General features: G+C 44.5%; 8 protein-coding genes, 3 long non-coding RNA genes and 2 pseudogenes across 34 annotated transcripts; 6 read left to right on the top strand and 7 right to left on the bottom strand.

Annotated features, from left to right (window-relative positions):
• The first annotated feature begins 9767 nt into the window (after positions 1 to 9767).
• On the top strand, positions 9768 to 10532 carry LOC120662306 (annotated as a pseudogene).
• Positions 10533 to 54427: 43895 nt separating this feature from the next.
• LOC120659502 lies at positions 54428 to 59135 on the top strand. 6 transcript variants are annotated; one of them, XR_005669045.1, is made up of 6 exons: positions 54429 to 54596; positions 54739 to 54845; positions 56422 to 56768; positions 57401 to 58339; positions 58515 to 58552; positions 58740 to 59135. XR_005669045.1 is itself a non-coding variant. In XM_039937673.1 (5 exons), the coding sequence occupies exons 4-5, from the start codon at positions 56442 to 56444 to the stop codon at positions 58160 to 58162; spliced, it is 1089 nt and encodes a 362-aa protein (XP_039793607.1). In that variant the 5' UTR covers positions 54428 to 54596; positions 54739 to 54845; positions 55373 to 55540; positions 56422 to 56441; the 3' UTR covers positions 58163 to 59073. The 6 variants fall into 6 exon arrangements, 3 of the variants coding, with proteins under 3 accessions (XP_039793607.1, XP_039793609.1, XP_039793608.1); XM_039937673.1 differs by adding an exon at positions 55373 to 55540 and having other exon boundaries at positions 54428 to 54596; positions 57401 to 59073; XR_005669044.1 differs by lacking the exon at positions 58515 to 58552.
• Positions 59136 to 59756: 621 nt separating this feature from the next.
• Positions 59757 to 62022, top strand: LOC120659503 (phosphopantetheine adenylyltransferase 1-like). Its single transcript, XM_039937676.1, has 6 exons — positions 59757 to 59961; positions 60071 to 60142; positions 60241 to 60300; positions 60982 to 61076; positions 61339 to 61408; positions 61508 to 62022. Exons 1-6 carry the CDS (start codon positions 59839 to 59841, stop codon positions 61634 to 61636), a joined length of 549 nt encoding a protein of 182 aa, XP_039793610.1. The 5' UTR covers positions 59757 to 59838; the 3' UTR covers positions 61637 to 62022.
• A 1432-nt stretch (positions 62023 to 63454) lies between these two features.
• On the bottom strand, positions 63455 to 66858 carry LOC120659500 (protein FAR1-RELATED SEQUENCE 5-like). Of its 3 annotated transcripts, XM_039937668.1 has the most exons (7): positions 66668 to 66858; positions 66153 to 66417; positions 65509 to 66046; positions 65338 to 65439; positions 64782 to 65239; positions 64408 to 64695; positions 63455 to 64286 (listed from the first exon to the last, which is right to left on the bottom strand). In XM_039937668.1, exons 1-7 carry the CDS (start codon positions 66841 to 66843, stop codon positions 63864 to 63866), a joined length of 2250 nt encoding a protein of 749 aa, XP_039793602.1. In that variant the 5' UTR covers positions 66844 to 66858; the 3' UTR covers positions 63455 to 63863. The 3 variants fall into 3 exon arrangements, with proteins under 3 accessions (XP_039793602.1, XP_039793601.1, XP_039793603.1); XM_039937667.1 differs by having other exon boundaries at positions 65338 to 66046; XM_039937669.1 differs by having other exon boundaries at positions 64149 to 64286; positions 64369 to 64695; positions 65338 to 66046.
• Positions 66859 to 68015: 1157 nt separating this feature from the next.
• Positions 68016 to 76976, bottom strand: LOC120659504 (annotated as a pseudogene).
• A 538-nt stretch (positions 76977 to 77514) lies between these two features.
• On the bottom strand, positions 77515 to 80959 carry LOC120659498 (protein FAR1-RELATED SEQUENCE 9-like). Its single transcript, XM_039937666.1, has 6 exons — positions 80714 to 80959; positions 80157 to 80421; positions 79374 to 80064; positions 78793 to 79253; positions 78426 to 78713; positions 77515 to 78317 (listed from the first exon to the last, which is right to left on the bottom strand). The coding sequence occupies exons 1-6, from the start codon at positions 80911 to 80913 to the stop codon at positions 77832 to 77834; spliced, it is 2391 nt and encodes a 796-aa protein (XP_039793600.1). The 5' UTR covers positions 80914 to 80959; the 3' UTR covers positions 77515 to 77831.
• Positions 80960 to 81518: 559 nt separating this feature from the next.
• On the bottom strand, positions 81519 to 87187 carry LOC120659501 (peptidyl-prolyl cis-trans isomerase CYP63-like). 2 transcript variants are annotated; one of them, XM_039937671.1, is made up of 14 exons: positions 87010 to 87187; positions 86491 to 86593; positions 86322 to 86376; positions 85868 to 85956; positions 85631 to 85655; positions 85504 to 85542; positions 85270 to 85387; positions 84792 to 84952; positions 84380 to 84710; positions 84185 to 84288; positions 83423 to 83597; positions 82925 to 83269; positions 82770 to 82850; positions 81519 to 82078 (listed from the first exon to the last, which is right to left on the bottom strand). In XM_039937671.1, the coding sequence occupies exons 2-14, from the start codon at positions 86566 to 86568 to the stop codon at positions 81718 to 81720; spliced, it is 1962 nt and encodes a 653-aa protein (XP_039793605.1). In that variant the 5' UTR covers positions 86569 to 86593; positions 87010 to 87187; the 3' UTR covers positions 81519 to 81717. The 2 variants fall into 2 exon arrangements, with proteins under 2 accessions (XP_039793605.1, XP_039793606.1); XM_039937672.1 differs by having other exon boundaries at positions 83423 to 83594.
• A 166-nt stretch (positions 87188 to 87353) lies between these two features.
• LOC120659506 lies at positions 87354 to 90489 on the top strand. Of its 2 annotated transcripts, none has more exons than XR_005669047.1 (4): positions 87354 to 88701; positions 88798 to 89440; positions 89894 to 90132; positions 90237 to 90489. It is a non-coding gene; the product is annotated as an uncharacterized LOC120659506 (long non-coding RNA). The 2 variants fall into 2 exon arrangements; XR_005669046.1 differs by having other exon boundaries at positions 87356 to 88701; positions 89928 to 90132.
• An 8005-nt stretch (positions 90490 to 98494) lies between these two features.
• LOC120659497 lies at positions 98495 to 108491 on the top strand. 7 transcript variants are annotated; one of them, XR_005669040.1, is made up of 5 exons: positions 98495 to 102286; positions 102388 to 102536; positions 102639 to 103051; positions 103256 to 103402; positions 107390 to 108491. It is a non-coding gene; the product is annotated as an uncharacterized LOC120659497 (long non-coding RNA). The 7 variants fall into 7 exon arrangements; XR_005669039.1 differs by having other exon boundaries at positions 102388 to 102554; XR_005669042.1 differs by having other exon boundaries at positions 102388 to 102743; positions 102869 to 103051.
• On the top strand, positions 103584 to 106512 carry LOC120659496. 5 transcript variants are annotated; one of them, XR_005669035.1, is made up of 5 exons: positions 103584 to 103743; positions 103820 to 103898; positions 103976 to 104178; positions 104429 to 105051; positions 106253 to 106512. It is a non-coding gene; the product is annotated as an uncharacterized LOC120659496 (long non-coding RNA). The 5 variants fall into 5 exon arrangements; XR_005669034.1 differs by lacking the exon at positions 106253 to 106512 and adding an exon at positions 105765 to 106150 and having other exon boundaries at positions 104435 to 105051; XR_005669033.1 differs by lacking the exon at positions 106253 to 106512 and adding an exon at positions 105765 to 106150.
• A 3231-nt stretch (positions 108492 to 111722) lies between the features above and the next one.
• LOC120662305 (ankyrin repeat, PH and SEC7 domain containing protein secG-like) lies at positions 111723 to 115422 on the bottom strand. The gene is made up of 10 exons (XM_039941483.1): positions 115284 to 115422; positions 115077 to 115214; positions 114850 to 114989; positions 114567 to 114653; positions 114301 to 114429; positions 113553 to 113705; positions 113317 to 113418; positions 112326 to 112517; positions 112175 to 112254; positions 111723 to 112074 (listed from the first exon to the last, which is right to left on the bottom strand). The coding sequence occupies exons 1-10, from the start codon at positions 115420 to 115422 to the stop codon at positions 112056 to 112058; spliced, it is 1179 nt and encodes a 392-aa protein (XP_039797417.1). The 3' UTR covers positions 111723 to 112055.
• A 5469-nt stretch (positions 115423 to 120891) lies between these two features.
• On the bottom strand, positions 120892 to 127077 carry LOC120659495 (pentatricopeptide repeat-containing protein At4g20740-like). Of its 5 annotated transcripts, XM_039937662.1 has the most exons (6): positions 124822 to 127077; positions 123244 to 123403; positions 121851 to 121976; positions 121624 to 121747; positions 121261 to 121351; positions 120910 to 121136 (listed from the first exon to the last, which is right to left on the bottom strand). In XM_039937662.1, the coding sequence occupies exon 1, from the start codon at positions 127020 to 127022 to the stop codon at positions 124845 to 124847; it is 2178 nt and encodes a 725-aa protein (XP_039793596.1). In that variant the 5' UTR covers positions 127023 to 127077; the 3' UTR covers positions 120910 to 121136; positions 121261 to 121351; positions 121624 to 121747; positions 121851 to 121976; positions 123244 to 123403; positions 124822 to 124844. The 5 variants fall into 5 exon arrangements, with proteins under 5 accessions (XP_039793595.1, XP_039793594.1, XP_039793598.1 ...); XM_039937661.1 differs by having other exon boundaries at positions 120892 to 121351; positions 121604 to 121747; XM_039937660.1 differs by having other exon boundaries at positions 120892 to 121351.
• Positions 127078 to 137707: 10630 nt separating this feature from the next.
• Positions 137708 to 138670, bottom strand: LOC120662303 (two-component response regulator ORR32-like). Its single transcript, XM_039941481.1, has 3 exons — positions 138556 to 138670; positions 138132 to 138290; positions 137708 to 138030 (listed from the first exon to the last, which is right to left on the bottom strand). Exons 1-3 carry the CDS (start codon positions 138668 to 138670, stop codon positions 137708 to 137710), a joined length of 597 nt encoding a protein of 198 aa, XP_039797415.1.
• Between the last annotated feature and the right edge of the window lie 2703 nt (positions 138671 to 141373).

Here is a 141373-nt window from a genome sequence, read left to right as displayed (position 1 = left end):
CTTGACCATCGGTTCAACCGGTGCTTTACTTGATGTCTGCCTTCATCCAGAGAAGATAGACCGACAGGGCATCGGTCCTTCCGCCATGCATCGGATGCTCCGATGCTAGTGCACCGGTTCAACCGGTGCTACTGATTTTCTTTGTTTTCAGCTGTTTTGACTTGGATTCGAATGTGACTTTGATTTTTTCTTCTTCCAAGAGTTGTGTTGACTTTTGTTGACCATCTTTTGCTGTTTTTGAGTGAGTGTGTAATATTTCTAGGGCCAACTCAAGATTGATCAAGCTACTAACTCATGAACCCCTCTTAATAGTGCGATCACTACAAAACTATAAAACCTATACTAACCTAAGTGTCCTTCTCAACCTTGTGACACTTAGGACTAGAAAGATCCTTAGCCTTGACAAATATAAGTTAAAAGCCGAGATCGCCTTTTTGAATGATCGAAATTTGAGGGGCCTCTTTTGACATATGACCAAATGAGCGATAATGATCTATTAAGCTGCACAAACTCATTAGTCACAATAATGGTTGTCATTAATCACCGAAACATACCTTGAGGGCCTAGATGCTTACAGCTGGCCGTAAAGCTCGAGAGGATCCCGGTAGCGCCACATGCGGCTGAGGTGACCTAGAGTGTGTTGACAGCCAAAATTGGCACCAACCGGTCTGACCGAGCGGTCTGACCGGTCGAAGCACTGTGGCCTATCCGGCAGAGACCGACCGGTCTGACCGGTCCTGGTAGAGTCCGAGTACAACTAGGGTTTTTCATAGATTTAGATCTATAAACAGGATTTCTTGCGGGATAAGTCCACCCCACCCTATAAATATAAAGGGTCACGGCCGATTAGGGAATCCAATCGAACAAAATCAATACAAACTCTACTTTTTATCATCTTCTCCAAACCCTAGCTTTTCCAACCCCATCTGCTGTTCTTCCTTCATCTCCGCGACGTTTGAAGGCGTTCTAGGTGGCCTGCCGATCCTAGAACAACCCTATGTGCACCTACCCTGACGGGGTCCCTCCCGGGTTCGCGTTAGTCGGCCGTCGCCGATTCTCACCGGTGACCGGTCTGACCGGTCCCTTAGACCGGTCTGACCGCTCCACGCAGGGAGAGCTGCATCGAGCTCTTTCTCGTGCCTCACGATCTAGTGCGTTTGTGTGTTGACCAAGATTTGCATTAACATACTTTTTGGCGACTCCGCTGGGGAAGAAAGATCTTGGTTAATAAAACCGATCTAATCTACTCCAAAGAAGATGGGCTCCAACACAGAAATCGACAAGGAGAACATCATCCCTTTGACATATGAGCATCTTCCGGAGGACGTTCGTCTGCTGCTGGAGGAGCGCAAGAAGAAGCGTGATGAAGAAGATCTACAAGCGGTGCTTGCGAGCATCAAGGTCGATCGACGCGGCAATGTCACCAAGATCAAGGAGATCGACTTCGCTTCTACCTCTTCGGATGCATCTACTGAGGTAATACCTGCTACAACTGCTCCACCTTCTGGTGTTACTATGGAACAAATTCAGAAATTGCTAGCTGAGCGTGATGTTTATTGGGTTAATTGGCTTAGCTCTAAGGAAAGGGAATCGGCTGGTAAAAAAGCAGAATCAGTCGATGAACCTCCATCTGTTTCTACTTCTGAATTTTATGTTCCTCAACCATCGGCAGCATCTCCTACGAGTCAACCTCAATATGGGATGCCGATGAATTATTTCAATGGTCAAACTGTTACACCCATGTACACTGATCCTATTATGAGTATTCCTGGTTCAGCCAACATTAGCCGAACAAACGAGATTGTTCAATACACACCACCAGAAATCTTCAGGAATTCAGTGCCACACACTGGTCCTATCTCCGACGAGATGTTCGACCGATATGTGCAGCATTGGCAAAACCGGCAGAGACCGGTTCCCCCAACCGGTCCGACCGGTCCATCCGGTCAGTTTGTTCCAAACCAGTGTGAGGTATCTACATCTACACAGCCAAATTCTTCGAGTAATTTCGATAAAATTCTTACTGATTATAAGAATGATTTGGCTAATTTGCTTAGAGAAAGTTTTGGAGTGGATGTTAGAAGTAAAACCCGCACATACCAAAAGCCGTATCCTACTTCGTTTGATTCGGTTGCATACCCTGCTGGTTTTAGGTTGCCTGAGTTTGTTAAATTCAGTGGGGAAAATATTAGGAGTACTTTTGAGCATATTATTCAGTATCTTGCCCAATTAGGAGAAGCTGGTTCAATAAACGAGTTAAAAAATGCGTTTATTTTCTTTATCTCTAACTGGAACCGCTTTCTCATGGTTTTCATCTTTGGCACCTAATTCTATTGGCTCACGGGAACAATTAGAGCAGAAGTTCCATGAGCACTTTTTCTGTGGGCATGATGAGCTTAAATTGTCTCACTTGACATCGGTTAGACAATCGCGTGATGAATCTGTCAATGATTATATAAGACGATTCCGCAACATTCGGCAAACAACAATGCAAGAACAAACAATTAAGAACCTGTGTAAAAAGAAAAGGGAAAATTTGATTCATGCCACCACAACTCCGTGAAATTGGGTGTCATGTTGAAAATCATGCCACCCAAAAGAGAATGGTAAGCCTTGCTCTACGAGCACAGCGGTTAGCTAAAACATATGCTCGCAACAGGGAGAAAACAATGACATTGTTCGGCTGGACTACATGCTGCTGCTTGATGGCTGGTTTTGGCTGCTGTGGGCTAGCTGGAGCTGCTGCTGCCAAGAATCCGTTGCAGCTGTCCTGTCCAGCAGTCGGGTCCAACCGAACGGAGTGAATAAATTTTTACTAACGCTTTCTTTTTTTTGGCGCTAAAATTACACATGTTCGAACAATGAAAATTAGTATATTTCTTAGGTACTATTAGTCAATTTGTGATCTTCAACTTCAAGACCTTATTCATGTCATAATAGACTTATTACTAGGCAGGTTGGCGCGCTTTGCGCGCCTGTATCAAAATGTTTGATCTAAAATAATAATAGAAATATATTATCATGTGCTACAGTTAAAGCAATATCATATTGATGTATTTTAACAACGTGTTGATGTATCGTGTGCTACAGTTAAAGTAATATCGTGTTGATATATTTTAACAATGTGTTGATGTATTGGATGAAGTCTGAAAGTTACAGGATATAGGTATAGTAGTTTAAAGTCCGAGAGCACGCTAAATGTATGGATATATATATTTTTAATAATTTTGTTTTATGTTAGTAGGTACGGTTGGTGGAGTGATTTACATTTATTATTGATTTTGGTAGGGTTAAAGATAAGTTTAGTAATTTTATTTGATAGAAAAAATGATAAGATTAGAAATGAATGGATGACTCAATTATATTTTGCGAGTTCACGAAGTGAAAACAAAATCCAATAAATAATAGAGGATAAATATAGTATATAAATTTTTTTATTATTTTTGTGTATAAAAAATAACTAAACATTTAAACATGTGGGTCCCACATGGTTTAGTTTTATATTATAAATTATTTTTAATTATTTTTTAATTATGAACAGTACCTGGGCCCACATAAACAGTAGCTTTTATTATTTTCTATTATGAACAGTATCCCGGGACCACATGAACAGTGCTCCCAGGCCCGCATGAACAGTACCTCCGGCCCCACGTGGGGCCACGGCTCACGAGAGCGCGCCGAATCCTGGCGCTTTAGTATAGGTTATTGATTATATTTTTTTCTCGGAGAAAATAGCACATAGGCAAAAGAAGCCTAGCTCGTCGGCGCATATTTGCAATGTGGCCTTCATTGCATAAACTCAAAATGTTGGATCCACGATCCAGCAGGATCTAAGTTGAACACGTGATTCAAGGATCGAAGTTGAGACACAAGAAGCCATTGCTCTGAACGCCTGATGATCAATTCATCCAGGGATCTAAGTTGAGCACGTGATGGGGCCGGTAGTGCAGCTCCAGATGCAAACAGTTCAAGCAAGCCAACTTGAACTACCTTGAGTGCAAGGACCCGCGAACCGCCTAGGGCCTTGAGTAGCATCAATTAGTGTCATCGCTCTCATAGGCCATTAAGAACAACTGATTTCCAAAGTCGTTCACGTTAGCGATCGTTTGGATCCATGGGAGATGCTCCTGTTGCCTTCCAAGCCTAAACCAACCAGCATGATCTCTCAAGAACAATGCCTTGATGAGGGACATAACAACTGAACGAGCTCTTTGGTCTGTTTCTTTTATATACTCATCGCATTCCAAGGCATCTATATATGCTACCCTCTACCCTTGAGAAGAGTAATAGCCAAAAAAGTGAATTTATAACTGATACAGAAGAGTAGGTGAAGTGAGACTTATTAGGAACTCCACTTGATGGTAGACGAGCAAAAGGGATACCGATGGGGAATGAGTGGGCTGTGCGTGTGGTATGGGCTGGCTCATGCGGGTTGCCCCTAACAATATTTGTTTCTTCTCTGTTTGAACGTGTGTGCACGTTGAGCTTCAAGTTCCAAATTTGCAAAAAAAACTGAACTTATTTGACATGATAAATTTTGACCTTAAAACTATTAGGAACAGTCTGGACCAATTTAAATGGTTGGGGAACAAATCGAGGTGTGTTGTTCAGGAGGCTAATAAGCAGTAAACTGGATTGTTTGACATAGCAAAATGGACTTCATTTTCCCCAAAATGGTGGGGCCGCCTAATTTCATAGGGAGTACTAGAATGCGCGGGGCCGGCAGCACCAACCAATACTATGATCATGGATGTGAGGTGCCCACCAAAACGAGGGACAAGTTTGATGAGGGTTTCGCGCAGCGGCTGCATTCATGACCGCGCTCTCAAGAGGTCGAGAGCAACTGACGGAGCCACATGCCGGACTTCACCATCTATTGGATCCGTGTCATCTGCTCCTGCTGCCTTCCAAGCCTAGCTAGACTTCAAACATAAAGCATTGTCATTTCTAGTAGTAATAAACACAAGGATGACACATTTTCTTCTGGAACCCAAACGTAGAATGATCTTTGGAAAGACAATGCCCTGAGATGCAAGAACCAACAACAGGCACACTATTGTGTGTTTTAGTTCCCTCTAGCTAGCTATATAGTGTTCTTCACATTCCAAAACATTTGCGTATGTATAACCTTTTTGAATGATAATAAGAACCATAATGAGTCAATAACAAACATATATAAGATCGACTTGGTAAAGTACTAAGGTATGTCTTATATATATTACCAACGGTTTATGGGAGTAGTTGGACAATATGAGAGCAGGAAGGATGGCAAAGAATAGAATGCTCTGCGCCAGACCTCGAGGCCCAATAATTAAATTTACATGACGGACAAAATGTAATTGGTCAAGTTTGTAAATATAAATCTTCAGTGGAAGGAAGAAAATGCTACAGTACTGTTTTGGTATTTCACTTTCTAGGAGTGTTGTTTTGTTTTCGAGGGCAACCAGCTTGGTCATGTCATCAGAGTTGGTGCCTGGCTAAATTGCTAGCACCTTGATTACTTGCAAACAACTATGCACCCACAAGATCAATCTGTTCAACCGAGTACGAAATGCTTAGCGATGACCGCGGACTTTTAGTGTAGTGGCTGACGACATGGCGCATTGAAGAAGAAGGATGGCCAGCCAGTCCAGTTGTAGCGGGAGCTAGCACCGCTCACTGTTGCCACTTGCTCATGAAACAGAGCAACTGATACTCTGATAGTGTCCAAAACGATCTAGGATACCTTCTTCCTTCCGTTTCCTGTCAATGCTCTTGCCACACTCGTTGACTGTCAAAGCATTGAGGAAGTATGTTGTGGATTAAACGGATTCAGAAATCATTATCAATCGATGTCAACAACTCGTTTTTCCTACGTCCAGTAGTTCGGCTCGATCAATCGCCACTGTTTTATCAATTCAAGTGGGCACGAGGCATCGAGAGCAATTAAGGCACCCAGCTGAAGCACAGCCCCGTGATCTTGAAGCTGGAAAATTCAAAAGGCATCGATATCTAGCTAACCCAGTTCCCATTTCTATAACCAGTTTCATACTTGCATCTGCTCACATTTTCACATGAGTTTTTTTTTCTTGATGGGTGCTGGACTGCTGGTTGCATTAGCTAACATATTTTTAGATTAAGGGAAAAACCCGGTCTTGAACATTCACAGTTGAATGCCTACGACCATTAGAAAAAACATCTAGCCACAAAGTTAGAAGCTTACAGGAGTACTTAGGCTCCAAATCTCTAACTGAGGAATACAAAACACAAGAAAAGGAAGAAATAAGAAAGAAAGTGTAAAAGACTAAGCTTCGAACTTCTTCTATACGTTCTTCCTTGTCTTTTGCCTAATAACAAGGCTTATTTGCTATTGCAGAGTGGTTGTTTTCTCCAAAAAACGTCAACACATCTAGCCAGTAGTTCAGTTGAATTATTGTGCATGTCTAATCTGCTCAGTGGACAGTGAAGAGATGAATTTAGTAGTGTCAACCGTCCTTAGCGTAGGATGACTCTTCGGGGTCGCACTCTTTGGACATTCAGAGCAACTGTCCTTTGCAGTGGCGAACCTTTGGGATCGCTTTGATCCATGTGATTTCCTCCTGTTGCCTTCCAAGCCTAAACCATCATACATGTAAGTCGAGGCCAACGAATCAAGGATGCACTTTTCTTTCAAAGTTCAGACACAGCAGCATGTTCTCTCAAAAGCAATGCCTTGCGGTACAGAGAACAACTGGAGGAACTATTTTCTTAGTTTCTTATATCTTCTTGGACTTCCAACTGGACATTTATATACACCACCCTTGAGAAGAATAAGACCCCCAAAAAAAAGTTAATGGTATAGTTGGTGTTGGGTAATATGAAGCAGTAAAGAAACCAATAAAACTATGGGTCCGGGTCATGATTTGGTTGTGTCATAGCCCATTAGGAGACACAACGAGCCCAATAAATTTTCTGAAGCAAGAAAATGTAAATAGAGAATGAAAGAGAAGCAAGAAAGTTGGTGAAGGATGTTTCCATTGTGTCACCTAATTACTTGTGTTAATAACGCAAAGGCAGACATCTCCATCAAATGTTGGCGTCTAGTTTAGTTGATGGTATTTATTTAGGTTAGAAATTCTTGTAGCTCTTGATCTATAGATGCATGAACAGGTTAAGGCTAATTTTATTGAATAATTTTATTCTTAGTTTGGAAAAAAACTAAAATTTAAACTAGGGATAAGTCTATTTTACAACCTCGAACTAGTCAAGAAGTCCGTTTTTCAACCTCCAACTACGAAACCGGGTAACCTAGGCCCTCGAACTGTTAAAACCGTCGGAATCACCCCTCGAGCACTGTAGCAAGTTGTTTTGAGGGCGGTTTTGCTACAGTAGCATTTTCGAATTTCTGGAATTTCACACCTCTCTCAATTAAATAAGAAAGAAAGCATAGTTAATATTGTCTAAAAATCATGATATTTTTTTGGGAGGTAGATAAAAAGACAAGGAATTTATTTTGGCTAGATGTGATACATTAAACATAATGAAATTTGAATTATAAAATTTTAAAAATGGGTAGAATTCAAAATTTCTTGAAGTTTTGGGTTAGCTAAACCTTTGATAAAAATGAAATAAAAATATGATAATTCATAATTTTTTATTTAGTTTAATAAGGTATTTTTTATTGGCCCAAGTTTTTATGAAAGTTTTTGAATTACTTCGCAATGCTCAAATTTGAATCAAATTTGATTCCTCAAATTTTAATTTATGAATTTTCTATAGAACTTGGGCCAATAAAAAGTACCTAACTAAACTAAATAAAAAATTATGAATTATCATATTTTTAATGCATTTTTATCATAGGTTTAGCTGACCTAAAAATTCAAGGAATTTTGAATTCTACCTATTTTTAAAATTTTATAATTCAAATTCCTTTATGTCTATTGTAGCACATCTAGCCAAAATAGATTCCTTGTCTTTTGATCTACCTCCCAAAAAAATATCATGATTTTTAGACAATATTAATTATGTTTTCTTTATTATTTAATTGAGAGAGGTGTGAAATTCCAGAAATTCGGAAATTTTACTGTAGCAAAACCGCCTTTGGCTGAGCCAGGGTTGTTTTTCAAACGGTTTCGTTAGTTGGAGGTGTAGGATGTCCGGTTTCGTAGTTTAAGGTCCAAAATCGGACTAGCGTGATAGTTCAGGGTTGAAAAACAGACTTTTCCCTTTAAACTACTTTCATTTACCATACCTGCACTAGTCCAAAATATCCTACTCAGATCTCAGAGTTGTAGCTCTGCCAAACAACCCCTTAATATGGTCACGAGTCATGGAGTCAGAAGGCACCACATATCAATAAAAATCGGAACGAGTCCGCCACTTTGAACAAGTCTTGCTCTGAACTCGGTCCAAAAAGACGAAGAAACTCTGCTGACCTGAACTATCAATCCCCCTTTTCAAGTCCTGATGAACTCATCTGTTCGCAGTCAAAGTGCCAGCTTTCGAGTTTCGACATCTCGCCGTGGCCATCTGCGCCAGGTGATCGAGAGGCGCGATGTGCTTGATTGAGTGCCCAGCCGATCCGAGGGAAACAAGGGGGACGTTCCATCACCTATTCTGAGCAGGAGAGACACTTCGACCACAGCAACCGCTGCTACCTTCACCCTTCTCCATTGCTGGGCCACTTCACCCGGTTTGAGCTCATGTTTTTACCGAGGAACCGGTGGCATGTACATGAGAGGCTCAACTAAGCCCTGAAGTTGAAGAAAAACGATGGATCCTAACGGGAGCAGCCACTGCTGCCACTTGCTGACGAGACCAAGAGCAACAGAGTGTTAAGAAGTCTGGACTTTGAACAAGGTAGTATCCACGTTGCCTTCTTCCGTTGCCTCCCAAGCCTAAAGCTATCTTCTAACACAGTCATCACTACACAAAACCACACATCAGGATGCTGTGTGCTACAACATGATCTTTCAAAAGTAAATGCATTGCGTTGGGGGACACTAACACTCGGAACTCGTTTGTTCTTTTTCATGCACATTTTCTTCACTTTCCAAGACAATTTATATACTACCAGCATGTGGATCGGAGGATTCGAACCAAAATGAGTCAATAACTCAAATATGTACAAGAGTAGGTTCAACGACGTGAGGCGGACCCTGCCATCCAAAATAATATTGTGTGGTATTTCCTCCATTTTTAAATGTATTAATATGTTTTTAACTCTTTAGCTTATCATAAAAATATCATAAAGCACATAATGTAGCTTTTCCAAAAAAAAAAGCCTAGCAATATAATGTTTATCACCCAGAAAATTTGAATTTTTTGACATGGAAAATTTGAAATTAAAACCCAAATTGCACGTAGAGAAAAAGTATTATAAATCTGACTAGGAGTAGGTTATTACAAATCAAAATGGTTTAGGGAGTTATTATAAGTAACACCCAAGTGTGACTTGTATTAACAGCCCCACAGGATGTCGACCAGGCTGATTTAGAGTTATGAGAAATTTTACAATGCTTGGGGAGGTGTCGGGAGACGTTTAATGTGTCTATGATTTGTGGGTCCAATATGAGGGAAAGTGTTGAGAGGCGTCTATGAAGAGGCATCGGGAGGCATTAGATGTGTCTATAGTCGGTGGGCCCATATGTGCCGTAACGACTTCCAACGCCTCTCAATGCCTCCAAAGTTAAGATGATTAGAAATACATGGAAATTTATTTTTTGTAGTTATTTTTTTAATCAAGGGTATCATAGTAAATTCACAATTATAAAAATAGTGTTTTGAATAATATAGTTGGGTATCATAGTATGATTCAAGTACAAAACGGCTGTTCCAGAAGCTGCGGCACGCGATCCCCGTCCTGCACTGACGCTGCGGTGCGGGCGGCCGAGCCAGCGCCGCCGCTGCGTCCTTGTCGTCGGCGGCCTCGGCCTGTCCTCCGCCAACAGCGGCGCGTGCTCCCACCTCGTGCCCAAGGGCGCGTCCTTCTCGCCTTCTTGGGCACCACGCGGCTGTGCTGGCGCCTCACGGGGACGACGCTCTACGATCACCACCGGGGCCGCTTCGTGCTGGCGCCGCAGGAGACGCCGTGCTGCCCGCCCAGCCTCGGCGTCGAGCTCGCGCTCTAGATGCACGCGCTGCTCCGTGAGCTCGGCAACCTGGCTGGCGCGCGCATCGTCCTGTATACGGAGCACCGGCCCGCGGCAGCCCTGGACGCCAAGGGCGGCTCGCGCCCGAAGCGGGGTGGGGGAGCCCGCGCGCCGTCGCTGCTGGACAAGTCGGGCTGGACCATGTTCTGCAACGGCAAAAAGACCGGGTACGCGGTGCGGCGCAAGGCCACAGACGACGACCTCACAGTGATGGAGACGCTACGGGCGGTGTCCATGGGCGTCGGCGTGCTACTCGTTTCCGGCCGACGCGGCAGCGGCGGACGACAAGGTGACGTACCTGCACGGCTGCTTCGACCACTTATGCACTTCATGGGGTCACGAGACTCAGGAGTCTCTCTACATGATTGCTCCCCATGGAGGCACCACGGGCCCGAGCTCGCCGTCTTCTTCGTCAGGCTCTGACCCCCGGTCCGCCATGGGTGTGCGTGCGTGCATTCGCATGGGCATGACCACACACATGCAAGACGATAGAAGGGCATCCATCCTTTTAGCGCCACGGAATTAGCGTGCAGCCTCATAACGAGATGGTCGGTGGCTCCGGCGAGATGCATGGCGCCGACGTTCCCCGCGGGCTGGCCGAAACCAAGGCAAACGGGCGTGATCATGGACATCCCTAGGATCTGACGAATCCATTTTTGTGCTTGATTGGCCAAAAAACTGACCGGAGGAGGGCGCTCACCTAGCAGCTCCGGCGGCGACCTGGAGTTCGGCAACGGCAATGGCGGCTACGGCCACTGTTGGAGAACGGCTTATTAGTGCCGGTCACAGGACGTATTAGTGCCGGTCCCTGTGGCCGGCACTAAATGGCCGGCACTAACGTGACAGACGTTAGTGCCGGCTACTCTGACCGGCACTAACGTGCGTATGTTAGTGCCGGTCCGTAATACTAGCCGGCACTAATGTGCCCGAACCCACCTGAGTCCTGACAGCAAGGTTAGTGCCGGCTGGTATAACTAGCCGGCACTAAATGTTTTTTCTTCTTTATGTTTCTTTTCTTTTCGTTTTTATACGTATGGCTATGCGTATTTCTACCGTATGTGACTACATAGTCGTACTATTTGCATTGCACAGTATTATTAGAACAACATATTACACTAATATTATATATATATATATTTGTCATGTATGGAACACTTAGGAGTTCAAAAGTACATGAGATATTACAAATTATTGCGCACATCAACTATAATAACGTATCAGCTTCCTCGTCGTCGGATCTTCTTGGCCGACGCTTAGACGGAGATCGCCATGAAATTCGCCCTTAGGATTTATGACTTCATCGAGTAGAAATCCGCATATAGCTTCTTGAATTGCCCTGATCCGAGCGATTTCAATGAGTTCTTCTTTCATCCGCCAACGCTGTCACATTTTTCGATAAAAACATGAGAATAAAAAATAATGAATTAAAATAATGAGCAGATGTGATTGTGCTCACGTACATTGAATGCCTCCACTGTCATTTGCCCTTTTTCACTTGCAAAAGAGTTGATCCACTCGCATACGTAGTATCCACATAAGTTGTTTCCTTGGCCCTGTCTCCAACACTATGGACAAATGTGAGTTACGATATAGAATTTCTCTGATGTTTATTGCGAATGACATTAGTAGCGAGAGTATATTCATACCGGAAAATCAGTCACCCAATGAAGAGGTTCGATTTCACCTATGGGCAAGCCTATGTGTTTGTGGAGGTAACGACTCCATGCAGTATTTACCACCTCGATGATATCTTGGTACTTTGATTTATCTTGCCTTAACGAGTCATACACCAAGACCTTGTGCTCCTCAATCCAAATACAAAGCAATATCCAATGAAAGCTGTGCATATACATACGCATAACCAATTAATGTTGATTATAATAGTTATTAAACAGTATTATTAATACGAAGGGATTGAAAAAAAAGGCTAACAAAGAACGACTCACTGATGGTTGTATGGCAAGAGAATGAAGGGACACATGCTATTCTTACGCAACCCCCTGTATATAATATTGACTATGTCTCCAGGATTTAGCGCTAGCGATTTCTCGTGTATAATATCGGGGTCGAAGAACCCGACGTTATGGAAGTTCTTCTTTCGGCAAATTTGAATTTTTGACCTACGGGACACAAGAAAAACGGGGATCAGTCAACACACAAGGCTAAAATAATGAAACGAGAGACAATACTTACATGCACCATACACTGACGAGGGACTTGTGAAGGGCATCTTGATGGTATAAATCGTAGAGTGATGCAAACTCGATATATACATCATCTGCCCCCCGCCAGAAATGCTCATCTTTAATCCGAGCCGGGAACATCTCTAATTTACTAGCTTTAGATTGCACGGCATACCATTTGTGTAACTCGGCCATTCTCGTTGGTAGGAATGGTAGCAACTCTGGCCATATCAAAGGTTCACCAAGTACAAACTTTTTCCTGCCGCGGGCATTCTGTAGGGCCTCCCCAAGCAATTGAGCCCTTGTTAGATCAGTTTGCAATATCATCCCAGCCATGGTCAACGGATCTCTTGATTCATCGGGACAGTCTTCATGTGGCACTATCAACGGAGGGATCGATTGTTTGGACTGCTCTCCGAGCTGGGGAACGGTCTTTGCATTAATCAGCCGATTCTTGGGGTTGCTGTAGCACTTTCTGATCTGCCGATCATAATCCGACTCTCTTTCTTTCTCCTTGGTGGGATCTTTAATGAAGTGTTTAACAAAGTGTGCCTTTGCAACCGGATCTATTTCTGGCTTCTTGTTCGCAGCCTCCCTCAGTAGCTTGCGCTTCAACAAGAAGGTTTGAAACGATTCTTCTGCCTCTTCCTCTTCTGGAGCCTTCTTTTTCTTCTTTCTTTGCTGCTTTTGAGATGGCTGGACCGAAGGTACCGTGTAAGCCTTCTGTCGCTGACTCTGATTCTGTTGTGCGGCTGGTGATGATGCCGGAATTGGCTCGCTTTGTGCGGCTGGTGATGGCGGATCCATGCTGGGGTCCCGTGCAGGCGGTGGAGAAGGTGGGCCAACACTAGGATTCCTGTCAGCTGGCGTTGGTGATCTTTGCCTTGAGCACCGAGCGGAATCTGTGTCTGCTTGCACCAATCTTATATCGCACTTTGGCCACGCGATCCATGTGTGTACGGCATGTTGTAGTTCTGTTTCTTCAGAACTTATAGGGATCGGGAGGTCCATGTCTTCCCAGCGTTCTTCAGTAATTCGGTCAACAAAGACTCTGGCGAATCCTTCAGGAATCGGCTGGCAATGTATTGTCCCGCCCTCTTCTTGGACTTCCGCATAACCCTCAGCACAAACTTTGAGCTTTTTCCCATAAAGAACCAGAAGCTCACATTGGGTCCTAACGGTGATGTTGTCAATGGGGTCCCTCGGCCTGTCGGCACCCAAATTAGGGTGCTCCGTGGAAGCAACACTGCTACGACGCTGAGAAGGGGGGCTGATCTCCACATTGGCAGCTGGTTGGTCCGAGCGTTGCCCAACTGCTGCCTCAAGTGACATTATCCGGTTTTCTAGGCTATGGATCTTCTCAGCCACTACTGCCTTGCTTCTGCATCGGCTTCGGTAGGTTTCGAGATCTCCGGAAAAGCCATATTTCCATGGAACTACGCCCACGCCTCGGGTCCGTCCAGTGTGTTCCGCATTCCCAAGAGCGTAAGTCAGCTCGTCATTCTCTCTGTTGGGCTGGAAGATTCCTTCTTCGGTACGCCTCATTGCGTCCTCGAGTCTTTGGGCAGCCTCTCTTAGTACGTCGCTAGTCACAAACATTCCAGTGTCGGGGTCTAGTGTGCCTCCATGAGCATAGAAGTAATACCTTGCTCGTTTGGGCCAACTCAAGGTTTGCGGTACGATTCCTTTTACAATTAAATCATTTTCCATTTTTTCCCATTTCGGAATGGCAACCTTATAACCTCCGGGCCCAAGTCTATGGAAGTTTTTCTTTTTGCTAGCATTCATTTTGCCTTGAATCGAGGCTGCCATGCTGTCAGCAATGTGCTTGTAATTCACGAATTCATTCCACCACTCTCGTTGCTTCTTCCAGACTTTATCAAAATCTGGTGTGAGGCCCTTGTTGACAAAGTTTGCCACCAATTTTTTCTTGAACGAGGCGAACTGAATTGCCATCTTCTTAAATGCCCATCCCTTTATTTTGTCAGCTTTGCCTGGGGGAAAGTTGAAGTGCAACGACACCTCTTTCCATAATAAATCTTTCTCTGAATCTGGCACGATATCTTCAGGTCGATCAGAGACTTTATTTCTCTTCCAAAGCTTATACTTTATGGGGACGGATTCCCTAACAAGATATCCCAATTGATTTACAAATGTCGTCTTAATTTGACCAGGGGCTAGTGGCTCGCCGGTTGCTTCGTTGATCTCCGTGATGGTCGTACATCCTACCATCTTCCTCTTGGAGCCACGTTTCCGTTTAGGCTTCGTCGATCCTGATGCCTGAAAGAATCGCAAATTTATCAAGCGGGTTGCTAGCAACTAGTGGACGTCGCGGCAGGTATGCGTAACCTTCATAACCCGCAAGCAAGGGTTCCAGATCGAAAATTATCATGATATTAGGTAACTTATTGACTGAAACATTCATAAGAATTTTTAGCTGGAGCACGACTCCTTACACAAGGACTGAAATCATCAACAAAGCTAGCAACATAACACAAATAGTTCGCAGCTGGGCCGCATGTGTCACAAATAATATCTTGCTCCTAACATATATATTGACAAAACATTTATCCTGATGCCTGAAAGAATCACTAAACTTTTATACCTCGGCTTCCTCGACATTTCCTTCTTCCTCCCCACTAATATCTTGCTCCTCGTCGCCATGATAATGCAAGTTTAAAAATTCCGGCAGCACCGAAACGAGGGACAAGTTTGATGAGGGTTTCGCGTGGCGACTTCATTCATGTCCGCGCTCTCAGAAGGTCGGGAGCAACTGATTACTGATGGTCCCACATGCCCGACTTCACCATCTATTGGATCCGTGTCATTTGCTCCTGCTGCCTTCCAAGCCTAGCTAGACTTCAAACATAAAGCATTGTCATTTCTAGTAGTAATAAACACAAGGATGATACATTTGCTTCTGGAACCCAAACGTAGCATGATCTTTGGAAAGACAATGCCCTGAGATGCAAGAACCAACAACGGGCACACTATTGTGCGTTTTAGTTCCCTCTAGCCAGCTATATAGTGTTCTTCACATTCCAAAACATTTGCGTATATATAACCTTTCTGAATGATATTAAGAACCATAATGCCAGTATCAAATATATAAGACTTGGTAAAGTACTAAGGTATGTCTTATATATTACCAACGATTTATGGGAGTAGTTGGACAATATGAGAGCAGGATGGATGGCAAAGAATAGAATGCTCCGCATTTGTTAGACCTCGAGGCCCAATAAGTAAATTTGCATGACAGAGAAAATGTAATTGGTCAAAAGAAGAAGTGAGAAAGTACAGCCATGGGAAATAGAGCCCCAGTTTGTGAATATAATGATATGAACGGGGGTGCCCGATATTCCGTCAGGTGAAGGATAACTCTCGTTTTGGTCGGAATGCGACACACCGATCCGGCTTCAAGTTAGCAACTCGAACCCCAATGAGGGCGGAGCCTACTGATATATAGGGGATAGGGGCGTGGCTCCCCCCTGGACGCGCCCATAATGGGCTCAACGAAGATACACGGCCCAAAGGCCAAATTACGATGTCGCAGCACCGGGACAGATTCTGGACGCCAACTTCCTCGGACAATTCCTGACGATTCAGAATGAGTTTGGGTCTGAAACCAACGCCAATAGAAGCTCCATTAAATTAGCTTTCCATCCATATGTGGATCGTCGAATTCGGACTTCGGATGTGGCCTGGGCGTCCAATTTACGTCAGGCTGCTCTTGGACTCCGAGGTGGACTCGAAGTTAAACTAGATTGGGCCTCCATGTGGCTTGGCGGCCCTTGCTGTTCCTCCACGCCTCCATGCTCCTCTCCATGTGTTCCCTGGCCCTCTCCTTGGTTCCTAATCACATTGTAAAAATTAGGTAGCAAACCATTCTCACAATTATTAATAGAAACACTTAGGAGCGAGCTCACCTCTAAATTTAATTGTCGCGCCCGAGCTCTTGTGATTGGACCTTGAATGGTTTGAATGTCCAGCGGAGGAACCTCTTGTATATCCATAGGAGTGATGTCCTCATCATCCTCCCCCTCCTGAATCGGAGTCGTCCTCGACTCAAGCACATCCTCTTCTCCCAAGTAAGGTTTCAAATCTGAAATGTTAAAGGTGGGACTAACCCCGAACTCGGGAGGCAACTCAAGTTTGTATGCATTATCATTAATTTTCTCAAGTATTTGGAATGGACCATCAGCTCTTGGCATTAACTTAGACTTCCTCAAATCTGGAAAACGTTCTTTTCTCAAGTGCAACCACACTAGATCACTCGGTTCAAGCTTTAATTCTTTCTTACCTTTGCTACCAGCAATTCTATATTTTTCATGCATCTTTTCAATATTTTGCTTAGTTGTTTCATGTATTTTCAATATAAACTCAGCACGTTCTTTAGCCTCACTATGAATTCGCTCACTAGTAGGCAAAGGTAAAATATCAATAGGAGCGCGGGGGTTAAAACCATACACTACCTGAAAAGGACTTACCTTGGTGGTAGAATGTGTTGCCCGATTGTATGCAAACTCCACACGAGGCAAACATTCTTCCCACATCTTCAAATTCTTCTTTAAAACAGCCCACAACATGGTCCCCAAGGTACGGTTCACCACCTCCGTTTGTCCATCAGTTTGCGGATGACAAGTGGTAGAAAATAACAATTTTGTACCCAACTTGTTCCACAAAGTACGCCAGAAGTGACTCAAAAACTTCGCATCACGATCTAAAACAATAGTAGAAGGCATACCATGCAAGCGTACAATCTTTTGGAAAAAGAGGTCAGCAATATGAACAGCATCATCACTTTTATGACATGGTATAAAATGTGCCATTTTAGAAAACCGATCCACCACAACAAAAATGCTATCTCGCCCCCTCTTAGTCCTAGGCAATCCTAACACAAAATCCATAGAAATATCCACCCAAGGAATAGAAGGAACATGAAGAGACATATACAAACCATGTGGATTCAAGTGTGACTTAGCCTTTTGACATGTAGTGCAGCGACTCACGAACCTCTGAACATCTCGCCTCATCTGTGGCCAAAAGAAATGGTTGGCCAACACATCCAACGTCTTTGTGGCCCCAAAGTGGCCCATCAAACCTCCACCATGTGCTTCCTGCAACAAGAGAAGACGAACGGATCCAACTGGAATGCATAGGCAGTTAGCTCTAAACAAATACCCATCATTCAGCATATATTTATTCCAAGCACGACCCTCTTTACAATTCAGGATCACATCTTTAAAAGCAGCATCAAGTTCATATTGTCCCTTAATCGACTCAAGTCCAAAAATGCGACAATCAAGTTGATACAACATGGTGTAACGACGAGACAAGGCATCAGCAATAACATTATCTTTCCCTTTCTTGTGTTTAATGATGTATGGAAAAGATTCAATAAATTCAACCCACTTGGCATGTCTACGATTTAGTTTATTTTGCATGCGAAGGTACTTAAGTGATTCATGATCAGAATGAATAATGAATTCCTTAGGCCATAAATAATGTTGCCACGTCTCTAGAGAACGAACAAGAGCATAAAATTCTTTATCATACGTGGAATAATTCAGAGTAGGCCCATTCAATTTCTCACTAAAATAAGCAACAGGTTTACCTCCTTGCATCAACAAGCCACCAATGCCAACGCCACTGGCATCACATTCAAGCTCAAAAGTCTTACCAAAGGCAGGAAGTTGCAGCAAAGGCGCCGAAGTAAGCCACGCTTTCAAAGTATCAAAAGCTTGATCTTGTGCTGGGCCCCAATGGAAAGAAACACCTTTCTTCGTCAACTCATGTAGTGGGGCGGCAATGGTGCTGAAATCTCTCACAAAACGCCGATAGAACCCTGCAAGACCAAGAAAACTTCGCACCTGTGTAATAGTCTGAGGGGTAGGCCAGCTCCTAATGGCATCAATCTTTGCACCATCCACTTCAATGCCCTGAGGAGTCACAACATAGCCAAGAAAAGCAACTCGATCGGTGCAAAAAATTCACTTCTCAAGGTTAGCATACAAGCTCGCCGCTCTCAAGGCGTCAAAAACAGCACGTAGATGATCCAAATGTTCCTCATGTGACTTGCTATATATCAAGATATCATCAAAATAAACCACCACAAATTTACCAATGAAAGCACGTAAAACCTCATTCATCAAATGCATGAAAGTGCTAGGTGCATTAGTTAAACCAAAAGGCATCACTAACCACTCATATAAACCAAATTTTGTCTTAAAAGCAGTTTTCCATTCATCACCCAACTTCATGCGAATCTGGTGGTATCCACTACGCAAATCAATCTTTGTAAAAATTATAGCGCCACTTAACTCATCAAGCATATCATCAAACCGAGGTATAGGATGACGGTATCAAATAGTTATGTTGTTAATGGCTCTACAATCTACACACATGTGCCATGTACCATCTTTCTTAGGAACCAAAAGCACAAGTACAGAACAAGGACTAAGGCTCTCACGCACATACCCGCGGTCCAAAAGCTCTTGGACTTGTCGCTGAATCTCTTTAGTCTCCTCGGGATTGGTCCTGTATGCTGCTCGGTTGGGCAAAGACGCTCCCGGAATCAAATCAATTTGGTGCTCAATACCTCTCAAAGGTGGCAACCCTGGTGGGAGCTCATTTGGAAACACATCCTCATACGCCTGCAAAATGTCAGCGACCGCAGGAGGCAAAGTGCTAGCTATATCATGAATAGGAAATAAAGCATCCTTACATATCAAAGCATAGCACACAGTAGAAAAATCCATATCATATAGATCAGATTTGGTTACAATCATATTATGATTTTTCAATTTAATAGCGGGCTGGGTTGCAACTGGGGCAGCAACATCAGGTGAAGCAAGTCGTTCTTTATCAGCTTGTACAATTTCAGCAGGGGTCATTGGGTGCAAAATGATTTTCTGGCCCTTATACATAAGTGTGTATGTGTTACTTCTACCATGGTGGACAGCATCATTATCAAATTCCCATGGACGACCCAACAAAAGCGAACATGCGTCCATGGGTACCACATCACAATCTGCATAATCAGAACATGGACCAAGAGAAAAATGCACCCGTGCAGTTTGATTTACCTTAACCTTACCCGAGTCGTTTAGCCATTGAACATGGTAAGTATGTTTATGAGGACGTGTGGCTAAACCCAACTTCTGGACCAAATCAGCACTAACCAAGTTGTTGCAGCTGCCTCCATCAATGATGACACGTGCACGCTGATCGTTGATCATAAATAAAATCTGGAACAAATTATGGCATTGCATCTTGTCTGCTTGTCCCAATTGTGTACTGAGGACACGGTGGACAATACAAATCCGCTGAGAGCCCGCATCACCCGCACTCAATTAAAGACCCTCATTAGAAGGTGGGTCATCCTCAGTGTCGTCCTCAGCATCCGAAGTACTGATGTAGCCACCATCATCAGTGGCAATGTATGTCCGCTTGCTTGGGCATTCTCGAATCACATGGCCAAAGCCCTGACAACGATGGCACTGAATGCCAGAGGAAGAGAGCGCTGCTGGTGAGGCACTCTTGGTCGGTTCCTGCACACGAGGCTTACCATCGGCGGGCGTGGTTGCTGGAGCTGATGACACCGCCGTGGAAGCACCTTTGGGAGTAAAAGACTTGGGCATGTAGGATCTGTTGGAGGTGCTCCTGCTCTGAGGTGGTTGCTGCTGTTGTTGTCGTCCCTGCAATTCTTTTTCTGCAAGCATAGCAAGCTGGAACAACTGGTTGGTGGTAGTAAAAGATTTATAGTCAACAATGTCCTGAATTTCACGTTTCAAACCACCATAAAAGCGACACACTTTATCCTCAGCATCCTCAACTACACCACATTGAACCATGCCCTTTTGAAGCTCTGCATAATACTCCTGAACAGACATATCACCCTGATCTAAACGTTGTAATTTCTTACGCATATCACGCTTATAAGATGCAGGAACAAAACGATCACGCATTGCTATCTTAAGCGCGTCCCATGAATCAGGTTGTATATTTAATTGAGCACATTCTTGCCACCAGATTATAGCAAAATTTTTAAATTCACTAGTGGCTTGTCTAACCCTATGTTGGTCAGGAACAAGATGGGAAGCAAATTTTTGTTCAACAGTCATCTCCCAATCTAAGTATTCCTCTGCATCATAACGACCATGGAAAGAAGGTATGGTAAATTTGACTTTGGCATAAGGATCATCATTACCTGTAGTGCACCGATGTTTGGTTCCTCCCATACCTGTTTTATTCTTGCGAAGACGTTGACGACGGACCTTCTCCGCACGAGTCTTAGCCTTATCAGGCTCGCCATCAGACCCAAAAATGATTTCATCATCGTCCTCTAGCCAGTCATCATCATCGTCTTTGTTCTTGGAAGGGTTGACTTCAAGACGTTGAACCCTGTCGGTCAGCGTAGAGAGGCGTTTGTTCACACCCTCAATCGTATGATTGGCCCCTTGGACGTCTTGCGCCACCTTGTTTATCTCCTTAGAGAAAAACTCCTTGAGTTCGTCCTTCATGGCCTGCAATTCACTAGACAAAACAGGCTTGTCGTCCGGCATGGTTAGTGAAACAAAAAGACCCTAGGAAATAGGTGGGTTTGTTGGTGGAATCACACCCTCACACGCGTCTTACCAAGTTCTTACCAACACAAGCAGTGGGATGGTACAACCGGTGGATGGTGAAAACATGTGAGAAGAGGGTACCAAGATTGCAAGGGTCCTTCGCTGCACTGAGATGAAGTGTATGTATGTGGAGCTGTAGGACAGGCACAATATGTATGTGTATGTGGAACAAAATCGAGTGCAGATGAGCAAAGTTCAATAACTATCCAAAGTACAAGTCACAAATGCTGGCTAAGACGTGTCCTAGGCGTAGCACAACAAGTTGGAACAAAGAACAATGGAAAAAAACTCACAGAACAATCAGAATGGCAGTACCGTAAATATTGTACTAGTAATGCCAAAAAGGCACTTGTGCAAAACCTAGTTGATTTCGATTTTCTTTTTTCAATGATTTTTTTGATATTTTTCTCAGCACAAGCAACACCAGAATAGGAACCACACCAAGTTTCACCTGAAACAGATAGCAGATGTGGTCTACAGAAAATCAAATAGGTATGCCGAAAAGCGTGCTGGACAGAAACTGAATTTTTTAATTATCTTCCTGTTTTTTTTTTGAATTTTTTGAGATCGGCCTGACCGGCAAGGCCGGTGAATCGTATGTGCAACTTTTCGTTGCCAAGCTCCTGTAAAAATTTCATTACAGAAGGAAAAAGAACTCTTGCTCTAGTAGTTAACCGGTTTGGGCTAGAGGGATTGGTATTTAAACTGTAACAAATGATGAATACATAATCTAGATGTGCCTCTCCATTTTTTTTTTGAAAGAAGCTTATCGGTACTTGTACAGTCAGAGTACAAGATGGTTCTAGGTAAGCAGATATATACGACACACTACCTGACACCCTGATTGTGTGCATCATGAAATGGATATAATCAGCAGAGAACAAATTCTATCAGCATACTGTTCCTTGATCTGGTTATTCTCAGACAGCCTTATTTGTGTAACACAAGGCATAACATCTTAGCATTTCAGTTATTTAACCTGAATAGAAAGATAATTAAACAATAGAACATTATTTAGAATCATGTCACCAAGAGTTGCATGTAGCAAGATGCGTTGGGCTTCTGCTGATCAATTGCCTATCAGAACTTGAAGTTCAGATGTATCAATTGATTTGAACCTCTATACGTACCATAAAGCAATTCACTTGAGATGTTGCAAGAGCTCCCAGAGCAGTTGCAGCCACATATGCTAATTAATACATGTGTTAGCTTTGGCTATATGCCATCAGATGATTGACATTCAGTGGTACACATGCAGGACATGGCTGCGAAGACGATGCTGAGCGTCTTCATATCGCACATGTCGATGACGGCCTGCTGTATGTTGCTAGCCACGTTCATCGCCGGAGCTTCTTGATCTTGCGTAATAACTGGACTCTGTGTCCTCACACAACTATACTGTTGTTTCCCACAGCGATGGACGACACCTCGAGGAGAGGGGGGGGGGGGGGGGGGAGGTGGGCGATCCGAGCATGGCTACACAGAGGGGAGGACGAGCCGGGTAGATGAATAGTCGTGTCGCTGGCCGCTATGCAAGAGGATGATGCTGCACGAAGGTTCAAGAAGATGGCTGAGGGCTGTGGCTGCGCTTAGATTCTGGCCGCTAGATGCAAGATCGATGGTAGGGGATTTGAGGCGACGTGGCCCAATAACCGCTCAATTTTCCATCCAGGTTTCGTCTTTTAGAGATACCCGCATCAGACCAAATATCCTACTCAGATCTCAGAGCTTTAGCTCTGCCAAACAACCCCTTAATATGGTCACGAGTCATGGAGTCAGAAGGCACACCACATATCAATAAAAACTGGAACGAGTCCGCCACTTTAAACAAGTCTTTCTCTGAACTTGGTCCAAAACGATGAAGAAACTCTGCTGACCTGAACTATCAATCCCCTTCTTCAAGTTCTAATGAACTCATCTGTTTGCAGTCAAAGTGCCAGCTTTCGAGTTTCGACATCTCGTCGTGGCCATCTGCGCCAGGTGATAGAGAGGCGTGATGTGCTTGATTGAGTGCCCAGCCGATCCGAGTGAAACAAGGGGGACGTTCCATCACCCATTCTGAGCAGGAGAGACACTTCGACCACAGCAACCGCTGCTCCCTTCACCCTTCTCCATTGCTGGGCTACTTCACCCCGTTTGGGCTCATGCTTTTACCGAGGAACCGGTGGCATGTACACGAGAGGCAAGAGGAAACCCTGAATTTGAAGAAAACAATGGATCCTAGCGGGAGCTGTCACTGCTGCCACTTGCTGACAAGACCAAGAGCAACGGAGTGTTAAGGAGTCTGGACTTTCAACAAGGTAGTATCCACATTGCCTTCTTCCGTTGCCTCCCAAGCCTAAAGCTATCTTCTAACACAGTCATCACTACAAAAAAGCACACAGCAGGATGTTGTGTGCTACAACATGATCTTTCAAAAGCAAATGCATTGCGTTGGGGGACACTAGCGCTTGGAACTCGTTTATTCTTTTTCATGCACATTTTCTTCACTTTCCAAGACAGTTTATATACTACCAGCATGTGGATCGGAGGATAGGAAACAAAATGAGTCAATAACTCATGTATGTACAAGAGTAGGTGAAGATAGCTCGAGTTATAATAGACTTATTATTATATACTTTTTCTCGGAGGAAATAGCACATAAGCACAAGAAGCCTAGCTCGTCGGTGCATATTTGCAATGTAACGTTCATTGCATAAACTCCGAATGTTGGATGAGCCAACAGGATTGTAAATTTTGCGATGCAAGAAGCTGTTGCTCTGAACGCCTAAGAATCACTTCATCCAGGGATCTAAGTTGAGCACGTGATGGGGCCGGTTGCGCAGCTCTAGATGCAAGCAGTTCAAGCAGGATGGCTTGAACTACCTTGAGTGCAAGGACCCGCAAACCTGCTAGGGCCTCGAGTAGCATCAATTAGTGTCATTGCTCTCACAGGCCATTCATTCAGAACAACTGATTTCCAAAGACGATCGCGTTAGCGATTGCTTGGATCCATGTGAGCTGCTCCAGTTGCCTTCCAAGGCTAAACCACCTACCATGATCTCTCAAGAACAATGCCTTGACGAGGGACACAACAACTGAACTAGCTCTTTGGTCTGTTTCTTTTATATACTCATCGCATTCCAAGGCATCTATATATGCTACCCTCTACCCTTGAGAAGAATAATAGCCAAAAAAGTGAATTTATAACTGATACAGAAGAGTAGGTGAAGTGAGACTTATTAGGAACTCCACTTGATGGTAGACGAGCAAAAGGGATACCGATGGGGAATGAGTGGGCTGTGCGTGTGGTATGGGCTGGCTTATGCGGGTTGCCCCTAACAATATTTGTTTCTTCTCTGTTTGAACGTGTGTGCACGTTGAGTTTCAAGTTCCAAATTTGCAAAAAAAACTGAACTTGTTTGACATGATAAATTTTGACCTTAAAACTATTAGGAACAGTCTAGACCAATTTAAATGTTTGGGGAACAAATCGAGCTGTGTTGTTCAGGAGGCTAATAAGAAATAAACTGGATTGTTTCACATAGCAAAATGGACTTCTTTTTCCCCAAAATGGTGGGGCTGCCTAATTTCACAGGGAGTACGAGAATGCGCGGGGCCGGCAGCACCAACCAATACTATGATCATGGATGTGAGGTGCCCACCAAAACGAGGGACAAGTTTGATGAGGGTTTCGTGCAGCGCTCTCATGAGGTCAAGAGCAACTGACGGAGCCACATGCCGGACTTCACCATCTATTGGATCCGTGTCATCTGCTCCTGCTGCCTTCCAAGCCTAGCTAGACTCCAAACATAAAGCATTGTCACTGCTAGTAGTAATAAACACAAGGATGACATTTTCTTCTGGAACCCAAACGTAGCATGATCTTTGGAAAGACAATGGCCTGAGAGGCAAGAACCAACAACGGGCACACTCTTGTGCGTTTTAGTTCCCCCCAGCTAGCTATATAGTGTTCTTCACATTCCAAAACATTTGCGTATATATAACCTTTCTGAATGATAATAAGAACCCTAATGAGTCAATAACAAACATATATAAGATCGACTTGGTAAAGTACTAAGGTATGTCTTATATATATTACCAACAATTTATGGGAGTAGTTGGACAATATGAGAGCAGGAAGGATGGCAAAGAATAGAATGCTCCGCATTTGTTAGACCTCGAGGCCCAATAAGTAAATTTGCATGACAGAGAAAATGTAATTGGTCAAAAGAAGAAGCGAGAAAGTACAGCCGAGGGAAATAGAGCCCCAGTTTGTGAATATAAATTTTTAGGAGAAGGAAGAAAATGCAACAGTACTCTGTATTTTAATTTCTAGGGAGTGTTGTTTTAATTTGTTTGCGAGGGCAACCAGCTTGCTCATCTCATCAGAGTTGGTGCTTGGTTAAATCGCTAGCACCTTGACTACTTGCAAACAACTATGCATCCATGAGATCAATCTGTTCAACCGAGTGCGAAATGCTTAGTGATGACTGCAGACTTTTAGTGCAGAGGCTCACACGACAACATGGTGCATTGAAGGAGAAGGATGGCCGATCCAGCTATAGCGGGATCGAGATAGCGCTGCTCACTGTTGCCACTTGCTCATGAAACAGAGCAACTGATAGTGTCCAAACACACGCTAGGTTACCTTCTTCAGTTGCTGGTCAATGCTCTTGCCACACTCGTTGCCTGCTGTCAAAGCATTGAGGAAGTATGTTGTGGATTAAACGGATTCAGAAATCGTTATCAATCGATGTCAACAACTCTTCTTTTCTACATCAATCGATGACTCCTCCAGGTCGCCCTCTTTGGGCATTCAGAGCAACTTTCCTTTACAATGGCTAACCTTTGGGATCGCTTTGATCCATGTGATTTCCTCCTGTTGCCTTCCAAGCCTAAACCACCATACATATAAGTCGAGGCCATCGAGTCAAGGATGCACTTTTCTTTCAAAGTTCAGTCACAGCAGCATGGCCTCTCAAAAGCAATGCCTTGCGGGACGGAGAACAACTGGAGGAACTCTTTTCTTTGTTTCTTATATCTTCTTGGCCTTCCAACTGGATATTTATATACACCACACCCTTGAGAAGAATAAGACCCAAAAAATAAGTTAATAATAATACAGAAGAGTAGGTAGAGTGTTACATAAGAGCTCTACTAGATGTTAGATGAGTTATGGTATAGTTGGTTGGGTAATACGAAGCAGTAAAGAAACCAATAAAACTATGGGTCCGGGTCATGATATGGTTCTGTCATAGCCCATTATATTAGGAGGCACAACGAACCGAATAAATTAATTTTCTGAAGGAAGAAAATGTAAATAGAGAATGAAAGAGAAGCAAGAAAGTTGGTAAGGATGTTTCCATTGTGTCATCTAATTACTTGTGTTAATAATGCAAAGCTGTCTCCATCAAATGTCGGCGTCTAGTTTAGTTGAGGGTATTTATTTAGGTTAGAAATTCTTGAAGCTCTAGATCTATAGATGCACGAACAGGTTAATGGTAATTTTGTTGAATAATTTTATTCTTATAGTTTGGAACAAAAACTAAAATTTAGACTATACTTTCATTTACCATACCTGCACCAGACCAAATATCCTATCCAGATCTCAGAGCTCTGCCAAACAACCCCTCAATATGGTCACGAGTCGTGGATTAGAAGGCACCACATAATACCCCCTTTAAGTTGCAAAATGTGCTTACATTGCTTTTATCTAAGAGTAAAATGCTTACATATAATTACATGTAAAAGGGGATGCAAAAACACCTACTTTTGACTATCGTTGTTAATATGTACTGACATTATATAGCTATAGCCTATTCCCGTTTTATTATCAAGCTCAATGCATCATCACATGTGTTAATTTTGCTTAGCTTGGGTGTATGATAAAAACTGGAACGAGTCCACTTTGTCCAGCTCTGCTCTGAATTAACTTGGTCCAAAGAAGCCAAGAAACTCTGGTAGGACCTGAACCTGAACCACCGTCGATCCTCCCTTGAAGTCATATGAACCCATCAGTTTCAAGTTTCGACATCTCGCCGTGACCATTTGCGCCAGGTGAGAGGTGCGATGTGCTTGATTGAATACCCAGCCGATCCGACCGAAACATGGGACCATCCATCGCCATACCTGTTCTGACCAAGAGCGACAGTTCGAGCATAGCAACCGCTCCTTCCTTCTCCTTTGCTAGGCCACCTCACCCCATTCGGGCTCATGTTTTTACCGAGGAACCGGTGGCATGTACAATGGATCCTAGCGGGAGCTATCACTGCTGCCACTTGCCGACGAGACCAAGAACAACGCAGTGTTAAGGATGTTGGACTTTGAACAACGGTAGTATCCACGTTGCCTTATTCCGTTGCCTCCCAAGCCTACTAAAGCTATCTTCTAACAGCCCTAAAAAAAAATCTTCTAACACAGTCATCACTACACAAAAGCACACAGCAGGATGCTGTGCCACAACATGATGTTTCAAAAGCAATAATGCATTGCGTTGGGGGACACTAGCACTCGGAACTCGTTTGTTCTTTTTCATGCACATTTTCTTCACTCCCCAAGATACTTTATATACTACCACCATGTGGATCGGAGGATTGGAACCAAAATGAGTCAATAACTCATATATGTACAACACAGTACGTGAAAAGTAACTCGAGTCAACAGCCACCTAGAAGATAGATGCATATTGTTCCTTACCAACCATGCTTTTTTTTCTTCCTGAAGCTCGCTTACCATGGTTTTCAGTGCCGGTAGCTTGCTTGTCCTCATTTCTACTACTCACTATGTTTTTGCATAAATTTGTTTTCTCCTTCCACACAGTCCATGATGACTCTATTTTTTCTTGGCAGGTAGTAGTTCCATTAGTTTCAGATCACATATTGTCTTGCGCCAAACAGGCATAATTATTTGCTACTACAATGTGGTTGTATCCAACGTAACATACGTTGACATCTACTTCAGTTGTATTGTACAGGTTTAATCTGTTCAGTGGAAACAAGACAAGCACAACCTTGAAGTATAGTACCCTCTTCAAATTGGAAAATCCACCTTACATCCAAAAGAAGACGCCAATTTCATAATCAGACCACAATTACTCTCTAAAAATAATCTTACATTAGTGCTGAGTCCCTTGATCAGATCATGACAATTTTTCCGGACACTATCTTTATACTTCCTGAGATATAAGAGGTACTGATAGGTACCTAGAAAAAGGTATCAAATCTGCGGTGTCGATACCGACATTAATTTATTTTATTTAATTCACATATCAGATCAGCGGTCAGCAATGATCAATATAAAATAGAACCTGATGGTACCCCTAGTACCTTCCAAGTTCCAACCACTGCAACAAGACCATTAATTTTTCCATTATTCCAATAGTCATAGTAAAATTCCTCTTATACATAATCACCTTGTGGAGGATAATAAGAATCACAGGTGAGGAGAGTCAATAACTCATTCAGAAGATGAGTAAGTCACAGGTCCGGGACTCTGTTCGGCTGGCTGTGGCTGGTGCTGATTTGTTATGAGAGAAAAATACCGCTGGCTATTTGGCTGGTGCTAATTTGGTGTGAGAGAAAAACACTGCTGGTTGGTTGGCTGACAAACCAGCCGAACAGAGCAAATAATGGCTCGAAAAGTTGTTGCACAATGTAAGGCAGTAGTAAAGAAATCGACAGAACTTTATCTTCTACGGTAAGTTATATGCACAATATAATGTAAGGCAACTGATGAGTTATATATACTAGCTAGTGCCATGTTCTTAAAAGCCTATAACTAGACCACCATTACAACAACAACAACAACATAGCCTTTTTTCACAAGCAAGTTGGGGTAGGCTAGAGATGAAACCCGAAAGAAATAAGTTCAAGGTTCAGGCACATTGATAGCTAGTCTCCAAGCGCTCCTATCCAAAGCTATCTCTTTAGAGATATTCCAATCCTTAAGGTCTCTCTTAACCGACTCATCCCACGTCAGTTTAGATCTACCTCTACCCCTCTTTACATTATCGACCCGCTCAAGAACCCCATTACGCACCGGCGCCTCAGGAGGCCTTCGTTGGACATGTCCAAACCATCTCAGCCGATGCTGGGTAAGTTTCTCCTCAATTGGTGCCACTCCGACCCTATCCCGAATAACTTCGTTCCGGACTCTATCCTTCCTTGTGTGCCCGCAAAACCACCGCAACATCCGCATCTCTGCTACACTCAGTTGCTGGACATGTCACCTTTTTGTAGGCCAACATTCAGCACCGTATAGCATCGCCGGACGAATTGCTGTCCTATAGAATTTGCCTTTTAGCTTTTGTGGCACCCTCTTGTCACAAAGGATGCCAGAAGCTTGCCGCCATTTCAACCAGCCAGCTGAAATTCTATGCCTAACATTTTCATCAATGTCGCCATCCTTTTGTAGCACCGATCCTAAATACCGAAAAGTATCCTTCTGAACCACCACTTGTCCATCTAGACTAACGTCTCCCCCCTCATGCCTAGTCGCGCTGAAATCGCACATCATGTACTCGGTCTTGGTCCTACTAAGTCTGAACCCTTTCGACTCTAACGTGCGTCTCCACAGCTCTAACTTCCTATTAACCCCTACCCTACTCTCGTCAACTAGCACCACATCATCAGCAAAGAGCATACACCAAGGGATCTCACCTTGTATATCCCTTGTGACCTCATCCATCACTAAAGCCAGCTGAAATTCTATGCCTAACATTTTCATCAATGTCGCCATCCTTTTGTAGCACCGATCCTAAATACCGAAAAGTATCCTTCTGAACCACCACTTGTCCATCTAGACTAACGTCTCCCCCCTCATGCCTAGTCGCGCTGAAATCGCACATCATGTACTCGGTCTTGGTCCTACTAAGTCTGAACCCTTTCGACTCTAACGTGCGTCTCCACAGCTCTAACTTCCTATTAACCCCTACCCTACTCTCGTCAACTAGCACCACATCATCAGCAAAGAGCATACACCAAGGGATCTCACCTTGTATATCCCTTGTGACCTCATCCATCACTAAAGCAAATAAATAAGGGCTCAATGCTGACCCCTGGTGTAGGCTTATGTTAATAGGAAAGTCAGTGGTGTTGCCATCACATGTCCGGACAAACGTCGTCGCATCCTTGTACATATCCTTAATGAGGGTAATGTACTTAGTTGGGACTTTGTGCTTCTCCAAGGCCCACCACATGACATTTCTCGGTACTTTGTCATATGCCTTCTCAAGGTCAATGAAGACCATGTGCAAGTCCTTCTTCTGTTCCCTATATCTCTCCATCAATTGTCGTATTAAGAAAATCACCTCCATGGTTGACCTTCCAGGCATGAACCCAAATTGGTTTTGGGTCACACTTGTCACTCTTCTTAGGCGATGCTCGATAACCCTCTCCCAAAGCTTCATCGTATGGCTCATCAGCTTAATCCCACGGTAGTTAGCACAACTTTGAACATCACCCTTGTTTTTGAAGATAGGTACTAATATACTTCTCCTCCATTCTTCCGGCATCTTGTTTGACCGAAAAATGAGATTAAAAAGCTTAGTTAACCATACTATTGCTCTATCTCCTAGGCATCTCCACACCTCAATGGAGATACCATCAGGGCCCATCGATTTACCTCCCTTCATCCTCTTCAAAGCCTCCCCGATCTCTACCTCCTGAATTCTCCTCACAAAACGTCTGTTGGTATCGTCGAAAGAGTCATCTAACTCAAGGGTAGGGCCCTCACTCTCCCCATTAAACAACTTGTCGAAGTACTCTCTCCATCTATCCATGATCTCCTCATCCTTCACTAGCAGTCGATCTGTCCCATCCTTAATGCATTTGATTTGGTTGATGTCCCTTGTCTTCCGCTCGCGGATCCTAGCCATCCTATAAATGTCCTTCTCCCCTTCTTTCGTGCCTAGCCGCTGATACAGGTCATCATACGCCTTACCCTTTGCTACATTCACAGCTCGCTTTGCAACCCTCTTTGCTAATTTATAGCCCTCGATGTTGGCTGCACTCTTGTCAAGGTGGAGGCGCTTGAAACACTCCTTCTTCTCCTTAATAGCCCTTTGCACCTCGTCATTCCACCACCAGGTGTCTTTCCCCTCCTGTTTGCCTCCCCTACTCACGCCAAACACCTCTGAGGCCACCTTCCGAACACATGTTGCCATCTTTAGCCACATGTCATCTGCGTCTTCTCCTTCTTCCCAAGGCCCCTCACCTAGCATCCTTTCCTTAAATGCTTGTGCCGCTTCCCCTCTAAGCTTCCACCACTTTGTTCTCGCAATCTTGGCACGTTTGTCCCGGTGGACACGTACCCAAAGACGAAAGTCCGCCACCACAAGCTTGTGTTGAGGGACAACACACTCCCCGGGTATCACCTTACAATCTAAGCAATCACGTCTATCCTCCCTCCTAGCAAGGATAAAGTCGATCTGACTCGAGTGTTGTCCACTACGAAACGTCACAAGATGGGATTCCCTCTTCTTAAACACGGTATTCGCTATCAACAAGTCGTAGGCTAACGCGAAGTTCAACACATCCTCCCTCTCTTGACTCCTGCTACCATACCCAAAACCCCCGTGCACTCGCTCGAACCCTACATTAGTCGCACCCACATGGCCGTTGAGATCTCCTCCTATGAAGAGTTTCTCGCTGGTAGGCACGGTACTAACCATGCTATCTAGATCTTCCAAGAACTGTATCTTGGTGCTCTCACTAAGGCCTACCTGAGGGGAATAGGCACTGATCACATTCAAAACCGAATCTCCAACTACCAACCGAATTAGCATAATCCGGTCGCCTTGCCTTCTAACATCTACGACTCCATCCTTAAGGCTCCTATCAATCAAGATGCCTACACCATTCCTACCCAGAGTTGCTCCCGTGTACCAAAGCTTGAAGCCAGTATCCTCAACCTCCTTCGCCTTCTGGCCCTTCCATTTAGTCTTCTGAATGCATAGAATATTTACACGCCTCCTAATTGCTACATCAACTAGCTCTCGCAACTTACCCGTTAGGGACCCTACGTTCCAGCTACCTATACGAATCCTAATTGGCTCGGCTAGCTTCCTTACCCTTCGCACCCGTCGAGGGAAGTGCGAAGACCCTTGCTCATTTTTCACTACACCCGGGCGTAGATGTAGCGCGCCATTCAGGTGACGACCCGACCCTTGCTCACTTATCATCGTACCCAGGTCATGATACGACACGCCCTTGGGGGATGGCGACCCGGCCCTTGCCCATTTATCACCACACCCGGGTTCCGATGTAGCGCGTCGCTAAGAGGGTTACGCCCCAACGAGTTTCTTGTGGGTTTCAAATCCATTAGAGTGGCTATTTTTATGCTGGTTTGCCAAAACCTAACGCAACCCTCCTCCTTTGTGAAAAACTCAGGGGCTAGGGTGTATAGGACGGCGGGTTAGATTTTAGAAGATTCCAGGGGTCAAAACATAAATAACAGGGCTATTTTGGAAATACTTTCCTACAGGCTTGGACCGCGGGTTGATTTATAGAAACTTGAGGGGCTCTTTTGCAAAAAGGCCATGGTTGACCGGTATCTGGAAGTTTGACTCGGGGCTGGATTATATCTGGGCGGTCAGATCTAGATCTGACGGCTGAGAAGGGTTGGGGCGGTGTGGGTGGCGGCACTAACTCCGCCGGCGGGTTTTGCGGCGGCAGGGCTCACCGGCATTGGCCAAATTGGCCATCCGGGCTTGGTTTGGCTCGGGTTTTGGGACGGGGAGAGAGAGCGCGAAGCGGCGAACGCGCTAGCGGGATCTGCGCGATGCGCAGAGGCGGCGGAAAGCAAACGCGGTGGCGAGGGGCGGTGAGCTAGCTTCGGCGAGCTAATGCACCGGCAAGAAGGCGAGATAGGAAAAGAGAGGGGGTCGGCGAGGTTCCTCTCACCACAGCGAAGCTCCGGAGCGGCTATGTCGTCGAGGAAACAGAGCGGAACGGCGGCGGCGGGCTCGAGCTCGAAAAGCAGCGGCGCGGGCTAGGGTTTGCGAAGGCGGCGGCTGCGGGTTTGTGGGTTTAGGGGGGGTGGTCTCGGGTTCCTTTTATAGGGGGGCAAGGGGTCTCGGCGTGCACGCCGAAAGGAAGGCCCCCGAGGATGGCGGGCGGCAGCCGGACTCGGACTCTGCTCCGAGTCCTGGTCGGGCGTGGGGAAGGGGACGCCCCCTGACGGGCGGGCCCCTGGCGACAATGAAAGAGAGAGAGATGACGGGCTGGGCCGAGAGAGGAAAAGAAACGGGCCGACTGGGCTAAAAAGAAGGAACGGAGAAGAAAAAGTTTTCCATTTTCTAAACTGATTGAAACACTTTCAAATTAAATTTGAATTCAAGAAATTCAAACTCAAGTTGAACAACAGACAATTAAAAGATGCAAAGCGGAATGAATGCTCACAACCTATTTTCCTTATATTTATTTTAAGGCTAAATAAATTATTTAGTTCCCGATAAATGCTCTAAAATGCAAGATAAAGCAAATAAAACCTTATCGTCCTATAACAAAACTAATTAACTTTATTTGGGTTCCTGATTTGAAATTTAGGGTGTTACAAACCTACCCCCTTAAAATGAATCTCGTCCTCGAGATTCGGCTGGGTTAGCAAAGAGCTGGGGAAATTCTGCCTGTAACTCATCCTCTCGTTCCCAAGTCGCCTCATCCTCTGCATGATGACTCCACTGAACCTTACACATCCTTATCCTTTTACTCCTGGTAATCCTTTCTAAGGTATCCAAAATTCTGACCGGATGTTTTGTATAAGTCAAATCATCCTGCACATTCAATTCCTCCAGTGGCAGCTCCTCCTCTGGCACCCTCAAACACTTTTTCAACTGGGATATGTGGAACACATTGTGCACATCTGACAACCGAGATGGTAACTCTAACTCATATGCCACTTCACCCTTCCGAGACAATATCTTAAATGGACCGATGTAGCGAGGTGACAGCTTCCCTTTGACCTTGAATCTGCGCAAACCTCTGATGGGTGACACTTTAAGGTACACAAATTCTCCTTCTTCGAATGACAACTCTCTATGTCGAATGTCTGCATAACTTTTCTGTCGAGACTGCGCCACCTTCAGATTCTCTCTGACAATCTGCACCTGTCGTTCGGCCTCTTTGATGATTTCTGGGCCGAACAACTGGCTTTCTCCTGTCTCACTCCAATATAATGGAGTCCTGCACTTCCTGCCATACAATGCTTCAAACGGTGCCATCTTCAAACTGGACTGATAACTGTTATTGTAGGAGAACTCTGCATACGGCAAACTCTTATCCCAACTGCCTCCATGCTTCAGTGCGCAAGCTCTAAGCATATCCTCTAACACCTGTTTGGTTCTTTCTGTCTGTCCATCCGTCTGTGGGTGATATGCTGAACTGAAATTCAACTTTGTATCCATAGACTCATGCAATTTCTGCCAAAACCGAGATGTGAACTGAGTACCTCTGTCTGACACAATCTTCTTGGGCACCCCATGCAGACATACAATCCTGGACATGTACAACTCTGCTAATCGTACTCCTGTGTAAGTAGTCTTCACTGGAATAAAGTGAGCTACCTTGGTCAATCGATCAACTATGACCCATATCGAATCATAACCATCCTTCGTTCGCGGCAATCCCACAATAAAATCCATACCAATTTCTTCCCATTTCCACTCTGGCACTTTCAAAGGCTGTAGCAATCCAGCTGGTCTCTGATGTTCTGCCTTGACCCTCTGACACACATCACATATAGCTACGTGAGCTGCAACATCACGTTTCATACCATACCACCAATATATCTGCTTCAGATCCTGATACATCTTGGTACTTCCAGGATGGATCGAGTAAGCTGAATCGTGCGCTTCTTTCAGAATCATCTCACGAAGATGCTCTACCTCTGGCACACATATCCTCTTTCTGAACCATATTGTTCCATGTTCATCCTCCGTGAACTCAGGTGCCTTTCCTATTTCCATCAACTCATTTATCTCCTTGATTCTGGCATCCTCAAGCTGACCTTTTCGTATCTCCTGCTCAAGTGTTGGTTCCATTTCTATGGTAATCCCTTCTGTGTGAGCAACGAACCCAAGATTGAGCTTCTCAAACTCCCAACACAACTCTTGAGGCATCTGGCTAGCTCTCATTGCATTTACATGGCTCTTGCGACTCAAGGCATCTACAACCACATTAGCTTTCCCTGGATGATAGCGTATCTCCAGGTCGTAATCCTTTCTGAGCTCTAACCACCTTCTCTGTCTCAGGTTGAGATCATTCTGGGTGAAGATATACTTCAAACTCTTGTGATCCATGTAGATCTGACACCTGTGTCCCAACAAATAGTGTCTCCATATCTTCAAGGCATGCACCATGGCTGCTAGTTCCAAATCATGAGTGTGGTAGTTCTGCTCATGCTTCCTTAACTGACGAGACGCATAAGCAATCACATGTCCCTTTTGCATCAGCACACAACCAAGTCCCTGATGAGATGCATCACAGTATATATCAAAACTCTTGTGAATGTCCGGCATAGCTAACACTGGAGCTGTAGTCAACCGCTTCTTTAATTCTTCAAAACTGGCTTGGCACTCTTCTGACCACACAAATACTTTACCTTTCTCTAGTAGTGAAGTAAGGGGTTTCACTATCTTAGAGAAGCCTTCAATGAACCTCCTGTAGTATCCGGCGAGTCCTAAGAAACTCCGAATTTCTGACACTGTCTGAGGTGGTTCCCACTTCAACACATCTTTGACCTTGCTGGGATCAACTGCAATTCCTCCATCTGTGATGACGTGACCATGAAACGAAACCTCATTCAACTAGAATTCACACTTGCTAAACTTGGCATACAACTGATTCTCCCTGAGCTTTTGCAAAACAAGTCTCAAGTGTTCCTCATGTTCCTCCTCATTCTTGGAGTACACCAAAATATCATCGATGAACACCACTACGAACTTGTCAAGATACTCCATAAATACCTTATTCATCAAGTACATAAAGTAAGCTGGTGCATTGGTCAACCCGAATGACATAACAGTATATTCATACAACCCATATCTGGTAGTGAAAGCAGTCTTGGGAATATCCGACGGTCGTATCCTCAACTGGTGATATCCTGACCTCAGATCGATCTTGGAGAATACCTTGGCTCCTCTCAGCTGATCAAACAAATCTTCTATACGAGGTAACGGATACTTATTCTTGATAGTGACCTCATTTAATGACCAATAGTCCACACACATTCTCTGTGTGCCATCCTTCTTGTCAACAAAGATCACTGGTGCTCCCCATGGTGACGAACTAGCACGAATAAATTTCTTATCTAACAATTCTTTTAATTGTTTCTTAAGTTCTTCTAGTTCACCAGCGGACATCCTATATGGCCTCTTAGCAATAGGTGCAGTACCAGGTAAAAGATCTATGATGAACTCAATGTCACGTTCAGGTGGCATACCTGGCAAGTCATCGGGGAACACATCTGAGTACTCGCTTGCTATCCTGATGTCCTCTATCAGAGCAGCCTTCATCTGATTCACCGTACAATCTGTTGATGTTGGAGGGGTTGCAACAAACTCAAACCTCTCACCTGCTGGGCTGGTAAGGAGCACTGATCTCTTGGCACATTGGATGATAGCATCGTGCTTGGTTAACCAGTCCATCCCAAGGATAACATCAATTCCATCTGAATCCAGAACTATAGGTCTTGCATCAAACTCCCTACCCATAATCTGAATTTTAATTCCATGGCACTGGTACACAACTCTCATGTTTCCCCCCGGTGAGTTTACTAGCATAGCGCTAGGCATGGTGCAAAGCGGTATGGAGTACTTGCTATGTACTGAGTGGATATAAAAGTATGCGATGCTCCAGAATCGAATAAAAATGATGCAGGGGCTGAGTTGACTAAGAACATACCGAACACAGCGTCCTGAGCCTCCTGAGCGGTGTCTGCAGCCACGTGGTTGACCCTGCCGCGGACGTAGTTCTGTTGTCCTCTGTTGCTCTGCGGGGTCTGGTTATTGTTCCTTGGCTGCTGCGGATTCTGCCTCTGCCCACTGTTGTTCTGCTATCCTGAGGTATTCTGGACAGTCCTCTTAGGGTAGAGCATCTATCGCCCGTAGTAGGGGCGGAGTTGGTGTTCCTCACAGGCGTACCAGCGGGAGTGTTCTGACGGTTCTGAGGGAAGTTGGGCGTGGCGCCTGCTGTCCGGTGCGTGGAGTCTGCGGAGTCTGCTGATTCTGGCGCTGATACTGATTTTGCCAGTAGTTGACATTCTGGCCCCCAGAACGGAAAGGTGTTCCTTGTGGCGATGCAAAGCGAGGGCGGCTGTTGCTTGACTGTCCCTGTGATTCCATCCCTAACACCGCTGGCCGGTGCAAAGCCTCTAGGCTCCAATCCTCCAACCATTAATGCATTGAAGGAAGAGACAGGAGTAGTTAAATGCCTCGGTACCTTGAACTCTATGGAATTCAATGATACACGCCTCTAATTTGCTCTGTCTCTGCTGACCAACTCATGGATGCGTGAGATATTTTCCAAATCCCTTCCAATCCTACATATTATTCCACTACAACACAACACTAGCACAAGAAACAATTGTCTTCCTGAAAGCATAAAAGTCCGGGAATGAAAAGGAGCATGAGGAAATCGGCTTGATCGGAACACCATCATGCCTAGCCCCTCTTAATAATGTATACCTTTGAATTCGAAGGAATTCAACCTACGTGACTACCAATGATAATACACACCTTCACTTCGCTTTGGTTCTGCAATCCAACTCTGCAATGGTGCAAGATATTTTCCTAATTCCTTCCAATCCTACATATTACTACAGCACAACACATGAAACAGATGTCTTCCTAAAAGCATGAAAATTGTAAGAAAAAAAAGCATATGGAAATCGGCTTGATCGGAATGCCATTATTCCAAGCCCCATCGAGAATACATGAGGGACCGAAAAGGCGACCAGAGAGGGTGAATGGGAGCCGATAAAAAATTATCGCAATCGGAAGCTCGGCTTATGATCCCCAAATACACACCCAACCCTAACATCCTAGGTGAAGTGCGTTGTAGCTATGGAAAAGCTACACCAACACAAAACAACCTTAGGAATAAGCGAGACAAATCGCGGAAGCAAATACGCAGAAGTAGCGTTAGAGAATGCACGGTATAACTCACCGGTTGATCTGACGTGTATAAGATTGAACACGTCGGCTGAACCGGTGAGAAAGAGCCGGCAGCACAGGAAAAGACAACACTGGTTAATCTGATGAGTTCAACAAGAAACACCGATGCAGTTGTCCAGAGAGGCTCCAAAACGGACCAACTGAACACCGGTTAAACCGACGAAATCAGATTCAAAACACTGGTGCTGTTGTCCAGAGAGATCCCAAAACAAACTACTCGTTACACCGGTTGATCCGACGTAGATGAACTTCTATACGCCGGTGCAACGAGCTAAACAGCACACAGGCACAGCTGGTGAAGCTTCACCGGTTGAACCGATGCATGTGGAACTAATGCACCGTTGCAACCAAGCAGAAAGGCCAAAAACCCTAACACGCGAAAAACCAACTCACCGGTTGATCCGACGCAACATATCACAAGCGTCGGTTTAACCGGTGACAGGAAAAACTCTGCCCGTGACCAGAAATGATTTTTCAGCCCGCGTTCTTTGAAAAACTTGATGATTGGAGGATCAAATCAAGTCAAAAGAAGCTCAAAATTTGTAGACACGATCACAAAGACCTTGTGAACATATCTACGGAAGGAATCGATGAGTCACTCCATGATTTGAGAGGAATCGAGGATTTCCCGAGCAAGAACGGGGTTTTCTCAAGAACGCAAAAACTTCGTTTCGAAAGAGCTCGTGAATCCTGGGCGTTTTGAACTAAGTAGAGAGCGATGGATTCACTACAAAGAGCTCAGAGAAGAACTACGATCTCGTGCTTCATGATCACACAAAAGAAAACCAAAATTCGTCATAGACAAAGCACAAGACGTACAAAATTGAGATGAAGTCAAAACCCCGGAGGAGACAAGGAGGGAAGGGCCTCCTTTCCCATTCAATCTCAGTACAAAGTCTCAAAAATCCATGGTTCAAATCCTACCCTAGAGAAGAGAGGGAGGAAGAACAGGAAGGGAGAGAGAAAGAGACGCACGGGAGGAAAGGGGGCAGCGCCTGGACTAAGAGAGGGAGAGAGGAGAGAGTGGGTGGGAGATATTTAAACCAACTAGCTCTAGTACTAAAAGACTAAACTACCCCTAGACTTAACTAGATACTAGAAAGCCCGTAGGGGCAAAACCGGAAAGAGATACAAGGACTCATCCGACGGCCAAGGTTCTTTCTTCGAGTCGAAGTCTTCTCTGCAATGCCGTCGTGGGGATGAGGATCCGGTCTGCGGTTTTTGGAGGGTCCGCGAAACCCAGGTAGGTGTCCGGTTTTGAGAAAACCGCCAAAACTCCATGCGCGGGAAGATTCCCGCCTCCACGCCGTGGCCCTGGACGCCGTTCCCGCCTCGGCCTTCTGACGGCCCTAGACACCGCCCGACGCCCGTCACCTCCTCGCCCGCAGCGAGGCCCTAGATGTCGTCGACGCCCGTTCCTCCGCCAGACCCGAGACCGATGCCCGTGCCTCCACGACTTGGCGTCTTCAACTGCCGTCCGCCAACTTGGTTTTGTGACGCAAACCAAGAAACCTGCCATCCACCGGTGCTTGCCCCCTCGATCTAGGAGCGGACGCCATAGCTGCCGCCCGGCCCGAGCTCCGGTCCCGGCTGCCCTTCACCGCCGTCCACTGCACGGTCCATCGGCCACAACACCTCCACGGCAGCTCTCCGTCGACACTCGACGCCCATGTACCTGCAACCAAAGACCAAGCACACGATCACACCGCATGGTTGACAATTCACTCATCACAGCTAGGAGAAGGTACTCAACATTCCTCAATCTCCCCCTTGATGAGTGCATTGTCAACACACCACAAACGAAACAAAAACGAACTAAGAGAGAAGCAAAAACCGAGAAAGACAAGGAAGAAGGAGAACTCGAACAAGTGACAAAAGCTCGAAAGAAACAAGAACAGGTCACTTGACCAAGCAAAGATCGATTTGCTAAGATAAGGGCAACGGCTCGACACAATCAATCAAACACAAGCATGACTCCTCAAGGACAGAGGCAGTGCTCGACACAGTCATGCCAGAAGCGGAGGGAAAACCAGGAAAACTAGGACAGAGGCAGTGCTCGACACAATCAATCAAACACAAGCATGACTCCTCAAGGACAGAGGCAGTGCTCGACACAGTCATGCTCGATCACTAAACTTCTCCCCCTTGCTGGCACATGCACACATCAAGGCTCAACAGACCTAAAGCTCCCCCTGAAACTGAGACTCTCCCTGAAAATATGCTATGCAATGAATGCAATGCAGGAGGTGTAAGTGATAGCATTCAGGGATACAAGGATATGAGCAACATCTAGTCACAAACATGTGTGCATCCATAAACAAGACCTGCATTTAGCTCAGCAGGGTATATCAAATCAGTCTAGAGCTAAGCAAGTTCAGTTTAGCAGAAATAAAAGCATCACCCATGATATAGCACTAACAAGTAGGGAATGGAAACCAGTGCTAATCAAACTCATACAGGTGAGCCAAAAACAGCCAAGGCATGTTGCAAACATCCATTATGCAATCAAATTATATCAAGCAAATGTTAATGCCAGGGGTTGAAAGCTTGTCATGCTTTACTTAGCAACGAGGCCAAGCCTATGCCAAAGACAATCGGAAGCTTAAGACACTCGTTTCAATCATGCACAGCCTTGCCCGGGTTCTCACAAGTGCAATCTTACTGTTGCAATTAGTGCTCAATCTGGAATAAATTTCGGTCTTTTATTGTATCTATCATGAATCTCTTACTGTACCTATCATATTCCTAATTCCTGGCCTGGAATAAATCCTACGTAACCGAATAAAGCCTGCTGGTTGAACCTTAGTTCTCGTGTTCAATTCCAACAGAACTGGATCGTCAAGATTCGAACCGCTGCTGAGTATCATGCCAACTGAATGCATGCTTCTCTAGTCTCTACACCTACTTTGCAACCGACACAAGTATCGTGTAGGAACTCGATCTTTTCATGTTCATTGTCGGGGCCATGCACTATGGTTAGCCACCAAGATGAGTTACGATGCATTATCTCATGCACATGGTTGCACAAGTCATTGCTGACTGGAATGTATGTCAACTAAAGAGTATAGTACATCGCTAATCGCTTGAGCATGTCGGCTCCATTCCTGTCGATGCAGTCGCGGCTGCCGCCGGTGTCCCGGACGGGAATAAAGTTCTGAAATGGCTCGTGCTTGGACACTGCCTGTAGTGACCTCTCAAAGGCGGCCGGCCAGCGTGGAATGCGTTTGCGTCCAGCGCCCATGGGTCCATCATGATTCACCTCTGCCGCATGAGAATATTTAGTGGTGTATGTTGGACTCGCCGGGACACAACTTTAGTGCCTGCCAACGGTAATAGACACCTGCAATCCAGAATGGCTCTACAGCCAGACTCCCTGCTGGTGATGAGAGATGTTCTCCTAATTCCACCCAATCCTACATATTACTACACAACAACAAATGAAACAAATATTTTCTCCTCGATATAGCATATAAAGTGTAAGAAAGAAAAGAAGCATAATAAGGAAATCGGCTTGACCACCATTATATTATGCCTAGCCCCTCAAAATAATTGATTGTGTCACAAACTTTCTAGTTTTATATAGCCTTCGCTCCGAGCCGCTTATATACTCAAGGCGTCATGCAGCGGATGAAGGAGAAAATAAATGTGTATAGTCACTCATGAAGGAAAGTAGGTTTAGTGTTGTGTAGTTTTTAGTGTGAACCTCTACTAGTAATGAAGAAGATGTACTTGAATTTATTGTAGCTCCTTCGAGGTTATTATTAATAATTAAAATGCAGAGGTATTTAATTAGTGAATAAGGACATTCATGCATTATTAACCTGAGATTGAAATGGAAAGAAAAGGTTTCTTTCTATTGGTAGACATTCAAAGATGTAAATGAAATCTTCTTGCCTAGTCCAGATTACAATCACTATTACAGTTAAAATACATCATTAAAGGCCTAGTAGGGCCTAAAATCTTTCCTTCTATTGTAGATTACAAGTCCTCAAGCAATTGATGAGGAGTAAATCTGCACAGTCACTACTAGAAAAACAGCCGTAGGCACCGGTTGAAAGGAGGCATAGGTACCGGTTTTTGAACCGGTACCCCAAAACCGCGACCAATGGCCTCCCTCTTCATCACCGGGTAAATCAACCGGTGCCTAAAGTATTCTTTGGCACCGGTTGAAAATAACAACCGGTACCAAAGACGGTCACCCCGTTCCATCGCATCCTCTCCCGTTCCCTCGTATCCTCTTCCGTTCTCTTCCCACCTTCCACCAATCATTCAAGAATCAACCACAAAATATTGGATCGACATATACAAAATCCATATATAGATTTATCATTCAAAGAATCGATCACAGGATATATACAATCAACACCCATCTCTATTTCAGAAAAAAAAGAAAAAAAAAGAAAAAAAATCACCAACGGCTGGGTCCAGCTGCTCGCCGCCGCGGAGACCCTCGCCAGCCGGGAGTTGCTCGCCTGCAAATTTCCGGTGCGGATGCCGCTGCGCAGATGGAGGAGGCCGGCAAGGGAGGGAGCAGGGGAAGGGGCGGCGCGGCCGCCGGGATCCGACCCGCCGGCGGCCCCTGCTCACCTCGCCGCCCAATGTCGCCGTGCCGAGGGAGCTGAAGGCCGCCGCCGGGCAGGACCACCGTCGAGCAGGGCCACCGCCGAGCTTGAGGTCTGCCATGGAGGAGGAGGGCGAGCACCCGGCCGGAGGGAGGAGGGAGGGAGGAGGGAGGGGCTGCCACCGTGGAGGGAGGAGGGATCGACCGTCGCCGCCATGCACAGATCCGGCGGCCGCCATTGTGGCCCCACGCGGAGGAGGCCGGCTGGAGATCCGCCGCCGTGGCGGAGCTCGAGCCGGGCCGCCGCACCCCGCGAGGGAGAAGCCGGGCCGCCCGTCGCTCGAGCAGGGGAGGACCTCGGGCCGAAGAGCCAAGGTGGCGGCGCGGCGCACGGGGAGAGCCGAGGCGGCGGCGCGGCGCACGTGCGGCGCTCGCCCGGGGTGAGGGAGAGACGGAGGGAGGGAGGGAGGAGGAGGGAGGAGGAGGAAGAAGGAGGTGCGGCCGTGAGTTAGAAGAGGGCGGAGAGAGAAAGAGGAGGGGGCGGAGGAGCCGAGGCGGGCGCGGATCTCCGGCCGGTCGCTGCGTCGGAGGAGGGCGAGGAGGAGCGGCACGCAGGAGCCGAGGCGGCCGGCGAGAGAGAGGGGTAGAGTAGATGAGAGCTAGAGAAATGAGAGTGTGGTAGAGAGACGAGAGAGAGGACGCGGCCAGCACTTACAAATATCCAGACGCGAGAGGCATTGGTACCGGGTGGTTTCTTCCACCGGTGCTAATGTCTGCTCCATAGGCACCGGGTCGTGCCATCACCCGGTGCCATTGATGTATGGCCAATTTGGTACCGGCTGATGGATTTAACTGGTGCCTTTGTCTGTGCATTGGCACCGGTTTGTGCCGTGGTGCGCCTTGCCAGCGCTCGGCGCAGGCCAAGAGTACCGGTTATTGATGCAGCCGGTGCTGATGTCTCACATTAGTACCGATTCAAATAACAAGTGGTTTCTTTGGTTTGGATCTTTAGCCTGTTTTCTAGTAGTGAGTATTAAAGTTCCTTGAGCTCAAGGTTACCATCCAGGAAACGTACTGACGGCCGCAGCAAGCGCATCATCCTCTTGACCCAACGATGCTGCAGTCGTGGATGCAGCTCCTGAATCGCCCCGGGGTGTGACACTATCAGCGGCGACCATTAGGTGTTTGGGATGTGTTTGAATCCTGTGCTCGGCTGTCCATCATGATCGACCACTTGAGCGAGAGAGAACTTTCGGCACCTTTGAACTCGACAGAACAGAAGAACATAAAGTTGTGCCTACTAACGATAGTAGACAACAGCGGTTCACACCATCTCTACGTCAAGTCTGTATCCGGCTGCAAGATATTTTCCTAATCCCTCTCAATCCCTACATGCATGCTACTACTACAGCAGCACAACACGTAGGTGAAACAATTTTTGTCTCCCCGGAAGCATGAAATGTGTAAGGGAGAAAGCATAGGAAAATCAGCTTGAAAACCACTATGCCTAGCCCCTCTAGTCTATACATATTTATACTTCCGAGAGAGTTGCCATAGTGAGTGTCGTGTACTTTTTTTTTGTATAAACCTTTACCCATAATGAAAAAGAAGTACTCGAATTTACTTTAGTTAATTAAAGGCTTTTATTAATAACTCAGAATGCAGAGGATATGCTATGCGCTAGAAACTATATATATGGGGGATGTAAGAAAATATATCCTTTTCTATTTGCACTCATACAAAGATGTAAACAAAATAGTTAAATTATCATTAATCTTCTTGCCTATTCTAGATTACAATCGCTGATGCAATCAAATTAATCAAGGCCTTGAAAGGGCCCAAAATCTTCACTACTGCAAAAACAGTCTTTAGGGGCGGGGAAAAAACTGTTTCTAAGAACGGGTACCGCACCCGTTGCTGCTTTGTGCAGCTGGAAATAGCTGTTTGCTGGGGCGGATGTTATACCCGCCCCTAGAAATCGATTTCTAGGGGCGGGTCACCTCATCACCCGCACCTACTAATCGATTAAAAAAATAAAAAAAAAGTCAAGCCCCATACCAGGCGAGCACGCCGCCCGCATCCGTCGCCCGCGTCCGCGGCCGCACACCTCCTCCCGCGCGCGCGACCGCGACCGCGTCCGCCGCCGCTCCAAGAGGCCCTGCATGCCGCCGCGTCCGCCGCCCGCCGCATGCGCCGCCGCCGCGCACGCCGCCGCTCCAGGCCGCCGCGCTGAGGCCCCACGGCGGCGCTCCTGCCGGCCGCCGCGTCGCCACCGACTTCAGGAGGCCCCGCATGCCGCCGCGTCCGCCGCCATGTCCCGCTCCAGGCCGTCGCCGCGTGCCGCTCTAGGCCGCCGCGCCGGGGATCCACGCCGGGGCTCCACTCGCGGCACCCCCTGGGTCCTGCTGAGCTGGCGCTCCTGAAGGGAGGGATGAGGGAGAGGAGAGAGAGCTGAGGGGAGAGGAGAGAGTTCGAGAGAGAGAGCGCGCTCAGAGGATAAGATAAGGCCTGCCGCCCACCGCTCCTCTTTAATGCCTGTGCACCACCGCTAGCGCCCGCTCACCCAATTCAATTTTTTTAACACTACAAACTTTGTAGCAGCGGGCGATAGAACAGCCCGCCCCTAGAAATGATATTTTTAAGGGCGGGTCATTCCACCACCCGCCCCTAAAATGGTCTCATTTTTAGGGGCGGGTGCATCTTCAGGGGCGGGTCGTCTGCTACAGTAACTTCGCGCCATTTGTAGCAATGGATCAAATTTTGAACCGCCCCTAAAAAAAATTTGAGGCGTTCCTATAAATCATTTTTGTAGTAGTGCTTCTTGCTTATTCTAGATAAATATTACTGAAACAACTAAACTGTTAAAAGTACACGACTAGCCTTTTTAGGCAACTTTGTGATCCCTTAAGGCTTTCTCTATTGAAAGGAACACTCAAGTAAAGCCCAAAAATGTGTGTTACTATAAGTTATGAACAAATAGTGAACTATAAGTTGCCTAATTAACTTGTGTTACTTTTTACCAAAGATGAGGTTATGTTGTCTTTAGTTGGCTATGTAGGTTATGGTCAAAGGAAGGAAGAACAAGAAACGTAGTGGAAAAACAAATTCAGTAGAACTAACTTTTAGAAGACAATAGCCCTGAGTACCAAATGTAGGCATGCTATTATTGTTCCATTTGAGTTGACGATCCATCGAGGATCAATTAATAATGCTAACAATATAGTTGCACAGCCAGGCAGCCACACACGAGATTGCACCAAAAAGGCCACCATATATTTTGTTAGACGGATTTGATTTTATTAGTATTTTGATCCTCACTTTTTCTCGGAGAGCCGTGTACTCCCTGGATCATGGCTTAACCAGACAGGAAGGGTTGACCGATTGAGGAACTGTGTCAGCAAATAGTCTATCCATAGTTTCATACCCATGTTTACCCTGGATCATGCCATTATGCCACAAGGAACTGAAATTGAAAAGGTGCATCCGCCCAGGCAATGTGTTTGATTGTAAAACGAACATAAATGTACAAGCTCAAACACATGGCATCTAGTTGGGTTCATGAGCTTTTTTCAAGTTACTTAACAAGGTCCAATAATATGGAGCTAATAAGCAAACTTGGAGTACGCATGCCGCTCCAATCCTCCAAACAGGACGAAGGAACGGAGAAATTACATCTCGAGACAGAGACACTGGGATTTCAGATCGATACCTTTGAACTCAGTAGAACACAACATTAGTGCCATTAATGCCTGCTAATGACATAGATCGACACCGTCACACCGGCCTGGGGTTGGAAAAATTAAACGTTTGATCTGCTCAAATCAGTTGTGATGAATCGATTACAATAATATGGAGCTTCATTCAATCATTCTCTCTGCAGGCTTTCCTCTTAATAAATTATGTGCCCAAACATGATCTTAAAAAAAGAAACCTCTTCCTGCAGGCAGTCCTTGTCCTTGGGGGCAGTCATACCTAAGGCCACCTCTAAAGGGTATCGAGAGAAATAAGCGCTAGTCTTGAATGCTTTCCAACGCAGCTCCCTCTCTGTGCACACTTTCCAAAGTACCTGTCTGCTGCTTCTCTATCTAGCGTCTCTCGCATATCCACGTCCTCCGTGGCATCGCAGAGGTGGCTGGTCGGTAGGCCTGGATTGCATTTGCATCTGGTGGCTATCTGTCTGTCATGATGGACCTATTCCGAGAGACAACATTTGGTGCCTTTGAGCTCGGTGGAACACAACGTTAGTGCCACCAAATTATAATTGACACCTCTGGCTCATACCGGCTCTGCTAAATTGCTCATTATTCCTGCCACATGCTTTCCTAAATCCTCCCAAACCTATATATATTAGTATATTACTATACAACACAACACAAAATATTTTTTATCGCTCCCTGATGAAAGCATATAAGTTGTAGGAAAGAAAAGATGCACACCATTAGTTCTAGCTCCTCGAGATATATAATTGACTATGTCCACCCAAATTTTTTATTTTATGTTTTATCCATCACCCTATAGCTATATTTATATACTCACACTGTCATACGGCGGATGTAGCAGACATAAATGTGGCCAAAGCATTCATGAAGAAAGTTGGTACTGTACTACTGTGTTGGATATTATTTTTGTATGGATCTTTACAAAGAGGTACTTGAATAAATAGTAGTTGCTTGGAGGCTATAATTAATAATTTAAAGTGCATGCACATATAATGTGCCTCCAACCTATATACATCAATATAAAATCACTGTTTCTTTTTGGAGACAACTTTTGTTGCGATGATCACATGGTCGTTCATTTTTCACATGACAATGAAGATTGCAACTGAGCCTAGGTGACTCCACAGATCCACAACTAGTTCGCATGGTTATCCAGTTTGACACTAATTAATTAAGATAAATCCTTTGGAATATATCACTACGCCACAAAAGGATTTCTAGGCCTGGAGAAAATAGAGATTTGTAGGGCCGGTTTTTTGTCATATAGGTCCTATGTAAATGCTTGTGAAAATAAGCCATTTACAGGACTTGTAATGCTTCAATAAAATACCATCACAAGTTCACAAGATGATTGGCCACCAAGAAATATCTAGAAAATGCATGCAAATTTTTAAAAATGACACCCGGCCAGCCCCCCGTACCACACAGCTTTGCCTGCATGGCCACCGTACCAACACCAGAGCTTTGTTTTCTCTTATTTACTCTATTTGATGTCTCCATAGCCATGCTGCTATGGTGACGACTTAGATGGTTAGCTTGCTCCATTTCTCATTCAAAGCGACATGCATGGGTTCTAACTCAGAATGAGAGAATAAACATGGAAAAGGGCTTTCACATTGTTATATAAATAATATCTGGTTCCAGCTGAGAGGATATAACTATAGTGTCTTTTGTTTCTGTGAACTACTCAACTTGACAGATGCAAGCAAAAGAACTTGCGATGATATTTTGCTGAAGATGATCTGATCAACCATTTCAGCTCCAGAAAAGGTTATTCAGATTTGTCCCCCAAGTCCAGGAAATGGTATGACTCTGCTGCAAATAAGGATGGAAACGGATCGGATTCGCATGGAATCGGATTCGGATAGCACTTTTTACTATATTTTAAATCAAATACGGATACAAATTCGGATATTCTCGGATACGAATACAAAACGGATGCCTCGGATTCGGATTCGGATATTGACTTGATATATGAGCTAATGTTCAGTTATTTTCTTTATTAGTAGTTTTAGATTATAAAATCATTATACATTTACAAACTAAAGTATAATAATATAATAAAGACATCTAGTTAAAATAATTTATTTATCATTAATAAATAAATACATAAAATAAAATTAGAACTAAAAATATTTTGCAATAAACATATACATAATTTTATTATATATAAATAAAAATATAGAAGTAATATTGAGATAAAATAAGAATATTTAAAAGTAAATTTAATCTTTTATATTACATCTTTATTATAAAAATTAATAATATAGGTGGTAAGAAATAAATATAATTTCTTAAATAGTTTTTGAATGAAAACGGATACAGATAATGTCGGATATTGTCGAATATGAATCTGGAATCGGATAGAGAAAATCAATGAAAATCGGATTCGGATGTATCCACTTTACTACCACATTAAATTCGAATACGAATACGGATATTCATATTGATGTTTAAACGGATACGGATATCGGATATCTGCTATCCGTTTCCCATCCTTAGCTGCAACATGCGTTCCTGGACCTTCAATCCAAGACTCAGTATGTCACCTTGCCCTGTTCCTTCAGCTGCAAAATGATATGGTAGCTAGAGTAGTGGGTTGAGCTGCTCAACCTTCTCCTGATACCTCCCAAATTTAAAAATACGTATATATAGATGGTACATAGAAACAAAGAACATACTATTTTTCTCAAACATAATATTGGTGTGCTGGAAACTAAATAAAAAAGAGCCGCACTCACTTGGATACTTAGAGGGATCCTCTCACTTTGTTCATCTACAATCCTCTTCTCCTTCTATATATCTATATCTATCTATCTATCTATATATATATATATATATATATATATATATATATATATATATATATATATATATATATATATATATATAGAGAGAGAGAGAGAGACTACCCTTGTCCTTGTGGATAGAAAGAACCAAACTGTTTTTTCCCTCACCCTAGTAGTGTCGCTTGCGCTGGCGGCGACTCAGGCGGCTTCACCGCCCGCTGACCCCAACCCCCACCGGCCTCGCTCCCTGCCTTTGCCGCCGCCGGAGTTTCTCACCAGAAGCTTGGCATGCAGCGAGGAGGGTGCTGGTGAGGCCATCCCACCCTTCTCTCTCGAGCTCTTCCTTCCTCCTCGAGCATGGCCGGCGTGGTGGTGCTTCAGCGAGTTAAGCATGGTCGGTGGCTGGATCAGCGTAGGAGATGGCCGGATCCAAGCATGGGAAGGGGGGGTCTGCGGTTCCGCCCCGTCAAGGTGGATTTGGCGACTCCATCCCCGTCCTTTGCCACAGTGGCGATCGACGACGCGGAGTAAAGCCGGGCACAAATGAGGAGGCGGCGCATGGGTCTGGCGAGCTCGTTTAGGAGGTGGGCAAGCACCGACGCAAAAGCCATGTCGGATCTGCCAGCAAGACGAAGGCGACGCCCGCATTGTTTACCTTCTTGGAGGCATTGTCATGATGCCATCCCACTCTAGCCAGCTGCAGGGGGATCATGAGTCATGGAACTAACTCCCTAGACTACTAACTTTTTCCTTTGAGCTATTTTGGTTTGCCAAGACTTTTTAGGTGATTTGATTCCAAAGGTGGAGAAGTTTGGATCAAAGCAAGGTGCAAATGAATATCTTCTCAAGGGGGAGCAACTTTGATTCAAAAGAGGAGGAAAAGAAGAAAAAATTGGGAGAAACAAAGGGGGATAATGGATTTAGGGGGAGACCAAGTCATCATTGGATGATGGTAAGCATCCAAACAAGTGTAAGTGGTTTCGATTAGATTTCAATTGGTATCAATTTGTTAATTTTTTGCAAATTTATGCTTGCTTTGATTGTGTTGTTATCAATCACCAAAAAGGAGGAGATTATAAGGAAAATGGCCTCATTAAACCATTGTTTTGTGATTTTGGTGATTGAGTAACAACGCAATCAATTGGACTAATGCGTTTGTCAAGAAAACATTAATAGATCCTAGGGATGAAGCAAAAAGGCCAAGCAAAGCAAAACACGAAGAAGGGACTCAAAAAAATGATGAATTGGACGAGTTCCACAGAAAATAGCAGCACCGGATGAACCGGTGACCGAGCACAGGTCTATCCGGTAGGGCTCGGATGCACCAGTCCACCACCACCGGTGCATTTGGTCTGCGCAGAAGTCAGCCAAGTGCAGAAGTCCATGTTGCACCGGATACACCGGTGATGCCAAGTTGAGGCTTCGGTGCAAGCACCATGTCATGCATCGGAGAGCATGTCAAGTGGTCAAGACGAAGATCTTCAGCACCGGTTGAACCGGTGGTGCATCGGAGGAAGCACCAGTGCAAAGCCGTGACAGTTGCAAAGGAGAATAGCTGTACCGGATGCACCGGTGACTAGGCACCAGTCTAATCGGTGACACCACGTCAGCTGTCAGAGACCCAACGGCTACCCCATAGCGCAGAGTGACCGGATGCACCAGTGCTATACCTTCAGATATACCGGTGCGTGCGCAGAAAGTTGGGTAATGGCTCTAAACGGCTATTTCGAATTGGAGGCCTATATATATGCCATCCCCCGGCCATTTGAAGATTGCTGGAGTTCAAAGAAGTCACAAACACACCCAAGAACATCTCCAAGCCATTTAAGAGCTTAGCACTCATATCCTTAGCCCTTAGCACACTTTGAGAGTGTTGTGTAGAGGATTAACTCTTAGTGAGTGAGATTGCAAGGCCAAGTGCCTTTGTGCTGAGGTTCTTTAGTGAACCAAAAAAGAATTCGGTGCGCCGGCACCTTGGAGCTTTGAAGGCTCGCCGGCACATCATCGACCCTCCGACTTGGTGTGGAGTGGCGACGACAACTTTGTGCGGGGGACGTGGAGACCCCCATCCTTTGTGGAGAAGCTCCTTAGTGGAACCCGGGGCCAAGGTGACCGTGATTGTGTTCACGGAAGAGACTTGGTGGCCGAGTAGCAATACTCTTAGTGAGTGCTACAACAACATGGATGTAGGTGTGCCTTTGTGGCTAACCGAACCACGGAATAAACACCCGCGGCAAGAGTTTGCTTTCTCCTATTCTTCTCTTTAAGCTTCCGCATTTTATACTAGCAATTTGTGTGCCTTTATTTTCATAGAGTAGTTTGTTGATAAGAAAGACTATAGGTTGCTAAATTTTTTTGGGATAGGGGTTTCACACTAAAACAACCATAGTTGCACATCTAGATAACATGCTTAGTTTAATTTTATGCAAATAGTTGGAGCCATAGGTCTAAGATTTTAGTTTGCCTAATTCACCCCTCCCTCTTAGGTTAGAGCGCGCTACCGGTCCTTTCACTCCCGCTGGAGCAGTGTATCTCCTTGACACCTTGCTTTTATTGTGTCAACTAATTAACCCAGGAAAGTTATAACCAAGATAAATTTGTGGAGGCTAATGATGAGCAAGTGAAAATAATAAGTGCTTGGTTTCAATGTCGATGATGTTTTGATGACAAGTTCTGCTGAATAATTGTGCCGCATGTACTAATTACCTGTTCCATGGTAAAATTTGCTTAGATGGAATCGGAGCAGGAGCACAGTTCGGTCTGGGTCCAGATCTTCAATTATATGGCCACAACAGAAAGATTTTACTAGAAACTTCTCGTTACTGATGTCATTTATTGCCATGGTACTTATCAACAGCAAATAGGACTATCATTTGAGAATATTTGAATTTTGGAAATAGGACTATCAAAAGAGAATGGAGGGAGTATGTGTTTTGACTTTTGAGTTTACAGATCTCTGATGGCTCCAAGTTAGAGTAGGTGAACTCACAGGGATCTGGAGTCGCACACTGGATGCTTGACATGCATATGCCATCGCCGTGTGTTTCTATGGCGGCGAAGTGGACAAGCTCGTACTCACAGGATCTTGGTTTGCAGGTATCAGGCCTTCACATGTGTGTGTTCACTGCAGCGCTGCTCTTCATCAACTCATCGGGGAGCGTCACATCAACTTTACTCTCCACATGAAGCAAGTAGTTGACGATCCCTATCCATGTGTGCCTGATATTTCCCTCATGCTTCCCATACCTAAACATATCGACAGTTCTGATAAACAAACAAACTATGCAATATATATATATTGTATTCCCGACAAACCAACGGGGGACAAGATGCCCACCTGAAATTATATTGTATTCGAACGATAGCTGTCGAAACAGCTGTGTGTTACAAGCGGTCACCCGTTTTGTTCAAGGTTGCCCTGCATTCTGAACAAGTCGCTTGTTGTCTTGATATATAGTGAAGTTGAGTTGATTGGTGAGCCAGAGTTGGTTGCACTACATTGGCTAAAAAGCATATCAATAAGACAATAATGCAATACTACTAATTATCACTGATGACCTTGGGCTTTTGTCAAGCTCTATCAGACCTCAACACAGTTGCCACCGCTCGGTGATCCTCTATCTGGCTCATGGATGACCATGGCCCACAACGCAGCAATAGTGCTAATTATTTTCTTCATGTCACCCAAGCCCTGAAGCCCATGTTGTTGTGGACTTGTGGTAGCACTTGAAATGGCGCAGCTCTGCATGCTCTGCTTTGAAGCGGCACATATAATGTAATGTATATACTATCGGCCATGGAAGGAGCAAATTAGGAGCGCTCGGTTCACCTGGAGCTGACATGTGTCCCTGCCCAACTCGACGCGGGCCCTGCATTTCGGCCCACCGCAGCCAACCGCCTTCGCCAGCCCAGCCCACAAGCACCCTGACAGCCCACAACAATGCTCTAGTCCAAACAAAAAAAAAGAACCTTCAGCCTACTGCTACGCCATCCAGGTGGGCACGCGCCGCGTAGCGCGCTTTTGACCTAGTTACCAAGACAAGTCATGAGGAAAGACCAAATGATGGAAAGGGCTTGAGCTCTGCTTTTTATACACGCACCTTACAATTGGTTCCATGGATTGGGCTATGTTTAAACATCAGGAAATCAAATTATACACGTGTCTTGATTTGTCAAATCATATAAAGCAAATTTAAGAAGGAAAAAAGTCAGTTTACACCCACGAATTATTATCACAAAAATCTAATTTCCAACCTTCAAATACAAAACAGAATAACACGGACTATCCAACTATTTAAACCGGGCAAATTTAACCCTTTGAGTGGTTTCAAAGTAGTTTTCATTTTTTAAAAATTAAATATTCAAATTCAAACTAAAAAACTTATAAGCAATTCACTTTAAATTAGAAAAATATGAAACAGGTGCCAAAATTTTTATAAAAACGTAACCTTTCGATTGGCACGCTACATATCATCTATTTGGATCCAATTTTTCCATGTTCATAGTATTTATTTTCTTACATTTATTCTTATTATTTTTAAATAAATAAGATTTATACATAGCATCAGTTGCCTGGTGCTTGAGCATAATAGACCAGCTAGTGGGTCATACCAAGATATAGCACGCGTGATGTTTCCTTGAGGTTAGGCTTTTGGATTGGGCTATTTATGAGTTTTATATATTGGAATGCAATTAAATTCAATGTTTGTGCTGGGCCCAAGATGGATCTAATCTTTCTTGGCTGACCCGAAGCCCAACTAATAAGACTAGTGGGCTTGCTTTTACGAGCTAGGCCGCGGGTCTTCAACAAAAATGTTAAATGTTCAAGTCTAAATAAGTGAAAAAAAGTAAATATAATGTGTTCACTGGAAAATAATAAATTAAGATGCTAATAATAAATTAATAAATGGGAAAGATTATTGAATACGCCCTTCTCACCCTGCTTGAGTAACCGTAAATATTTTTTTTCTAGCAATTTCGACATCAAGGATAATGAATGCATTTGTCACCTCCGTTGTCTAGTGTCACTTTGCCACCTCTGTAACCATTGGAATGTAGCTACCCATCATAATTCTATTACCAAAAAACCTATATATAGATTCAACTCTTTTTTTCACATAGAATTCATTACAGTATTTAATTACATCTATCTACAATACTAAATGTGAAAAAAATATAAAGAATGCAATTTAACATAATCATTCGAAGTATTAGAACATTACATGATATCAACCAAGATATATGTTTTCACTGCAAGAATATGCGAAGTTTAAATAAATAAAATAAAAGGCAAAACTCGCAGGACTAAAACGCAAGGAACAGGAAAGCAAGAACTGGAAGAAACAGCCAATCTACAGAGCAAGCCAGCACACCGTTTTCTCATACGGTTGGCCCCGGAATTAGGCGTGCCTCGGTTGCTTCCTAGCCGCCTGATTAATCTTTCCCTCCCCCCTGAGGTCGGTCGCCTTCGATGTTCCAAATTTCTGAAATTTCTTCTCATCAGATTTTGATTTCTATTTTAGGAGTTTAGAGGTGGGGGGAATAGTTCTCTGTTTCTTGGCTGCCGTTCTCGGATTCTGACCTCGTAATCCATTCCAGATTGGTTGGAGGAACAGCCAAAATTGGGCGTCCATTACAAGTAACTTGTTTTAGTTTTTCGAGTTCCTGGGTGAACAAGGCGAGTTGGCTTGGTTGGTTTGCTTCAGGTGAGATTGCTGTAGCAGATTTCTTGGATTCTTCGACTCCAAAGTTTGCATTAAAAATCCTCTCTATAAGTTTTCTGCGTCCCGAATCCAATTTGAGCTGCTGCTGGTATCTGTCTGCCTGTCTGTCTTCTTTCTAGTCAGACATGAGATTTGGTTTCTCCAAATCGATGTAGAAACAGAATTATTGAGCTGATTTTTTGAGAGTGGGTTCCTGCAGATCTGCAAGGCCCAATGTTTGGTTTGCTTATGGTCAGAACAGTTCGCAGTTAGTTTGAATTTCTTTACACGCAGTTTGGATCAAAGATTCGAACAAGACAACTCGTTTCTATCTCTGTTTATTTCTTTCTTTCATCGGAGTTTCTGTTTTGCCCTTTCCAGCGTGGTACAGAATTAGATCTAGGTTTAGTTCTTGGCATCTTGCATCCATGATTCCAGTTTGAGTCCCCTGTACTATTTTTCTTTTTGTCAATGTTCATGAATTAAGAAATGCTTTTAGATAATGAAGTGACATCTGTTTTATCTGACAGGTTACAAGTGGCTTGACTTTTCCAAGGAAAATTTCCAACCTGTAGCCTGTAGGGATTGTTCTGTTTCTGGGACCAGCCCATCTGGAGCTTGCTCCTAGTTCAACCTCTTAGCCTGAAACCAGAGCAAGAGGCAATTTCGCCTTAATTGGTTTTAGTTATCTTGTTTAGGTAACATTGGTTCACATCTAATAACATGAAGGGAATTGAATCTTACAAATAAATTTTTAGTTTATTCACCCATCTTTTAGGCTTATTGATTTTAGTTGCTTTTGCCCTACATGATTGTTTGGTTCCTGCTCACAAGCAGAAAACGCTAAGGTCTTACTGTGAATATTGTGCCTGGGCTTGTGGAGCTTAGATGATGCATCACACTACTCAAGCTTGTTACCTTCAAATACCTGGGGTGTACATAAAGCTTCAAGTTTAGATGTTTCTTTGTGTCCTTGATAGGAAGCTAAGTAGTTTCAAGAAGGCCTCTCAAAATTGGGGACACAATCTTGCTTCAAATGTTACTGCGTGCACAATCATGTTAACCAAACATTTCGTGGCTCATGTTGGCAGCCTTGGATGTTGGACACAATCAACTCTACCTTCATTTATTTGCTCGTCCAAACTATAGGACTCTGCCTTCAGTTCTTTACTGTGTTCCTAGTCCAATCTATGTGCATAGTGCTACCTTTGTGTCTTACTAATTTCTTCGTCGTTATGGTGTCGACAAATACCTATTACAATCCGGTGTTGCGATGACAAATACCTATTACAATCCGGTGTTGCGATAGCCTGTTACTTTTAATCTGATTAGGCATTGCACTATACAAATTAGATGGTTTAGCCTGATGACCTTTATGTTATCCTAGACTTTCTTCTGCCAACTCATTTATTAATAGTAAACTTTGTATTCACTTGTACAGTTTACCTAGAAATACAATAATCTAGGCTCTTACAAATGAAGTCTTTGTTTTCTTACTTTTCATATTCTTCCCTGAATGCTAGTGCTTCTTTTGACTTTTACTGATGCTCTGCATTTTATTTTCGTATACATATATCAGGCTCAGGTTAATAGTGGGATATGATGAAGCTAAAAAGTAGAAGACTGCCATTTTATAAGGATGGTCATCCAGATTTGGTTGCTCAAGTGAAGTCTGCAGCCAAGAACATGAAGGAAGAAGGTACTAAGCCTCATCAACCAATTCAGCTCAGAAGTAGATGGGTTCTTGGTGATGTAACTGAGGTGTTAGATCAAGATTCATGGAGGCTTGGGAAGATTACAGAGGTGCTGACGAATGACTATTTTGCCATCAGGCTAGTGGGCTTCATCCAACCAAGGGAATTCCACATATCTTGTTTGAGGATTCCACATGCTTATCATAGCAAGCAGTTGACTGGAGAAGACAGGGTGAGATGTTGTTTTGAATTTACATTTCTAGTTAATATCTACAAAGTATATTTGTTTCTGACCCTGGTTATTATCTAAATGAAAACAGTGCCATTGCATGTGTTTGAACTTCAGACCACTATATTACATTTATCTAGAAGTGAAAAGTGGTGAAGTTATTAATTTATTACTGCCACATGAGGATAAAACAACTTTTTGACAGCAGAAGTACTTCATAAATGAACATGTTTGATTTCGTATTTATTAGTTAGGAACTGGGATGCACATCTTGGACAAAGTTGAAAGTTCTGATGGATATTCCAGCATTCTGCATTGTGCTGTTTGGTTCCATCTATTCTGAAGCATTAAGACTTGTTCAAAGTTGAAATTTGAATATTTTCCAAGCTTCCACATATGTTAGACTGAGCATTTCTTACTATTTACTAAAGTAATTTTGTGATACAAGAGGTGAGCAGTGAGGAATTGGTTGTACATCTCATCATGAGCACTTGCTTGACTTCAGTATCTGGCATAACAGATCACTGTACTATCTTTTCATTAACAGTGTAATTTCAATTTTTTTTGTTTTTCCATTAACAGTGTAATTTCATGAGCAGTGAGAAATTAATTCAACGACATCATTCCCTTTTCAGGTTTCTGAGCTGAGTAAACCGGTCCGACTTGCTGGTAACTCCTCACAATACTCAAAATTTGTGATGGAACAGGATATTCAAACCTATGAAGAGGATGATTACAATACTAGGAGGAAAGCAACCAATGTTTGTGCTTCGACTAGTGCTAGAGCTGTGAAGAGAAAACTAGAAGAAAGTAAGATGCCACCAAACGATTTAGTTAAAAGAACAGGCAAGAAACAGAAAGTAGCTGCATATGAAGTTCGTCAGCTAACCAAGAATGTGTTGCCTCTGAAGATGTCTGATAGGAATGAAATCGATGACAATAGCTTTTATAGGCCTTTTAGTGGCAGATGCAATGATCTCGCTAAGAACAACAATGCCAAGAGAAAACCAGATTGCAAAGTTCTTCCTTCCTCTGAAATACCCTTGCACATCAGAGAAGCGAATGAGTGCTCAGTGGCTAGTTGCAGCGTTAATTATTTGGAATATTGCACCAGTAATGAGGAACAATCAGTCAGAATCCGCAGCTGCTTCCCTGATGATGCCATGTCTGCATGTCCATCTATGTCTGCACAGGAGAATAACAATGTCTATGGCTACGGTTTACATATGAATGTACATGAGCTAGAGCTGCAAGCATATCAATCAACAGTAAGAGCTTTACATGCCGCGGGGCCACTGACATGGGAGCAAGAGTCACTACTCACTAACCTGCGCCTCTCGCTGAACATCTCAAATGAGGAGCACTTGCTTCAGTTGAAGCATCTCTTGTCTCTCTGAAAATTTAAAAACTAAAATACTTTTTGTGTATCTCTGGACTGCCCCCAACTTGTAGAGATCTCCACAGCTTTGTAGAGCTTTCCTTCTACTTTTATGGCAGTGTATATATAGAAGACTGAAGAGAAATTTACCTATAGTTGTCAGGACTCAGGAGTAAATGGAATTAGTGCTTTCAGGGTAATGGAGAGCTATCATCAAATTTTCTTTACCTATGTTGATAGTCGAGGTTGAAATACTAGTTTCTTTTTTATTGATGAAGTTGAAATATTAGTTGCAATTACTGATTTCACCCATGCCATCTTTTCTTTGGTATCACTGTACATTGGTGGCTGTAATGATTCATCATTGATAGGTCCTGCTTCAGATATATCCTACGGGCAATCTTGTCAGGTTAATATCTGATTCAGAAGAACCAACCAGAAATTGATTCTTTTTTCTTATATAAGAGTATAAAGTGTAAAGTGTTTTTGAAAACTAAAGTGTAAAGTTCTTGAAGACTATTTTACTAGTTTTGTACTGATGAAGCTGCTAATTTTTTAACTTCATATGCTGTGGTTGAACACATATTTCTTTCCAGGGGCTGAATACTACATCATGAGAAAAAGATTGCTGCAAGACACGGTGCACTGAAGCCTAAATCCCAGATGCTTGGGTCCCTTTCTCTCACATCATACTAAAGGCATGTCTGGATTTATAGGTGCTATCAAGCGGTGGTCCATGTCACTTTCACCTTCTATGAATGAATTGTAATAAGATTGAGCGCATCATCTTGGACTAAATGTGTCCATGTCCTCTTGAAGTTCAGATTTTGTACATATGCCCCCGTGCGGACTATTTTCCATATTCGTTGAGAAAGTATGTAAACATTTTTCTTTTTTGCATTATGTGATTTCCCTCAAAAATTTCTTGAATTTATTTTTGTAAATTTCTTATGTTTAGATTTCAAAAACTATATCTCCATATTTTGCCGCAACCTATTCTCATGTCTCTGCCTTGTGATTCCTAGTATGCATGGAGTAAAGAAAAAACTTGATAAATGAAAGCTTTTGCAAATCGAACTAGAAATTCAAGCTAAATTTCGAGAAGTAGGAATTCATAATTGATCTATATTATAAAAGTTAAAAGAATTGAAACTTATTTAAATGATTAGACCCACCATATCTCTCACGGAGATGTCCCTTGTCAGATCCAGAGGTTTGACAAAAGAAGGTGGTGATCTATTTTTTTATAGAAGAAAAATGATTCCATTGAAATGCTAATACTTTTTACACCAGCAATATCATATACTCACCTCTTATACTTGTGTATTACTTTCTTTTGACACACATTTTACTTTCCTTTACACATATATTCACCTATAATTCGGGTCATTATTTGTTTTGGAAGAAAATAATTGATATCATTGTTTTATAGAAGAAAAAGAAAGGTGTGTATTATTTCTAGAAAAAAAATATTTACCTAATGCAAGAAAAATTAAATATGTGCCACATCTCCACTAGTTTAGAAAAAAAAGACAAAAGTCACCGAGCCTGAGGTTATAAAAAAGACAAGAATCAGGGCCCGTCCAAGCGCCTCGTCAGTCAATCTGGGCCCTTCACTCACGAGTAGATGATGGAGAAGCCGTACACTCTCTTCTTCGATTAAGAAAAAAGAAAAATCACAGAGAACGAAGAATAATGGATGCCGGCGGCGCGCCGGCGGCGCAGACTTCGGAGGAGGCGACGACCCCGCCGTACGGCTCTGTGGTCCTCGGCGGCACCTTCGACCGCCTCCATGACGGCCACCGTTGCCTTCTCAAGGTTCTGCGAAAGAAAAACAGAGTACAGCAGGTTTTTGGCCGTCCTCAAAATTACGACGAATTACCCTTGAATCTTGTCTCTCTGGGGTCTGGGGATTGGTGGGCGGCAGGCGTCAGCGGATTTGGCGAGGGACCGGATCGTGGTGGGCGTCTGCACGGGCCCTATGCTCACCAAGAAGGAGGCAAGAATCTCGCTTTTTTTCCCCTCCATTTTATAACCAATTGTAGGGCTTCTGATTACTCGTGGACCGTAGTTGTGTTCTTGATACTGTGCTTGTAGTACGCCGAGCTGATTGAGCCCGTGGAGAAGCGGATCAAGGCCGTGGAGGATTACATCAAGGTTGTGGTTTCTCAGTTACTCTGTCTCCCTGTTTTATGTGATTTCTATTGGTGAGGAAGTAGAAGGATTTAGTGATGTGAGCCCAGGATAAATTGGCCTCAGATATTGGTTTAGTTTGTTGATATTTTCCATTAATGTGGTGTTATGTTCATCAAAGCTGTGGTTTTGCGTTGGTTCATGGAATGGTGCATGTACTGAAGAATATGCACAGAGAAAAGGTGCATAAGCATCAAGTTTTAGTTGTTTTCATTCGGTAGCTCATCTGTTGTACAGAGACATTAAAATTAGTGTCTGTGCATGCTCATTAGTTTGTGTTATGTCGCCAGATACTTCCACTTTAACAATGAGTTTCAATGTGAATGTTTGACTTTAGCGAATCCTGTGTTGAAAACTGGATATTTGTTCTTAATTGTCTGTTTTTTCTAAAAAAAAGGAAGAAGATGGTTTAGCATGCTTTACTTTGGAAGGAATGTCTGAAATGGAAATTAGCGCTTCCTTGAATTTTGGAGATCCATGCTTTGGAATGTGTAGGGGTTATTAGGTCCATATCTCTAATTCTGCATGTTCTTACATGGATTTCTTGCACTGAGCATTAGGAGGAAGTGGGAAAAGCAAATATGCCCATATATCTTTTTTCTGTCTAATGTTCGATGTTTGACAATAGCTTATGATTATATGCAGTCTATAAAACCAGAACTGACAGTACAAGTGGAGCCTATTGAAGATCCTTATGGCCCTTCCATTACTGACGATAAGTTAGATGCCATCATTGTCAGGTATCAACAATAGCATCAACCCTTTTCATGCATTTAGCTGTCCAACAATTCCATTTGTTCTTTGTGCATGTGACCATATCAAAAGGTAGAATGTACTACTCTATCTACTACTTCAAAACTATACTAATGGCATCTGAATTATCTCAATATATTGAACTTTAAAATATGTGATCTCTTAATCATGTAAACAGTTTATGTTTACTGTCAAGCTTCCCTTTCTGTTGTGCCCTCGTTTAACATTAGCAATGATGCTTATGTTCAGTAAGGAGACATTGAATGGTGGACTTGCTGTAAATAGAAAAAGAGAAGAGAAAGGGTTGCCACTATTAAAGGTTTATTTGCGCTCACTTCTATATTTCCATTAAATATCAATCTACTACCTACCCGATGGGCTATGTAACTGATCCAAATGTGGATAACCTGAATTTCAGGTTGAGGTTGTTGATCTCCTTTCTGGAGGTGTGGAGGGGGAGAAACTGAGTTCGTCTGCTTTAAGGAAGCTCGAGGCAGAGCAAGCTGAACAAAGTGAAGCAAAGACTGCTAGCCACGAAGCTTCTTAAGCAATACTTGAATTTGAACAGATGAATGCACAAATGCAGGGTGAGCTGCTCCAAGATCGCCATCAACAAAAAATTAATAAGATTTCACAGTTTGGTTACATTCAGAAGGCAATGCCCATGACCCTGTAACACTATTACTCTTTAACTTTACAAAATCAACCTGGCAACATGGACTCTTTCTACTAACGTAATTTACAGATTTTGTATGGGCATTGCCTTCTGAATGTAAAGAAAAAGGAAATTTCCTTGGTGCTTTTGCCAATAGTGGCAAAAGTACAAATGAATATGGTCTGCTGGTGTCATGTACTCATGTGGTGTGTACTCCACTTCAGAAGAACTCATGCAGAATAAATAATAATAGTAATACTCTTGCTCCTCTTCCCGCTTATTGTGTATGCCCATTGGTTGTTCTGAGACTATGGGGTTGTCCATGAATGTAAAACCAGAAAACTTAATGATAGCGTATAATTGCGCACAAATTTTGTTAGGTGGACTAGATTATGAAAAGTCAAACCACACCCTACAGCCCTATTATTTCGAATAGTTAGCGAATTCAGCCTAGTATACTAATCTTTGCACTAAATCTAGACAGAATGACCTTTCAACAGAGATATTATCCTCGGTGGAGTTAAGTATGTTCTTGGCGAACATTGAATGTAGAACTTCAACGTTCAAACCTAGTTATCCAGATGATGTTGGTGTTTAGCAAGACTTGAACAAAGAATGCGTACAATTGAAAATTTAGAAGAAACTTAGAAAAGAAGGGAGGGTAGTTTAGATAGCAAAAATCCAATGAACAAGATGTATTTGGATGGGATTGCAAATTTCCTATACATCAATGTGGCCAGTGCCCGGATCGATTCTTGCTACCAGAGTACATGGTACCATCAAAGCATTTTTGTTGCAGCACGCAAGAAAACTCTTCCCAGCAGCTTGAGAGTTGAGAAGGCCAGATTGAAGCAACCTTGAAGGGTCTGAACATTCCTGAGGGCCTCCCCTTCCTAGTAGACACATTTGAGAGCTACGTCTGTGCTCGGTGGTGCTGCCCCGGATCGCTTGTTGGGTATCCTGCTGCCTTTTATGCATATTGCAGCATTTAGCACTTCCTATTCCCATTAATAAATTGGTCGGTCTTGTCTAGTGTGAATCCTTGGCAACGCATATGGTGGTACTTCTTTGGGTGCGTAAGGGATTTTTTTTTTGAACAGGACGTGATACTTCATGTCTGTCAGACTGCTGCTGAAATAATGCCACATTTGTGCTGACATTTATATCTGTCATTATGGAAACTTAGTCCATTCTTACAAAAGGAACTACAATTCAACAGCAATAGAACTTAGTCGATTCCTTGTGTTAATGTTTCCATTCCTAAGTTGAGAGATAGTCGAGACGCCGATTAAGGCTGGTTCGGTTAATCCACACCCTTAGAGGATCGGAAGGGGATTAAACCAACCCCAATCCGTACCAGACCAAACAACTCTATTTCAGGCGTTCGGAGAGCATCCGGTGACTCCTTTGCTTACGTCCGTTTTGCTCGTTTGCAGTTCAGAGCATCAGAATTGTTTGCTGTACGTGCTGGTGCCTATCGACATGTGGATCAAAGATCAGATTGTGCCCAAAGGGTTGCCGCTGTAAACGAGGAAGGCCAAGGTGCATTCGTCAACATGATGGCGTGGGATCGCTGAGCTGTAGGTGAAATGGTGGTGAATATCCAAATCAGTATCTGATATTTCTTGGGATACAGTTCAGTTCCTGAGAAGTGAATGGCCCAACACAACGACCACAACCTCTTAAGGAGCACACCCCGTTCCATGTGACTATCAGAATAAGACAGTTACCAAATGCGCACAGAACTCATGACAGCAGCGTCCGCAAATCGAATGTCCACTGTACCGAATGTGCACATCAGAGGTGGATGGCAGCTTACATAGACCGAAGCATTACAACGATAACATGGTAGTTTCGCATGCCATGCAGCCGAGCACTGTCAGGATTCGGCGTCGCTGACATTTTACAAGACATGAGCAGAAGAAAAGGACCAGGGTCCAGTCTCACTGAGTTCCTACCGAGCGGCCACGACAACCGGAATTCAGTTATCTTACAACCAAACACCCACCACTCACATTGTTCCTCAATGAGTTGCAAGTTGCTACCTTCCTATGCCCCCCCCCCCCCCCCCCCAACACACACACACACAAAAGATTTGACATCTATTGGGGCCCTTTGCCTAGGTACGCTTCACCATCTTGCATTTAAGATCGTGTGCCTCTGCTTCATATCGCTGTTTCTTAGCATCATCTGTAGCTGCAGCAGACATGCCTTGCACATCAGAACCTTGGGCGGCAGGATGGCTGCACTGTCCGGACAACCCAGAAACATCCTTAACTTGATTCAGCTCCAAAAGCTCCTGCTCAAGTTGCACCATACCTGCCAACCCTATTTCAAAAGTCCAATCACTCCTGGAACAAGACTTCACAAACTCCAAGGCTTGGATGAACAACTCTGACTGTCTATACGACTCTGAGCTCTCTGCTGCCTTATCATTCTCAAGCTCAATCATATGAGCAGGCAAATTATCCCTTGCATGCATCGTCCAGCGCTCCACAATATTTCCAGCTGGAATCTCTAGCATTCCCAAGTGTATCATCACCTGCATCGACATAAATGTCATTCTGGTTGCATCTGAAACCATAAGAAAGCATCTCATGTAACAATCTCAGTGTAAATCTTACGTTATCTCATGTAACAATCTCAGACAGTGTAAATCTTACGTTCACAGCATGGCAGCAAGGTATCCCCAAGTGCTCCCCCAATCCACACTCACAAACAACCGCACCATCTTCAGCCCTAATTGTAACTTCAAACTCCACCTGTGACCAACTCTCCCGGCAGTCACTCCTGATGTGCCTTGCTAAATATGCCTTCCCTCTCTCCTTTTCATCCACCACATAAGAACCAGACTGGAAAATTATTTCGTCAAATTTTTCAAACATAGCCCTTGTATAGATCTTTGCCGCATGCTCTTCAACTGGAACTCCCTTGCTCATAACTCTGGGCCTCTGCAGGAAACGAAATTCAAATCAGAAAGGGACTCACCAAGGGAGGAAAAAAATGGCAGCCAACATGTACATGCTGGACATATTACCTTCCCACTCCTACTCTCCTCGAAGCTTTCCTTTGACTCAAGATAAGATTGGAGCTCGTTGTAGTGTCGTACAAACATGTTGATAGATCTATTCCGTGGCACATAGCCCTTAAACATGTGGTTCGCGCACTCATTTCTTTGCATACTAGTCTGTTTGGCACAGAACTTCCCTTTAAAGTAGGGCTTCGCCCATTTATGTCGAGAATCATAAATCTGAGAAAGGAATGCATTCCCATGCAAGTTGTACTTGTCTAGAAGATGCTTCCAAGCAGACTCGAACTCTCTAACAGTCAGCATGCTATCAGTGATCTTTTGGAAGTCATCCTTAAATCCACTCTTCTTTGAGCAAATCGGCCCAAGGAATTCATTCTCCTTGCTCAGCACATGCACCTTACACCATCTGTGAGTCGTATATGGTAGCACCTCCTGGATTGCAACCTCCATCACATTACATTGGCCTACGTTTAGCATAATAAAAGGAGTTGATGTCAGCTGAAAACCTGTGAAAGAAGCAAACCGGAACTGAAAATATGATCAAGTTTGGGTTAAAATGTACCTGTGAGAATAGTACTTGGAGCTTTACCCCCCATCAAAGTAACAAACTCACGGAACACCCATTTGAAACTTTCAACTGTCTCATGTCGCATCAGCACTCCTCCTAGTATGACACTTTGGTAATGATTATTAACACCAACAAACAAGCCAAAAGGCATGTCATACAGCTTACTTCTATATGTTGTATCAAATGTTATAGCATCACCGAACTGTGCATATTGCATCCTGCTACGCCCATTCGTCCATAACACTGTCTTAAACTGGCTCGTAGTATAATCCAACTCAACACGAAATTGGAAGCTTGGATCATCCCTCCTCAACGAACCAAAGCCATCAAACAACTCAAGAGTCTTGCATACATAATCTTCTGGGAGTTCGAGTTCTGTGGTTATAGACTCACATAACGACTTCAAAGCCCACTTATTGAACAGGACTTTCTTCATGGCCCCGAAAAAGCTATAAATGAAATAGCGCGTCTTACTAAGATCAACATTGCTATCCCTAAGATGGCATACCATACCCTTGGTGTAGGGCTCGAGATGGTTGTGGGAAGGCCAAATCAAGCTTTCACTGCATGCCCCAGAAAGGGGATGATTGTGATCACCTCGGAGTTCCAGGATGTACCATCCATTGTCATCAGATTTGTGCAGCTGTATCCTAGCCTTGCAATCAGTTCTCACTGATGCAGCACTGGACAGCTCCGGTTTGCCCTAAAACACACAGCCACATTTTCACAATTAAGACACATCACATTATCCAGAATTAATATATTGAATTATACAGAGCAATGGGAGCATAAGCTGAACATCTATTCACCTCGCAGCTGCAGACTATCTCTTGCACCGTAACACTTTCCTCTGCATCATTAGTGCTGTTATTCCATCGTATTCCAAACCCCAGCTCCCAGGAATACAAGTTGCAGAAGTCAAATGCATCAGCACGGGAGTCGAAAGACATGCCTACTGCTGGATTGATAACAACATTGGACTTGTTATCAACATATTTTTTCAACGATTCCTCATAAGCACTCACACGGCCTAGTTTTGGCTCCCTTTCATCTGGAAAAGAACTCCGATGACGCCTACCAGATAAATGCAGAGACTGTAAGCCAACATTCACGACCGATAACAAATGAATACGGACTTACGGAGAAAAAACCCTGACAATAGCCCAACGCATGCAAGAACACCGCCTATTGAATAGGCGTCTACACTAATTTATTCACATATAGCTTCCTTTCTACCATTGTACCCAATGGTAGGCCGCCGATAATAAATTCCAACCAAATTTCATTCCCCTAAACCCTACTCCCAAACATAGGCTGTTCATACCTCCCCAAGCAGGCACGGCTTTGGGCGCCGCCATCCACCGAGGAGCCTCCGTCCTGCGTGACCCCCGCCTCCGCACCCGCGCCACCGCTCCCCCCAGACCGACCGCCCGGCGCCGCCGCCCTTGCGCCGCCCGCAACCGCGCCTCGCCTGGGACTGGGACGCCCGACGAAATGCATTATCGGCAAGGATCAAAATCATTGCTTGTGCGGAGACGAGGGGAGAGCGGGCAGCCGCGCGCGTACGTACCTCTCCGCGTGCCCGCCGGCGGCCGCTCCCGGAATGCCCGCCATCTCCGGCGCCGCCGCCGTTTCCCGCTCGAAGCGCGGGGGCAGCCACTCGAGGCGAATAATTACCGGGGTGTCCCCTCCGTAACTGCAAGCTGAGGCAATTTAATTTCCCTCTCCTTTGCTTTTTGCCCCACTAGCGCGGACACCGGAGCGACGTGGTGCTATTGTGCTTCGTGATCAGGGTGAAAAATGATGCGGTTGTTTGAAAATACATCGTGGCAATTTACTAAGCCTCAATGTATCGAACTCAATGTCAAAAAAATATAGAACTCCATCATATGGTCGATGATCTCCAAGTAGAACAGGAAAATCAATTTTCTCTCACATATCGGTGTACTCTCCTAAATTATTAGTTGTTTTAATTTTTCTATGTACATAAATTTTATTATGCATCTAGATATGAAGGATTGAAGCTAGATGCATAGCACAACTTATTTATTTAGAAAAGTCAAAACGATTAATAATTTGGAACGGAGGGAGTAGTCTTCTTCATCAATAACCATTGACAACATCACTTAGTATGGGTCGATTATGTTGTTCTCTTCTGATTGTATGGAACCATTGTCCAAGATGTGTTAAGGACACCAACCGCATTCTTTTTAGCTTAACCAACTGTACCAAGTTTCTAAAATGATGGCTTTACACTTTGGAACAACAAATAGAGATGCCGTGGGTATCCCTTACGGCCATCAATTTTGCTTGTCTAATCTTTGTGTGCCCTTCGAGTCAGACTAGATCTAACGCATATCAAAACCCTCTTAAAAATAATCTCAACACTCACGCCCTCTACCTAACCATAAAATTCAATTTGTTCCTTGATCTAAAAAAATAAATTTCAACTTGTGCAAAGGCGACGTGTCGACCTCAGAGTACCTCCGGCACCTGAAGGTGAGTATGTACAAACGGACGATGCACCACGTGACATGGATCAGCCCCTTGTATTATGTCCCCCTCGTCATCAGTCCACATGAGTTTGGCAGGCAAGCCATTAGTATCATCAACATCGGGAATAAAAACTTGGCAACCAAAAGAGTGGACTAACGGGAATTGGACCATCCAGATGAGTGTTCTACGTGCAATGCACGCGGTTGGCAAGCGTGCAGCGTTCATGTAAACACGAGATTTAAGGAGAATCTTTGTGCGCCATATGTACATACATATACATATTCGGTGGTTGATCCGTGTGGAACAGATAACATATACTGCCCCACTATCCCTATTAACGAACATCATACCCTGTGTACAAAGAAAAGAACACCTGCACTGCACCTGCCCGGAGAAACTTCAACCTCGGTGCACCTTAGTAGCGATGTCAGAAGCGTACTCGGAGATCGTCCGGTCAGGTGACTGCCGGAGGTGAGCGATGACCGGGAGGAGCTCCGAAGATCGGATGAAGCTCCGGCAGATGGTGTGGTCGCACATCTTGCGCAGGGCAAAGAGCACAATTTGTAGGGGCGATTCCGTAAGAGCATCTCCTCTGTTGGGGGGGCTCAGGGCAACTGCAGAGTAACTAGTGACCATCTTCAATAGGGCCTGCACAAAAGTAAGTCGGGAGTCTGGAGATGAGAGGTTTGTCACAAGTCATGACAAATTGTAGTGTTTTCTTCAGTCAGCCATTTCTCAGTAAACAGAAGGCCAAAGCATTTTATGGTTTGGTGGAGTGGAACCAATAGTAGGATTAGAAGCGTGAGTACTAGTCAAGACTTGACAAACCTGAATTGCACCTTGGGAGACAATATCTTGGCAGAGTAGATCAGAGTTCCTCACTAGATTACTGAGCGCCCCTGCAGCGTTACCTTTGGTTTTATCCTCCTCAGGAGCAAGAAGTAGCTTCGTGAGTTGAGGTATGGAACGTCTGAGTTCTTCATATAGCTTGTCATTATGATAAGCAGCATTGGCAACCTGAAACAGCAAGAATCGATAAGTAACTCAGATTTGCACGAACAGCATAGGAAGGATTGTGTGCTCTGAAGCTTAAAAGATACAAGTTCAAACACTTTTGAATTTGAAGGCATTTACAAACTTACAGCGAAACATGCAAACTTCCGAGTGCGCTTGTCAGGATCAGAACATCTGTCAACCAGGAGGTGAATTACCTTGTTTGCTGCCTGTTACCAAAATAACAACAGAGTTCAATATTTTGTTTAAGACAAATGCATACAGTTTCTGTCTGCAACGAAATAAATTGTGTTTTCTTACAAGTGAACTATAGAAGTAGGAGTTGTGACGACACATGTTGCCAATGGCACTGCAGGCTTTTCCTCTTATATCAGGGTCTTCATTTGATAAAAAAATCTTCAAAAATCCAACAAGGCCAGCTTTATTAATGGGTTCATTAAAGTCCTGGGCACAATCACAATGTAGAAAACTGTCAATCTATATATCCGACAATGTTTTGGCATCACAACATAACATCTTTCCAGGTCTAAGACAAGTGCCAATAAGCCAAGAAACAACAAACCTTCGACATCCGAGCAAGGTCAGAAATTATCATGAGGAAGTCCAGCAATGTGTCCTTTGCAGTAGTACGAGCCTCAAGTAATGCTGCTACTTTACTTGGATTTAGAAGACCTTCTTTAAGAAGCTGCAAGGCTAGAGGGCGGTAGCGCACCATTTTGGCTACAATGGCCAAGGGTCTTGCTAGATCTTCCACATCGACATAGTCAAGACTCTGAAGTATGGACCCAGGAACGCCAACCTAGAAAAAGAAAGAAAGCTTATGGAAATGTTTACAGGTAAATAAGAAAAGGTAGAGTCAACAAATCAGACCTCTAACAAAACTTGAATGTATTGAGGCATGTTATGCTCGATAATTTTTAGCATTTCCTTATTCTCAGTACCAATTCTTCTACCAGGAGATGCAACGTTGAGAAGGAAGCCACTATTGATGGACGCAGATGGTGAGGGTACATTTGGAGAACTCTCCACTGCAACAAATGGAAATGCCAAAATATCAACCACAGAGTTTATCAGTTCCCGAACTCCCCTCTTTCCACCACCAAGACCTGTCCAAGCTGCCAATGCCTTGAGGTGTATATCAGATAACAAGTCGGTTAAAAGTTTTAACTGTTCCCTGCTGTACAAAAGTTCACGGAAAATTCCACCAGGAAGGCAATGAGATAAAGCAGAAAGGGTCCATACAACTCCCAATGGTGACAATCCACTGCGGTGTATTGGACTATCTTTCACTTCGGAGGTCTCTTTTGAGTTTCCATCAGTAAGCAGTAGAATTAGAAGCCGTGGAGTGCCAACTGAACAAGCTTGCTCAATGGCCAATGGCCCACCCCATTTCAATCTTGTCTCCAACAGCCCAATACTTCCATCACGGAGGCCATACAGATTCAATAGGCCAGCATTATATCTACAGAGTGCCTCACTTCCATCAGATAACCAAAGTTTCAGTAGTGTGTGAAGTGTTGCCATACGAGGAAGCAAAGCAAGAGCTGTTTCACAAACAGAAGATCTGGTTTGCGCTCCATTTTCAAGCGAGATAAGTGATGACAATGCAAGCATAGCAGATGCACAATGTGGCTGTAGGGAAATTTTAACTGTATCATCAACTGAAGAAAGGTGTGCAAGAACTGAAAGCCTAGATCGCTGTTTCTTCTGGGAGCTCATTAGGATAATATAAACTGAGGATTGCCCCTCTAACTTCAGACTTGCTGCTATTGCTGCTAATGCAAGGCAGCAGTGAACTACTAGAGCATGAGGGTTGGATAATTTGCTTTTCTTATTGCTGTTCTCCTTGGATTCCTTATTTAAATATGATCCATACAGTGATAACAAAGAAAACATATCAGATATTATTGTGCCGTCTCCACCATATTCGGCTTCATTAATATCAGATGGTGAATTCAATGGGCAACAAATTATAGCACAGAAAAGCGCATTCAGCAGACAAGCCCTTGAAATAAGCTGAAAAGCAACAAATAGATGCATGAGAATCAGCAAAATAAAGTTCAGTATAAGACACTAAATCAATTTATAGTATTGCATGAGAAAATGCATTCATTTTGTTTTTACATGAGTTAGGGATAATAATTTCAATCTTTTCTTCCAAGCACCACCTGATGATTTTTTTTTCTCGAAAGCGCAGGAGAGTTGTGCATCTATATATTAAGAAGAAAGAGGGGGTAAGAACCCCAAGTGGTACAGTTGGGGCCTGTACCATGCCCATTCAAAAAAACCTGTAAGCTACATATAACCATGTAAGCACCACCTGATGTGGTATGGTATGTTATGTGAACTGAAGAGGGAGAACCATGCAATGTCAATTACTGTTCACTCAGCCACTAAACTTTCAAAAGAAGTTCCAAAAAAGGATATTTCATAGTGCAACCAGTTTTTTAGGGAGATGAAAACTAGCTGGAGCATGAATGCACACTAGACTAGAATAGACTAGAGAACATCAATAGTACCACACTACTGCTTGGGTTTGTATTTGACGAGAACTAGCAATGTATTGAATGGTGTCTGTTCCAGGTAGAAACAATTCTCTTCTTAGCTTTTTTTTATTAGACCTAAAAGTTGTATCTATAAGCAAAAAGTAATGTGTCCAAAGAGAATTTATGGTTCATGGATCAACAAGCATGGGAGGATTACCTGAAGTGAGGCATGAATAGCCGATTCTGGACCATTGTGCAAGCAGTGATAAACTGCAACCTGCATTGGCTGAGAACCTAGAAATGATTTTGAAAATCTATTTATAAGATCAGTAGAGTTTGAATCTGCCATCGAATCTTGCTGTTGCAATTTATCATCCAGCTTTAAATCAACATGTTGTCTTGAGTTAGCTAATGGAAATGAGAAATGGTGTGCAGTAATGGACATAATGTCAACAGCATGAGCTAGATACCAAATAGCCTTGCATGCCTCACATGCTGCAGGTACCATGTTCGTAGAACCTGATACTACGCTTAAACCTGAAGCTATTAGACACTTGCACAAGAGTTCTAGCAAGTGCGACCTCCTAGCATGATCAATGATCTTGAGGAGACTTTCTTCAACATGCTTTGGGCCTTCAGACGACATACTTGCTTTCAGCCGAGAAATAACTCGAAATAACATCAGTGCAAGGCATGCAGTTGACTCACAATATATTCTTCCAGATGGATCAACAGTAGAAACAGTGATCTGCAGATCAAAACCCTATCAGTCACAAGAAGAGGGTAAACATAGCTGATGATAAAACCTGAAGTGGATAGTGAAGTGTGACCTGAGAATAAAGCTTATACAGGGAGGACTAGTGTCTGTAATAAGAACTTAAAAAAACATCTTCACTTGTACCAAGTAGCTTTTGTACAATCGCTAGGCACTGCCAACAAAAACTCGGTTATACAAAACAAGTTATGAAGGCACCAACAGAATGTAAGAGTTACTTTTATGTTCCCAAAACTGAAAATTTCAGAACATATGGTAGGTACAGAACATAGGTTGCTTCCTTTGAATTGCTATTTTACTAGGATGAACTAATATTTATGGTGAACAAAGAGTCAAAAACTATAGTATGTCCATTTAAATACCTTTTAAGTTCAAAAAAATACCTTAACTGCAGGGCAATAAGCATCTGAAAGATTAATTTTGATCATGAGACTAGTAAATTCAAGAAACGTAGAGATGATGCCATCAGATGCTGCACAAGAGTGGCATGACCCAGTATCGACTAAATTTTTAACAATTCGAAGTGACTGATATACTCCATCAAAGTTCAGTTCCCTGTTAAAATTGAACGAGCATACGTTACAATTGGTAAATTGGCATTAGGAACCAGAAGAAATAACAGTTGCAACCTTTTCTCTGAGTGCATTTTAGACTTAGCAATGTTCTCATGTTAATATTCTATTTGATGTGGTGTCTGTAGACAGCAGCTGCATTATAAATTACTAATTACCAGTCTACCACTGGATGTCAAATTTAGAGAGTGCATACATGAAAAGTGATCAGATGGATACAGCCAACACAATGAAGTGTGAACACATCTGTTGATGAAGTATGTGGATAGTGGGTAGCAACTGTAACCATATTACTATGGGTTTACTATTTTCTTTCTTCCTGATTCCTGGAGATAAATAAAAATAAAGAACATCTGCATAGCACATGTGGAATGGAAAAGTATAAGTTACAAATCTACCTGGATGAGCTTGGAGGATTATTCAACCAAATTCTGATCGGGCTAAGAATGTTCAACAGTGCTTCTCTATCTCCAATAATGTTGCTTGCGCCTGTAACTGTTTGTGAAGTTTTTTCCAGCTTATCTAAAGCCATACACTCTGAAATGATGAAATGCACATAAATAACGATCTTCAATATGCACAAAAACATCTAACATACTATTACACTCAGAATTATACTATGTTGGAATCAAAGACTCAAAAAACTCAACATCCAGGAACGGAACCCCCCCCCCCCCCCCCCCAACACACACACACACACAAAACCCCACTATGCAATTCTGAGAAATGTGGGAAACAACTTTTGAAAATTACCCCTAACTGCATACTCCGGGAAAAATAGAACATGACTTTTCTGAAATACACTACTGACACCACAAATACTACAATGCAATCTTTTGTCTGGATAATAACATGTCTGAGGTAGCGCTACTTTCAAGAACAGTACCAGTAGATGAGCCATAGCGGTCTATGTTTTTGCTATCTTTTAGTTTCTCGGTATAGCTAACAGTATTTTGACCTGCACAATATTATAATCAGTTCAACATATAGAATTTGGAAAAGGAATGTATACAACAACAACAACAACAACAACAACAACATAGCCTTTGGAAAAGGAATGTATAAGCACATGAAAATAGGTTTGGTATTAAAATATTTCCTACTTTGTGGATCAGCAGGAGAAGCTTGGATACTTGAAGTTTGGATCTCCTCAGCTTTACAGTTATTCTCAGAACATTTAGTTTCAAAAGGTGCAGTTCTGGTATCCTGGGTAAAAGTTAAATAATGACATTTAGTTACTGTATCAATTCTTGTTATACTCAAACTACTAATTTTTAGAGGAGAAAAACAAAAATTCCTTTATTTATTGTAGTATGTAACTCAAGATACTTACAGCTTCAGATTCCATTGAATCATCTTTGACAAATGGGTGCTCCAACAATGCCGACCAGCTTAATCTACTTTGAGGCTCCTGTTCCATCTAACACAACATTAGACACAATAAAGGAGAAATGAATGAATTCAACAGCTGTGGCCTGGGAGCAAATGCCATTAGTGACCTTGTTTAGTAATCCCTTCAGAAAGCTCTTAAAGTTTGCACTCATATTATCTGGATATTTCACAGGATCCTGCCATATTCAAGAGCATTTTTTTTATATTGAGAAAAGAAATGCCGATAAGTGATGTAACTAAAATAAGAATGGTAACCTTGACTATGTGTCGTATAAGTGCATAGACTGAGTTTGTATAAAATGGGGGCTGTCCAACAAACAGTTCATACCTGGCCAACCAAAAAAAGTAAAGTTAGCTTGATGGAAGCAAATGAAATCAAACCGTCCACCACATACTAGCAAAGGATAAGCTGACATAATGATATGGAAGACACCACTAATAAGAGATCTAAAAAATAAAAAATTATACATAGAAAAAAAAAAGATTTACATACAAGATGACCCCAAGGGACCATAAATCCACAGTGTGGTTATATAGTTGTTCCCGCACAAGTTCAGGAGCCATATATAAAGGTGTACCTGCACAGGAAAAGCAAGTCTAGTAAAATGGATGGATGGAAAAACAACTTCCTGAACAAATATAAATGAGATCAATTCAATCCATATCCATGTAGCATATGATACGTTAAGCTAAGCAAAGAGAACTAAGGAGCAAGTCAATTGAAAGGAGACGACTTTTGATAAATTATGATGTACAGTAGCAGCATGTAACACCTTTTCGAAGTTTGAGATTAACTTTAGTTTAGGAAATTAAATGTTAATAACTTTCAGCTAAGAGGCAGCATGTGATTAGAGAAAAACGTCTAGGTGCTAGCACCATTTTTTGGAAGAGAATGCAAGACAGGAAGTGATGGAAGAATCTCAAATAGCATTTAAAGGTCAAAACAGAATACCTTTTATGGAGCGTAATACAACAGTATTAGCTGACATGAGACGAGCAAACCCAAAATCACAAAGCTGTTGAAGGAAGAAAGAATAGAAATGAAATTTCAGACATTGCAGTGTGATGGAGGAGAATTATAACTAGAAAACTATCAAGGTGCTGCAAATAACATTGATTAAACAAGGCTTTATAGCAAAAACTATGATTCCTGGGATGAATACTCATTCAAGCAAGCTACAGCTACTAAACATCATACCATAAGAAAGTAAACGGGAAACTAAAACACACGAGATGGAATAAAAGAACTGCATGGAAATATAGGATGGTGCGAACTTTGTATGTATACAATTACTGCACATGGCAAATAGTTGATAGAATCTCAAGATTAAGACCATGGAAGATAACTTACTTTGAAGCATCTAATGTATACCAAAAGAAAACTCATGTTGGTCTATTAGTAAAAAAATTAAATAGAAAACGTAATCAATCATTGCCGACATGGAATGGAATGTACCTTTACAACAGATCCTTTACCGATAAGAATGTTCTGAGGTTTCATATCCCGGTGGATAATACGATTGGAATGCAAGTAATACAACGCTTTTACCTGAAAATGAGGAAGTGCTGGAAACATTAAGGCAACCTAAACAACTCTGGACTGCTATGATGAGTGAAGAACACGAAACATGAGTGACATTCATACCAGCTGCTTAGCAATCGCCTGAACTTGTTCTTCAGGAAGGCATCTATCATCCTCGAGTACCTCAAACAATTCACCCTGAGACGAGCATTATCACTTAAAAGTTAGCCAACCAAGCCCCATCCAGCCAATAATTGATGAGATAGCCCATTGTAATCAAACCAGGATCATGCGTACCTGAGCAAACTCTGTGACAACACAAAACTCCTGAGGGGTCTCAAAAGCATCAATCATTTCAACTATGTTCTCATGTTTGAGTTCCTGAGAATCTACAATGATTGTGATACCATGAGAAAAGAGACACCATAGTAAGCTATATATATGATTACTGGTTCCTCCATACAAGTTTCAACCCATTTGCGTTAGGGACAATGTCTCCCACACAGCACCCATCCCCAACCTCTAGCCCTTCATTTATATGGCAAACATACCCAATTTTGAAGTACAAATAGATAAATAAGCAGCAACAGTTTGTAACCTCAATCTCCTGCCTAAGGTTGTGTAGGTCCTTATCCATCTTCCCATGCTTCAGAATAAACTTCATCGCCACCGTCTGGATCAAAATCAGACAGAGAACATGCACAGTCAATTTATCGATAACCCAAATAAAATCTAGTAGGCTCATGGGGGCGCTGATGAGAGGTGCGAGTGTAACTGAAACCCAAAATCGTCCCAGAAAACTGCAAACGAGATGAGGCGAGCGGGGCCAACCTGGCGAGTGTACTTGCGCCTCCCCTTGTAGACCTTCCCGAAGGAGCCCTCCCCGACGAGCCCGATCACGTGGTAATCCTCTATCCCCATCTCCCACCAGCCTCACGGAACCAAACCCTTGTTCCAATCGGGGCGCAGGGGATTAACCTGATGAACGGACGAACGAATGGGGGTTTTGATCAGATAAGCAGTCAGAGCATCACGCACGCAGCAATCAAATCAAATCGAATCGGAAACCAAACTCCACGGGGAGGAGAGGGGTTGCGTTCCATTCGGGACGCGAAACCACCACTTCTCAGGAATGCAAGTAATCCACCCAAGCAATGGAAGCTAGAGAGGTTACGAGTCACCACCAAAGACGAGCAGGAGAGGACCGCACCTCTTGACGCCGGGGAGAAGGCGGCCGCGGGCGGGGCCTTGGTAGCTGCGTCCCGACGCCGGCGAGGCCACCGACGGTGGAAGCGGGAGCGGGGCTGGGTGGGGCCTGGGGGCGGCGTGGTTGAGCTCGGCTGCTCGCCGCCGCTGCGATTTCGATTTCGAAATTTCTGGCCGCCGCTCTCGGGGATTTTGGGGGCGTTTCGTACATGCCGGAAAATGTTTTTGCCGCTCGCGGAGCGGCCAAAAGGAGTTGTTGGGCCTGGCTCAAACATCTCGTTCGGTTGATTGGGCCCTAACGGCTAGTTGCTGCGGGGTAGAGCCAAGCCCAAGCAAGTCTCCCAAGTTCCCAAAGTTTAATGGGCCCCAGTTCCCAAAGCAAGTATCTTTGCTAAAAAAAATAACACAACGGCCCAATGTTGCACGAATCTTGAGGAAATCGCAGCCGTGCAAATCTGAGTGAAAAAGAGGGGTGAAAAACACCCTATAGATTTGTAGAAAACCCGTAAAAAAAAAAAGATTTCAGTATCCTGACAACTTGGGCCGACTTGACATTATATATTTTTTTGAAAGGGGCTTATCATTGTCTTGCTAAAAATAAGCTTGTCATCCTTGTAGATATGCGACGCTTTTATAGCTCTGCCCTTTTTTTCTTTTTCTTTTTTGGGTCATCCTTGCAACTGGCCTGAGTAGGATGGCTGCAAGAACAATCCGTGGAAAAATGACTAGAAATTCATATGCTCCGTGCTTACATAAGAGAATGGGCATAGTGCCCATGACCAAGGGATTGACACCTTAAAACAATGAACAAAGCGTGGCAACACCACTGCGGCTTGGAACTACGATCACATTCCAGCATCACTACAAGCTACCTACTACCAGCATGCGTCTTCCCACCAGGCTTCTGGTACAATTCGGCCATCAGCCTACAACTACTCACCAGGACTAGATGACTACCATTTCCTCCACTGCAAAAGTGTAAATTACAACACTGATGCCGAAACACCCACCAGGTTGCAGCTAGTTCATATGTGAGCTGCGACTGTGGGCTGTGACACTTCTTCTGCTGGAAAATGCTGCAGAAGCTTGCGCTTGCGCCCAGGCGCCGCCTTCATCCCCAACCTCCCTCCCCCTGCTGCGAAAATGGTGTCGTCCATGGTCACAGCAGACATGTCCTGAGCATCGGAGCCCTGTGCCGAGGCGGCTGAATGGGTGGGCTGCTCGGCTGACCTAGCACCATCCTTAGATTTGCCGGCCTCCAGAATCTTCAGCTTCGCTTGTGCCAGAGCTGCAGTCGCGATTGCAAATGCATCATCACTCGAGGCGCCAAGATCTACGAGCTCCATGGCTGCAGCATACAGTGCCGAGTATCTATATGCTTGCTGCATCCCTGGTGTCATATCCTTCGGGTACTCAGCCAGATGATCCGGTGCAATATCCCTTGCACTCCTCGTCCATCGTTTCGCGATGTTTCCAGCAGGTATCTCCTGCATTCCCAAGTGTGTCATCACCTGCGCCAGCACAGATGTCCTCTGGTTATATCTGAGTTCTGAAACCTACCACTATGCATTCAAGATAGAAGCGTCAGATCGCAGTCTGAAACACCATGAAAATCTTACCTTCACAGCATGGCAGCACGACATCCCCATGTGCTCCCCCAGTCCGCACTCACAAACAACTGTACCATCTTCAGCCCGGATCATAACCTGGAACTCCACCTGTGACCATGTCTCCCGGCGGTCACTCCTGATGTGCCGTGCTACATATGCCTTCCCTTTCTCCATCTCATCTACCACGTACGAACCAGATTCGAAGATTATTTCACCGAACTTTTCAAACATAGCCCTTGTATATACCTTTGCAGCATGCTCCTCAATTGGAACTCCTTTGCTCAGGACCCTTGATTTCTGCAGGACAGACAGATAAATCACAAATGGGACTTACCGGCTAAAACATAAATGGCAACCAGCCTGTACAACCTGTTACCTTCTTACTCCTGCTCTCCTCAAAGCTTTCCTTTGACTCCAGATCAGATTGGAGTTGGTTGTACTGCTGCACGAACATGTAGATAGAGCTATCCGGTGGTACATAACCTTTGAGCATGTGGTTCACGGTCTCTCTTTTTTGCATACTAGTCTGTTTGCCACAGAATTTCTCTTTGAAGTAGGGTTTTGCCCATCTATGTCGAGAATCATAAATCTGAGTAAGGAATGCATCTCCATGCAAATTGTACTTCTCCAGGAGATGCTGCCAAGCAGACTCAAACTCTGCCACTGTCAATAACATTGCGTCAATGACCTTATGAAAGTCATCCTTAAATCCAGGATTCTTCAAATAAATTGGCCCAAGGCATTCATCCTCCCTTCTCAGCACATGCAACTTACACCATCTATGAGTCGTATCAGGTAGCACCTCCGTGATTGCCAACTCCATCTCATGGCATTGGTCTACATTTAGCACAGCCCACACAGTTGATATCAGTTGAAAAATGTGAAAGCAGCAATCCAAAACGAAAGCACAGTCAATTTTGTGAAAAGGATAAAGAGCAGAAAGGAAGGGGGTGTTACCTGTCAGAATCGTACATGGAGCTTTACCCCCCATTAATGTAACAAACTCATTGAACACCCATTTGAAACTTTCCTCTGTCTCATATCTCATCAGCACTCCCCCGAGTATGACACTTTGATAATGATTATTGGTACCAACAAACAGGCCAAAGGGCATGTCATACAGAGTAGTCCTATATGTCGTATCGAATGTTATTGAATCACCAAAGTGTGCATATTTCATTCTGCTACACCCATTTGTCCATAACAATGTCTTTATCCGGCTCTCATTGTCCACCTCAACACTATACATGAAGCTTGGGTCATCCCTCCTAAAAGAATGAAACAACTCAAGAGCCTTACAAACATCATCATCGGAGTTCTCCTTTGATATCCTTGCACACAGCGACTTCAAAGCCCTCTTATTGAACAGTACATTCTCCATGGCCCCAAAGAAGCTAGCAATGATGCCATTGATCTTACTGAGATCCATGTTGTTGTTCCTAAGGTGGAGCACTAGATTTTTAGTGTAGGGATCGAGATGCTTGTGAGAAGGCCACTCTGACTTCTCACTGCAAGCCCCAGTGAGAGGATGAGTGTGCTCAGCTATAAATTCTCCAATGTGCCAACCATTATCATTGGACCTGTGCAACTTGATCATAGCCTTGCAGCCAGTTCGCTGAGTTGAACTGTTGGCCTTCTCTGGATTGCCCTAAAGCGCAACCATGAGTGACAACTAAGGTACCCTAATTTTTCCAAGTAAGTGTACAGACTGACGAAAACATAAGTAGAATTACAACTCACCACACAGCTACAGACAATCTCTTGCCTTGTAACACTTTTAGCAGCATTCTTTCTGTTCCTACCCCAGCGAATGCCAAACCCCACCTCCCAAGAGTACAAGTTGTAGAACTCGTATGCTTCAGCACGGGAGTCGAAAGATGTGCCTGCTGCCGGATTGATAACAACACCTGACTTCTTCTCAGCGTAATTCCTCAGTGTTTGCTCATACGCACTAACACGGCCTGGCTTTGGCGTCCTCTCATCCGGAATCGAACCAAAGCGAGGCCTGCCAATGCAGAGATGCCGAATGATTCATGAACATCCAGGATTGTTAACAGATACACCTTAAACCCAAAACCTTTGAACCACTAACAACAATAGAACACAGCAAAAAACTAGAATACCCGAGGAGTTAATATTACAGTTACCCGAATCCAGACCCAATTTTTCATACACACTGGACATCTGAAGTTTCCCTTTCTACCCGATTTTGGCTGCAACCGGTATCAAATTCGGTGCAAAATTTGACTCCTTAACCCGACCGCCAGCACAAGACAGGATGAACGCAGCGTTCTCACCTGCGAACCCAGCCACATGCTTGGGCAGCGCCGCCCACCGCTCCTCCGCTCTGAGCGCCGCCGTCGTGCGCCAACACCGTACCCGCGCCGCCGCAGGCCGGACCGCTGCCCTGCACCGCCTCCGAACCCGCGCCCCCCGCCACAACCGCCGGCCCCCAGCTGATCACCTGGAACCGCGTTCGAATCCGGTGTTGTGACATTCCCGTCCCCGCCTCGCCGGGGAACCTCCGCCCTGCCACGAAATGCCGAGAAGGTCAAAACTTTGGGCAGGGCCGCCGCTTCCGAATGAAACGGGAGAGCAAGCCCCGCGTATACCTCTCCCCGTGCCCGCCGCCGCCGGCCGGAGGAATGCCTGCCATCTCCGGCGCCGCCGCCACAGCCGCCGCCCGCAGCTCGCAGCGCCGCTTCTCGAGGCGAATCATGTACCGGGGACAGAAGCAACGGGAAGGTCGCTCACACAGACACTGGTCGATGGGACCACGAAGGGTGAAGAAGCATGGTGACTCATCACTGAACAGTGACAGTGGTGAGTTGAGTTGATTATCAGAAGCGGAAATTTATCAGATCATGTTTTTTTTTTGTTTGCACATGACGGATCATGTTTCTTGTTTTTTGGTTTGCACATTACGGTCTTTTTTTTGGTTTGCGCAAGATGGATCATGTTTTTTTTTTAGTTTGCTCAAGAATAGCTCTGTCACAGAAGCTTGGACGGTTCAAAAATAGAACAAATCGAACGGGACCAAATCAACTATGCCTGCATACAGAGCATGGCCCTATCTTCCTGATGGCAACACATAGTTTCATGAAAAATCTTAGCGGCATACCAACTCAAAACTAGTCTAAAAATCGTCTGAAATACGAAACATTTTTAAGTCCAACAGAACATCCAAATGTACAACTACATAGAAAGCGATTCGAGACAAGCCATTACAAAAGCGTACAGAATACTAAACTAGCATGAAACAAGAGTTGTAGGCGCCTGGAGATTGCGCAATTGTCACATCTCAGTACGAAACCAGGCCTTTGTTTCCATCAAGGCTGCTGGATCTGGAGCTGCTGCTGCGCCTGCGGTTGTATCTCGAGCTCTCCCTCTTGGCTGGGGCAGCTTCGGGAGATCTGGGCCTCGAGGGGTCACGGCTCTTCGACCTGGACCTGGACCGTCCTCTGTTGATAGGGGGGCTGCCGCCACGGTGGTCTGGGCCACCTCCGCCATGACCTGATCGAGGGGGCTTGTTGCTCAAGTCGCGTCTTGTTTGTTCTGCGGGGCTACGGCTGCGTCTTGGGCTGGGGCGGCGATACCCTCCACGGTCACGGCGTCTCACCGGACTGTGTGATCTACTCCTGCTTCGGTCTCTCCTTGGGTACCTGATGTCATGGACTAAACTTTGAGCGACTGCTAAAGTAACATGGCTTTGCGCAAAATGGTACAAAAAAGTAGCAGGGCAAATGGAAAGGAAAAAAATATTTTTCATCATGGTGATGGAAGAGCTACTCAAGTAAACTCCAATCTTATACGAGCTGCTTGATCTACAAGCAGTGTAGGGTTTATGTTGTGCTTGCACAGCTGATCTATATAGACAAAAATTGACATTCAATACATGTGGTTCATTATGCACAATACCATAGGGATTTAATCAAACCAAGTAAACTATGGAATTGATGAACTAACAGAACAAAATATTTTTACCAGGCACAAATTTCCTGACAGTTTTGATCACAAGTTTAGAAAGATGAACATCTAATCTGGAAGCAACGCCAGATCCATCTAGATTGGATATGATAAAATATTTAATGCCATGTTCTTTACTTGTTGGTGCTATTATAATTTAAGCATCAGAACAAGTTAGTGATGGCTTTTATCCAGCTATTTACGACGAGCAGGTTGGTTCCAAGAAGTAAATTTATAATAATACAACATGCAACTCTAAGGCATTAAACAAGCATATGAAGAAAAATAAGAGTTAGCTGCAAAGAGGTCACTGTTACTCTTAAGTCTAATGATAATGAGATTAGCGAAGCCCTGCAAACCTCACTTTAATACATAACAAACACCAACCTGGATGGGCTACTGCCTCTTGGGGAGCCATGGTATCTCCTTACTGGCGAGCGTCTACTGTAAGGACCATTTCTTCCATACCTAGTCATAATGGGGAAATCAGTAAAAACGTCCGATCTGTCAAAGTTTGATAAATACTCTAATTTCAATTTTACCTATTGAAATTGTTCCATCTATCATCTCTTCCTCCATCATAGTGGGGCCGAACAGGAGGGCGCTCTGGAGATGGTGTCCTGTACCGCCGAGCATATCCATACTTCTGTGTAAAACCACGTCCTTTCCTGATTCGTTGAGGCTGTCCATTGTCTGCAGAGCCCATAGGTACATCTTTACCATTGGTGGCCACAGGTTCATTGCTTGGCAGGTGCCTTTCTGTACCAGTTCTAACCATGCCAGGCTCTGCAGTATCAGCACCACTGTTGCCATCTGCGCTTCCTGGCTTTGTTAAATTTACATGAGCCTGAATGGGATTGATCCTGGAGCTTGCAACTCGATCATTCCTGCATTTAGAAACAAGGACATCTGTATTAACCACTCAGACGGTAAATAGTAATCTCAAAGTTAAAACAGGACAAACTTTGCTCTCTTGCATGGTAGTAACAGGATCCCAAAAGGAAAGTGTGTTTGACAAACCAAACATGAAATAGGTATACCTATCTTCTGGATTGTAATTTCCAGATCTGTCGTCAGCTCCATTTTCATCTTTGTTTGAGGGTTTACTCCCATCATGTGAATGGTGGACAGCAGTAACCATGTGTTTGCTTTTGTCTACATCTTCAAAGGTTCTTCCATGTCCTGAAATTGTCATTTTGGTACTCTCTTTGTCTGCTAAAAATAAAGATGGTTACCACATCAAAACAGTAGACCAACAAAAGAGTGAGGCAAAATCATCTCAGAACATTAAATTAAAATGTTATAAATAAATGCAGTCTATGAAACTTCAAGCTGATTGGATATTTTAGTATGTGCCATAGTTACAAATAGTTTCTTTCAGTTTGGAGAAAGGACAGTAACTCATTATTAGAAACAGTTGCTTTCAATTAGAAAATGTAGTTTTGTTATCACTGTGAAAGAACTCCACTCCATTTATTTCTCGTATCCAAAAGAAAAATATACAGTATCTTTAATGAAATATGTATCACTATCAATAAACAATGAAGATTAATAATAGAATGAACAAGGCACCAAAGTCGGAAGTTTCTTTTTTCTATGGATGCTAAAATGTTATTATTCAATGTATGCTTTTTCTTTTTCTTTTTTAAGAAAACTAAACATAGTAACCTCATAAGCAGAAATTTTCCAGCATGGCAGGTTTTAGCAGGCCAGAAATATATGCACTCAAACTGAGGTCCACTAGAATATGATGGTAGATATAGAAAACACAAAGTAAATCTAATTGCCATTAGGTTTACTACCTTTCCGTGAGGAACGCTTGGTAACACGGCCCCCACTTTCACTGTCAGAACTGCTGTTATCTGACTTTGAGCTTTTTGAATCGTCACTTGAACTCCCATAGCTCCTATAAGATAAAACAGCATCAAAAAGGACAAATTTTCGATGAGGCATCCAATGCTAACTAAGTAGCAAGATAATACATATTAATATTGTACCGTCTCGATCTCCGTTTAGGTCTTGTACTCTTTTTCTTACTCTTCGTATGTTTACCCTTCTTCTTTGTAGGCTTACGCTTATCTTTCTTAGAACTTTTTCTTCTCTTACGCCTATGATCACTGGATGAGCTAGTATCCAATGATGATGATGAGTATGATTCTGAATCAGAACCACTCTCTGAGGAATAGGATCGTGAGTCTGAATTATCTGAACTATAAGAATCAGATGAGTAGTGTTTTCTCTTCTTTCTGTGTTTATCATCACTGGATGCTTTTTTGGATTTGGTTCTCTCTTCAGCATTGGAGTTAGCATTTGTTCTTAGCTTCTTCTCTGCAAAAAGTGGTATGAGAAAATTTAGCAGAGAAAAGATACAAAATATTTGCAGATCTACATATTACTCATTCTTTATACCTTTCTCTCCCTGTAGCTGATCTTGAGAATTGATGTTAGAGACTTCACCACAGTCTACAATTTTCACTTGACGAGTAGGGGTTCCATTTTCACCACCAACTGCTTCAAGCTTCTTAAGCAAATCTATTCCACTGACCACCTTCCCAAAGACCACGTGCTTGCTACAGACATTACAGTTTAATTCATAAGGTCGTTATGCCATGGGGAATAGGTAGGGAATATAAGACAAAGGGAAGACATCACAGGAAGTTAGGAATCGGTGACATTAATCAATGTTAAGGAAGCTCTCCAGCATATTCGAGGGGTGGGGGGGGGGAGGTAAATATAATACATGATCCAGGTTGGGGTCATCATCACTTACTTTGAATCATTACTAGTCACAATGTCACCAGTAAATTTTCTCACAACATTTTAGTTTTTTTTTACTTTTTTCGTTGTGACATATAAAGCCAAGTGACTCAAGAAAAAGAAGCAGTACCCATTAAGATGTGGTAGAGGCTTGAATGTTATAAAAAATTGGGACCCATTGGTGTCTGGTCCAGAATTTGCCATTGACAGCACACCAGGCTGATCGTGCATTAGCCTGAAGTTTTCATCTGTAGAACAAATGATGGAATGCAAGAAAACTTCAGCAAAAGCTAAAAAGGACAGTCACTGATAGCTAACAGATAAATTTTACGACTGCCAAAAGTTTCAATGTAGCTATAGTAACCTGGAAATTTTCCACCATAAATGCTCTCTCCACCACGTCCTGGAAATAGCATGCAATGTTGAGCTTATAAAGTACACTACAGCAAGAAGTCAGTTGAAAGAAGAAGCCTGGGCTAATGAAGCAATACCATCTCCTCTTGAAAAATCACCACCCTGCAGGAAAGAAATTTTACAAATTTAGTTAAAAAAAACAGGTGTTAATGATATCTATCAGAATGAGAATTCTGGGATCAAGCTGCATGAATAGAAGCAAAATCACATACATATTGCATATAGTCCTGTAGTTGAAATCCCACAAAAGACTCGAATATACCATCACTAGCTAAGAAATATGCAGGAGCCAGATAGTAGCAATCTTGCAATACCTGAGCAACAAACCCTTTAACTATGCGATGGATGTTTGTTCCCTTATAATAGAGTGGTTTCTGTGTGGATGCTCCAAGGCCCTTTTCACCTACATGTTGGGCAGAGTTAAGACTTAGGATTTGGACTATAAAATGGAAATACAGCTTGCAACTCCATGCATATAAATCATTTAGATTATGTGAATTTTCAGCTACTCAAAATAGCGAACCTTACTCCTACCAAAGAAACTTGGTAAAGTCAAACACGATCAAGTATGAAGAAAGTATATTGTGTAATTAGTTTCAACTCTCTCGTGTCACATATGATCAAACAATCTAACACGAAAAAAAAAGAGCATGGTGACATCTTTCCATTTGTTACTAACACTGAGAGCTTGTGTATTCAAACATAGCAAGATAACAAGTCCAAACAAGCGCGCGGACACGCTATTTCACAGAAAGGAACCAGAATTACCAGTACAAAGTGCTCGGAAGTTCTCCACAGTCTTCGGGACTACATTTGCAAATAGCTGCAAACAAACACCAAGGGTTAATATGGCGTATGTGACCATGTCCTCAACAGCCGAAACAGCCAGCCATTACGCAAAATGCAAGACCAAGCATGCTGCTGCAAGCTTTACAACCTCGAATGTGATCCTCTCGGCGCTTCCTCCGCCGATTGATATGTCCATGAAGACATGAGGATTCTTAACTTTGGGCATGGTTGCCCCAGCCCCTTTGGGTGACCTGCAGGTGTGGCAAAAAAAATAAAAAATCTTCAGCAATTCAGCGACATCCCTAAAGAGAGTAACACTCCCACGAGCCATTTGTGAGCACGTGAGCATCCCAAATCTCTCTTCCTTCAACTGGCGCTTTATTAAGGCCCCAGGAAGGAACTCGTGAAATAAACCAGCTGCTACCAGTAGCACCCCGACAGCTACAAGGTTTAGGGTAAGATGCTCCACCGAGCTCCACCCTGCGCTGGCGAAGATCAGAGCCGAATCGAAACACGGACGGGTCGGATTGGCACTACGCAAGAGGAGCGAACAAATCCATCCGCCCCACTCCCCGGATGGATTGGGGACTGTAGACAGCACGAAATTTCGGTTTTGTGCCTGGATTTGGCCTCGAGAGATCTAAGGAGAGAGACGGGGAGAGCTTACCGGCGAGTTGGGATGGACCTCCGCCCGGCGCCGTTAAAGGAGGATGCGGCGGGGGGACGAGGACGCCGGGTCCCCGGCGGCTACGGGAGGGGAGCGAGGTGGCGGACGGCGGCTACGGGAGGGGAGCGCGCTCCGGCGGCGCGTGCAGGTGCGGCCGTCCGTTGGTTGGGGTGGGGAGTGAGGCCAGGCCGCCAGGGCTCCTTGAGGTGGTGACGGTCTGCCTGCAGGTGGGCTTAGTTGGGCCGATCATGGGCCCTTGGGCCTATACAACAGGCCTGGCGTGTCTCGTGCGCTCAAATAGTCTTCTTTCAGAGAAAAAAAAACAAAATTGTTGCCCCATCTTCTACCTACGAAAACTGTGCGATTCCCTCGCCTGGGAGCGCGCCACGTCGCCGGCCGCTCCCGACCGTCGGATCGGGCGCACGGACTGTCCAGATCGTGCGAGCCCCGGCTATTTTGCAAAAAAACCCTCAAAGTTTGATGAAATCAACCCGCGGTCCGGGTCCCCTCTCTCCTCCCTTCCCTTATCCTCTTCCCACTCTCCTCTCCGGTGGCGGACGGCGCTGCAGGGCCCGCGCAAGATGCAGCAGCGGGCGAGCGCGGCCGGACGCAGCGGCAGGCGGCAGTGTAGGGTGCCGCTGTGCAGCGGGGTGGCCGGGCGCAACGTCCAGGCCGCTCTCCTTCCCTCTCTTCCCCTACAAGCGGGGCCAGGCACGGTGGCCAAGCACGACCGGCGCGGCTCCGCGAGGGCCACGAAGGCCGGGCGTGGTGGCGGGGCCGCACCCTCCCTCCCATCCCCTACAAGCGGGACCGGGCACGGCGGCGGCCAAGCGTAGCCGGCGCGGCTGGGCAGGGCTGCGCGGGGCGGGGTACTGCGGCCGGACGCAGCGCGGGGCCCGTAGCCGACCGGGGCAGCGGGCATGGCTGCAGTAGGCGTCGCTGCGGCGCGACAAGCGAACGGGGCACCGGGCCCTGCACAGCCGCCGGCGCGACGCAGGCAGCAGGGGCCCGGCGCAGCGGGCAGCGGCGTGGAGGCTCAGCGAGGGTGGGCGCGACTGGCAATGAAGGTGGCGTCGGGCCACGCCGGAGGTCGAGGTGGACGGTCGCACGTGCTGGCGTCCGCCTCCGCTCCCGTCCGCGGCGCTCCCGTCTACACCCGTGACCTTGCTCCGCCGCCGCCCGCCCCCTGCCTTGTCGCCGCCCCTGCTCTGCCGCTTGCCCGCCCCTACCTCGCCGCCCTCATCGGTGTCCCGCGCCGTCGCCGCTGACCCGGCCGCGGCCCCGTCCCGTTCGCTGCCCCGGGCACCTCCACCTACGGCTCACCCTGCTCTCGCTCGGCTTGCCCTCGGCGGAGCGGCCTCTGCTCCTTCGTCCCATATGGTGCCGAGGCCGAGCCAGCTCGCTCCGCCTCACCCCTGCCCCCCGCCTGCTGCTCCTCTGCCTGCGCCAGCGGCCATGCTCCGGCGACCCCACCCGCAGAGCCCTGGCCCCCAGCGGCGGCGGATCGGTGGGTTGCAGCCGCGCCGGGCTCCACCACGCTTTGCGCGCGGCGTCATGGTGGATCTGCAGCACCTTGGCCACTACCTCCCATTCTCCTCGCGACGGTCGCCATGGAGCGCGGCGGAGCCAGAACTTCCCAGCCGGTCCGTGGTGGACCTCATCCATCCTGTGGCTGCAGGTCGTCTAGCTACGGTGAGCTGCTACCTGCCCTCTCTTTGCTCATCCATCGCTGCCTTGTAATCTCACGATTCTTGCATGTTGTATATGTAATTATGTATTCTTTTGCAGATTAACTACAGGTCTGATGCTGGTGCACGCTCTGTGCTTGCGTAAATGCCCCAACGAATTTGAAGACCCGCACAGGCTGAGCATCACACCCTCTGTTCGTTTTTCTGTGGTTTGTGCAGATCAGTAGAGGGATCAAGAAAATGGTCCAAATCGAAACTACAGATGAGAATATGAGATTGAGATGCTGTGTCATGCAGGTCTGAGCTTCCCACTCAGGACTGCAGATCTGATAAAAATCTTTAGCCTTCTGTTATTGTGAAGAATCTGATTAGCTAGCAACATGTGCTTATTGGATTCCACAGTGGAGAAAAAACATTTCTTTTACAGGTTCTTGATCTTGCATGCCATCGCAGCTGCTAGCAAAGGTGTCAAGCTCTGTTTTTCTCTGTTTCTCTTGTGCAGCCTTAAATTCGTTTGATTTTCAGATTTATATGATGAATAAGCTGATACAACCAAGACGAGCTACATGTTATCTACCATTAGCAGCGCCAATTAACTACTAATATGTTTGCTTGGAGTACAGTTCTTTTATTATTTACTGCACCATCCCTCCAGTGGCCATAGTCGACATTACCTCCACTGCCAACAAGGTGTTCGACAAAATGCCAAGCTCCCAAGCGTATAGCATCTTTTATTTATGAAGGTACCTGTTTTCCTTCTATTCCTGTCCTGCAAATGGTGTCAACAAAATTTCATTTTCCAATCCTGGTGTCATACATTGATTTCTCCGGGCTTGTTGATGGTTATATATGATAGATAAAGAACAGAAATGTAAACTAATTTTGAGATTTACTTGGGTAACCACTACGCCAAGATGTGAGCATGATCTGGTTCCTCTGGCTATTCATGTTATGGTACCACATTTAATCTAACCACACTGGCCACTCATCCATTGCAACCTGCAATGTGTAAGCAGCTAGCAGTGTGAACAAACACGCTGGTAATTTTTTTATGCTTCTTGCCATGTAGCAGAGCTTACAAAACCAAATTTACGCTCTAATTAATAGGAATTACTTCCACTGCCTGCATTAAAAAATTAGGATACTCATCTTACTGAATCTGACAATATTTTCTCCTCTAAACATTGACCACTCAGATTCACTTTGCAATCTGTGTTTCGTATTCTGCAGTGAGGATAATGTTGGAGCTTACTATTAGTAGATGACAACTTATGACAACTTGATTGTTTCAAGTGTTTACTCTTGTGGATGATGGAAAACCAATACGAAAAAGGTGGAAGAGGAGCAAGAATGCCTCTTTGTATAAAAAACGAAGCAAAAAGAAAAAAATAAAAGGATCAAGAGCAACGTCTGCAATACAAAATTTACCAATGATGTAAATTCTACTTGCTACTTGATTTTTATACAATATTTAGAAAATTCATACTGTTATACCAATCAAGGCATGAAGAATGATTAATCCTGGGTTCTTTTTTTTAGGCCCACATATAGTGCACAACTCTAATCTTCAGAGGCTCCTCTTGCATTCATTCTTCGAAGGATTTTCATGATTTTCTATGAAGCAACCTCTTCAATTGCGCAATAAAGATTTAAAATGAATCTATCAAAAAGTGGTATGTTAAGTAGTATATCTATATCTGAAACTCTTGTATGCTCCAACCGTTTAATCGGCAACTGCATATCCACTGCAAGATTGTAAGTATACATAAATAAACATAATATGCTTGTACCCTATCAGAAAGTGGCACACTGACCCAACTCAACTAGGGCGCGGCAAAGCCACGTCAGGGTTTCTAGTAAATCAATGATTAATCATCTCAAAAAGAAACCAACGATTTTAATAGATTCATGTCATAGATTTTTTGCAGCTTCGAAAAATCCACTCATACAATTTTTTTTCAAAAAATATTACTGCAAAATTCGAACCTACCAGTCTCCCTACTAATGGTTTGGGTTGAAATGGTTTTTATGGATTGGGTTTTGATGTAAAGTATATTTGGATGTGTTAAAAATAGGTTGTATTAGATGATGAATGCTTGTATATTGACATTGGTCCCCAAAATCCAATACTTGCTCCTCAGAGTCTAGTTGGCACTAAACATAGAGATGAGTCAGGCCATGAATCTGGTAGCGATGATGAATCTGGTAGTGATGATGAATCTGATAGTGATGAGGAAGTAGAGGATGTAGATGACATTGTCAAAGATAGAGAGCCTCCACAGAAACCTAACGCCAATTATGACAAGAAAGATCCTCCTATGGCAGTAGCCACTTTGTATTCTGACATTGGTACTTTTAAATTGGTTTTAGCTACACATGCTACTAAATATGAGTTCCAGTATAATATTGAAAAGAGTGATCCCACTCGACACAGGGTGTACTGCAGTGGCAAGGATTTTGATTGTAGGTGGAGAATTCATGCCTCTACTCTGAATGATGGTGTCACAATTAAGGTAAACTTTTATTTTAATACTTTGTAGTTTGTGTGCATTGGTAATCACTTGAGAACTATCTTTGCAGATCAAGAGGAACCCATACCCTCATGAAGGATGTCAGAGCACTAGGAGGGCAAGCACTTGTGTTGGGGTGACTCAGCTTTGGGTGTGTGAACAAGTGCTTGATTGGCTGAAGGAGGAACCGACATTGGCCCCCAAGGATCTGAAAAAGAAGCTAAAGGAAACTCACAAAATTGATGTGCCCTACAGAAAAGTTGTGAGAGGTAAACAAATTTCTATGGATAAACTTTATGGACCTTGGAACAAAAGTTTTGACAACCTGTACAGATTCAAAGCTCAAATAGAGGAAAGCAGTCCCGGATCCTTTGTTGTGATTGATCATCACACCATCAACAACAAGATAAGGTTCAATAGGCTGTTTTTTGCTTTGAAAGCTTGTGTTGATGGTTTCCTTCGAGGTTGTAGGCCATATCTTGCAGTAGACAGTACATATTTGACTGGAAGGTTCAGATGTCAGTTGTGTATAGCTTGTGTAGTTGATGGGCATAACTAGATGTACCCAGTGGCTATTGGTGTCATTAACTCAGAAACAAATGAGAATTGGGTGTGGTTCATGGAGAGGTTGAAGGAAGCTATAGGCACCCCAGTTGGGCTTACATTCAGCACTGATTGTGGGCAAGCAGTGATGAATTGAGTTAGTTAGGTTTTTCCACAAGCTGAACATAGAGAGTGTATGTACCACCTTGTACAGAATTTCAAGAAGAGGTACAGTGGACAGATTTTTTATGATCATCTATGGGCATCTGCATATTCCGGGAACCCTTACATGTTTGAGAAACATTATCAAATGATGGCAGAAAAAAAAACAGAGGCTATGAAGTATCTCCAGGAAAATCACAAGAAACTTTGGACTAGGAGTCAGTTCTCAACATTGTCCAAGGTGGATTATATTACCAACAACTTGGCTGAAGCCTTCAACAAATGGGTAAAGGATATCAAGAGCCAGAATCTGGATGACCTGTTGGATACCATTAGACAAATGCTCTTGATTAAATGGAACAATAGGAAAAGAGTTGCTCAAATCTTTCAAGGAAAGATTTTGCCTCATATAGTCCAAAAGTTGAGGGATGACAGCTTCAACCTGGACATTGAAGTGATCACAAGCTCACCTGATGATATTGCAGAAGTTTGTGCTAAGGGAAGTTCTGCAACTTCCTTCAGGTTTGTTGTCAACTCTGTTGAGAGGACATGTTCTTGTAGGGCTTGTCAAGGGTTAGGAATACCTTACAGACATGCTATTGCCTACATAACATCAATTCCTGGTGCAAAACTAGAAGACTATGTGCATGAGTACTACTCAGTTGACATGTTCAAAGCTACATATGAAGGTCAAGTGCCTTGTATTCCTGACAAGTCTATGTGGCCCAAAGCCACACATGGCTTCTTTATGCATCCGCCATTGCTTAAGTCAACTGCAGGAGGAAGGAGGAAGAACAGGATGAAATCTGCTTTGGAGGGAGGTACCAGCACGAAAGGAAGAGGCAAGCAACATGAGTGCCCAATATGCCATCAGTTAGGGCAAGAATGGGGATCCAAATGACATAGCTGCAATGGAGGCTGAGAGGTAAACTTTATAGATATAGTTGCAATCATAGACAATCTACATGTAATCCTAGACACAACTTAGACAATTATTAATTTTATTGTAGGAGTCCACCAAAGAAGAGGTTGAAGAAAGCATCTATCACTACCACAGAGACTAGCATTGTTGTGGCCACTCTTGCATCAGGGATGGTATTCCCACACAATGAGGCGGTGGCCAGCGCTACACACAAGACAAGGAAGAAAGGTGCTAGCAAAAATAAGGGGCCACAAACCACTTCAACAAGTACTGGCAATAGCAGGTATGGTCTTAACATGATTTCCTAAACATATTTGATTAATATTGTGACAATCATTACTTGCTTACTCTCTTGTGCTAGATCTATAACTGGATCCAATGACCCTGTTCCTCTCCAAATTGAGCAAGCTCCTATAGTTCATGAAGAAACTGGATCCTATGAAGCCTCTCTACAACCAGTGCAGATGCCACGGAAGAAACGTGTCATCATGAATAAATGTACACCAAGGAGGGCTCCAATTTATGCTGATCCAGCGCCCCCAACCAGCCCAGCTTTGAATACCAGAAGCAAAAAGAAACTCCAGCTTGAATAATTTGTGGTTCATGGTTTATGTGATGAAGGAACTACTTCTTTTATTGGTATGTTTTATGCAATGAACATGTAATAATTAAGACACTTGTACTTGAATAGCCCGTACTTATGTGATGAACTTAGTTGCTTAAATATTGGTATGAATTTATGTGGAGAACTTAATGGTCTGCAATGGTCATGCCAATTTTTTAATGGTTTGCAATGGTCATGCCGAATTTTCTGCGCATTTTTCTTATATTTAAATAATATTTTCGCATTATTATTTATTTATTTGCCTTTTTCCTAATTTATTTCTGATTTTTCCTTATTTTTCTAATTTATTTCTACTTTTTTACTTTCCTAAAAAATTACTTTCACTTTTTCCTCACACATCTTCTCACCTCACGCACGCACAGTCCACTCACGGTCCATCCTCTAGAGCGCACAGTCTCGCTCTCCACTCACGGTCCATCCCTCCAGAGCGCACGGTCTCCTCTCTAGAACACGAAGGGCAAAATAGTCTTTTCCCATCTCCGTTAGTCTCCGTTAAGTCTCTTTCCGTGCAAAGTGGCATGAGTGTCACAAGAAGTTTGCGCGATGGCATAGATGACCCACTCAATTTTTCAGTGGCATATATGGCGTGTCAAACTTTCATAATAGCATGTATGTCAAAGACTCAATCGAACGTGGGAGGGCACGCTCCACAGCCGGAGACGCTGCCACCGCGCCACGAGCGCGTTCTGCCACCGCGCCACGAGCGCGTTCGCGGTTAGACCTTAGGTGTGGTGGTGGGGTTGCGTCGTGCACTCGTACTCCGGCGTGTGTTGGATCGGGGAGGCGAAGAACTTCGGCTGACTGGTAAAGGGGCCCAGCCGGCTGGTTCTGGCTGGGCTGGTTCGGTGGATAAGCCGTGCCGGCTCATTCCAGCCTAGCCAGCTAAGTTGGCTCATTCCAGCTCAGCTAGCCGACTTATCCACCGACGTGGTATGTGTGGGCCGAAAAACTCGGGCCTGCAGGCCAAATTCGTTTCTGCTAATCACACTAGCGGGGCTCTGTTCAAGTCTGAATGCCTTCGCCTTCCGAAATTTTAGGTGGAAGCGTTAAATCCTGCTTGCTCGAATTTCGAAAAAAAAGAATTTCATAAACCCTGTTAGCACAATGCATTGTTTGTTTGTTTTTTTGCGAAACATCGTATGGGTAACAGTGCATGTTTTCTTTTATCAGCTATGAGAACTCTATCTTATTTCGTTTATATATCATCATGCCACTTTTTTCATGTGAATGTTTTTTCTTAAAAAAACAACTAACTAGCATTGTCACGCATTGCTTACATCATTCTAGCACCATCTATCCATATCTTTCTGTCTCTCTCAATACCAGCCTGCATGATCTAGCTAATAGCAAGCTCTCACTGATCACCAGCTAATATGAACACAACTGTAATTAAGGTCGTCATGTGGCACTGGCAGGCTGCGGTTTCTTAGGGCTCATGACACGCGCTGAGCGCTGTGGCAGCATGCCTAGGGGTGGTAAAGGGCCTAACATTTTGAACTAGAAAATCTAAGGATCGGGCTCTAAAAGGGCCGGGCTCTAAACATATGTATTTTTGAACTAAAAATTTTAAGGACTTTATTGGGCTGTGAAGAGGCCATTAGGGTCATGGCCCATTACCACCCCTGAGCATGCCTACCTCACTTCTTCCAAGCATTGTGTTGGCCTGGTGCCATGCACGTCAGCACATGCATGAATTGAAGCTGCTACGTACGACCTAAATTTCAAAATGTGAGCAAGACATAGGCAGGCAGGTTGTCATGTACTATATATCTTCTTCCTCTCACAATGCTAGCTGCAGCGTCACTTTCTTGCAGTCTGGAAATTGAAAACAAGGATGGTATCTCTTTGATGAACGTGGCATCCCCTTTGCAGAGTAGGAAACGTCGTCGTTATATCCTTAATATCTAGCATGTACGAGGGGTTAATAATAAATGTTCAGGTTGTATATGTGTGTGATCTAGCAGGGTATATATGGTTAGTTTCATCTGATCTAGGGATGAATTGGTTGAAGAAAATGACTTGTTAGATCGAGGTGTATACTCTTGTTAGTGCTACTCCTAGTCGTCCTGGGTCGGCTGTTTGGTTTATCTGACGATCTCTTGCACAGATGGCTTTTCCTAAGAAACACTACTAGAAAAGAGGCCATCGGTCCACCTCAAAGGTACCAAAACCAAAATGACCTGATACCAAAGGTTCTTTTGAGGTGCATGGAAAAATACAGGGATCCTTTAGTACCGGGTGGTAACACCACCCGGTACCAAAGGCTAGACATTGGTACCGGGTGATGGATCCTTCCACATTAATACCGGGTGAAAACATCACCCGGTACCTATGTCTAGCCTTTGGTACCGGGAAGTGCTTCACAGGTTACTTCAAAAGGAAAATATCTTCCCCTCAGTCACAACTACGTTGTAGATGAGATGGTAAAGGAGATAAACTTGAGACAAGAGGTCACGAGTTCGAATCCTAGCCACTACAATGTGCCCCTATTTTCTTTTGACGCAGTGCAAAGGTACCGGGTTATTCACCCGGTATTAATGGGTAGAGCCTTTGGTCTCGGTTGCCTAGTACCGGTTGTAAGAACCGGTACCAAAGGCATTTCCCGACCGGTGCCAAAGGCAGGTTTTCTAGTAGTGAAAGTCAGCCTTTCATGGCTGCCCCCCGGTCAGTTCACTCTCTTCCTTTCTATTTTTCTCTTTTGTTGGGACATGTCATTTCTTTTGACGCAGTGCAAAGGTACCGGGTTATTCACCCGGTATTAATGGGTAGAGCCTTTGGTCTCGGTTGCCTAGTACCGGTTGTAAGAACCGGTACCAAAGGCATTTCCCGACCGATGCCAAAGGCAGGTTTTCTAGTAGTGAAAGTCAGCCTTTCATGGCTGCCCCCCGGTCAGTTCACTCTCTTCCTTTCTATTTTTCTCTTTTGTTGGGACATGTCATGACAAATTGATGTGAGACCTAATAATTTTTACCTGATCAGTACACATTAACTAATTAATAAAGTAACTGCACTGTCAATTGACCTCTGATTGTTCATGGCTTTCTATATATTGTCCTTCTAGATGTATACATCACTTTTCAAGGACCATTGATTTTTCTGCAACCAGGATTTTTGTGGACTTGCACGCCATGTACGTGTACACCTCACATGCGCATGTTTGTCCAGGGACTCTCTTTCTCCAGCAGTACACCCACAGCTAAACGCAACAAACAAAGGTGTCCACATTACCTTTTGCAACATGTTATATAGCATGCATGTATCATGCACCACAGATATATATACAATGCCAGCTATTATACAGATGACAGAATTCAATACACAAGCATGCATCTCGCTTTCATCGGTTACCTTGAAATATGGTTGCCTGCGACCAAAACCACCGCTGCTTTGCACGAAAAAGGAAGAAAAAGATGAAGGAAATGATCACCAGCACTTCTCCAGAATCCTACTTAATTATACCCCCCCCCCCCGAGACTGCTGATTTGTCTTTGATACGGTGCTTGAGAGGAACCACCACCGGTTCCTCCCTCCGCAAATTATCTGGACTGTTGATTTAATCAGGAGTGTTTTATTTTAATTGAGGGCAGTTTAGTCACTTTATCCAGTACAAATACATCTCGTTCTTCTCCTGACCGGCGGTGACCACCTGGGCTCGGGCCTTTCGCGACGGTGGCGGTGGCCTGCGCGTGACCCTCTTCCTCAACGTTGGTAGTCTGCACCTGGCCATTCCCCGGCGGCCACCTGCGCGCAGCTCTTCCCAGGCGGTGGCGGCAGCGGCGGCCTTTCCCCGGCAGTGGCAGCGAGCAGCGCACGACCCTCCCTTGACCGGCCCACCCGCAGTGGTGTTACATTAAAATTCAGGCTACAAAATCAAACAACACGAGACACAATCGCAGAGTGTTGAGATCATTTGAACCCACCTAACAAATCGAATTCTAACCCTTTGTCACCACAATTCACAAGTCACAACCCCAGGCACATGCGGCAGCAGGGCCTGGCCGCTGCTGGCATCGGCACAGTCCATTGTTTTTATTCTCCAAAGCGATTTATATTTTTTAATGATAGAAAGGATATGAAAAGTACTAAAATACCCTTAAGATCATTTCCATAAGTGGTTCCTGGCCCACAAAATAATAGTTCCTGGTCTACATGTTTAGTTCTTCATAACCGATTCCTCCCACTTTTTAACCATTGGATGTGGATCCCTCAATGGCTCATAAAATCTCCAAGCACAGTAAAATTTCTCTTATATGTATGTTCCATCAAGTAAAACAGCAACATTTCTCAACCATGCATAAATGGTATGGTTATGATACAGTCTTATTATTATATATAGCTCTCACTGTTTCCTTTCTCAGACTTAGTTACTACTTCCTTGGTTCTTACATATAGCCGTTACAAAGATATCTTATGAAATTTAGGCAATGAAATTTTGGTCTATTGTATTGATTTGTCACCAAGCCCTGTCACAACTCACAAGAACCATATGTAAATGACCCACGGCTTAGTAATCTACAGCAGGCAACAAAACTACAAAAGGACTTTTGTTTGGGGGAATTATAAGATATGCAGGATTAGGTAGTTGTTGGTTGGAAACTGATGGGGAACTCAAAAGGCTGTCCATAAGTCAGGTTATGATGATGCCCTACCCCTACGTGCATATATATACTAGCTAGGATCATAGAGCCAGCTAATGTGAACACTATCTTTTATTTTTATGCATATGTGTGGATGGATTATTGTGTGCAACAAGTTAAACAAATTTTCACAAAGCTTAACAGAAAGGTGTGGTGGTTAGTGGGGGAGGGTTGAGAGTGACACAAATGCATGTAGTATACGTTGCCGTGGGGACCACCACATTAGTTAGTTGTTACATCAATCTAGCTAGAGCTAACTACAAGCAATCTGGCCTTTCCTTCTACATAACCACCAATATCAGAGATTGGCCAATCATATGATTTGGTGCCACTGCTATAGTACTATATATGCTACCCTCTTCCTAGCTTCACCCTCCTCGCATCTCTCTCTCTCTCTCTCTCTCTCTCTCTCTCTCTCTCTCTCTCTCTCTCTCTCTACAATTTTTATTTGGTGCATCCTCTAGGAGCTGAAGCTGCCAGCATGATCTGACGTGTGTTTAGCTAGTTGTCCACAGAAGTGATGACTGCTAACGATCAGATCATGCTTTGCAGTTTCATCTGCTCGTGGGTGCACAACAGAGATACTTCGTCGGTGTGCAAGGGTAATTCACAAATTTCTCTCGCAACAGATGATTCTTTCGTGCTTTTCCGTAGTTTCTTGGAGTTTCATGGTGTCTGGCGGCCGAGCATCAATCGGAACACCAAACAGACAATTCGAATTTCAGGTGAAATGAACAGCACAGATACCTTCTTTTCAATTTCGATTTCATCCTTCCATGGCTTGCATTGTTGATGCCCTGAAGCTATCTTCCCCAGCTACTTTTCCTGCTTCACTTATATGACTTGGAGATTTCTTTTCTTTTTTTTAGACCAATATGACTTGGAGGTTTTTGTAGTGGTATTATTATTGTGTCTTAGATTGCTCTCAAGAAGCTATGCATGAGATCATTAATTGGAGTGAAACCTGTTCTTTCTTGGAGCCGGATATGTCAGTCTACTTTGAGTCTCTGATGCAAGGAGAAGGATGCTCAATTGAGAAGTGAATTGATTCATGACGAAGAAGTATTTATTTTCAACAAATCGTATACTTTTCAGGATTTGCAAACATATTTTGAGATGCCAACACACCTGCATATTTCATTTGATTGTGTACATGCTAGTAGCTACCTGAATCCATGTACCTTTTTCTCCATTCTTTATCATCAGTGACATCACTAATTTAATGACATGCACATATATAAAAATATAAACCAGCCCATTTTTTAGTTAAATAGAGGATCTAATAATCAAATAGCAATGAGATTGATTGATTAGTCGCTTGATTGGTGTGTGTACAACATTAGATTCTCTGTCCCTTTCTACTACAGCCGAAAGTTGGGTGTACTCTTAATATCCCATAATGCCAGTCCTACTCAGTGCCATGTGAAGGAGATCCGTGACAGATTGGTAGCATAGATAAAATAAAGATTATAAATATGGAGAGGAGATCATCAATCAAAACACTGACTGATGATTGTGGCAACGGTAGCTCACGTACAAGCGTACCGCATACGGCTACTAACACTCCTTGCAATTATTATTTGTAGCGTCTTAATCATCGTCCAAGTCTAGTAAATGATCATGCATGAGAGTACTTTTCGCAATTGTCCGATCTCTATCTTCGAGAGATCAAAATGGGCAGATAATTCTAATGGTTCCAGTTACTCCATTCCTTCCTAAATCATGAATTCCAGGGGTGGCATTTGTTCCCTAAATATAGAAATAAAGTAATAGTATTCTTGAAAAGATTTTCAGATACCTAATGGAGTTTATATATATGTTCCTTATGGAACTCTCGCAGTTTGAACTGACCCTAGGTAATCTAGGAGATTCAAGTTGCTAAGAGTCACAGATATATCATCAGTAGAAATCTCATGTACACGAAGAAATTATTGTGGTGACGGTAGCTCATCACGTACTGCATACGGCTACTACCTACTTGCAATTATTTGCAGTGTCTCGGAAAAATACGTGAGAATACTGCCATTACACCATACTTTTTGCAATTGTCTAGACTAGAGAAAAGGCCAGTGATTTCTAATGGTGGCGGTTCATTCTTTCCTAATTCAATTACGACCTCTGGAGTTCGCATTTTTCCGTTAATTATTAAGTATTTTCTTTAAAACATTTTTTCATATTTCCGCTGTAATTTAATACCATCAGTACCTATTTCATATGCTTGAAGACAGCTAGGTTAGTTTGTTGGAGGAACTGCCTTCATTCAACTGTTTTTTCTTCTTCCAAATGATCATTAGCTGATTAGCATATTTTAAGTTGTAAAATTAAATTACGGCCATTTCTATATATGGTGTCCTAAAAAGAAATCGTATGTGGCCGGCCACTTGAGAGTTTGATGTTGCTTTCGTCGTGACACGAAAGTCCAGCTCACACACTGTAATTTGAGCATGCATTGCTATGTCGTATGCTTGACCTTTTCCCTATATTGGAACCTAACCTTTTTCATCCATGGGTGAGCATAATATGTAACCTAGTCAAGCAAGCAAGAATGCTCCAAATTAGTAAACAATCTTCTCACTTTGCGGCGATTAGGAATGCGTGTTTAGTCTTTGCCTGCCATTAAGCTTGACACTGATGGACATAGTGGCCCAAGCTGATTGAGCTGTTATTTCAATCTATTCATGCATATAGTAGTATATGCATGAAGGAAATTTTCACGCACAACACAACCCATTTGCACAAGGCAAAGTGTAAAGCTGCTAGCCACAGTTACTCTCTATCAACTTAATTGTTCGCCACACCTTAATCAGGTTTCCCAAGCATAATTCGTCCATTACAGCCAATGCAAGTAATACAGGTGGCCTTTTTTCAATTCACTAGGAATCTTCAACAATCGATGCTAGACGTGGCTAGTTTCAACAAAATTTCATCCGAAAGGTTTTATGATTCACAAAAATTTCATCTGAATCTAAGCTGTAAAGAGGTATCGTCATAGTTTTGGAGAGATTTATTCCAGGTTGTAAGGACAGCAGCCAGCAGCCCAGAACCCAGCAGAAATTTCAGAATTGAGTCCCAAATTCTGAAATTTCTCCTGTTCCATAGTCCATAGACTCCCCTCTTATTTGGCATTTAGCAGGGTGACAACTACATACCCTGCATCAGCTGATATCTCATCTAGAGCGAAATCATATGCCCATTTCTATATGTTATTTGCGCACCGCTCGGCGCCCTTTGACGCTATCCACGATAGTAAAAAAACCGTGGTCCACGCGATGTCCATCCAATGGCCCGTGGTGCTGCTCTCTCCCCCTCCTCCCCTGGCATTAGCTGGAACCTTCTCGTGTCCTGCTGCCCCCTCTCTAGGACGTGTTTGGAACGGTGGTTGTGGCCAGCCCAGCCCAGCAACCAGGCCAAGGCCAGCCAGAGCCTGGTGGCAACGGGCCACCCATTCTTGTTTGGTGCAGTGGCCCAACCTAGCCTGGACGTCCTCAGGTGTGGTGTTGTTTGGAGAGCGCCTGGGAGCCGGGCTGGCAGCCCAACTGCCACGGGCCGCCAACCGAAATTGCACCCAAATCATCCGCCTTACGCCGCGTGGAGCCGGGCTCCCCAGCTACTACGGTATTTTTTCGCGTACGAGTGAAGCCAGGCTGAGGGGGAGGCTGTGGCCCTCATAGGCCGGGCTGAGAGAAGGCAAAATAGATCCAAACACGTTACTGAGCTCCGGAGTGCAGCCGAACCCACGGGCCACCCTATCAAACACGCCCCTATTCGCTTGCATGGTGAAGGTGGTGATGGCAGCGGCCATAGCTGCTCCCTCCGCCGCCCGGCCATCTCCACTTCTGCTTCCACCTTGGGCTCTTTCTCCGGCGCCCCTTTCTCCCCCGCCCGGGCTGCCAAGCTAGTGTTGTGTTCCCCCCGCTGGTGCGCCGGCCCTGGCAGCAGGCGGCCACTCCCGATCTCATCATCCTCGTGCTTCCGTGGCCCAACTCCATGGCCACACCCCATTCCATGCCACTTCGGTCGCCGCCCTGGCGCACCTTCCGCAGCTCCAGTCCCTGGTCCCTGCCTCCTCCGCGTCTGCATCTCCCTCGTCACCTCCAACGGCCCCGTCTTGCCCTGCCTCAGTCTCCGTGCAATGGGAGCATCTCCCCTACGACGAGGTCTCCATGGTGGAGCTCCCCTGCAGCCTCGCAGTGGGTTCCCACGTCAGTTCGAGATTTTGTGAATCTGCAGTTCGATTTCATGAATCTGTAATCTGTTTGTTGTTGATTTTGGTTCAATTTGGTTGTTGTAGGTGCTCAACTTGGTGGTGGAAAAGAACTTATTACGGGGTCGTGAGATTATGCAATGGGCAAAGGGTACTGGCAGGATGAGGCTCCAATGGAAGAGAGCTTTCCATGCCCTTCTTTTTGCTTCAGTTCGGATGCACCCCAACTGCTTGATGTATTGTCTAAACAAAAGGTTGAGTACCTATGTTCTTGTTGTATCTGTTTTTTTCAGGGCTAACCAATACCAGTATCCACATTTTTTTTGAGCTAATTCTAGGCCGTGAGATTCGTCAGTAGACAACGGGCACTGCCAGGACGAGCCTACAATGGAGGGAACTCACATGTTTCATGCCCTTCTTTTTTCCTTCTGACTTCAATTCTGGTACACACCATTTGCTTTATGTATTGCCCCTAAAAGGTTGAGCCTGTTTCAGCTGCTTTCTTTTTTCTTGCTAACTAATACCAGCAACCACATTTTCTTCATGTGCATAGTTCTCTTGATTTCAGAGGTCTCTGTGCTTGACAGCTTGAGGTACAAAAGCAACAGTGCAACGTGGAAAGAAGGATTGTAGCTAAATCAACAGTGTGCTAAGTGGTAATATGTACAGATGTAATGGCAGGTGCCGTAACATTAGTGTCCCACTGTCTCCCTTCCCTTGCATTGTCATGGAGGACATAAAAGTCTCTTGGGTATGTAAACTTCTCACGTGTACGGACAATGCTCACAGCTTGTTTGATTAATTGACCAGGAAAACCGCCTTATTTCAAAATAGAGTAATGGACTGTGTCATCTTCACAATATATTACTTATTCTTTTAAAACTTATGTTCACTCAGTTATTCTGATTTCTGAAGTGAAATAGTGCAGCACCTAATAGAGTCAATTCCACTCCAGTGTGTGCAGGTCAGTTGCTACATGTGTCATGCACAAGCACGGATTATCTCCACAAAAGAGGTCAATCCTCTCTGTATGAAGTTACTGTACAACAAAATATCCTTAAACAGTTTCCTTGTTGTTACTACAATCACCAAAGTCAAATGGGTTTTATATATATAGAACACCTTCTCTGTAGCCGGCTACAGAATAACTATTCTGTCGCCAGATCCAACCAACGCACCGACGGACCAGTCTCCTGCCCCTTGCACTGTTGGCGGATCCCATCGTGGCTCGGCTCGAAAGCAATCAAGCGAGTCGAGCGCTCCGCCCAGTCGCGGCTTGCGGACAAATTGCGCCGCTCCAACCCAACCCCGCCTTGGGAGGCGATAATGATGCTGCCTCCCCTCATTGAGGCTTTTTTTTTTCGAACCCTCATTGCGGCTTCGAATCCACTCGCGTCACCGTCGTTGTTCCTCCCGTGCATCGTGTAAGAGCTTCTCAGCGAGGTAAAGCTCTGAATCTGATAAACAGTCGTTCTTCTACATTCCTATTCTGCTCGTGTCCTCACCTCGAAACCCCCAGATCCCCTTTTCAAGCTAGCTCCAAGTTGACGGAATGAGGCTGCTAGCAGGTGGAGCAGTATGACTTCGCACAATTCTAGGTATGATTGAGAGAAAATCCCGTCTCTACTCATTTGATCTTCTTTAATTCGTTCCCAATTTAATTTTTTGAGTGCAGATCGAAGCGGAGAGTCCCTGCCTTCAATCGCCATCAGTAAAGGCCTAAATCCCTCGTAGATGCGACCAAGTTCCAGTCTCAACGGTGACCTCAAATCCATTACCCTGCATCGGCTGACGGCATCCGTCCTCCGGGAGCATCATTGCTGTGTCGCAGGGGCCGTCGTTCTTTGGTGTAATGGTGGCCCGTCGCAAGATCCTACGGTGAGCTGCAGCACATAGCTACATCCAGCCATCAACTTTTGGCGTTCGTGATTCCCTATAGATGCCATGGAAAAAACAATTTCTTTATTCAGATCACTAGGCCTTCAGCGTTCTTTCACTCTTGCAAATGCATCATCTAGTTTAATACTGTGTTTTTCCGGACTACATGAAAATCGAGGTTTTCCTATGGTAAATTTGTCCATTAAATCACTTAGGCTTTGTAGATCCTTAAACTAATCTGGTTCTTCAGATGTAGAATGAAGGATTAATGGAACAGATAACCTTCATGTACCATGCTGCACAGATTTTAGGTACCAACTAAATTTTTGAACGCTTGATTGCTCTTACAGTAAATTAACAGGATGCATAGTACATAGTTCTCGTAATTTAGTTGACCTTCATTGATGCTACACTGTGGTCAATTAACCATATAATATACTACTTTTTTTAATTATGTCGATAGCACCAGGGATCTCCAAGTAGAGCAAAAAGGTATATTGCAGTTAGCATGTCACTAGGATTTGTCCAATTCCTTCTCTCTCTTTTTTTGTGTGTGGCGGAACTATGCAATAATCTTTTAACATAGTCATGAGATATACTAGAAATCCACTTCTATAATATCTTCCATCATTAGCTGTCGCACAGTAAATTTGCACATGTAACTGAGATGTGAAGCTTGGTTTCCTGTTTTATGACCTGTATTAGTCACAGATTTTGTTAGAGTTGTTTATAATATGTGTGGGCCTTTCTGCAGCTAAATAAAAATTTTCTAATTTATCTCATTTGATGCTCCGGGCATGGCTGTTGCCATCTTGCCATCTGTGCGCCGTTCTGAATGGGCATTCCTAGACCAGCGGAGACAAAGATTCTAAGGTAAGCAACTGTAAAAGTCCATACCTGGAATTAACATCAATCTGATTCCTATTTGGATTAGTAGCTGATTGCCCTTGGGTTTGATTTATTCTGTCACTGTACATCCATTGTTTGTGCTTTTCCGTTCATATGATTTCCCGCAAGGAATTGATGGTTGTTGTTGCATCCTTATCATATAATTTGACTGTGGCACCAGGTTGTATACCGTACCTCTTGTTTTTCTTCTATTGATTTGAAGTGCTGACTCCATTGTGTTTCCTTAGTTGGGCAAAACCAATTTTTGGAATGATATCCTAATCTAAATAGTTATTAGATAATTAATGCTGATTTGCTACCACTCAATTCTCATAATTTTTATTACCATTTACAAATTTATTTTCCTAAATTTTCATAATTGGACTATAGAAAACTCTAGTAATTTTACTAGACCTTCGTTGTCCTTCGCTGCAGCAAATTAACCATATAGTTTACTACTACATTTGAAATAAGCTGATTTCACCATATCTGGATCTGGCCCTTATGTACCATGGAACGAAAATTTAAATTGTGTTGGAACTTGGTCAATATTTCAGCAAATTCATGCTAATTGCTTATCTGAAATATATTTATCGTAAAACATAGTTAGAAATTACGACAATCAATGTTGTGATTCCTGTAAGTATTAGAAATTTGAAATCAATGTATTATTTACTATTCCCCTTGTTACTATGAAGTTTTCAAGTGATGAGGCCTTTCTGTCGAGTTCTGTGCAAGATGAGCCCACCTACGAGCAGCCAACGGGGGAATTGTGCATTGATCTGAGTTCAAAACCAGCTGCCACTGAATGAGAGAAGCTCTAAATGATTATCTCAAATTCCGGATGTAAATGTATATTGTTAATGTTTGTATTCGGCTAGAAAAAGCTAATGTCCATTAGTGTGCGATGTTTCTAAATTATTGTACAATATACTTGAACCTCGTTGTTCCTATTTGTATCTCGAAAAATTTAATGTATTATGGTAATCCACCATATCTATACTGTAAACTCTGGATTAGTGCGTCCAGTAGACAAAAACAAAGTTATGACTTATGTGGATCACTATGTTATTGGCAAGCTATAGCTCCCTTTCTTATAGCCATATATGGTATTTCCGTTTTTGCTCAGTCCTACTTGTTATTATACATGTACAGTTGTTCTAATTTTCATTCACTACAAATCCAGGAAAAGGGGCCACATCAAATTAGGTCAGAGCTCCTCTTCTTCGTGCCTTACAACCCACTAAACACAGGTCAAGAAGCTTCCAGCCAGACTTGAGGCGCACAGGACAAGATCTTGATGTCGTGGTGTTCAAATTAAATAAATGGAGACCTAGTATCTTGTCTCTTTTTTTTTCTGTTTCATTCTTTGGAAAAAAATGGATGGATATATATGTCTTGCGATTCACCAAATTGATGTGCCATGGTATACTATAATTTGTGTTATATCCTGCTCTTGTTTTGCCATGTGTTACATCATGCGGTCCCTCAGAGCACCTTGACGCTAAATCGTGCCTAGTCCAAATTATGGTAAAATCAGGTTATGGTAAATTATGACACATACAACTGCACATATCGGTTCTAGTAACTAGATCATAGTAAAATGATCTATTTGTATACTGCCAAATTGTCCTTGGGAACTAATTGACGCCAAATTGTTGCCACCTCCATCCTAATTTCTATATATTGAATTATAACATGCACCTGGCTTTATAGTAAATTGATGACAATAGTTTATAGTAAATTGATAGTAATACTGACTGCCAATACAAACAAATAGTAAATCTGTCCAAAATTATCAAATTAGTGGTAAAGCTGTGTCCTATCGTAACTCATCATATAATACATCATATAATAAATCTGATCTGATGTATATTACTTAGAGATTGTCGTAATTCATATGTACTGCAAATTGTTTGAATTCTGATATATTACTAGAGCCATTGTTGTAACCATTGGGCACTCGCATGCACGCCTGCAAAAAAAAAAAAAAAAATACAGTAGCACACTCACATGCACCGTGTAGGCAGTAATAGGCGGCATGCATGAAGTAAATGCAGCGTAATCACGGTCATTTAATAGAAAAAAAGCTGGCCGGCTCGTGCAGTCTGTAACACAGCGGCTCGCTCACCTTGGTCTGTTGGCTCGCATGCGAATGGAAACGGAACAGGCGAAGCATCCGCGCCGGATTGGACGGGAGGGGGAGCGACCGTCCGGGGAAATCAGGTGCATCTGGTGCGTAGGATAGAGTGGCCACAAAATAACCTATTCTATAGCTGGCCACTTTTTTTCTATACAAATGCAGATGTTGCCATTTGAAAAGGATCTACATGGTGGTGCAAGATGTGATCCTGTCCAGTCCAGCAATGAGAAGGTGAAAGTGTCAACCTGTGAAAAATTAATATTGTTTTGTATTTACAATATGTTGTGTCAAACCTATATATCCCAGCCAATAGATTGCGAATTATTCAAAAGGTGCCTACACCTACCTCTTTTGATCTGTCCACAGCTGCTGACATGCTGCTCCGATCTAGCTACATAAAGAAAGGGTATTTGGAAAACAAAATACTTGATTACTGTCTACATTGCTCTTTTCATATAGCTCAAATAAATAATCCATTGATTTCATCCTAATCCAGTGAACATGTCACATTTCATTGCTGGAATGGATCTAACCATTCTGTCAATCTTGCAAAGCATATATCATCGATGTGTTTGTGTTCTGGTTTTAGTATATCAGAGCAACTGCTGATTTCCAAGATGAATCTGTTATGATTCTGCCATTGTACTCGAGAATTGTGAACAACCATTTTTACCCATGATGACTGCTGCATGCACTCCAACTGGTTCGTGGATAGAAAGTCATGTGCATGCTTCAGGTAAATTTCGTTGGTGATGACAATGGGTCAACTGAAGCAGAGCCACCATGCTGAAGCAATGGATAGGTTATTTTGGGATGCATCCCATAAGCATGCATTTAAATTCTTTATCCTTTTCTAAAATAGGGGACTTTTTATTATCCTACTGTGTGATTGCAATGGATCTTATGTCCGTTAATGCTTTGTTGTGCAAGAAAGGGAGGAAAAGAGGTAAGCTGATGTGCATAACTCAAATAGAGTATGGGTGAGCCTGAAGAAAACTGAAATCTTCTTTCATCAGTTATTGCCAATTTATATTCCAACAATGTAGCTCTTATAGTTCACATATAAAATGTCCTCATGGGAATTTCATCATATGTATTTGCCCCCTGGTTGCTGTAGTTTTGAATTGTATTTTTTTTTTTTGCCGCCGGTCAACTTAAAGTGTGAGTTCCTTACGTACATTAGCATTTCTATTCCAGCCAGTATCTTTCACTTTCAGTGATTAGCTCACCACCATAACTGATGTGATAATGTTTACTGAATAAAGAGCATGGTAGCATATAATATTGAGTTCTCCTTTTGCAGGAACATCTGTACCTGTATCTTTAATTGGTCTTCTGCATAATTTGTTCTGTCATTGTCTTAGAGTGTATAGTTTTTATGGGGTTTCCAAATACGAATCTACATACGTATTGTCCTTTACAAACTATGTTGCTCCTGAATTGCTGACACTTTCCCTGATTACCCCCCCCCCTCAGTCTTTCATTTTTTCCAATTTAAAGTGCTCCTTGCTTCTTATTGTCTGCTAGAATTTTAAACCTGTCTGGTAGTGGTTTTCCCTCACCGAAAACAATTTTTTATTATTTTTCTTTAGCTATTTTTCTCTTATTGTTGGAGTCTTTAAGCTGATACACGTTCTGCATCTTCTTATTCGCACTAATGCCTTATGAACACAGCAAGAGGCTCCAAGAACTTTGTAATTCAATTTATCAGTTACCAATAAAATATTTAGGTGCTGCTTCTTTATAACTATATGTAGTTCTGCATTTAAATACCCAGGGAAAAATCATAGATGCTAGCTTTAATGCCATTGTAAATAATTGTGGCCGTGTATTTAGATTCTATTATAATAACAAATAATAACCCAGCAGATTTAATGTGTATGTATGCATATTTGGACCTCCACAAAAAGTTCATACTGCTGCAGTTAAGACGCTTATTACGTATAAATGCTCCTAACCTTTGCTTATCTCATTAAAAAACAAAATGAGGGTGCGCCTGGGCGCGCCAAGGCGAGCGCAAAGTACTCGTGGCACAGTAGAGGAGCGTGTTCGGATGGGACGCGCGCTCTAACAGGGTGGCCCTAGGAGGGTCACGTTTGCAGGTTGCAGCAAGGCGCACGCCTCGTCACTTCACTTCTCACTTGGTTGAGCTAGATCCATAGAATTGTAATTTATGTCATTTAGATTTACAAATTCTAAAAGTCTATTTCTAGATCCATAAATTTGTAATTTGTGTTACTAGATCCATACCCCTCCATCTAATCTTTATGCATTGATATCGCATTGACACGAATCTACATAGTGCCTGCATGTTGCTGGAGTTTCACAAGAAGGGTCAAATTTGAGCTCCAATTTAAAATCAAATGCATAAGGAGAGGAGAGAGAAGAGTTGAAATATTCAAAGTGGGGCTTACGCACCAAAGTGAGTTTCAGAGTTTAGATCTAGATATGACCTCGTAATATGGGAGGAGAGGAGAGGATGATAGCTTGGGAACGGTGCAGGAGGTCATAGAGGGACTCAACAATATGTGTACCGTGGTAGGATATATTATGTCTTCCATGGCGTGAGAGGTTTGATATGGTAGCGTTAGGTGCTGTGGCGAAAAATCTCGTGAATGTGTTATACTTGTGTCAATCCAAAGTGGTTCTTGATGAGACATTGAAAGATATCTACGGATAGCAATATTGGGACGATCTTTGTAGGCGTATCTTAGTCACACGACTGTTTATGGATGAAGTCATGACCTAAAAGTACACTTTTAGAGTTTATGCACCTAAGTGACACAAATTATAATTTTACACTTTTAGAGTTTATGGATCTATATTTTTAAGTTTATGGACCTAAGTGACATAAATTAAAGGTGATGACCTAAAAATGCATTTTTAGAGTTCATGATCCTAAATGATACACCCGTACAAATTGGTGGACGTCTAATACATTTTACTCTTTCTATAAATACAGGAGGAACTCGCAAATACTTTCCCTAACAATGAATCTTGCCACCTATGTCCATAAATAATAGAAATACGATGTATATAAATCACTTTTTGTTTACCCCGAGTCAAATGGAAGTTTAATTAGGTGTGTGTGTGTGTGTGTATGTATATCTCGACGAACTTGATCTCACCTTTATAGAGGTATGTATATTTTCTCAATAACATTGATCTTTTCACCTCAAATCTAGAAATCTAGAAGTGAACTTATTTTGGAACGAAGGGAGTATATTTTATAATTTAAGACTACCACGTTTAGAGCTTGCGAACGGATGCCTAGCCGGATTGGTTAGATTTGACTCTCGATGAGAGCGAATTTCAGACTGAGGTTAAAAAAAATCACCTCACCTGTCTACACGCCAAAGCATATGTAAATAGATCTGCCTGCACACTAAAACAAATGGAAATAGATCCCGACCCGCTCACACGAGTTACGGCACTCCTTCAGTCTTGAAATATAAGGCATTCCGACATTTTTAGAGAGTCAAAGTTTTTCAAATTTGACCAAATTTATACAATAAAATAATAACATTTAGATATCAAATATGTAATATTAGATTCTCTATTAAATATATTTTTATAATATATATGTCTGGTGTCATACATTTTTTATGATTCTCTCTAAAATTTGATCAAACTTGAACAACTTTGACTCTCCAGTAATGTTAAAATGTCTTATATTTCAAGACGGAGGGAGTATGTAAAATCTTCTTCTTACATTGGTCGGAGTGGCTTACTCGCATATCGAGTTTTTACGTTTGGAGCATGCGGTTTCCCATCTGTGCAGAGTTTTTTTTAATAAACTATCTATTTGAGGGTTTAAGGTCCGTCTCGATAGGAATTTCATAAAATGTTTTATAGTATTAAATATTATCAATTTTGCTGATATGACAAGAAGATAAGGATAGAGTTTCATAAAACATGAGAAGAGTTTTATCATCATAAAAACCATCTAACACAGTTATCTAATTTCCAGTCTAGGTAATTGTACCATAAAACTGTGCACTGGAACTGACCTAAGGCCATTCCCGGTGCGTTCCAATGAGCTGTCAGAATGCAATGGCTAAATGCACCTTGATTCTAGGATCAGTATGATGCAGTTATATGGACATTCCCACCAAAATTATCAGGGTAAAATTAACGGCGCTACTCTTCCATTATACATACTTATAGCAGTGGAAAACAATTTGACCTTCACCCATTTAAACTCAACGAGAAAAACTTAACAGCAGACGAACTTGAATTCCTAAGGCCGGGGGAGGCAATCCTGGTATTCCCTTTCTTCTCCAGGGACGACAAAAGGAGCAAAGCAGGATATATACATGTACAGACAGTCGAAGTGCACTCCTATGCCTGGTTATTAAAACGACGTGAAAACGACGTTTTCACGAGAAAACGTTCTTGTGAAATCGACGTTTAAATGTTAAAACGTCCGTTTAAACGATAAAACGTCCATCGTTTCGTTAAAATCTACCCTCTATTCGTTTCGTCGTTTTATCGTTTTAATAACCTTGCTCCTATGCTTTCCTGCCGGCACAAAACACCTTTACATCTTACACCCTATTCTGCTCCAGCAGCCTCCAGCCAGCCAGCAGTGTTTTCCTCTCACACCACTCCAGCAGCAGCCTCCAGCCACCAGCCAGCCAACAACGTTTTTCTCTCACACCACTCCAGCAGCAGCCTCCAGCACCAGCACAGCGAACAGGGCCTTAGTCACAAAAGAGCCAACACGCAATCTACATATCGCTACGTCCAGAGTCTATGCACTGGCTTAGTTGGAGCTACACAATCTATAAAGCCCCAATGAGTGCCTTGGAGGATCATTAATTATTGTTGCGAGCAGCAGCGCTCTTCATGCATCAATGGTCTCCCTGCAGAAAGGGTGGGGTTAGATGTTCATGTTCCTGTGGATGATCGAATCAATTTAGGTATTAATTGAAAGTAGAACTAGAAGGGAGCAAGAACATTTGCCTTAGCGCCTTCTTGATCTCGTCGCTCGCAGGGTCAAGTTTCAGTGCTTGCAAAAACGCATCGGCCGCTCCTTTGTAGTCCTGTGGATAAGGGGGAGAGATTGGATTGGCCGGGTTGAAAGACAGATGTGGTCACTAGCTGACTGTTATACCTTCAGCAAGCTGAGAGCGGCACCCTCACGGTACCATGCCTTGCCCTCACGGTACCATGCCTTGGACCAATGAGGACTCATCATTTTGCATTTCCGAGCATCTAACAGCGCTTGGTCCCCTTTTCCCAGCCGCAGATGGCATAAGCTCCGGTTGGCTAACAAGGTGGCATCACGTGGATCTTTATCCAATGCCTGCACTAACAATAAGAACGAACACAGTTTTGTTGAATTTGTTGGGATTCAGTGAACTGGTCCCATAGATCATAGCACTGCTCCCTTGCATCAGTTTTAGAAGTTCAGTTTTGAACCTGCAGTAGTTATTTTTAACACTATTCTCTCAAAAATGGTCCAAATGAATTAAAGTAAAATTCTTGCTGGCACTTCTCACCCACTTGTTCATTAATAAACCATTTAAAAACAACATGTTACTTTCCTATCATTCTGTTGCTATTAGAAACTCCAAAATTAAATTCCAAACAAATATTATATTTGCATTTTACAATTCAAATATCTTCATGAGTATTCCAATTTTTCCATAATTTTATAATAGTGCCTCTATTTTTAACTATAAAATGAATTCCGCACACCTTCTAAGTTGGAGTAAGTCCATGCCCCCCAGCCAAACTGCCCTCAAGGAAGTTGTGGACCTTCATCGAACTAGTATCGAAGTGCAGGCTACTAACTAGTCAAGATTGTTTATAGTATAGGGGGTAAATTGGACCAACTTAATAGTACAGGTGCCAAAAGTGCACGTTTCATTTGGTTTAACAGGTCTGAGAAAACAAAAGTGTAGCATCAGATTTACGCAAAAATTATAATAATCCAATTCCTGGTGAACTATACAGAATGCAGTGAAATTGCTCTACCACCTATTGTAAGGGATTATGGAGAAATCAGCAAGTGAGGAGACAACTTAAAGGCTACTACTGCTACAGTTTGTATTATTCCAATTTCCCAGCAAGTATATAGTTTAGATTAGTTCAAGCATTACCAGGCCATAGAAGTAAATGGCTGCAAAGTACTCCCCTTTTGCAAAAGCCTCCTTTCCTCGTGACTTGGCATCTGCTATCCTTTTACCCACCAGACCTGCATCCTAAAACAATAGCATGTGCAACGCAAAAGGATATGGCCTTCAAAGGGTTCAAATATCATACTTTTACTGTTAACATATTTGGGATGCTGCAAACTTGGATTAGAGAGTAGTGCCATAAGAAATTACTTAGATACCTGAACCACAAAACGCAGATATTTCATACTTCTAATTATCCCATCAACGCTCCAGTCTGGCACATATGGAATTGGTCTTGTCTTAGGAAGCAGAATTTCAACAAGCTCACGATGCCCTTGAACTGCTGCACTCATGATTGGGATTTTCCCACCCTGCATTGTAAAGAAAAACCAAACACATTAATACAATCTGGCATGAAATACGAAAAAGTTATCAACAGGTTTTGCAAAAGAAAAGATTTTTTTGCCAAAGAAGGGAAAGATAAAAACTGAGATTTTCCTTAATTTATCACAATAAGTATTTCTAGATAATGCTAAATGAGTAAAGCAGAATTTGAGTGAAAGCTAGCCAAGTTACTCCCTGCAAAAAAAATTGTAATTGGTGATCAAGTGCTGGAAACAATATTAAGTGTGCCTAGAATAATACTCTAACAGTGGGTGGTCTGTTCTAGACAATCTGGTACCACGATTCTCAGGAACATGGTCAAAAACTCAAAATGAATGATGAAAATATTCATAGATGTATGCACAGGTAACTATCACTAGAACAACAACTCACAGTATGACCAGATCACTGCAGTCCAAAGCTTAAAAACTGGACTAGAATACACACCAAGTGCAATGTAAATTCAATACAATGCACCCCTGCTCTCAGGAAACCTTGATTTTAAATTACTACCAAGCCAGATTATAGCCCTCTAAGTATCAAACTAGATAAAAAGCAATAAAAAAAGCGAGTCATGATTACCTCATCGGCAATGTTAGGATCAACTCCAGCCTCTAGCAAGAACTTGACAATGTCAGTTAAGCCATTATCAACTGCCTCCATTAAAATGGATGGTCCAGAGGGACTTATAAAGTTCACACCAGCACCAGCCTATATAATTGAAAATATATACAAAGTTTAGGCAGCAATAGAGAGAACTGTCATGTGTAGTCATGACAACAAATTCTACAGAAATAGAAAGGCTATTGAGTTAGGAAACAATAAGTTAAGTCAAGAAATAATTGGACCTGAACCAGTAGCTGCATGCATTTCAAGGAATGCCCACAGCATGCCATCATGAGCGGTGAGTAGACATGATTGACAACTTTATTAGGCTGCATAATAAAACATCACAATTTCCTTAACTAGCCAAGATCATGTAAAATACTTGGAAAGACAAGGCCATCATGTATTCTGTGGCCCATAGGGAAAACGAACAATTTGACAATTAGGAAAGCAAAATTTGCCACCAATGCCCATCCAAGCCATAAGCAGCAGAGCAATGAGGAAACAGCAAAACTAACAGCTTACATCAGCACCATGTTCCAGCAGGATCTTGACAACCTGATCCCTATCCTTAGCGGCAGCTAGGTGCAGTGATGTCCCCAAGTGATTGACTGGATCCACATCAACACCCTTGGACAGCAGCAGCCTTACAGCCTCGCAGTGCCCTGGAAGCGCGAAGATGTATTGCTGCAAGCTCCAATCCAAGCACAACGTGGAGAGCAAAGACAATTTGGGCCCAATTCAGAGCGCACCTTGCTCTGCCGCGTGGTGCAGCGGCGTGGAGCCGTTGGCGTCAGGCACCCCTGGGTCGACGTCACGGTCGAGCAGGTACTCCAGAACTCTCTCGTGTCCTCCGACCGCGGCCAAGTGAACCAGCGTTCCACCTACAACTACAAGGGAAGAATGTCAGTGACACTGGCACGCTGGCACTGCTCCAGAAGCGCAGGATTCGAACGCACTCCCTGAGGCGGTGGAGTTGACATCGAGCCCCGATTCCTCCACCAGGAACCTGCAGACCTCGAGGTGGCCCTTCCCCGCGGCGAGGTGGAGCGCGTTCCGGCCCAGGGCGTCTTCATAAGCATTCCCCGGCCCCTTCATGGATTGTAGTATCCTATAAACGTTATAAAAAAAACTCGGTCGGGTGGGGAAAGACTACCCCACCGGTATTAAACTAAGAAGAAGCATCGGCTTTCCTGACCGAGAAAATCCCCGAACCCCAACCTCGCCCTGACAGTGGGAACCGTGACCCCTGGGAATTGCCTGGGCCATATACGGTCATCAGGCCGACCTGGGCCGGCTCTTAACCAGTGCTTTGGCACACGGAACCGGCGAGAGGATTTTTTTAACCACAGTCTGAAATTCGCTCCCACGGGGATTCGAACTCAGGACCTGTGGAGTGCCGCTCGAGTGTCTTAACCGCTAGGCTAAGTACCCTTTGGCATCCTATAAACGTTATAGTAGCATGTGGATTTGCAAGATTTAGTTGCTTCAATAGATTAATTTATATGACATACTGAACCTCTGTTTAAGGTGACAAATTTTGTACTAATAACATCCAGAATGTCTAACTGAAATTTCTTTAGTGGATACAGCTTGGTCCTTTTTTTTAATACCTGAAGCTTCATCAGATGATCCTGACAATGGAATGACAAGGGGCTCATGGGAGGAAATTCGTACATACCTCAATTTGAGGTAAATAAAAGCAGTTATTTCACAGATACTTTGTTGGTAGGAATATATAGTTGCATATTGAAAATATTCAGCACAAGTCGGATTAGGTAATGTCCTTCTATGCTTCTGTTGGGTGTTTGCATCCGTGGCATTGAAGAGAAGGCTTGATAATGGCTTCAGTTTGTATTAACATTTAAGTCATTCCAAGCTTTTCCATTTGTTATTGTAATATAGTAGTCACAAGCAGCTGCTTTTGCAATTATTTGTTTGCGGTATTAATTGTAATTATTAACAAATCTCAGTGATATTTCAGACTATAGAATATAGGCGTTCATTTGCTCCCTTTAATTTTTTTGGTTGATTCTCAGCCCTTGTCCGTGATCTATCTTACACATTTAAGGAGATGCAATAATGGATGGTTATTTACTACCCATGTTTTCTCGGAAGTTGTTTCACCTCTTATGTATAGAGATATGACTTTGTAGAGAAAATGATAATATCTTTAGAGTTAAATACACCAGCGGCCCTCGAACTTTTTCTAGGTGGCACTTAGGTCCACGAACTCGCAAAATCGAAATCTGGCACCCTGAACTTGTTAAGTTGTGCCACTTAGGTCCTGTCGTGGTGCTGCAAACCACGGCCGGGTGGCGGAAGGCACCCGCCCTGGCCCAGAAGGTGTGTACTCGGGGGTTAGCTAGTCTTAGATCGATCTAACTCAAGAACACGAAGAACACAGCAGGATTTGAGTGGTTCGGGCCGCCGGAGCGTAATACCCTACGTCCACTGTGTGTTGTATTGCCTTCCCACGAGAGTGAGAAGGTTGCGAGAGCTTGAGTCAGTCTGGATATTGTGTGAACCTGTGTTCTAGCGGGTGTGCTCTCCCTTTTATATGTCCAAGGGGAGCACGTACACTGAGCGGGGCCCCGACAGGTGGACCCGGCGATGTAATATAAACTACACTTTGGCCTTCAATGCCTCAGATCCGGAGATCTTGTCGTCGGCTTCCGTGCGTAGCTTCTGACCAGGGATGGTCTTGAGTTGTCCTGTCAGAGTAGAGTCTAGCCTTTGCAGTCGCGCGTCGAGGTCATGATGAAGCGCCGAACCACTGACTCAGTCCACTGTAGCAGCGTGCACTGTTGCTTCAGTTAATAGCTGGTCATCATGACTCGTCGCCCACGCGCGCGGCGCTGAGACACTGCTGCGTGCCTCGGTAACAGACGAGCCGCAGTGTGGACTGACAAAAGCTGCCCCGTGCCTAGAGGCAGCAGAGCCCGCTTCAACCACTCGCACTTAATGCGGGTGGGTGAGGGAGCTTCCAGCGGAAGGCTTGCGCCTGCGCCCGCGTCTGCGTGACACGTGGCGGCTCCGGACCCCTCCCGAGCTGCTAGCTGAGCCGAGAGCTCACGGGATCCGGATAGGCACGTGGAGGTCCCGGACCCACCTACGGGGGTCCGGGTCCACGGTCACAGGTGCAGAGCATTTTCACCTCTAAGACACGTGGTGACACCGGACCTGTCCCCGAGCGAGAAGCGGGTCCGGGACCGTTGGTCCGGTGAGATGGAGTCGGACCCCAGGGGTCCGGCTGCTCAGCTCCTTAGGGCGTAGTTACGGGTAACTACGCGAGTCTTGGCACAGTAGGAGTGGGTACCCCAACTGCAGGGTACCGACAGAGGCCCCCGGGCCCGCCTCGGGAGAGGCAACGAACCCGCAGGTGGGGCCACTACTGTGAGCAACTTGGCTGCTTCTGACGCCCAGCGGTGCGCGCCGCAAGGGTCTTGTCCTGCGTCGTCCATCCTTTGGGTCACCTGCTGCATTATCACGTTTGGACCTGCACATGACTTAAGGTAGATGCTTAGTAGCGTGCCCACAGGTCCCAAATCCTGTTGGCTGTAATCCTTTGAGATAGACAGCTAGGTTCAGTGAACGGAGCTCAAGGGGCCGGCCTTTAGGTTAAGAGAAAGTCCGGACCTCCAGGTTCCCAGTCCTAGGTACTACGGCACTCATTCACAGGAGGTGGTGCGTGCAGGCTTAGGGTACGGAACCAGGCTAAGCGGCTACACGGCTCCGGACCTCCCCGGAGAATGAGTGCGCTTCCCTGAACCTGCAGGTTCCCAGGGGTCCGAACCCCTCTCTTCCATGAGGGGTCTCGAGCTAAGTCACTAACTAGCCAACTCAATTCGGACCACAATCACCGCACAAGAGTAAGAAGCCACGTGGGGGTTAGCGCAAACAGAATGCGTAAATTGAAATTGTAATGTAACATCCTTAGAGGCGAACTGAGAATAAACTTTTCCTTTATAACTAGATGTACATGAGATGTGCGATGTAAGCCAGAACACGGGTTTATGAGGCCGGAGCTGTCTGGACCTCCGGGCCCCCAGTCTTAGGTACTACGGTACTCGCCCTAGGGAGGTAGAGCATGCAGGCTTAGGGTACGGAACCAGGCTAAGCGGCTACACGGCTCCGGACCTCCCCGGAGGGTGAGTACGCTTCCCTGAACCTGGTTCGCAGAGGTCCGGACCCCTCCACGGGGGAGGCTCACCGGACTGGACCACACGGAAGTACTACCTAGTTACAAAGGAAAATGTTTTATTCCCTGCTGGGCCTCTAAGGGTAGGACTTACAGAGATGTAAAGTCGGGGGTGCGACCAGAGTCGGCTTTCCGCCGGAGAGAGCCACCAGAGTCGGCTTAGCGCGACCGGAGTGTTCTTTCCGCCGGAGCGGGCTTGGCGCGACCGGAGTCGGCTTTCCACCGGAGCGGACTTGGTGCGACCGGAGTCGGCTTTCCGCCGGAGCGGGCTTGGTGCGACCGGAGTCGGCTTTCCGCCGGAGCGGGCTTCCTCTCATGAGTGAGGTATGCTGCGAGCTGGGATTTGTCGCTCCGCCGCTCGCAGCTTGTGAGGGGGCCCTTGACGGGCGCCCTGACTCTTGCCGACGTGCAGCGCGCGCCGCTGCCGACGGTGGCTGCTCCACGGGCACGGTTGCCCCTGGCGCAGGAAGGCGAGAGGCGTGTGGCGCGGATGACGCCACACCCTCCGTCATCTCCACGTCGTCGTGGTGGTGGGAGTGCTCAACCACCCGAGCCATGGAGATGGGCAAGAGATGAGCTAAAACTAGCTAAAACGCCCCTACCTGGCGCGCCAAATGTCGTGGTGCTGCAAACCACGACCGGGTGGCGGAAGGCACCCGCCCTGGCCCAGAGGGTGTGTACTCGGGGGTTAGCTAGTCTTAGATCGATCTAACTCAAGAACACGAAGAACACAGCAGGATTTGAGTGGTTCGGGCCGCCGGAGCGTAATACCCTACGTCCACTGTGTGTTGTATTGCCTTCCCACGAGAGTGAGAAGGTTGCGAGAGCTTGAGTCAGTCTGGATATTGTGTGAACTTGTGTTCTAGCGGGTGTGCTCTCCCTTTTATATGTCCAAGGGGAGCACGTACACTGAGCGGGGGCCCCGACAGGTGGACCCGGCGATGTATTATAAACTACACTTTGGCCTTCAATGCCTCAGATCCGGAGATCTTGTCGTCGGCTTCCGTGCGTAGCTTCTGACCAGGGATGGTCTTGAGTTGTCCTGTCAGAGTAGAGTCTAGCCTTTGCAGTCGCGCGTCGAGGTCATGATGAAGCGCCGAACCACTGACTCAGTCCACTGTAGCAGCGTGCACTGTTGCTTCAGTTAATAGCTGGTCATCATGACTCGTCGCCCACGCGCGCGGCGCTGAGACACTGCTGCGTGCCTCGGTAACAGACGAGCCGCAGTGTGGACTGACAAAAGCTGCCCCGTGCCTAGAGGCAGCAGAGCCCGCTTCAACCACTCGCACTTAATGCGGGTGGGTGAGGGAGCTTCCAGCGGAAGGCTTGCGCCTGCGCCCGCGTCTGCGTGACACGTGGCGGCTCCGGACCCCTCCCGAGCTGCTAGCTGAGCCGAGAGCTCACGGGATCCGGATAGGCACGTGGAGGTCCCGGACCCACCTGCGGGGGTCCGGGTCCACGGTCACAGGTGCAGAGCATTTTCACCTCTAAGACACGTGGTGACACCGGACCTGTCCCCGAGCGAGAAGCGGGTCCGGGACCGTTGGTCCGGTGAGATGGAGTCGGACCCCAGGGGTCCGGCTGCTCAGCTCCTTAGGGCGTAGTTACGGATAACTACGCGAGTCTTGGCACAGTAGGAGTGGGTACCCCAACTGCAGGGTACCGACAGGTCCATAACCCTTCAAGGGACATGAATATTTGCAAAAAAGTCCTCCAAATTTGCCCACGCCATGGCCTCCACCGCGAGCAGGGGTGCGCCGGCACGGAGGAAGGAGGAGGGAGGAGCGAGGAGGGACGAGCTCGGTGCGGCAGAGGGAGGAGGTGGAGGGGGTGGCGCAGCACGGAGGCGCTGGGGAGGAGGTGGAAGCGCCTAGATGGCTAGATCCGCCCGAGCTCAGTGCGGCGGAGCTCGAGGCGCCGGCGAGGGAGGGAGGAGGAGCACCGGCGGGGAGAGTAGGAGCCTCCCGCGGCGGCACTTGTGGGGGAGGAGAGAGAGGTGAAAGAGACGAGGAGGATGTAGATATAAGGGATAATAAAACTCGAGGGCTTTTTTGCATATATTAATGCCCCTTGAAGAGTTATGAACTTAAGTGGCATAACTTAACAAGTTTAGGGTGTCAAATTTCGATTTTGCGAGTTCATGGTCTTAAGTAGCACCTGAGGACAAGTTCGAGGGCCGCTGGTATATTTAACTCATATTTTTATATTACTAAGATAACCGCAAGGCGCACCAAGTACTCGTGAATAATATGCAACGATATAACGTTGATAGATCAGTCATCCAATGTCCTCATCAAACAGTGACCATGCATTCTTTCTGCTAAAGCTAGACATCTGAATCCGATCTCTGGCATGAAACCAAAATATAAATATGTGATGAGATCTTTGGACAAAAGAAAATTCACGTGGCCTATCCGTGCTCAATGTTAGCTCTGCCGAATCAGCGGTGAGCCATAGTATTCAAGTGAAATATAGTAAACAAATAAATGATCATCTGGGTTCTTTAAAGTTGCCCACACTCTGTATTTGTTTTCAAAGTCTATACAAGTATCATCATCCTATCACCAAATGTGACCATGGGTGAACATTTGTCGCAGGCTAGAAGCCGGTCCTGCAAACGATCAACGAGTCACATCACAACGCCCATGCTCGCAAATTATTGGCAAACAATCAAGAGGATTGTACGCGAACATCCACAGCAACCCATCAACATCAGGATGCATTATCAATTATACCTAACGCTATGTGCCAACTGTTATGCCCATGTCTATAATGCAGCCGATTGGCCCCAACTTCCACTTCGAAATAGGCAGAGAAATCACACTTCTGCAAGAGAAGACGACAGATGTTTAGTATCTAATTAGCGTCTCCAAACACTATAATGTTATCTAGAAACAATGACAATTATATATGAGGAGGAAGGCAAGGAAGACTCATACACACAGATTGGATTAAACCCTAGGAGTTCTAAGGGCTTGACTGGATTTAAATTTTTTATCCTTCAATCAGTTCAAGGGTAAGAGCATGAGTGAGAAAACATGCCCAAGGGTTCAACACTTCAACTTCTAGGTTTCTTACTTCAGAAATTTCCAGGTTACCTCTGCATCGACCTTGTAAGTTGTACAGCATGGATCTCACTTTGCTGTGGAGTGTCGACCAGCCAGAATTGATTTCCAGATCACCCAGGTGATGCACAAACTCCAGATATTGTTATGAAGCAGCCTGGTAATAGATTTAAAGAAATATGACAACGGAAAACCAGTGGTGGCATGAAGCCGTAGCAATGCTTACAACTACTATGCATTAAGTAATTAGTAGTGTATACCTTTGCACAAATGTTGCCAAAAGTATTTAATTTCCATGTCCCTACTTTGCAATGTCAGCCTCGCCAGAAATCAAAGAACGTAGTCCTGATGTTGTCCAGCGTAATTGGAACACTACCATTAGCATCCTGAAAGATGTTGAGAATGAGCCATAGTTCACCTCTCAGTACAAGGCAGAATAGGGACCAGGATAAAGGAAGCAGTTTTCTGTGCCTGCTACCTACTCCCTCCGTTCTTAAATGTATGACATTATGTTATTAATGCCTAAGGCTCTGTGAGTACAAATACCAATGTGGAGCAGTAATAAACGGTAAATTGCCGGAAATGGTTAAACTATTGAGGCACTATTACAGAAAAAAGTATTAAAATTGCTCAACTACTTCCCTGTATTCTAAAATTTTAATCACTATAGTCCCTAAAGTAGTTCATGAATTCAGACATTTTTCTACATGCGCTCCTACAGTTCATGAATTCAGACATTTTTGTACATGCACTCCTACATTTTTCAAAAGTAATTCTAGCAATTGTATGAAAGAATATTGTATGAAAGAATAATTAGCTATCTCCAAGGTTGAAACCTAACCCACCAAAAGGTGATGACTACAAGAAAGAATACACTAAATATTGTAAGCAAGATGATCAGGGCATAAGTGGTTTTCTTTCTTTTTAAGAGAGACAAAAAAGAGTAAATCGGTGACAAAATGAAGCTCCAAACAATGACGAGGCACATACTTGATCCAACGAAATCTGATTTGTTTGAAGAGGCTACAAACTCATATAAAATTAGTTTATACAATTTATTAGTTTGACTTTTCCACCTTATATCAAAAGGTAAAAAAATCAATAAGCAACGCCACAACAAAGAGAGAAGGGGGAACCTCTAAAATAAATACAAGGGGCTAATTTCTCTTTGTTTTTGTTAAGTACCACTGTACCAGGATGATCTTGCTACTAAGGGAGAAAAGATCCCTTGCTGCTGCATACAAGACTGAAGTCTCCCTTTTCGATGTAGATAGACATACATCATCATAAAGATATTGTACATATATTTTCACTTTTCAACTATTTCACTGTGTTTTCTAAATTGTCAACTGGAGGGATGATAAATTCCTTCGATTATAGATCATAGACCAAGTGCTTGAGATTAGGGAACCGATAGCTCAACTCCAGCTCTCATCATATCTGACACATGGTCTAACACACATCACAACAATTCAACCACCTATAAAACTTTCTGTGTGGGCCGGTCATGAAATATAATTCAAGGATTAAATAGCAGTCCCTGTAAGTGAAGACCAAACGGACTAACAGTTGTGTACACAGTACACTAATAAGCTAAGTTTTATTTGCCTATATTACATATTAGAGAATTGATATGCTCCTACTGTTACTTACTTCGGTGCAATGCCACATGCTGAGAAAGGGTGTTGCAGGTTAGCAATAATGAGGTGATGTGATCAGGCCCATCCATATCCCCAGTATCTAGTAAACAGCATGCTGCGTTTGAAACTTTGCCCATCCCACAACCTTGTCCAGGTATGGATTTTCCAAACACCTGTGAACAATTGTACAGTATTAGAACCTAATTAGTAAAGTAACACAAGAATCCATCTAAATAATTAATGAAGATGTCACATCATCATCGCAGCTAACATAATTTCAATAAAATACTGATCTATCAAGTTTGCCAGCATCACGACACATTAAGCCACCACTATATATGTGACCTCACCCATTTGGTAATGTTAATAATATGCTCAGCACATATCTGTAACACCTTCATATGAATGAAAAGTATCACGGATACATCAATATAAACTTTCCCACCAAGTATGCAACTTTACTACCCCTATAATGGCTTCACGTTTCAAATGTATGAAATACTCATGGAAATCATAAAAACTGATATTGTTAAATTCTTTGCTCGCTACAAGAATGTCCCAAAGTTTCCTAAGGGATATAAAGGAAATGCATAAACCTTGCACTAAGAACATGCCCCACACAACATTAGTAGTCAAGCAAGCTATCATGGCTGAAGGGACCTGCAAATGATGCTATTTGAAATACTAATGAAATGCATGTTTTCTTCAACATAGTACTGTAATCACTGAATGTTCAGGAAACCACTGAGTAGCTGAAGTAACTCAAGCCAAGGTAGTACATACAACATAAACAAACATGTGGCATTATGCAAAATGTCAGCACAAAAAAAACTTATTATGAGTATATCTAACACAAGTGTTTGAGAAAAAAAAAGAATATCAACTTGAGAAAAAATTGTAAAGAGTGGGATACAAATAGCTCCCTGAAAGGGATAATAAGCAGGATAGTCACAAAGTTCCTGGGTCGACCGGGTCGAGGAACGGGGTCGAGGGTCGTCACTTTATAAAATTGTGGTACGAAGGGGGTATACCTCTATGGAACGATAAATTATTATGTGGAACGCGACCCTGATTCATCGGGGTCGATATCTTCAGGTCCATGTGTCTTTATAAAAACAAAAACTATATATGTGCTACTAATGAAGAAATTAATCTGCCCAAGCATATAAGAAACGTATAAAAGAGTACATTTAGGCCATGCTACACCTATTCAGCTCATTTTCTAACAAAAACCACACCAATCCACTGTCCTTAACCTCCTTATCCCAATTAAATCTGCAAACAATGGGGCTGCGACCCCTTTCAAACCGGGACGCGATCCAACCTTGAATGGGACACTGATCCTCTTCGACCCCGACCCTCGAATCGGAACGGCGTTCCCGGGTCGTGGGACGAGGCATCGACCCCGAATCCTGTGACTATGAGCAGGACAGATAATGGGAAATCGGCAATGGACCAAAATTTACATTGGGATTCGTGTATTTTTCTACGGGAAAGCATCTAAACACATGAGAATACTTTTAAGTTAATAACATAGATGTGCATGTACTGTTGAAAATTAGAAATCGGAATGAAGAGAAGTATATTGTACCGAGTAACTGCATAAATATTTCTTCAATCAATTGTGCTTCTCCATTTCAATTTTGATTCAAGGTTGAAAAGCTTCAATCCAGATATCACCAAGTCTGCAGTGACCTTCTTCAAGTGCTCGTTCAGCATGTCCTCATAGACAATAAAATTGGCTTCTGACAGGATATTTCTATCTCTCATAGTAGTGAATACATGCCTCGCCTCAGTTGAGCTTGCATACTTGCAGAAGCCATATATAATAGCAGAATAGATAATTTCTTCCATTGAGCAGCCTACTTCAATAATCTCTTCCACCACATTGATGACTTTCTCTGGGCTTTTTGACCTGCAAGCTTCCAGAATAGTCAAGGTGTATTTGAATTCAGTTGGCCCATTTTCTACATTTCCAAGACAATCTTTAACAAGAGAAATAGCTGCATTGATTTCCCCAATCTTGCAAAGCCCTTTCACAAGAGCACAATAGGCTGGCATACTTGGTGTCCAATTTTCCTTCATCATGTAGTTGTAGCATGAGCAGGCCTCTTCGACATTTCCTTCATCCACAAAACATGGGATCATGTGACTATATGTACATGAATCTGGCTTGAAGTGAGCTGAACTTTGCATTTCTTCAAACAACAAAAGTGCTTTCTTCCTTTCCTTGATCTTCAGCAGATTTTCAATAACAATGTTATAAATGCCCGCACTGCAATACTGTTCATGTCTCAATGCATCAAACACTTCCACAGCCTTTAATTCCCTACCATCCTTGCGTGCAAAGAGCTTCATAAAATCCACTAAAAATTCAACAACAGGCAACTCCAGCTCTGCCAGTTTGTTGACCAATGCAAAAAACATAACCAGTTCACCCTTTTCAGCGTAACAAGCTAGCAATGGTGAAACAGTATCAGAACTTGGCATGAGCTCCTCCTGAAGAACAATCTGAAACATCTTATGAGCCTTATCCTCCCTACCTATGCCACACAGGCCATTAATAAGTGAGTTATAGATCTCCAGATCAGCCCGATAGCCAGCATCAATCATCTCCTTCAACACCCTACACCCATCCCCAACCCTCCCAGTGGAAACATACCCATCAATAAGCGACGCGTACACCATCCTGTCCACAAGTAAACACTTGCTCCTCATCTCCTTGAACAATTCCACTGCCTCCTCCACCATCCCAGCCTTGCACAGCCCCCCAACCATCGTTGCATATGCCATCGCATCTGGCTCCACCCCATCCTTCTCCATTTCCATCCACACCCTGATGCAAGCATCCATATACCCCCTCCGCACCATTGTCTTCACCAGTGCGGTGTACACAAAGACATCAGGCCGGCACACCTCGCTCCGCATCCTCCCAATCATCCACAGAAGCCTCTCCGTCATCCCAGCACGTGCCAGCGCGCGCACCATGATCGCGAACGTCACTGGCATAGGCTGTGTTTCTGTCTCAGACATTTCATCGAACAGCTTGAGCGCGTCCTCAACATGCCCTGAGGCAGCCAACGCACCAAGGACGCGGTTGCACGCGTGGACCTCGGGCTTGACGTCGAACTCGTGGCGGAAGCGGCGGAGGGCGTGGAGAGCGCGGAGCGGGCGGCGCGCAGCAGTGTGGAGCCGCACGAGGAGCGTGAGCTGCGGGTGGGAGACGGGCCTTCCGTGGGCGCGCATGAGGTCCGGGAGTTGGTCGGCTGCCCCGGGGAGACCGGCCGCGGAGAGCAGCGAGGCGAGGGCGTGGAATGCCGGGAAGCAGTGGCGGAAGCCCTTCTGGCGGCCGGCCCAGAGGAAGAAGGGGAGCGCGAGCGGCGGCGGCGGGGGCGGGCGCGCGGTGAGGACCTCGGTGACGAGCGAGGGCGGCACGCGGCGGAGCTTGGTGAGGTCGGCGACGACGGGCGGGCCCCAGCGCTGGTGGCGCCGGAGCGCGTCGAGGAGGAAGCGCGCGAGCGGGGAGAGGCGGCGCGCGGAGGCGGAGGCGGAAGGCGACGACGGGGAGGGAAGGGATGAAGACGACGAGGGCGAGTCCGGATCCCAGTAGGGGAGGCGGAAGGGGGTGGCGGTGGCGGAGGGGGAGTCGGGGGCGCGGGGCCTCGGGAACGGGGAGCGGAGGTCGGTGAAGAGGCCACCGCGGACGGTGGGGCGGTGCGGAGAGGCACGACGGTGGCCGTGGTAGATGGTGTGTTTGCGGCGGCGGGAGGCGGGAGGGGACGGGGAGGCCATGGCGCCGGCGGGAGGTGCGAGGAGCGGCGCTGATCCGCCGCAGTGGAAGAGAACAATTGTGGGCCCTGTTTGCTTGTTGGAGTGCAAAAAATCCCATGGTCTGAATATCATGTGTTTGGTTGTAACAATAACCCAAGGAATGGGGTCATAGGGGGACCCACGGACTACCGCGTTAGGCGTCCCCGTCGCCTGCCCCAGCGCAACAACGCGCTCATGCGCCCTCCTCCCCACCGCAAACCACATCCGCCTCCTGCCTCACGCGGCGCCGCTGGTCCTCCTCGCGCCGCCGCAATCCGCCGCCGCCGGCCGCCGCATTGCCATCCGTTGCACGGATCCGGTGGCCGCCACCCCCCACACACCGAATCTGCAGGCGGCTTCCGTGCCTCCGCCGTACAAGGCGCAGAAGCGGCGCCTCAAGGTCGGGGCCGGACCGGCGGCCGCCGGCACGTGTTCGCCCCCCCCTCCGCCGCGGCAGCAAATGGATCCGCCGCCGACAGGCCCCTGTCGCTTTTCTCCCCGGCTGCTGCATCGTCCCCGCCCTTGCAACCCCTCTGCCGGCCAGGGTCATTGACCTCCTTTTGCGCCGCCGCCGCCGGGCCGGCTCCGGTGTGCCGGCCGGCCTCCTTCCTTGGCCCGGTGCCCGGCGCACGCCTGCCTTGTGCGGGATCCAGCATCCCACATCCAAACCCTGCCCCGCGGCCGTCTCTGTGCCACAGTTCGCCATGGCATCGCCGGCCTTGGGGTCCTCGCCCCGCCGCCCCGTTTCCTGCTCTCCCCCGGGGCCCTTCCCATCCTTGTGCGCCACCCAGTAGGCTCCCCCACGCCGGCCTTCAACCTCTTGCGCCGCACCCCCTCCATTCCTGCTTTCGTCCCACTGCTCCTCCCCCTTGGCAGCGCGCTGCCATGGCCGGCCAAGGGGACGACGGCTTCGGCAACTACCCACAGCTGGACCCCTGGTTCTCGACCAGCTTGAACCCCTACTTCGGCTCGGCGTCGAGCCAATCGCCGGTCCCCGGAGGCATGCCACCGCCGCCGCATGGGTTGTCTGGTTTCAGTGGCGCACCGCCTGGCAGCGGAGGACCCAATGCTTCGGCCTTTCCTTACTCCGGGTACCCGTACTTTGGCGCTTATCCTACACAAATGGGTCCTGCAGCAGCCATGATTGGGCCGGCGCATCCGTACTACCAATGCACACCTCCTGCCGGCGCACACTTCCTTGCAGAACCCGCAAGGCATTCCACCTCCTCCATGGCGAACTGGCATGGTGGCCCCTCTGCATCCGTCGCGCCTATTCCGATGCGTCAAGTTCATAGCTCTTACGGTCAGTGCCATGCATTAGTCATACCGACTTCCACATTTATAATGTTTTGTAACATGTATCTGTTGTTTCATACGTGCAGGAGGGTACGGCGAGGCTAGTACCTGGGCTTCGGTGCCTATGGGCGATGATATCTCTGCTGCCTCAGCTCCCGGACGTCGGATCACCCGACGCCAAACACTCCGGGAGGCGCCGACCCCTGTTCCTATTCCGTCAACCAACGAAAGTGACTCAAGTGATGAGGATGCTGACGCCGGATTGTCTTTGGTAAGAAATGCATTTTCTAGTTTGTGATTTCAGATATTAGCATATAACAGAAATGGAGTGAGGAAAACAAAGTTTTGCAGTTAGTCTTCAGTAAATTACTACTTCAAATTACTACTTCCAATTGCTAGCTGTGAACTGTAAATTCAGAATGGCTACGACAGTAGTTGTCTCCTTCCTATCTTTAGAGTACTTGATGCCTTGTATTATGCATCACTCTCGTGCAGCATACAGGTGGTATGATATTTTTTTCCTTTGGCAATTTGTTGCACCTTTTTGTCTGGAGGCCATTTATGAACACATATGATTATGGTTCAGATGTACTCAGAGAATGTAGCTGTAAGCTAATGCGTTAAACATGGAGGTTACTACCTCCATTTTGTTTTCAGCATATACAATCTCCAATGCGCACCCTTTCACCTTTATTTTTTATACTTCAATGATTGGCATAGCATGTAAGAACTTTGAAGAATCTAAATGGAGCAAATCTTTATTTCAGATGTGCTATTCACTTTTGCTGTTAGTGGTTCGCTAACTGATTGGACTTATATTTTGCTTATCCCTTTCCATAAACAGCAACGAATGTTGTGTGCCTAGTTCAAAAAAAATACAACACTATGACATCAACAATCATGTTTTTTTGTTGTTTTATGCTTGAACATTGAACTTGTCACTTCTTGAATAATTTGTTGCATGCCTGATGACTTGTCACTTATTGAATCATTTGTGGCCGTAGAACGAGACCCGTAGAGCCAACTGGAATGATTCTCGAACGGAAGCGTTGTGTGAACTATGGCTGGAACAAATGCAGGAAGGAAACTGTCAAGAGGGTAAAATGTCTCGTTTAGGGTGGAGGAACCTGGTTAAGGCTTTCAAAGAAAGAACAGGGTGGAACCACGATAAGAATCAATTGCTTGCTAGGTACCGGCAGCTTAAAATCTTCCATACTTGTTTGACTGAATTGAAAAGCAGCACAGGTGGTGGCCGAGTAGGGGGCGGCTACAAGGCCCGCAAAGATGTTTGGGATCACTACACTAAAGTAAGCATTCTTGCACAGTACCTCAATTTTCTATGCTTGAAGTCTTTGGTACTACATGTCATGCCATTGAAGCTAATTGGTGTCTATATTACTTCGACAGAAGCTGAGGGAGGTGGACCGCTTGAAGTTCGAGGAGCCAAGTTGGGCTTCTTTGCTGCCCGCCATGTTCAAGGATGTTGCCATTGAGTGGGGCTCCATGCTTGGAACAGCGGCCGCACGGAGCACAGCGGAGAGGGATTTCGAGGACACCCCTGCCCAGGATAGCACCTCTGTACCAACATCAGGTAGCCGTAAGAGGGGAAGCAGTGACGCAACCAAATCGACTGCGGACAGCCCATCCAAGAAGGAGCAACCAGCAATGTCCCCAGCAAGCAGCAGTCGGTCCAAAAAATCAAAAACGGTGCTACAAAAACTTTTAGGCAAGCTGAAAGCAAATGACGGCAAAACTGTAAAGGCAATCAACCAGCTTAATGACAAGCAGCATCAGCGGATCCAAGAGCAATGCGAGGCATATATGCGTTGCTTGCAGTTGGCAGTTGATTGTGGGATCGATGAGGCGAGCGAGGAGTACTTTTTTCTTCATGACCATTTCAAGGACGAGCGAGAACGAGATGCGTACTTGTCCCTGAAAACACGGGAAGCTAGGCGGATTTGGATCCAGAGAGCGTTCGAGAGGCGGCGTTGATTGAGTGGTTACCATTACCGTGGACGTTCTGTTAGGTCGTCCACCCGTAGTGATTTGTTGTTGTCTCCATTACCCCGATACATCCAAGAGACCACATATCCCGTATCCAATACGTATCGGATACGGATACGCCAGGGATACGCCAGGGATACGTATCCATCGCGTATCGGCATACTGGGCCGCAATGGGCCTTGAAACTCAGGTTTGGATACATATCTGTTGCCGTATCGGAGAGCAGAGAGAGGAGCACGTGAGCTCGAGATCCGGCGCCGCGGGACGGGGAGGGAGGAGGGAGGATGGAGGTGCGGGGCACCGGAGCCGAGCCGAGCTCGCCGCCCGCCGAGACCGTCGAGGCCGCCCGCCGGGGAGAGAGAGCCAGAGAGGGGCTCCGGCCGCCGCCGCCGCCCCGAATCGAGGGAGGAGGAGGGAGCAGGGCCGTCCGCCGCCCCAAATCGAGGTAGGAGGAGGGAGCAGGGCCGTCCCGCTCCTCCGCTACACCACGAACCGCGCCTCCGCCCCGCGCCGCGGCCGCCATGGCCGCCGAGGGAGGGAGCAGGGAGGAGGGAGGGGGATCCAGCGCGACGAGGGAGGAGGGCCGCCGCGCCCCCGCCATCGACCAGATCCGGTGGCCGCCCGCCGCACCTGCCGCGCCTGCCGCCGTCTAGCCCGGTGCCGGCGAGGGAGGCCGGAGGAGTGCCGCCGCCGGCCTGGGGAGAGTGAAGGGAGGAGAGAGAGAGAGAGAGAGAGAGTGGAGTGCGACGGGGTTGGGGGAGTGGGTGGATAAAAAATGAAGTGTATGATATGTGGGACCCGCAGTTAGTAGTTGATATGCTGGTGCCATATTTCTTATGAAATACCTAGGTACTAACATGAATTGGCTCCATTCTGGAGAAGCCATTATTATTATTGGTGGAGGAAATACTTTGTGGCGCTGCATTATTATTATTATTATTATTATTATTATTATTATTATTATTATATTTTTTAAAATAGTAAATGTATCCGCGTATCGGGTTTTTTAGAAAATTGCCGTATCCGCGTATCCGTATCCGTGCAACTTAGGTTGTTGTGCTGTATGGGTGTATGTTGTCCTAGGAACTATTTAATTAAGGGTGTGTAATTTGCTAGAACCACTGTACTGTGCTGTTTAATAGTATTCGTACTATGTATCGGGGATTGCATGCATGAGTAATTTCTGTACTATGTTCTGGTAGTACGTATGGCCTGTTATGTCATAATTGAGTCGGAATTCCTTTTTACACATGATGCCCTGTTTAGTTTCTTATCCCATACTACATTTACTAACTAAGTTGTATGTCTATGCAATGCAGGGTTCCAGTCGAGGTGACAACGCAGAATTTTTTGGAATGGGTCCTTCCGTGGCAGCAGAGGAGGGCATCGACGGGGACACCTCAGGATCCGATTTGGAGGGCATCGATTTTGAAGGAGACTCGAGTTCGGTGAGTGAAGATAACTCAAGTGATGAGGCAGACGAGGAGCGGTACAAGGAGCTAGAGGAGTTGTATGGCAAAGAAAATCCGGTTTTCCAGGGCATTAAGATTGCCTTGGACAGTGCACGGAGGAGGCGGAAACTGATGAAGAAGGCCATACTTGTAGGTATGTACCATGACACTTACTTGTGCAAACAACCATATAGAGTGCCAGTGGAGTCAGGAATTCAGTGGGTAGAAAGGACATTAAGAAATGCAAATAGTTGCTACAACATGTTTAGGATGCAGCCGCATGTGTGGGAGATGCTACATGAACAGTTGGTTGGCAGATATGGTTTGAAGTCTACAAAAAAGATGTCATCTAGAGAGGCTTTAGGATTGTTCCTTTACATGGTTGAACCCCCACAACCTGTTAGGCAGGCTGAAAATAGATTTGAGAGGTCCATGGAGACTGTTAGCCGCAAATTCCACCATGTCTTATCTTGTGTCCTGAAGCTAGCCATAGATATAATTCGCCCCAAGGACTCCACTTTCAGTTCTGTCCACCACAAGGTAGCGAAGCATAGGTCTGCTCTTGCCTTCAACAATGCAATAGGGGCAATAGATGGAACACATGTCAAAGTTATCATACCTTTTAGTAAGGTTGGCCAATATATCGATAGGCGAAATGAAAAAACTCAGAATGTACTGGCCATATGTGACTTTGATCATCACTTCACATTTGTTGCTGCGGGGATTCCTGGATCAGCACATGATTGGACAGTGCTGCAAGAAGCCATTCGCAAATATGGCACAAATTTTCCCCATCCACCCGCAGGTAAATTGTTTGCAAGTAAGCATCGTTGTATGTTGCAATGAATATGTAACCCATGTTGGTTGATTGTTGCGTTGTCAATGCAGGAAAGTTTTATCTGGTTGATGCGGGGTACCCCAACAGGCCAGGATATCTAGCACCTTATAGGGGGGGGGGTGAAGTACCTTCAACGGGCATGGAGAAAGGGATCAGGACCTTCGGGTACACAAGAGGTATATAACAAAGCGCATTCTTCACTTAGGTCGGTCATAGAGCAGTCATTCGGGATCCTGAAGATGAAGTGGAGAATTCTGTACTACGGCATCCCTAAATATTCTGAGCGTACACAAGTAGAAATCATTCTAGCATGTTGTGGCCTACATAATTTCATTTTGGAAAATGATGATGACGATGTTGACTTTAATATGGCTACAGCATTAGGCGGGTTGAGAATGCTCGAAGAAGATGAGGATGAGGCGGAAATGCGTGAGGCCGATGAAGTTGAAGACGATGTGAACATGAATGCGGTCCGTGATGAAATTGCATATGCATGTTTTATGGCACAAAGGCGCCGGTGAGAACCCTATAAATTATGCCATATGAGACATATGTTGGGCCTCTAATAAGTATGTATCGTCGTTAGTATTTATTTATGGGACTTTGTTTTGTTATGTAAACTTTGAGACAGTGTGTGAATTGTGCCGGCATAGTTGGTTGCCCAATATTTGTGTTTATGGACTATATTTGTGTTGCAAAGGAAACGGATTCTGTATATTATGTTGGGCTGTTTATGTATCTATGTGTGTGCACTTAGCAATTTCAAGCAATTTCAGAATTTTGGGGACACATAGTTGTGTGCATTTAGCAATTGCATCAGATTACATATGTTTGGTTAGGATTGGTTTTGCCAAACATATGAAAAACTTTTCAATAAATTTTTTGTGCCTCTAAACCAAACATGGCCGTGAAGAGGGAAAGTCTGTTTTGCCTCCTCCAATTATCATGAAAGTTTGAATTTTTTTCCATAACTATTAAATCGGGTACTTTACTTCTCTCAAATTTTCAAACCGTGCATTTTACCTCTCTCGAGTGGTTTTGAAGACTGTTTCGCTACACGGTTTGCTACACTAACCGTAGTTTTATCTTTTTCTTTTTTAAAAAAAAATCAGTTAAATCTTTGAAAAATCATTGTAAATTATAGAAAAATCATAAAATGAAAAATCTAATTTTGTTGGACTCCACATGAAAAGATCTACACATTGAACATATAATATGATATGATTTAGTATAAAGTTTTTGCTACGAAGGTTTTGTCTTTGTCTTTTTTATTTATTTGGCTGAATCTATGAAAAATCATTGCAAATCATAGAAAAATCATAAAATAGAAATCTAATTTTGTTAGATTCCACATGAAATTGAATTTACAAAATTGAATTTTGTTAGATTCAATTTCATGTGAAATTTAATTTTGTAAATTATTATAAATTCAATTTCATGTGGAGTCTAACAAAATTAGATTTTTTATTTTATGATTTTTCTATAAACTTGATACTAAAGCATATCATATTATATGTTCAATGTGTAGATCTTCTCATATGGAGTCCAACAAAATTAAAATTTTCATTTTATGATTTTTCTATAATTTACAATAATTTTTCAAAGATTCAACTGATTTTTTTTAAAAAAAGAAAAAACAAAACGACGGTCACTGTAGCAACCACGGTTACTGTAGCGAACAATCTTCAAACCCACTCGAGAGAGGTAAAATGCACGGTTTGAAAAATTGAGGGAGGTGAAGTACCCGGTTTCGTAGTTGCGGGAGAAAAACCAAACTTTCGTGATAGTTGAAAGAGGTAAAACAGATTTTTTTCCTAGATGAGAACTCTTAATGGGCTGGGCTTCGTTAGGACCCAACTTGGTCCAATATCTCTCTCACTGCGCCATGGACGATGTTTTTCTTTTGTCACCAATGGACGGTGTTTTTCTTTTTCTTTTTTTTTTTGATAAGAACACTATCCAATATTTGGTTGCCCAGATTATAGTGTGTTCCGGATATTTCAAAAAAAATATGATCTTTCCGAAATACAGTGAATAACATATCATACGTACACTCATGATATATGCATGTCTCACCTCTATAAGCACAGGTAAAAAGGGATCTATTTGTTGGAGCTTCTAGGCAGTTTTTTTAGCGTGAAAACAAGCGGTGAACTTCTCGTGCAGCTTTCGGAAAATCAAAAACTTTAGTTAGGAAAGGTAAAAGCTCAGAAAAGTTGAATTTACATGGAAAACTGAAAAGCTTAGTTTCCTAAGTTTTTTATAGCTTTTTAAGTTAAAAAAGTTAAAAAGCATTGTCTAAACACTATTATTGGTTTTTCAGAACTGTACCCTAAATCACATATTGAGATTGACACTATGTTTCACATTAAATCTGAACAAAATTGTTTTTTAAATTTACAGAGTGTAAAGCTATTAATCGGTTCTTTGTGTCCAACTTCCCAATGGGACTATGCTAGGGAGGGTTGGCACTGCACTCACAAGTTGCATCCAACATCTTGCCAAATGCCAAGGCCAACTTTATTTGCACTTGAATGGCTGCCATAGTGTTTTCAGAAACACCATGGACTCAATCGCAAAAATAACTCAAAAAGGTTGCTTCAGAAATATCGAATCAAAAAAAGAAAACTAAACCAGTTTATTATATGGCTGGTAACATTAACGAAACGATTAAACAGGTCTAAAGAACTTAACAACATCTTCCGGCAAACGCACGAACAGTTCAGATTTCAGATGCAGGGTAATTGCATTATCATCATCATCACACTGTCGAAAGCTGGTCTTTATTTCCGAGAAGGAACTCAGTCTTCCTCTCTCACTTATTACCTTCTTGTCTACTTCTACGAAGCATCGCGTTGCCGCCCTTCAAGAACTACTCGCGGGCATCGTTCTTGTTCTTGTTCTTGTGTTGCGGGGACATGAAATCTTCCATCTCGAAGGTCCAGACGTCAAACGGAATGTCAATGTCATTCAGGTCAATGACATCCTCGCCGCTACCACTAGTTGAGCTTGAGCCACCAAGCTGGGCGTCTAGGTGGACGTCGTCGAACTCGAAAATGGGGCCGTGCAGGTCACCAAGAAGAGCATCAAGGATGCCGTCCTCGTCCTCATGCTGATCAGAAGCAAACATTGCCTCCACGAGACCACCTTCTCCTTCCTCGCCGTTAAGCGAGGTCGCCGCAGCATCATGGGCGGCGGCGGCGGCGCCGCCACTAGTTGAGCCACCCAGCTGGGCGTCGTCGAACTCGGACATGGGAACGCGCAGGTCACCAAGAAGAGCATCAAGATGGAACGAGGTGTTGTCCTCGTACTGATCAGCAGAAGCGTTGTCGAGATCCTGATCGGGCGCCATGAACGGTGGAGCCTTGCTGCTGGCACCATCCGGCGCCGCGTCGAAATCCTGAGGCGCCATGGATGATGCAGCGACTGTGCTGCTAATTTCACCTCCTGAGATTAGCCCATTCAGATCCGAAACCATGGCGAGAATCTGCGCATCAGGCGCGGCGAGTGACGATGACGATCCGCCGCTGACGTCGAAGTCGTTGTTGAGCAATCCAGCCAGCATCGCCACCTTGTCTGATGCATCGCCGTCGTGCTGGGGCGGCACTCCTGCCTCTGTAGCGGCTGCAGCTGAAGCTCCAGCAGCCATGCCGCCGGTGAATGGACCATCGCCGGCCGCCACCGCTGCGACCATGTCTTGCTGCATCACAGGCGGCGGCGGCGGCGGGCCCTGCTGTGTCTGGGTGCCACCGCGGGAGACCTGCGGCTCGTACGTGGCAGCGGAGGCGGCGGCGGCCATGGTTGTTGCTGCCGCCGGTGCCGCCATGCTGCCAAACACGACATTGTTCGCCGCCGGTGGAAATGCTGGTGGTGCAGATGCGTACACCGGAAGCGGCGGCGCTGATGGGGCAGGCGCTGTTGGTGATGCGTACACAGGAGGCGGCGGCGGTGCCGGGGCGGCAGCGTTGCTGCTCGGGCCGGCAAAGTCGGAGAAGAACTTGGGGTTGTAGGGTGGCACGTTGAGGGTCCGCAGGACTGACTCCACGAACAGATCAGACGACGGCCGTGGGTGCCAGTGCCGGGGCTGCCGGCCACTCACCATTCCTTTGTCAGGTTGCGGGAGCTGCTTGAACGCTTCACCGCTGCTCTTCTTGGCTTTCTTGCCTCGGCCGTGTTTCTGCTGTGCAGGCTACAAAAGAAGTAAATATAATTGAGTGATTTATTGATTTTCTTTAAGTTTTTTTTGCTAACAGTAGATTACTGAAGAATTTCTGAAAACTAGACAATGTTGTACAATAACAAGTAACTACATACATCTGCCTTATATAGTTATGCATGAAAGTTTAAGATCAAGCACGAACTACGTGGATAAAAACCTTTTCAAATATAGGGGATGAAAGTTGTCGTGATAAGTTGTGAGACTGACCCTACATCCTCTGGTTAAAAACAAAGATGCTTTCAAGATGTTTTCTGACCGATGCAAGTATTCTAAACAAAACTTTGACCGGTCAATTCCAGACTGGATATAGTACACCATCCTCTAAATATGGCATAAGATTAGTTACTACATGAACCAAGAGTGCACTACATTCATTAACTATAATACGAGACAAGCTAGCTAGAGATAGTCTTGCATATAGTCTTGCGTCACTAGACTCGTCAAGAGATTATTACCATAGAGACATGCATGTATGCACATAATGTACATATATATGATTCGGTAGCAGTAAATTAAATTAAGAGTAACGTATGATGGAGGCTCTACACTCTACGTGTCCAGAATATGTAATGAGAAGAAGTTACTGCTGCTACATTCTAGAAACTTTTGCAGTAACCATCACAACACCGTATTCATTCCAAAGTGTACCACTACTGTAAAAATAGGCAAACGGTAGAGAATTGAATCAGGATGTCAAATTGAATTGGCACCTCTCGCTGGTTATTAGCCACGTTTTCCTTCTCCTTTCCCTTGTCTGAGTGGCCTCCTGCTCAATGGACAAACAGAAGAAATAAGTTAAAAGTAATAATAAGCATAGTAACTGCATGATGACAAGCCTTAACAATCAGTTAAAAGTAATCTAACCTCCGGCGGGTTGGCTGCTGCCGGCGCCGCCCTTCCTCTTCCGGGCCGCTCTTGCCCTCACGACCTTGTAGTGGACGCGGCCCTCGTCCTCCCCTCCGGCGCCCACGCCGGCCTCCAAGTGGACGGCGCCGCCGCGCTTGCCGCCGCCGCTCGCCTTGGTCTCCAGGCCGCACTTGCGCCACGCGATGACGGTCCACAGCCGGGTGCGCACCTCGTCGCCGTCCAGCGGCTTCTGGATGACGTAGGCCCCCCGCGCCTCCAGCGTGCGCAGCAGCTCCTCGGCCTCGTCGCCGGCGGCCTGGTGGTCCGGCGGGAGGACTGCCGCCGAAGCATAAACGACAACAATTAATACACATGTATCCTGCAGTCCTGATCAGATCTCATGCATGTAGCTGCTTGTTATTACGACGACGACTCACAGTAGATGACGGGGATGAGCAGGTCGGCCTCGACGATGGCGCGGAAGTTGAAGCCGCAGGCGGCGGCCCTGGCGGCGTGGGCGAGGACGACGTCGAAGCCTTTGAGCTTGCCGGTGGTGAGGGACCTGAGGGCATACGCGACGGTGCTGCAGGTCACCACTGCGAGCGTGACACGAAGAGGCAGAGCCAGTGAGATGCATGCATCCCATGCATGATGTCAGGGCAAAATAATTTTTCGTTAGAAAACAACCGCAAGATATTGAAAAAAATTAGTCCAAACAAGATATAACTTTCCAGAAACAAAAACTTAATTACATGCCAAAACTCAAAATCTTTGCAAAAAAAAAACACATGTTTACACAGATGATTCGTAGAGAAAAAGAAGCAGTGTCAGGTCGAGTTAGTGGCAGAGTGCACGTAGTACCTTCGAAGTTCAGGGCGGAGAGCGTCGCGGTAGCCGATTTCAGGAACTTGGCGTCGTCGTCGACGAGCAAGGCCCGGATCCCATTGGGGAACATGGCGGCCATGTCGGCGTCCATGGCGACGACGGCTCACGGATGTCTCTGACCAAGACGACGAGTGTGATGGGTGACTGATGAGAGGGAGGGGGCTGAGGGCGAGGCTGTATTTATAGGCCCGGGATCCTGCAATGCACGGGCGCTTAGCGTTTAATTTGGCTGGAGACGGCGAGGCTGCAGGGGCTGGTCTGCACACACATCTCTCTTAGTCTTAGTGCCTGCAACCATTCTATATCTAGTGTTATCTCTTTGGTTGACTGAAAACATCTGCCACCTACCTGTTTTGGCTGGTCTCAGATCCTGTGCAGCCCAGAGAGTGTTCAGTGACTGGTTCTTCCTAACTTGACCTATTCTTTCTTCCTAATAGTGCCGTAGGCGGCGTGGCCATTGTATTAATAACTTGAGCATCCGATTTAGCGGTGGCGCAGCATGGTGAGATACAACAAGGGCGCTGCGGCGTCAAGGGGCGAATCCAAAAATATATAAGCGGGCTCGGTAGTGATAAATGAGTTATTATTGGGGCTAAAAATTATCTTTTTCTTATAATATATGGTGACAATCTTGTGTACACTGGCAAAGTTCTCCCATGCCCCCACCCCACCCCCACCGCCCGCTCGCGCTCGTTGCACCTCCCTAGCCGGCATTCCTCTTGATCGGTAGTTGTGACTGTCCATGATGGTCTTTTCTAAAATTCACCTTTGCTATTTCGCCCATATGGTAGTAACCAGGGTACATAGAGGGGAAGCAGCAGCAACAAAGCATTTCCAAATCTGTAAATAGAGGAGAAAATATTAACTACTTATCTTCCAATCATAGATATAAATACACTTAGCTTTGACCTAAAATAAACTTTCCTAACTTTGGATTAATATCTAACATTTTATAAAATTGTATTGTTAATTAGATTCATTGTGGAAGTTATGAATTTTATAAAATATAATAATTTTCGTTTTAATTGTACATGCATGCACCTGTTCAAAGGTAAAGAAATAACTTAGGGTAAACATAAATGAAATTATATTTATGATCAGAGCAAGTAAATGTTACTATTCTATCACTTGAATCCATTGGTCCCTTCATTTCCAAATTGAGATTTAGAACATCCAAACTACAACACCCATGGTTCGCTGTAAATATAAAACTGCTAGTATATCGTTGCATTATGGAATCTCTATTTCAAATATTAAATTAAGGTCGTGGCCTCTGCAAACAGTCTTGTAGATTTCGTGCACGCAGTATGCATGTTCAGCTAATTGCTTGGTAAGATAAATGACAAAATCTTGCTTATTCTAAGTTCATAGATTTGTGGACGGAGTGAATATGTTATTATGGGTCAATGTTTTTAGATCTTTGATATATGCATATGTAAACTAAGTGGTTGTTAGGATCTATAAAAATATATACGAACCAATTAGAGTAAATCTAGTTTTAATGATGTTTAATATTGAAAATCCAGTTTTAGGATACATACTTATCAGTTATCGTGAGTTTGGGTTGTGTTGGTCCCGTGACAGACTTTGAGGTAAAACCATACTAGCTATTTTGTCGGCCAATGTAGAAACTAGAAACATGTGTTACCATTGGTCACAGAGTTCACTTCTTTCTTCCCTTCTCTCTTTTGACCCCTCTCTCACTCTCACTTCCCTCCTCATCATTTTTTAGATTACGGAAAAGGTTCCGGCTTTGATCATTGTGAAGGAACCGCCAAATTAAAACTGTAAATTAAGCGTAATGGCCGTCATTTGAACACATCGGACGCATTAGCTTAATGGTTTAATTTGACAGTCCTTTCTCAACCCACGGCCCGATCGAAACAACACCGGTAGTCCCACGTGAAAGCGGGGCGCAGATGGTACAAGCACGACAAGACTTGAAAATATATCAAGGTGACAAACTAGGATACAAGAGTTTTCACAAGCCAAGTTCAAATACACAATAGCTTACATAATGTACATAACTTACATGGTTTACAAATTTTACAGCGGAAATAACCAAGATCCAAAGGAAAAAGGACTTACAACTACATGAGTGTGCTGGCTCTGCCCAACCGGTCAGACCGGTCTGCATGCAAACCCTGCGCGAACACCGGTCAGACCGGTACACAGACCGGTCAGACCGGTCCGGCAAAAATAGAGGGCTGCACACTTAGCCCTCAAGTGTGCAACCCGCCGACTCCCTAACCTAAGGGTCTCGCTCCACGACCTGCCACCCCTCTGCATCCCGGCGGATGAACTTGATACAACAGGGGCAGAAGTCGACGTCCTGGGGTCCTGAAATAATTTGGGTAGCAACAAACCCTGAGCATCTAATACTCAGCAAGACTTACCCGACCAGTGGATATAACTTAGCCCACATACCTAGACATGTACGGCTTTTGGCTGGTGGTTATTTTGCAGAAAAGCGACTAAATTAATTCCTTACTTTCATTATTTTAGCCCCAGATTCTATGTAAATTATCTCTAATCTAATATTTGCATGAACCAACTATAGCAAATATGGTGGTGCAATAAAAAATAATTCAATGTGTTCAACATCATATATGTATAATTATCATTCTATCATGGACTACGATGTGACTCGGTGATCAAGGTGCTCATATCCGAGAGCGACTGATGGCGAATTGATCCGATTTAACCTTGCAAGGTAGACCTAACCAACACGGCACGCGTATGCCCCGTCGGACTTTACATGCCAATAATTCCCCTCCCCGCCTCGAACTACAGG

Source organism: Panicum virgatum, chromosome 2N (genome assembly GCF_016808335.1).
Source record: "Panicum virgatum strain AP13 chromosome 2N, P.virgatum_v5, whole genome shotgun sequence".
NCBI lineage: Eukaryota > Viridiplantae > Streptophyta > Magnoliopsida > Poales > Poaceae > Panicum > Panicum virgatum.
The sequence above is the reverse complement of the archived record's forward strand: the minus strand, read 5'-3'. Positions and strand labels throughout refer to the sequence as shown.

Excerpts from the sequence above, each read along its gene's own strand:
- LOC120659500 (XM_039937667.1), bottom strand. The coding sequence starts at position 66,843 with ATGCATTTCGTCGGGCGTCCCAGTCCCAGGCGAGGCGCGGTTGCGGGC. Across the intron at positions 66,418-66,667 it reads AGCCGTGCCTGCTTGGGGAG|GCGTCATCGGAGTTCTTTTC; the intron begins GTATGAACAGCC and ends TTTATCTGGTAG. Across the intron at positions 64,287-64,407 it reads CTTGCTGCCATGCTGTGAAC|GTGATGATACACTTGGGAAT; the intron begins GTAAGATTTACA and ends ATGTCGATGCAG.
- LOC120662305 (XM_039941483.1), bottom strand. The coding sequence starts at position 115,422 with ATGAAGGGGCCGGGGAATGCTTATGAAGACGCCCTGGGCCGGAACGCG. Across the intron at positions 114,990-115,076 it reads GCACCACGCGGCAGAGCAAG|GGCACTGCGAGGCTGTAAGG; the intron begins GTGCGCTCTGAA and ends TCGCGCTTCCAG. Across the intron at positions 113,706-114,300 it reads ATCCTAACATTGCCGATGAG|GGTGGGAAAATCCCAATCAT; the intron begins GTAATCATGACT and ends TTTACAATGCAG.
- LOC120662303 (XM_039941481.1), bottom strand. The coding sequence starts at position 138,670 with ATGGACGCCGACATGGCCGCCATGTTCCCCAATGGGATCCGGGCCTTG. Across the intron at positions 138,291-138,555 it reads CTCCGCCCTGAACTTCGAAG|TGGTGACCTGCAGCACCGTC; the intron begins GTACTACGTGCA and ends TCACGCTCGCAG. Across the intron at positions 138,031-138,131 it reads GCTCATCCCCGTCATCTACT|TCCTCCCGCCGGACCACCAG; the intron begins GTGAGTCGTCGT and ends CTTCGGCGGCAG.
- LOC120659501 (XM_039937671.1), bottom strand. The coding sequence starts at position 86,568 with ATGCCCAAAGTTAAGAATCCTCATGTCTTCATGGACATATCAATCGGC. Across the intron at positions 86,377-86,490 it reads CCGAGAGGATCACATTCGAG|CTATTTGCAAATGTAGTCCC; the intron begins GTTGTAAAGCTT and ends GTTTGTTTGCAG. Across the intron at positions 83,598-84,184 it reads CAAGCGTTCCTCACGGAAAG|CAGACAAAGAGAGTACCAAA; the intron begins GTAGTAAACCTA and ends CTTTATTTTTAG.
- LOC120659495 (XM_039937661.1), bottom strand. The coding sequence starts at position 127,022 with ATGGCCTCCCCGTCCCCTCCCGCCTCCCGCCGCCGCAAACACACCATC.
- LOC120659502 (XM_039937675.1), top strand. The coding sequence starts at position 56,442 with ATGATGAAGCTAAAAAGTAGAAGACTGCCATTTTATAAGGATGGTCAT. Across the intron at positions 56,769-57,400 it reads AGTTGACTGGAGAAGACAGG|GTTTCTGAGCTGAGTAAACC; the intron begins GTGAGATGTTGT and ends TTCCCTTTTCAG.
- LOC120659503 (XM_039937676.1), top strand. The coding sequence starts at position 59,839 with ATGGATGCCGGCGGCGCGCCGGCGGCGCAGACTTCGGAGGAGGCGACG. Across the intron at positions 60,143-60,240 it reads CTATGCTCACCAAGAAGGAG|TACGCCGAGCTGATTGAGCC; the intron begins GCAAGAATCTCG and ends CTGTGCTTGTAG. Across the intron at positions 61,409-61,507 it reads AAGGGTTGCCACTATTAAAG|GTTGAGGTTGTTGATCTCCT; the intron begins GTTTATTTGCGC and ends CCTGAATTTCAG.
- LOC120659498 (XM_039937666.1), bottom strand. The coding sequence starts at position 80,913 with ATGTCACAACACCGGATTCGAACGCGGTTCCAGGTGATCAGCTGGGGG. Across the intron at positions 79,254-79,373 it reads TCCATGTACGATTCTGACAG|ACCAATGCCATGAGATGGAG; the intron begins GTAACACCCCCT and ends TGCTAAATGTAG. Across the intron at positions 78,318-78,425 it reads CGTGCTGCCATGCTGTGAAG|GTGATGACACACTTGGGAAT; the intron begins GTAAGATTTTCA and ends GTGCTGGCGCAG.